At 38.6% G+C, this 144,179-nt stretch overlaps 4 protein-coding genes and 1 long non-coding RNA gene across 6 annotated transcripts; 3 read left to right on the top strand and 2 right to left on the bottom strand.

Annotated features, from left to right (window-relative positions):
• Positions 1-46,254: 46,254 nt before the first annotated feature.
• LOC128615416 (stathmin-like) lies at positions 46,255-53,283 on the bottom strand. Its single transcript, XM_053637479.1, has 5 exons — positions 51,751-53,283; positions 50,402-50,528; positions 50,125-50,297; positions 49,085-49,276; positions 46,255-48,993 (listed from the first exon to the last, which is right to left on the bottom strand). The coding sequence occupies exons 2-5, from the start codon at positions 50,412-50,414 to the stop codon at positions 48,937-48,939; spliced, it is 435 nt and encodes a 144-aa protein (XP_053493454.1). The 5' UTR covers positions 50,415-50,528; positions 51,751-53,283; the 3' UTR covers positions 46,255-48,936.
• A 1,086-nt stretch (positions 53,284-54,369) lies between these two features.
• LOC128615415 (stathmin-like) lies at positions 54,370-58,624 on the bottom strand. Of its 2 annotated transcripts, none has more exons than XM_053637477.1 (5): positions 58,417-58,624; positions 57,557-57,683; positions 57,277-57,449; positions 55,778-55,969; positions 54,370-55,687 (listed from the first exon to the last, which is right to left on the bottom strand). In XM_053637477.1, exons 2-5 carry the CDS (start codon positions 57,567-57,569, stop codon positions 55,544-55,546), a joined length of 522 nt encoding a protein of 173 aa, XP_053493452.1. In that variant the 5' UTR covers positions 57,570-57,683; positions 58,417-58,624; the 3' UTR covers positions 54,370-55,543. The 2 variants fall into 2 exon arrangements, with proteins under 2 accessions (XP_053493452.1, XP_053493451.1); XM_053637476.1 differs by having other exon boundaries at positions 57,557-57,602.
• Positions 58,625-79,867: 21,243 nt separating this feature from the next.
• Positions 79,868-96,116, top strand: serinc2 (serine incorporator 2). Its single transcript, XM_053637475.1, has 10 exons — positions 79,868-79,997; positions 80,947-81,108; positions 82,659-82,846; positions 83,172-83,251; positions 83,375-83,512; positions 86,906-87,075; positions 87,393-87,483; positions 88,653-88,809; positions 89,935-90,150; positions 91,940-96,116. The coding sequence occupies exons 1-10, from the start codon at positions 79,959-79,961 to the stop codon at positions 92,076-92,078; spliced, it is 1,380 nt and encodes a 459-aa protein (XP_053493450.1). The 5' UTR covers positions 79,868-79,958; the 3' UTR covers positions 92,079-96,116.
• Positions 96,117-104,453: 8,337 nt separating this feature from the next.
• Positions 104,454-128,345, top strand: LOC128615929 (uncharacterized). The gene is made up of 3 exons (XR_008387317.1): positions 104,454-104,623; positions 126,046-126,136; positions 127,979-128,345. It is a non-coding gene; the product is annotated as an uncharacterized LOC128615929 (long non-coding RNA).
• Positions 128,346-128,358: 13 nt separating this feature from the next.
• hivep3a (HIVEP zinc finger 3a) lies at positions 128,359-141,478 on the top strand. Its single transcript, XM_053638133.1, has 6 exons — positions 128,359-132,021; positions 132,985-133,133; positions 137,304-137,539; positions 137,998-138,099; positions 138,199-138,791; positions 139,680-141,478. The coding sequence occupies exons 1-6, from the start codon at positions 128,359-128,361 to the stop codon at positions 140,250-140,252; spliced, it is 5,316 nt and encodes a 1,771-aa protein (XP_053494108.1). The 3' UTR covers positions 140,253-141,478.
• Positions 141,479-144,179: the final 2,701 nt, after the last annotated feature.

The raw sequence follows: 144,179 nt of genomic DNA, 5'->3' as shown, positions 1-144,179 counted from the left end.
CATAAGGAGGTATTCAGGTGATTCTCATCGTCTCTGGTGGGTACCTGGGGTTCATAGTACCACAGTTACTGTACATATGGTACTGGTGATCTCTTAGAGCAGAAGTATACAATCTTTTCCCCCTTCCAGTTTTTGAGAACTTGTGCCCCTGCAGACGGAGTAACCGCAGTGCTGGAGAACAAAGCAAACATACTGCGTTTAAAATTACAGTCCAACTATAATTACCATTATATATATTTTTTTTTAGATTTGAAGTTAGATTTTACACTTCATTGAAGATTTTGAAAAGTGAAAATTTCCAGCCTTTTTTTCTTTCAGGCAAAAATCAGAAGTGCTCTCTTTTTGGGCAAAATACTTGGGTGGAATGAAATCTGTGAAAAGCTGTTCCTTTCATTTCTGCTGTCATAGCATCGCCTTTATCCATTAGCCTAGTGGCAGCTTCCAAACAGTCTTGCAGTGATTAAGTTTTTTCTGCCTAGAGCAATGATGCAGTTGATTATTTTGTCTTTTGTTGCTCTCCAGGACACATCGAGATGCTTTCGCATTCACATTACAAATATGATGTGTCCATATGTGTCCCCAGACCACTTCTGAATGTTTTTTTAATCATCGGATCACAATGCCTCTTCAAGACACATTTGACCCCATTTACACTTGTACCACTTGTGATCCGATCACCCAGGACGTACAGTTGCAATCAAAATTATTCAACCCCCCACTGCAAATCAGGTTTACTGTCAAAATTTACAGACTTTCAGCTGTTTGCAATGAACAAATCAAACAAATGCAATTGAAATAGTTCAATACAACAAATGCGTCAAGTGGTTCCCCCAAATTCAACTGAAAATGCAACTTATAATGATTTCTCCAGTTACAAAATTATTCAACCCCTTCATGGCAAGCATCTTTAGTACTTACTAGAGCACCCTTTTGCTGTTATGACCGAGATGCCTAGCCAGACACCAGCTTCTGGCAGTGTTTCTAAGGCATCTTAGCCCATTCCTTATGAGCAATGGCTTCCAGCTGCAACTGCCTTCTTCAAATCCCAGCAGAAATTTTCTATGGGGTTCAAGTCAGGTGACTGTAATTGCCCTGTAGAATCTTCCAGGACTTCTTGTGATCATTGTCCTGTTGGAAGGTCCAATTACACCCAAGCTTCAGCTTCCTCACAGACAGCATGAAGTTTTCTCCTAGGATTTCCTGATTCTTCAATTAATATATCTTGCCTTCCACACGCTGCAGGTTCCCAGTGCCAGAGGATGCAAAAGAGCCCCAGAGCATCACCGAGCCACCACCATGGTTGACTGTGGACAGAGTGTTCTTTCTTCATTCTTCTTCCTCCAGACATACTGCTGATCCATCATGTTGAAAAGTTCACTCCACAGAACAGAATCCCAAATCTTCTTTGGCTTATTTATGATTTTGAGCCAGCTTTTCTTGTGCTTTTTGGTCAGTAGTGGGGTACGTCTTGGAGTTCTGGCATGGAAACTGCATTTAGTACGCGCCTTACTGTTCTCACTGAAACCTCAGTGCCTGTTGCTACCAAGTCTTGCTGCAGGTTTTTTGCAGTTATTAGAGGGTTTTTCACAACCAGCCTTCTCAGAAATTTGGTTTCAGTCGTTGATAGCTTCCTTTTTCTGCCCTGTTCAGGTATTTCATTATTTTCTACCCCTAGCCAGTTCAGGTATTTCATGTGTTCCAGCTCAAGCACACCTGGTGCAACTAATGAAGCCCTTGATTAGTTGCATCAGGTGTGCTTGAGAAAACACCTGTTTTTCATTTTTATGCTGTTGTGAGGGATTCATGGGGTTGAATAATTTGTAACTGGAGAAATCATTATAAATTGCATTTTCAGTTGAATTTGGGGAAACCACTTGAAGCATTCATTTTGTTGAAGTATTTCAATTGCTTTTGTTTGACTTGTTCATTGTAAACAGATGAAAATCTGTAAATTTTGACAATTAACCTGATTTGCAATGGGGGTTGAAAAATTCTGATTGCAACTGTATGTTAATACCAGGTGTGAATGGGGCCATAGAGCCATAAGTTGTTGTAACTGGAGTCATCAATACTACATGTACAGTTTAGGGCTTGCTTCATGGGTTATTTAGCATTGAGTACATCCAGTTTATCTATGGCTGCACTACAACGAACTTAACCTGCTCCAGAAGACAGTATGCTCATTATGACAAGAACCAACACAATAATAAAATCCCCTTAGAAGCCCCTGTGTTAATTAATTAATTCATTCATTCATTCATGTTTTCCACACACATCAACTTGGCAGCACTTTGACACACAAGAAAAAAAACTGTGTTATGAACATAGTAAATGTGTTAATTCAAACTTAGAACATGATCTCATGAAAAATCAAAAACTCAGATGTCCTTGGTTTTTATTTGACCTTCTACAAGTTATCAGTTGCTGATTACAGTGGGGACTTTGGCACAATGAACTAATCACATATAATCAGGCCCCACGCAGATGTCTCTGGCCCTACAAGGTCCTTTGAGAACAAATGTTTATTATAGTGCCATATCTAGTCAAATAAACAGCTAATTTAAATTACAAACATTAAAAAGAATAGAAATGCATTGAATGAGCAAGTTTGTAATGGCTTTTGCATCTTCCATGTGCTTGATAGGATGGTTGCAACTTCAGAAGAGCCATTAACAAAATGCCAGAGTATCTGTTGCTTACAATATAAGGATTTGTTCACCACAGGACAAGTATTCCATTAGTCACTTCATGTAAATCATTTTCTTGAAAGTAGGTATTTTTACTCTAATCTGTCTCCCCGGGATGAATAAAAACAATACATACAGCCACATATAGCAAATGCTACCTTAAAAATATGGCAGCATAACAGCAGAGTGGTTCAAGCATCAGTTTATTTTCTATACTTCAATGTTAGTGACTATAGAATGTGACGTCATGGTAGCTGGAACTCGCCATGGTCACACCCACTGAGTGGCAAAAAAACTGAGCAGCAGCATTAGTGAACAGCGCGAATTCCGTGAAAACACAGAAAAAAAGCATCTAAAATGGGAAAAAGCTGTTGTGCGATTGACTGTGCTAACACACTCAACAAAAATTCAGAGCCATCTTTTCACAGAGTGCCAAAAAACCATTCACTCCATTTTTACTAAGTCGAGGAGTGTAAGTTCTTTTGGCACATGGTATTCATGTTGTACAACAATGAATAATTTGCTACATATTTCTTTTTAAACACTGCCTGTTTCCATTGATGAATAATGGGGACTCATCCGTTCACTGACTGTGTTTTACCTTCACAAATATATGTTAGTAAGTGGAAGCAGTGTTAGTTACAAACAACCTAGGACTAGTTAGCTTATGGTTTACCAGATAAAATTATAGAATAAAATAAAGATGTTTGTACATACAACCAGAATGTTTCTTGGTGTTCTTGTCACTTTAATTTCTTCAACAAATCCCACCTTGAAATATGACCAAGCGTCAAGGTTTTTGTCTGACTTCAGGCTTCAGGTACATATAAATATTTGGAAAACTGATTTCTGGCCACATGCTAATGACTATGGACCACAGGTTCTTGGGCAAGTTGTAAGGGTCACTGTCGAGTCCAGCTGCCTTTAATTTAAGCTGATAATCATTAGTTATTCTAGCATTTTCGCAGCTTCCCCTATTAAAACCACCATTTTGCTGGATGTTTTGCCACTCAGTTCGGCCGAGGGGGTGTGTCCCAGCGGGAAAGTGATGTCAATGCATACCCTCTATAATTGGTACCACAACCTGGGAGTCTACTGTGTAGGTTCAGTATTACTAACTGTTCTGTGAGATAATAACTTCCTGCCAAGGACATTTTTTGGTCATCAAAGAGTAAAATTTGAACCATCCTTTCGCAGCTGGAAGTTACCTTGTACTGTGATGCATGAGTGAAGAATACTGTCATCCACTGAATTTGAAATGTCAGTGGATGTGCACTGAAATAAAAGACAAGTATTGTTCTTTCCAGTAAGAATGGACAGACGAATTTGCATATTTGGAAGTTGCATTAGTGGTAAGTAGTATTCAATTTACTGTTACTCACATACTGCATTTTGTATTTATTTACCATTTGATGAAGCCATCATAGATGGTTAAATGAAGTCCAAGTGCCACCTACAGGCCTATTAGGTGAAGTGCAGGCTGTTAGGTCAAGAACACGCAAAATGTGAAATGACCTTTATTACTGTCAGGATTTGAAGGCGGCAGTGGATGCAAATGCAGATTAGGTTTAATATAAATTCAAACAAAGCATCATATAAATGATCTATAGAACTTGTGGCAAAAACACTAAGGCTAAGAATAAACATAAAACAAAGACCATAATCACAGCAACAGAAACAGCAGCAAAGAAAGACAATCACAGCAAGACAAGAAGTGCAGCGCAAACTGAGATTACACACACACACACACACACACACACACACACAAACATGAATGTGAATCAGGTGCAGGTGGTCATGTGACAGTGATACAGTGGGGTGCAGTGGTTGCTGGGAATTACATTACCACTTTTGATAATTATGCAATAATAGTAAAGATAATAACTACAATAATAATAATAATAATAATTATTATTATTATTATTATTATTATTATTATTATTATTATTATTATTATTATTATTAACATACAAAAAAATACATTAACTTTTCTCTGGCTCTTTAAAGAAAAAATTTCATAACTTTTTTTTTTTGGCTTTTATGGCTCTTCCAGCTGAAAAGGTTCCTGACCTCTGACATAGACTATAATTAATTCACATTTACATTTACTCATTTAGCAGACACTTTTATCCAAAGTGACTTACATTACCAAAAGCTGTTTTTAATAAACATTTGATGGAAATGGTACACACTATTTGCAAAGGTAATTCATTAATTCATTTATTAATTTTCAGTAAATACTGTTGATGGTCAAAAAGTAAAAATAATATGTCATATTGGTGAGACAATATCATTCGCTTGGCATTAAGAGACAACAACAACAATAATACATATCATTTTACACAACGACTAGTATGTTTTATTATTGGTCCTTGGGTTTTTTGTGATTATACTGTACTAATTTTTAATTCCTTTGGTCTAAATGAAAGTTATATACATTGCATGTGCTTGTTTATCATCACAGTATATTAATCTGTGGAGATACACATAATCAGTGTTTTAATGACCTAAATAATGATGATAATTACTCCTTATCTCCTTTCTGCTCTTGGGCTGAAGCATTCTAAAATGACAATGGGACTTCCAAGGGGAAGATGTTCTTCATGAGTGGAAAATGAAGTAATTAGCAAGAAAATATTTGGATAGTTATAGAAGTTAGTTTATGTGTGAAACCATCATTGTCACACAATCAACACTCTAATAATGCAAGTAAATGCATTGCTTCAAACTGTATATGCAGAATTTCCTTTAGTGGAATAGATTAAGTCTATCACTCAGAAATGCAATCACTAGATCAATCATTGCCACATTGAAATGAAATCGCCCATGCTGACTCACAGCTAATACAACAGTGAAAGCACAAAAGGGCATTTGTATTTCATGAGCCACTGCTGCCTTTTCATATAAGACCTGTGTCATCTGCAGATACCAGTTGGTTTTGCAATGTGTTGGCTGCTAATTAAGAGTATTTCATCTTTTTAATTTCATGGAAGGAAGCCAGTCATGACAACTAGAAATTAACATTGAATAAAAAAAAGTTACATGTGCAGACAGAACCTAATTCATTATCTTGAGAAATGGCAATTAACTTTCAAACACAGAGAACCCCATGAAACTGCAATAAAATAGGCTGTGTGTTAGTGTATCTAATGCCATTTATCTACAGGCAATACAAGCAGCAAGGAACAGAACTGATTATCTAAACCCCACCACCCACACCATTCAGTATGTTTTCACTATAGCCAAAAACAATAGGTTCAGAAGAAAAGAGATAGTACACACCACAAGAGCTCCAGCTCATTCTGCAGCTCACTGCACATTCTGCAGTTGACGGCATGCCTGAAATTCTTCTTTGATGTGCAGAGCTTTCAGAACAGTTGACAGCAGCTGACGGCTGACTTAGCAGAGGTGCCTGAGGTCCCCTGTGGAAGAAGAGATTTCCTCTGACACAAAGGCATCAGCTTACAGAAGAAAAGAAGAATAAAGACATAGCCTCTCTAACCATCAAACTGGCAGCCTGCCTCTCCTGGTTGGTGTTAAATTTATCTACCTTCATCCCCCTACTATTAGAGAAATATTTTGCCATAGGTCAGTCGGTCTGGAAACAATCAGCTAAAAACACCTTTCAGTGCCTGTCTCTCTTCAAAAGCAGTCCATTTACTTGTGTAGCTAAATGTTTTAACAGTGCTTTTATTTATTTATTTATTTATTTATTTATTTATTTGCAAGGACAGTCTAACTAGTATCCTAATAAATATTTCCTGGAAAATGCATAGCGTTAAAACTAAGTTTTGTGGAAACTTTTTGGAAAGAAAGTGAACAATGACAGTGAATTCTGGTGACATGGGCTCAGAAGTACTGGTAACAGCAAAGCCCAAAACTAGCTTGAATGACAAAAAAAAATCCATGTAAATTTTAAGAGAATCAACATTAGACCCAATATGTACAGTACAGAACACGACATACTATTGTTCTTTTTTTAGGTCAATATTCAGCAGAGCTACAGTATGTCTCTCATGGCTCAGTTTAAACTTTCTAAGATATTGTTGTCCAATAATATCCGTAAAGGGCCGGTGTAGGTGCAGGTTTTCATTCCAACCAAGCAGAAGTTATCTGAGTCTACTAAAATCATACCTGAGTCTATAGAGGGTATGCACGTGACGTCACGGTAGCCGGAACTCGCCATGCTTACACCCACTGAGTGACAAAAAGACTGAACGGCAGCATTAATGTACAGAGTGAATTCCACGAAAACACAGAAGAAATGCATATAAAATTGGAAAAGGCTATTGTGAGATCGACTGTGCTAACAGATTCAACAAGAATTCTGAGCTATCGTTTTGCAGAGTGCCAAAAAACCATTCACTCCTTTTTTATTAAGTGGAGCAGTGTAAGTGTAAGTTCTTTTCTCATGCGGTATTCATGTTGTACAATGATAAATAATTTGTACATATTTCTTTTTACATGCTGCCTATTACCATTGATGAATAATGGGGGCTCATTCATTCTCTGACTGTGTTTTACCTTCACAAATATATAATGTTAGGTAGTGGAAGCAGTGTTAGCTACAAACTAACTAGGACTAGCTAACTTACGGTCTACCAGAAAAAAATTATAGAATAAAATAAAGATATTTGTACATACAACCAGAATATTTATTGGTGTTCTTGTCACTTTAATTTCTCCAACAAATCCCGCCTTGAAGTAGGAACAAGCGTCAAGGCTTTTGTATGACTTCAGGCTTCAGGTAGATATAAATGTCGGGAAAACCGTTTTCTGGCCACATGCCAATGTCCATGGACCACAGGTTCTTGGGCAAGTTGTAAGGGTCACTGTCGACTCCAACTGCTCTTAATTTAAGCTGATAATCATTAGTTATACTAGCGTTTTCACAGCTTACACTGCTAAAACCAGCCATTTTGCTGGACGTTTTGCCACTCAGTCCGGCAAAGGGGGTGTGTTCTGGAGGGAAAGTGATGTCTATGCATATCCTCTATTAAAACCAAAATCAACTGATTAAACAGGTGGAATCTATGTGGAAAAAAATGTGTTTTCTGATTTCTTACAGATATCTTACAGCGGTTATTACTGTATCATAAATTAACCCTTTGTCTAGTACTTTAATTGTGGTTGAGATAAATGCAAATGGGAAACGTTTTAATTCGAAAACAAATGTATACCTTTCAGAAGTACTGTACACCACACATATAATCTGTAACAAGATTGTATAGTCAAAGATTAGCCTGTTATATCCAAGATTAGCTCTTAATATGTAGAGACATCCAGTCTGTCAAATGTATCTGGTTCATGTATTTCAGAAACTTGAACAAAAAAAATGTGAACTGGCTGGTAATCTTCATGCTTTTGATAAACAATATGCACTTATGCATGCTGTATATTGGTTATAGGCAACCCACACCTAAAACCACATCTAATGCGATTCTGTTCAGCTCCTCCTCCTCCTCCTCCAAACCTTTCTCCCGAAGACATATCACAGTGATAGAACAACATCCTAGCTCTGATAGCAAAAAGATATCAGGGACTGTTTTATTGGCTCATCACGGTTTGCACTATTTAATTGGTGTCATATTGCTTTCTAATTTCAGATAAATTCATGACTTGCTTTTTGGTAGAATGATGTGTGCCATTCTTTATTATGAAGATGGGACAGCATTATGCAAAGACAGAAATTTTATACCTCAAAGCCTGTAAGCGAATGTGTGGTGCTTTGTGTGTTATGAGGTCTTGAAAAAAAATTGTTTGAAAAATGAGTAGGGCTTATTGCCAGGAGTAAATGTCATTACTGTTACATTAGAAGCTGTGTGTGTTTGAGGGGGAGACAGAATGAGAGAATGGACAGTCTGATTAGCAAGAGGAAGTTTTCACACACTTGTGAGTGGCAACAGACTGGCAAAAGTAAAAAGAGTACATTTCATTTTAGTCATAGCTTTCACAAAGCTCTAAGAAAGCCAAAGTAATTGGCTGTATTTTTTTGCACTAATTGACAGTGGACGTGTCTACCTTAACTTGCAATAGAAGCAGGATTGAGTATGGCTAACCAGGATGTGTGGACACTGTGTTAATGTGTCAGGATGCAGTTGAGGACACAAGTGTAGGTACTCGATGATTTTATTGATGGAAGCAAACAGGACAAAGACGTAATCCAAAATCGTAGTCAAAAAACAGGCAAGGGTCAGTTGATGATCAGACAACATAAACTAGGACAGGCAGAAGCAAACCATGAACAACAAAACTAGGTCAAGAGCATACACTTCACAATGAATTTTAATACTGAGAGTCCTTTTATATTGTGATTGTGGTGGTGCAGGTGATTGAGTCCAGGTGTGTGTAATCAGTAATCAGGAGCGTGTGAATGTGAGAACCTCTGGGTTTTGTAGTCCTCAGTGGCTATGTTTATAGGCCATGCTGAATTCTGGGAAGTGTAGTTAGACACCAATTCTGGCATCGACATGACATAATGCACTAATCATAAACTCATGTGTATTTTTGGCTTGGCACATGTCTGTTTATGTTGGAAATAATGAAACAAATTGAAACTAGTTTTTGTGCTTTGTGCATTGAGTGCTTTTCTTTGTGTGCAGTTCATGGGCAAACATGCCAATGCCACGCATGGCCAAAACATTTGATATTGGTTTCATTTGACCATAACACATTATTGACAATTCCAGGAACAAATTAACTAAACTGTATTTTAACTGCACTCTAAAAAACACTGGGTTAAAAACAACCCAAATTGGGTTATTTTTTAGCCCAACGGGCTAAATTTTGGGCTAAACTAAGCCATCAAGTTTTGTTGTAAATTTTAACCCAGCAAATGGGTTGTTTTTCAACCCAGAAGATAGTTTCATTTTAACAAAAATGCTGGGTTAATTTTATTTCATAATGGGTTAATAATTTCAGGGTTATTTTTAACCTTTGAAAATGTCAAATATACCACATTATAAACAAATATGTCAACATGGGATCTCCTATATTTATACACAAGACGATGTTCAGAAATGTATTGCTAGAGCTGCTAATGTGGTGTTTATATATAGACTTTGAAGTAAATGACTCAAATAAGTTATATATTTAAGATGTAAACATCAGATTTTGATCAAAGGAGATGTTTAAAGCCTCCAAAAAACTAAGTAAACAACTTACAATCCAGTGGGCATTACAAACAAGTAAGCCAAAGCTATTGAACATAGCGGTGCATTTAGTGTCATGTAAACTGGACTGTTATTGCACATTTTTGCTTTTTCAAGTGTACAGTAATGGTTTTATGTATAAATATATTGATACAAACCTTCACTCAATCATGTGTTAATTTTTAACACACCTGCATGTCTAGTTTAGGACAACACATTTTGTGTTGCTTTCAACACAATCAGTGTGTTAGTAAATTTAACACACTGTGTGTTAAACATTTCCACACAAAGATGTGTTAACCCTTAAACACATACCTTGGGTCATTAGCGACCCGGGACATCATCCAGTACCCTCCTCCTCATTAATTTTTTCACAATAGACCTCCACCTTCTTAGTATTCCTCAATCTATTTATTATCAATAATATAACAAGAAACAATATATAAAATTGTCAAATAAAATCTGTTTTATAATGACTTTATTGAAAAAAGGTTATAGGGTCACCACTGACCTGAGGTATGTAATAGCATAAGTATATTTTTCTGCGCAGTAATATTGAATCTCTCACAGCTCAGTAAATGCAATTCACTTTTATTCTTCAAGGTGGGAATGTTTGGTAAAAAATGATGATGTAATGTGTTAAACATAATTACCCCAAACATAAAAGAAATGTTACAAAACTTGACATCGCTCAGTGATTTACTGCAGAACAAGTTTCAAATGAAATATTAGCATTATTTGATGGTGGATCTGATGATGAAGCTATCAGCAAACAAAATATTGATTTTAATGATTATGAACATGATAGTAGCCTATTGAGAGTAACGTGTCGAATGATCCAGATCCCAAATATGAGCCAGATGCTGAATTTACCAGGCGAAGTGCAGAATGATAGGTGATTTTAATTTTATGGTGACTGAAAAGATTGAATGAAAATGCTACAATACTTTCACTATTTTACCGCAAGAATTATGTGAGAAATTTTAATTATATATATACTTCCAAATTGTGTAATTTTGGAAATGTGACCACCACTCCCATAATGAACAAAATAGTGCTGTAGACTCCCCAGGAAAATCTAGCTAGCTTGTGAATATTTATTTTCCCACCTTTAGTACCTCACCGCCAATTTTTTTTGCAAAATCTAATTAAATCAATCAACATTACAGAGACCCCAACCTAAACCCCATCCTCTCTTTTTGTCACGTTTACCTTGTGAAGAGCTTTTGGCCTCGACATTACTGATCTAGCTAAGTTCCATTCCGCCACTGACTGTCTGCACCTGTTAACCAGCATTAACATTCACCAAATACGTGAAGAAACACGGCCTTAACCCATCCTCCTAATGCTAATGACTACAGATTACCTTGTTCAAAACACTTGCTAAATGTAATTAACCTTAACCCACTCTCTGTAGTACATCATGGTAAACAGCTGTAATGCTACGTTATCATTTCAAAAAAGGGAATGGGAATGTCTAACATTACCTCGAGCTGTATGCTAAAGTAATGTTATATAAATATATAAAGTATATTAAAGTAATGAGCTTCTAGGTTAGCATCACTCATCCCTACTGGTGACAGCATCCAGTTAGCTAACCCTAACTCGGAGCCTCAGATAAGATGCAGACCCAGAGGATTATATAGTAACCTCAGTCCATATTTCACAGCCAACATAAACACAAGTCACTAGTAGCTTAACACCAGCACTGAGGAAGCAGTACATGGTATTCACTTTTGAAGCTGCCATGGTAGGTAAAGTTAGTTATCACTCGCTGAGTTACTGTTTTCCAGTTAATACATTTTCGAGAGCTCCCTGCCTAAATATCACAAACTCAGCCAGCATGCATTAACTCTAAATAGTGATGAACACTAACTTACCTATGGTCATTTCATTTCCTTTCCTCAGGACTCCGACTCCGCTTTCACTATCAAAAGCTCAAAGCAACGAACATTCATTTTGGGGCGAGTTAAGATTTGGATGATGATGTCGGCACCACAGTCCACAAAGTGATTGAACAATAATTTAACATGCTGTGTTGGTCACTCGTGTGAAATTTATTTATTTTTAACACATTTATTGGATAATTTAATACAACATGTTAATTTATTCAAGGGCGTAGATTTGGTCTCAATATTGGTAGGGACACCCACCCCAGAAAAAAAGGACTGTTTAATGTTGACAACCAACTGGTTTATTAAAATATAACATCTATATTTACATTAAGATCTGTATTTGCATTTAAATACAAATTATACAAAGCAACAGATCAAACACTAAAAGAAAGTAAACTATGAAGTTACTTGTTAATGGAAAAGAGAGAAAAAAAAATGTTTTGCATCCAACATCAACATTCTTCATGATAGTCATTGGTGTCTATTTAAACAATCCAAACAGATGCCTACATTGGTCATTGACAGATACAAACTGTTGGCAAATATCTTTAAGATCTACTTGGTCAAGAGCCTCTTGATGTACATGGCATACAGCTACATTATTAATGTGCAATAAAAAAAATAATAAATAACATGATTTTTAAATATTCATAAGAATGGAGATATCTGTTTTTGTAAATGAACTTTTCATATAGGCCTATGTTTAATGCAGTATCATTTTAAGACCTCACCTGAATCCCTGAAGGTCCAGCTGCTTCTCCCTCTGGCATCTTTAGGCCTACTTGATTTCTGAGTTTCCTATGTGTAATAAAATTATGCATTGATGAAGATACATAAACATATAGTTAAACTTTGGATCCCATTTATTTTTGAGGGAAATGTTAATATTGAGTGAATAGGATCTTATGTTGTTTTGATGTAAGATTTTTTTCAAAACAACCTCATGACCATTATGTTGACTTTCAAAGGTTATACTGTATATTTGCTGAACATCCTAAAGACTGACTTTAATGCTGATGCCTCCCTACAATTACAAAATATAATTCATAATTAGGACCTCACCTGAAACCCTGAAGATGCAGCTGTTTCATCCTGCTCTACTTCAACCTGCTGCTGCATTTCCTGCATACAAACTACTTCATTAAATGATGACATTTTCATGGGATTTCTAGACTAAAATTTAACTCAACATGATTTCATATATGCATCTATTTTATGTTCCAGCTAGCAACCTGTCTGCTAGCCTGCAAATGACAGAAGCCAGGGTTAGCTTGCTAGTTAACGCTAGCTAACACAGTTAACTAACATCAGTTGACATTACTTTCTGCAGTGCAAGGCTGGTGACGTTTGGTCGCTAACAGGTTATCATTTTAAATCAATGTGGCTACTGGACAGTTAGTTTACTACCTATTACTTATACTTTGGGTGGGGAAAAAGCTCCTGATGTCTCGTCGTTTTTCTGGTGGCATGATATCTACAAAGTACAAAACGTGTTGGCATGGGCAAAAATACTTTATGTATGCTGTGCCATGCAGGCAATAGAGGAGAGGAAGTAAAGTCATCTGAAAGACTAAATTTTTCACCCATGCTTGAGGTATGGACTGACAGCCTTGATAACTTAGTTAGCACTGTCAGCCGATCAGCCCTCATCTCTGTGTCTGTACTCTACACTGGCAGTTCGATATTTGCACGTAAGGTGAGTCTTCAGATAGCCCCTCCCTTTCAGCCAATCAAATGCTAGCATGCCTAAATCCTGGAGCTTCTGGGAGAGTATGCTATGGAAGTTACATGACTTCACTCCAAAGATAATGTGAATGAATTTGCGCAAATATTGGTAGGGACAATTCTGCCCTCCCAAAATATTGGTAGGGACATGTCCCTACCATCCATATGCAAACCTACGCCCCTGAATTTATTGGATACTTTAACACAACATGTGTTGTAAGTAAGAACACAAAAAGTGTGTAGGATATCAACACATCCTTTCTGTGTGTGTTTTTCCAAATAAATCGAACAGTCTGTCTGTGTGAAAACTGCTACCTCCACCTGAAGCGAATTTAAACAGTCCGCGCTGAGTTTATTTGACCGAGGCTTCGGCTGAGGCATTAGGGAGGGGGAGGGGTGCAGTGGAAATAACCCAGCCACTAACCCAATGGTTGGGTTACACAAAACTACCCAAAAACTACTCAAGACTGAGAAAATAACCCTATTAAATGACCCAAAAAGACTCAACCAAGCATTTGGGTAGAAAAAATAACCCAGCATTTTTTTAGAGTGTGTGATTCTTTTAGGTTCTTCTCTGACTCCTCAGTGTGTAGGGTGACAAAAATATTAATTCACTCAATTTCTGTAAAATGTTCAATTATTCCACACTTTAGTGGTATTTTATTTTTTATTTATTTTATATAAAAATATTTAGGCTTGTGCTGGTTAACAACTATTGTGATGGATGAAAATTATTTTACATGCAACCTCATATCTATTACCCCTGGAAAATGGGACATGGTTTAAGACAGTTTCTGGAACAGACATTAATTTCAAAACTTGTATGATGTTTTTGACATAATGTTCAAAAATTAGGAATAAATTTCATTTCAAAATATGGGGATATAAACACTTTATCAGTTGTATTCATTAAAAATTAACAAGACGCATGCATACACCAACAAACACCCATTTTGCTTCATTCAGCAAGCCCTAACTAGGGTGTACACCTAGCCAAGTATATTCCCATCTCATCAGTCTCTCTCTGAATGTTTGCTGAGGCTGTGTGTGATGAATGGCTAAGTGGCTTTAGTTCAGCTCACTGATGGATGGTAGGTGAATATGATGATGTGTCATAGTTTCAAGCTCTTAGCCCACTCTAAGTTATGGCATTTTGTTAGCTTTTAGCAATATCTCATTAATTTGTCATGTTGTCAAACATCTAAAAACTCACAATAAAAATTAAGAAAGGGAAAAGATCTTAGAAGTGATAGAAAGCCTTATGCCAGGCCTGTTTTGAGCTGAAAGTAATGTGATTGCATTCATTTGAGCAATGTATACCCTATTTATTCAGATGCAAGACCCCTTTTCACTGAACAATAATTATCAGGAAAGTGCCAGGGAAGAAAGACAGAGTCTGAGAAACAGCACACCAAACACTCAATAAAACACAACGTTCCTGATAATAGTACCTTTCAACTGGTAGCTTCAATGACAGCCATCAAAAGAATTATTAGTTATATCAGTCAAACCCACCTAAAGTGATCAAATGGAAGTGCATGTTATGTTTTCATTCAACTTTATCAATCAGTTAGTGGCTTTGAACAAATGCTTTCCCTCTCGGTCTGTGTAATATTGTTCACGGTGACAACAATGCAAAAATGTTTAAGATCAGCTATTAAAAACAGGGAGGAAACTAACAAATGACCGACTAGAATGGAAAACTGTACTGAAAGTCAGTACTGTACAATGTTTGTGTAGATTCTTATTAATTAAAGTTCTTTTTACATTCATTCATTCATCTTCAGTAACCACTTTATTCTGGTCAGGGATATGGTGGATCCAGAGCCTATCCTGGGAAAACTGACCAGAGCCGGCATGCACCCTAGATGGGATGCCAGTCTGTTGCAAAAGATACATTCACATTCACATGTTTTTGGGAGGTGGAAGGAAACTTCAATATTACTTCTACAAAAACATACATCCTGTAGACAATTGCTCATCTCAGCTCATTTCACTTGTGCTCAAAAACTGGACAAGACACCAAGCATGAATAAAATTGTTTGTCTAAATATCTGACAACCTTCATGCTACTCAAAAATTAGCTGAAACTAACCTAAAAATATCACCAAGAAAATACAGAAATCACACACTACACCTCATAGCAGCAAATATGTGCTAGTAATATTAAACAACTCTAATGATAATTAACCCAGCAGCACACCGTTCACCAGCCAGTGCTTCACAAAGCTCTTGTCTGACCACATTGTGGAATTATTTGAATTTCCTTTACTTTCTCTTATGCTTAAAATTTGTTTTGTTATTCTTCTTTATGATAATTCTTATTATTTATGAGTGTTTTCTGTACCAGCGTGTTCTGACCTGATATGGCATGAAATAAGATATCTGGAGATAATGTTCGTAAGGCGATAGATAAGTGGTAGGTGACATGCTGTTATGTGAAGACGCTCTTATCATACAGTGAGCTAAGGCTCTCTGAACATGTTATCACATACAGTAAATTAAAGTCACACAGTAGTTAACTAGCGTTATGTACACAGGGCGTAGAAATGCTTAAAATTTATTGGTTGGCAATATTACATCACTCAAAGCCAGCTAGCAGGCCCACTCACAACACATGAAATTTTGGTTATTTTTGTCCTCACTCTGTATTTATGCTAAGTTCACTTTCTAGGGGAGGCTCAGATCTTGTAACACTGGACACAGCAAGCCCTGAGGAGAAGATCACTGAAAGAACCAGTTCCAGATGTTAAGTTTAGAATTATAGTACATCATAGTGAAGCAGAGCTATAATAAATAAATAAATACATGTATTGAATTATTTCAGTAAGTTATATATAGTAATAACAAATAGTTGTATAAATGATTGTTATATATTATGTCACCCACTGATATGTGACATTTTCAAGTAAAAATAAAAAATACACCTGCACAAAATAGTGTGGCCTGTAGAGACTGCCCTGATGGATCACCACTGTTTAAAACCCCTGAAGAGTTCCTATTCACTCTAGCCCTCTTCTTTCTAGCAGTGGCAGAGTTAAAGCAGTGTAGCCCAGTGTGCTTTAGGGTGGAACCTTGCTCATTGCCATCGTTCATGGCCCTCTACAGAGCTTTTAGAGTCAGCCATTTCACTAGGCCGCAGGCATTCTCCTTTCTCCACTGGAAGTGATCTAATGCCTGAACTCCAAACCATTCTCCAGCCGTATTAATGCCTTCTATCTACCCTCAACCTTTATCCTTCATTTTAATGGCTTTAGCTCTTCACAGAGTCAACTAAATGGCATTAACTTTAGCATTAATGTGAATGTTTGAACAATTATTTATGGTGCATGACTTTGCTATATGACCCCTACTGTTTTCTGTGGCTGGGAGTGTGTTTTGTTCTAGAAAGTATTTTGCTACAGTTGATGACTTGTCGCATTTTTCATTTGGAATGTTTTAATAATTTACTGAAATCATGTTTTATGAATACAGATGACTATGCAGTGGGTTTAGCTGACTGCTAATGGGCAAAAAAAAAATGGCTTGAATGGGGGTACCCTGAAAACCACGGTAACTGTAGTCATGGACATCAGGCATTAGCATCTTACAGTGAGAATAAATAAGTATTCAGACACTATTGTGTATGTTATTTAATATAACATACACATAGAATTCCAGTGCATACCTGTATATCCAGTTCAAATTTACACACATAATGTCATTTGACTTTGTTTTTATAAATGTGAACAATGACATACTGTATGTTCATAAGCATAAACAAATATATGTTTAAAAGATAAAAAAAAAAGACAATACTGAGGGGGTGGGCGGGGGGGGGGGGGGTAGGAGTATTTAGACACCACAAATTAAAACATTAATACTTTGTTGCAAAGCCGTTGTTGGCAATTACAGCTTTGAGACAACTACATAAAGAATTAATTGGCTTTGTGCAGCATTGTGGTTCAATTTTGGCCCATTCCTCTTGTCTTCAATTCCCCACCATTACAAGGATGCCTCTGATGGCCTTGCAGTTTCAAAATTCTCCATACATTTTCAATAGGATCCAAATCAAAGACTTATTCAAGGCCATCTTGAGTTATTTTAGCTGCACATTTGGGTCCATTGTCTTGATGAAACATTCATCTTCTCACTACTGTTTGCAGAGAAGCAGCCCTATATCACGATGCTCCTACCACCGTGCTTCACTGTAGGTATAGCATTCTTGGGCTCATAGGTGGCTTTCAGGTCATCCTGCAACTATTTTTCAGTGACTACCTGATTCTCTCTTACCTTCCTGTGAAATATTGTTGTTGTCGTTGTTGAATAATGTTTACCATGAGAACTTAATGAAACTCCTTCACCTTCACTATGATTGGGAAAGTTTTATGTAATAATTAGCAATCAACAGCAATATCTTTTCTAATGACAATGAGCAATTTTCATGAGAACATTTTTGCAGCATTTATATCTAGAACGTGCTTTATTTTTAACCATGAGTATTTGCGGAGGAAGTATATTAAGTATCAAAAACAAAAGTGTTTGAATATTTATTTCTTCTCACTGTATAGCACAGTATAGCACAGTATTTGTATAGCACAAACTTTCCATTCAGGCTTTAGTCTTAATATTTAATGCAGTAGTTAAAATGTGTTCATTTATCTCACATAAAAGTCTACAAGCCCCATCTACATTTAGATACATAGACCTACTTACTATATAATTTTAAACACAAGCCACAGAAAAGAAAAACTTTGAGATAACGCTTCAGAGCTAAACAGTACTATATAATAATCCAAGAGTCATTTCAGTTGATAGACACAACTGCCAGTAGGAATTGCCACACAATCATCAGCAAAATCATTTTTAAAGCTTTGGAAACGTAATCATCTACACACTTACCTTAATGTTGCACTTTATCAAGAGAGACAAACAAGGGTTATGAGAGTTGCCAGATAAGCACAGTATCTAGCTCAGAAGCTTGAGCCATCAATTTTTTTCTCTTACTGAAAAAAAGCCCTGTTAATACTTGTATAGGAACTCATTCTCATTTCTGCAAAATGAGACACAACAAGCTACAGATGGTTGTCTGCCCTATCAACATTTTCATTTAAGCAACAAAGCCAAGCTGACAGCCATAACTTTGAAGCAGATGGTCTTTCAAGATGCGCTCAAAGTGTCTGCATTGATGATCGTCTTTCTCAGACAGAGCAAGCAAGTATATGTCAATTCATATTATATCAGTTACTTGACGATGATGATACTGATGCTGGTTAAGTATCATACACTGCCTTAGAATCACCCTTATTATAAATATACTGTATCTATTGTCTTTATTATGGCTACTTTGGTGAATCAAGATAGTAGGGGAGCTTTGCAATCCATTCTCTCTATCTGCATCTGTTTAATGCTCCAAATATATGTACTGTATGTATATTTAGATTTGAACCAGAACTTTGGCCTGACCTAAATTGGAAGCAATGTGAACCTGCCACTGTGCCCCAAGAAACACGGGGGGGGGGGGGGGGGGTTGAAACACAGGGCTGCTGCTGCAAAAAAGTAATTTTTTATTTGCAAAACATTAACCACAAATAGCAATTCAGAGAGCATAACTTTATTCAACTCCTGAACTTCTTACAGTACCGCAGCTACTTCAGTACCACAGCTACGCAGCATTTATAATTGATCTCAACAAGGTCCCCAGTGGGACTTTCTGAAAAGCTTTCTAATTATGACAGAGTAAGATAACTTTCTTTCAAAACAATAAAGTCCCAAATCAGGGAACTATTGTTTATCATTGAGAACCATACACACTAAATTATATTTTATAATTAATAGTTTCTCGTTAAGTATTTACTTTAGTTTTTGGGGTTTGTTGTATTCCATCAAGATCAGAAAAGTTTGCTAGACATGTTATCAGAATTTTTAAAGAAGTTGGGATGCTAATCAAAATTTGATGCTTGTCAAAATTATATATCCATTATAATATTATGCCTGCATGATTTTCCGGATGGATGGATGGATGGATGGATGGATGGATGGATAGATAGATAGATAGATAGATATTAAATTGTAAATTAAGGGTCAGCTTTAGTGGAAATTTGTGACCTCAGTATGGCAGTATTTAGGTCAGATATAATGTGCCTACCATTAATATGTGTATTTGTATAGAACACAGTATCTGTTCATTCCACATAATGTTTTCTAATTCAAATATCTCTCTAGAAGATAGACATCATTATGTTATACAATGTACATGCACCTAAATATTCATGCTGCATAATACCATATTCTTCACATTAAATGGCTTCTCTTATACTGCTGTGCTATACACCTGCTAGACTTCCTTGAATGATAACTTATCAGTAGACTTAGCTGAATTATTGTTGTTGTTGTTGTTGTTTTTGTGGGGGGTTTTTTGTTGTTTTTTTTTAGTTGTTGTTTTTTTTAGTTGTTGTAATGTAGCACGCGTTCACTCTAGGCTCAGTGTGTTCTATGAACAAAATTCAGGTGAAACCTCTTTCCAGTAGTTCATGCCAAAATTTTTCAATAGAGGTTCATGCACATGCACACAGCCCTGACAGCTGATTGCAGATATAGCAATATGTCAGCTAAAGGAAGCATAACAAATTGCAGAACATTCTCATCTCTTCCTTCTTTCCTCAAAATGGATGTTTTCACTACAGCATACCACACAACTATAATGCAGAAGATAAAAAGTGCATCAATAAAGTCTAACTTTTCAGCTCATTGGTCTCCCTTATTCTGAGATAACTCAACAAGGTCCATGCATTGCTCCCATCAATGATCCCTGTGTTCAGACCTGCAGCAGGCTAATGATGTGGTGTCCATTTGCTCCTACAAAAGATTGGCTAATGTACTGTGTCATCCTTATCCACTTATCTAGCCATACACAGATAAAAGAAATATTCATCTCCTCCTGTTTATATTCTAAATAAGATCAGCTCTCAGATATTTCTCCCTCCAGTCTTATCTGAATAAGCATTAAACAAGTTATATATATAACCAGTCAAAGGTTGGGACATACCTGATTAAATGAATGCTTGTCATGATCTTATAGACATTTTGAATTAAAGCTGTACATATCTATGTTTTCACGTATATTTAATTCCTGTTTGTTTTCAAAATGTAAATACTGTAGTTGATTCTTATGTACAAATTTACTTTTGAAGGTTAAGTTTTAAAAACCTACATTTTAGGGAGATTTTACCCCATTTTCTCCTAGTCATTTTTCATTTGTCAATTCCCACCTTTCACGTGACAGCTACTCACACTAAATCATAGGGAAGCTGAACACTTGAAGGAAAGCTCTAACTGCCCTCTTTTGTATACACAAGCTCAGAGATGCCCATGTTAGTGTCACTCTGATTTATAGGAGATGGAGTGACACCATCCCACCCACCCACCCACCCACCCAGACAGCATGCCCAGTTTTGCACTTATGGTCTCGCAATCTGCTGACAATACGGCTAACTCTTTTCTGTTGTACCACTCAGTAGTGCATAATATATTATTTTAAATGCACTAAATATCTTAAGCCAGCTTTGCATAGTGCTATTTTAAGCCTGATTTTGTTGTTGCAGGCAAAAATCACACATTGTAAAACAATCCTTACACAAAACTCATGAAACAGATACATACACAGTTGTAAAGAAAACATGCTAATAGAAAAGAAATAAATGCCCTTGTTACCTCACACTCACTTTGTTGAACAGAATGTAGCAATTTTCTAATTGCAGGTACCTCAGTGGTTAAGATGCTGGACTACTGATCAGAAGGGTATGAGTTCAAATTCCAGCACTGCCACGGCTGGGCCCTTGAGCAATGCCCTTAACTATCAACTGCTCAGTTGTATAAATGAGATAAATATAAGTTGCCCTGGATAAGGCCATCTGCCAAATGCCATAAATGTAAATGTTATGTCTGGTGTAGAATTCTATATATTATTGGGATCGTCTTGTACAGTGTGACAAGTTACAATGATCAGCCATAACAGTGAAACTACAGACAAATGAAGTGAATAACCTTGATTATCTAATTAAAATGGCACCTGTCAAGGGGTGGGATATAGTAGGCAGCAAGTGAACAGTCACTTCTCAAAGTTGATGTGTTGGAAGCAGGAAAAATGGGCAAGCATAAGGATCTAAGTCACTTTTGACAAGAGCCAAACTGTGATGGCTAGATGACTAGGGCAGTGCTTCTCCAAATTCCAGGTCTTGTGGGATGTTCCTGGTATGCAGTGATTAGTACGTACCAAATGTGGACCTAGGTAGGAACTGGTGGTCATGAGCGCCCAAGGCTCATTGATAGGGAGCAAAGGCTAGCCCATCTGGTCCAATCCCAAAGAAGAGCTACTATAGCAAAAAATTGCTGAAAAAGTTCATGCTGGCTATGATAGAAAGTTGTCAGAATGCACAGTGCATGTGAAGATTTATTCCAAAGAAAGTAAGAAAACAAAAGCCTTTATTACCACATATACAAGTAGAGTATAGTGAAATTCCTTTCCTTACATATTCTAGCTTGTTAGTTAAGCTGAGATCAGAGCATAAGGTCAGCCATGGTTTAACACCCCTGGAGCAGAGAGGGTTAGGGCCTTGCTCAAGGGTCAACAATGGCAACTTGGCAGCGCTGGGGCTTGAGCTTATGCCTTTCTGATCAATAGCGCAGTGCCTACCCATTGATTCACAAGCATCGGTGGTGGCTCCCTCGTGAAGCTGGTTGAGAGAATTCCAGGAGTGGGCAAAGATCCTGAAGGATCTAAAATATAATGTACTTCTTATTTGTTGAAAATCTTTTTGTTACTTATTAATTCTACATGTTGGTTTTTCATTTTAAAGTATTCCCAAATATTCTAGAATCTGGAAAAATGCATATGGTAATGTTTATACCTTACAGCTCTGAGATTTGATCCAGAATTCCAATTACTGTCTGTGCAGTATTCCCAGTATTCTGTCAGTATTCATGTGGGTTTGAATGAGATAAGAGGTTACAGACAATGAATAAATGAATGAATAAAGGAAAGCCTTCTGTGAATATGAGTGTGTTCATACCTCAGACAGGTTCTGTATGTCTAAATATGAGTTAATCCTCCTACAGGTCTCATATGGGCAAGAATTAGTCTAAGAAATCTTTCAGCAATATGTCAGTGCAGAATGAGACCTTGTGCCTTCCTCGTTAGTCTCCAGAGCTTCTTTAAATGCTTATATTTAATCTCAGACTTTCTCTTAAGGGGTTTTAGCACAAAATTTGAGAAGTCAGTGAACCCCAGTGACATTCTTAGTGAATACAATATTAAAACATTTTATATTTATCTGGAGATAAAGAATAGTTGATCTAATGTAAGCCTTGTTTTATGAATAGGAGTAGCTTCATTTTATTTTAATTATTCCAACTATATTGAGAGTAGAGTAGAACATCAACTACACAGTACACGTTCAAGCCACTTGAAAACAAAATGTACACATTTTTCCAGTAGAATACAACTGAAATGTCTGTGCAGAGTGTGCTGAGGTAATTTCCTGCCCATTCCGATCCGACACCCCTCACTGAGATTTAATTTTCTCAATCCCCTTAAGATAACATCTGAGGTTTTAGTACTGTAACCATATGTGAGGCGGTCTGGAAAAATCCAAGTTGCTAAAGCTGAATTCTGGAAAACAGCCAAAAAGATGAAAAAAAAGAGTTTTTTTTTCTGCCAATAATATATGTTGACATATTTACTTTAAGAAAATGCATCCATCCATTTTCCATATGGCTTATCCTACACAGGGTCACCCTGGGCTGTGTACCAACCCATTGCAGTTCAAAGTCACACATAGAGTCATGTGAAAAAAAATAAGTACACCCCATAGAAATTGTTGACTTTTTTGACATATTTGGAGAAGCAAACAGTTGATCATCTTTGAAACAATGCCTATTAATAAAGTTGAGATATTTGAACAAAACCACAAGGAAAATCAGCTTTTTTTAATCATTTATTCAACAGAAGTATCAATAGATGTGATATTCTTTTGTGGGAAAATTAAGTACACCCTTGGTCTCAGAAGCTAGAAATAACTTCTTGTAGACGTTTTGAATAATTGTCCACCAGGCTTGCTGGAATATTTGACCACTCTTCCATGCAATATTCTTTCAGTTGCAAGTTGTTTAAGGGTTTTCTTGCAAATCCCATTTCAAATCCCACACAACATTTCAATGGGATTCAAATCCACTCTTTGATTAGGCCATTCCACAACCCTCCATTTCATCTTTTTGAGCCATTCCTTGGTGGATTTGCTAGGGTGCTTAGGATCATTACTCTGTTGAAAGGTCCACTTTCGGTTCAATTTCAACTTTCAGATGACCTCACATTATCTTCAAGCTCTCTTTGATATGATGCAGAATTCATAGTTGAGTCAATGAATGCAAGCTGTCCAGTCCCTGAGGCAGCGAAGCAACCGCCAGAAGACCTGGTCTTTGCTTATATGTTCATTTGCAAACTGTAGTCTTGCAAAGGCTTTTTCCTGGCACACCTCCAATGCAGGTCAAATTTGTGCAATCTCTTTCTGATTGTAGAAGCATGCACTTCTACAATCAGAGTTGCAACCAACAGTTGCAATACTTACAAGCAGATCCTGAATTTGCTTGGACGGCCAGTCCTGGACAAATTGGCAGTTATTTGAAATCTGTGCCACTTGTAGTTGGTTTTCCTTAAAGTGGATTGATGCATTTCAAATAATTTGAATTTGAATAATTCTGAAGGCCTTACAGAACTCTTGGCTTACAGAGATCTTGGCATGATGACACCACACACCCCAATAGCAAAGAGAACACCAGACACTAGCTATGAGAGGGATATAAATAAGACAGATTCCACCTGCACTCCCTAAGCAGGTTCTAATCACTGGCACCCAATCTTGAACACCTAATTCTAATTTTACCGATTTGAAGGTGTGATAAATGTAGGGGTGTACTTACGTTTTCCATGTGACTGATCTTATTTTTTAATTAATTTAAATAGTCGAAATTACTACAAAATGTCAATTTTATGTGTCACCTTTATTAACAGGCACTGTTTCAAAGATGTTTGCTTGGTCAAATATGTCCAAAAAGCCAACAATGCCCATAGGGTGTACTTATTTTTTCACATGACTGTATTCAGAAAACCATTCACATACTACGGACAATTTGGAAACACCAATCAGCTTACAACGCATATCTTTGGACTCGGGGAGGAAACTGGACTACCCAGAGCAAACCTCCGAAGCATGGGAAGAACATGCAAACTCTGGTGCACATAGGGCGGAGGCACTTTAAGAGTACAGTATATGAATATATATTTACCAAAATGATGCAGAAATGCTGTTTTATTTAGGTTATCTTTTAATCTTTCTTTCTGTCTGCAAAAATCATGGCAGGTAAGGAGTCAGGTAAAAAAAAAAAACCACACACACATGTGTGAAAACAGACAGTCTTCCATAAAAAATTTCCAAAACCTTGCTAGCTATGTGTGATTTCAGGTTTTTGGAAAGTTCCATGTTATAGCAAATGTGAATTATTTCCAATTGTAATCAAATACCAGCTGTCAAAATGTTCACGGTGCTCCTGCATTGTCATATGCTCATCAAAACAGAAAAGAACGCGTACACACTCTATAAATAACAATGCAATTGTTTTTAAAATGTTTAAATGATTATTTAGCCAGCAGAACTGAATGGATTAAATTAATCACTGATCATTTCTCCACTGAACTGTGATCAGTCAAGGGAAGAGACAATGATGAGGCTCTGATTCATCAAATGCCACAAGTGGCTTTTACCTCAGGTGATGAGACAGAGAGGGATGTGGATGAGGCTGATAATCAAAGTGAGAACTCATTTCACATTGTAAACTTATAATAAGAACAATTGTTTTTCCATAAGCAGATCATAAAAGCTATGATCTTGTAGAGGTAGGTGGGGTGTCTTTCAGTGGAACTGGAAATAAACTTTGAGAGATGTACAAAAGGGAAACATATTTCAGTTGAGAAAAATATATAACTTTCAGAATTATGGTATAAAATATATGAGAGTAGAACACATTGCACACTAGTCATTTAATATACAGAAACTTTTATGAGGAACAGTAAATGGGTCCATTGTGTTTAAGAGCCTTGTGAATAGAAACCTTCGCAAAGGTGATATGATTAAACTATAATTTTCATTTTTAAAACCTGTATTAAAATCCCTCGAAAAAAATGAGACTGCTAGAATAACATTTCAATTTATTCTTTCAGCAAATGCAGTGACTTACAAGTGTGAGAATTCTACATAGCCATTATTTACATACACATGTATCTTTTTAAAGATTTGTTATGCAACAGTTTTTGAGCTATTGGAGGTTTCCCTCAGCAACTGCTATATACAATAAAGTATACTGTATGTTTAAGTAACAGTCCCATGATTTCCTTATAACAGTTACGTGACTATAGCTACTATATAGGACCTTATTTTACTAACTGTCCCTAATGCTAGAACTAATCTTGGCAAAAGGGCTTTTATGTACTCTGCTCAATCAGCTTGGAATGCCTTACAAGGGAGTCTAAAAATGGAAAAACGTGTTTTTAAGTCATTGATGAAAGCTTTTCAGATTGATTCCTTGTCCTTTCAATGTTCCTAAGCAGTGTTGTTAGGTTTTTGATTGTACTTTTTGACTTTTTATTTGTTTTATGTTGTCTGTTTGTAACTGTGAAATGACTTGCTGCTGCGGATCTTGGCCAGAACGCTCTTTAAAAAGAGATTTGTAATCTCAAGAACCTTTCCTGGTTAAATAAAGGTTAAATAAAAGAAAAAAATATATAGCAATAATATGATAGTCAGCATGAAACTGTTTTTAGCAATGATGTAGTTTGACATATATATATAAATAACAGAGAACAGAGAAATAACAGAGAACATGCGAAAACAGATTATTAAACACAAGAGAACAATGTCATAAAATGAAACAACAAACTAATCCAGTAGTAGCTAGCTAGTAGATAACCAATGAACCCTTTTTTACCCCTCCAAAACCATATGAAACTAGGTCACTTTTATTGATGGCTATAATGTAGTGTACTGTATGGCACTGCTTATCAATGACAAATAATCCATGAAAATTTTTATGATTGGGTATTTTCATAGTTATCCTACTTTAATTACAAGTATGTACAATTGTTATTAGTTTACTAGCTATATACAGTAGCTTATACTTACATTTATTGGCCCTTTTAGCAGGTATAATGATAATGAGTCTTTATTGGTCACATATACAGTAGAACACAGTGAAATTGTTTTCTTTGCATACCCCAGCCAGAGCACAGGGTCAGCCATGATACAGAGCAGAGAGGGTTAAGGGCCTTGCTCAAGGGCCCAACAGTGGCAGCTTGGCAGTGCTGGGGCTTGAACCCCTGACTTTCCAATCAGTAACCCAGAGCCTTTACCACTAAGCCACCACTGCCCAGTCAGGTATACTGACCTCTTTGAAGGAGGTCACTTTTCAGACTACTGACCAGGGCTGCAACAATACCCTTTTTTCAAACCAAGTATGAGTACATGTTTTTTTGGTATTCATTGATACAGAAACCAAAATCAGTAACCTATTAATAAGGGATGTCGCAAAACATTTTACTCACCTTTGTTTATGTTTCCTGCAAGTTCATGCACTTACGCTACTAGGCTTGTGGTTTATGACGTTAGTTAGTTGCTTTTTATATGAAGTGCATTACTAGCTACATTAATTACCATGGATCAAGTACAGTTTCAGTTGAAAAGAATGAATTTCATTTCACTTCAGAAAAGTGCTTTGATACAGCTGTAAGTAATGTACATTTTTGTTTTCACTGCATCTGAATCCCTCGGCAATGACCAATAGCCATGGATCTTCAAGAACAACATACTGGATCTGATATTTTCACTCACCTAGACTTTTTTTTCTTGCCTAACCAGCATTTGCTGTATTGTTGGTTGCTGGGCCTTATATTTAAGACATTTTATTAAGTAACTTGGATTGTTGGAAGACAGTTTGCAGTCTGCTTTGCTTTGATTGCCATTATTAACCATGAAATATGTCCAGATCAATGTCATTTTGTGTCATGTTTTAATTAGTGAGGCAACTTTACACTAGACTCACAACACATGGTATCACATGATATTAGATGTTGGTAGCAGAGCATATTTTTACGAGTAAATGAGCATGGAATCGGTATCAATGTATCCCTACTAATGACTAATGAAATCTGGTGCTATGCACAGTTTGTTAGCCCCTCTACTACATCAGCTACTACTACTACATCTACATCAGCCCCTCTACTACTACTGACCAAATATTATCTGGATACTGGATTATTCTCAGCTCAGCAGTGATATTGCATTGATATAAACATCCCAACAACACTGACGTACCTGATACACTTGTACCACTGCACCACCATTAACATACCACTATCATGTCTGTATCACTGCTGTGCTGAGAGCTGTCTACCACCCACATAACACTGGCTCAGCGATGATCCTATGCAGCTCAGTTCCGTTGATGTATGGGGGAGGAGGCACATTTTTTAGAAAGCTTGCCAGAAAGATTCACTGGGCATCTGACTGACAGTAGAGGTGTGCAATGTGAGTGAATGGTCAGTTATGAAGTGTTCAGATCGTGAAGTTCATTATCGTGTTCATTTCCGTAGTAACTGCCTGAACAGGGTCACAATGGTTTAAATTAGATAATTAGTTCGTGTATATTTTGGAAAATACCACTAACTAAATTTGCACACATTTCTCTAGTGATATGAGGTTGAGGAACTGTCAGTACTGCCATTTCTACCTCAGTATTTTTTTCCAGTGTTTCCAGGGGCATAGTAGCAGGGTTAATATCTAATTTGGAAAATAAATAAATAAATAAATAAAATAACAGTTCAGGCCTGATAAAAAGGACCAGTGAGCGGAGTATATAATAACCAAGTGTTACTGACTGGTTATTTCTGGGTATTAGGCAATTTGAATAAAAGTGGTGACATATTAATGTCCATCCCAAGCAATCAATTCCAATATTCATAGCATGTCTCAGAAGGCAGACTGTGTGACATTTCAGAACCCAAGACACTGTGCTGTCTCTGGCTCCATGTGCTCCATGTAAAACAGAACCACTGTCCTTAGTAAAGTGGTGAATATGATGAATGTTTTAACTGTCAGGCACAAGGGCAGAGAGATATGACATTTTGTGGAGTTTTTTTTTTATGCAGCATAACAGCAGACTACTCAATCCATCCATCTTCTATACCGCTTTATCCTTTTCAAGTCACCGGTTGTTTTTACAGTGGGTTTTTATTTTTCATTCAGCATGTGTCCAGATTAATTTTAAACAAAAATATATTAGCACATTATCATGGATATTATGTTGATATGTTGATATTATCAAGTACTGATATTAGTCTGCACTTTTTTAAAGAAGATATGGATTTCACCATGGAATAAACTTGGAAGAATTCTCATGCTAGATTAGAAACAGTGATGTCTGCACTGCTTTTAAAAGGACCTCAGAATAGATGAGGCCTCCAGAGCAAGAATGAGAATCATAACTTTAACTCAGAGAGCACATCTAAAATAACCTTTTCTTGTGCAACATTCACATTCTCACCTCCCTTTAAGCATTTTTTTTTACCTCCACCTACACCAACAACTTTAGATGATGGTAAAGGTGTTTGTGTAGGTGGAGACAAAACTTCTCTTTAGAGAACATTCGGAGGCTTCCTGACCCATCCACGCATTCTTTCTTTTTTATTGTGCCCTCTTTTCTCCTTCGCTCACTCTGGCTTTCACCTTCTCATTAATGCACTGGCATGATTGGGACCCCATTTGTTGCTTGGCCCATGACACTTCCATTAAGATGGTGTCCCGATAGCCTGAAGACATTTAGCACTTTGTTTACACATGAATATCGGTACTGAGTCATTTTTTTTTCTTGTTTAAATCCTTAAGATATTTTTATGTTTTATTTGATAAAGGAAAATAGAACTTGATGAGCAGACAATGATATCAATAGTATCATTTCTTATCTAAGCTGTGTGAACATGACTTCTCCACTCTATTATGACTCTATCTATGCAATGTAGAGTTGAATTCTACATCAAACTACAACAATTTGCTGATAACATAATTTCCTCGCAAATGTAAACAGCTAGGCTATTCACTGATACTGATCATAGATATCAAGTGTAATGAGCAACCTTAAATAATTGCCTAGTTTTCTATCAATTAGCTGGACACAGAATGGTTTGTACTGACATTCTATTTCAAAGAAAATAGAAGCCATTAATGTAGGAATCTGAAAAATGTTAAGGAGTTCAGATTACACAAATTGACCACGTTACATTTAAAATCGCTATTCTGCAGTTGGGACGTTATCCCATCACCCATCATGAATTCTATAAATTATGATACATCTCAAACTCAAGGCCTGCAGGCCAAACGCAGCCCACTGCCACATTTCATTCAGCCTGTGCATTCTTACATAAAATATTGAAATGGCCCATAGTACACTACTCAATATTTTCACACGATATAGAAATAACACCAGACCAGTAGCCTAGTGACTGCCCATGAACAAGTGCATGGGCTCACATCTCACAGGGCTGAAATACTCATTAAAATAAAAACCTACAGTCATGTGAAAAAATAAGTACACCACATGGACATTGTTGGCTTTTTTGACATATTTGGAGAAGCAAACATTTGATCCTTGTTGAAACGGTGCCTATTAATAAAGTTGATACACTCTATCAAATAAAATTGACATTTATGTTGACATATACACCCCGACATTTATCACATCTTCAAATCCTTAAAATTATAATTAGTTGTTGAAGATTGGGTGCCAGTGATTAGAACCTGCTTAGGGAGTGCAGGTGGAACCGGTCTTATTTATACCCCTCTCATATCTAGTGTCTGGTGTTCCCTTGACTACTGAGGTGTGTGGTGTCATCATGCCAAGATCTAAAGAGTTCTGTAAGGCTTTCACAAAAAAGGTTGTGTATGCTTATGAGCCTGGCAATGGATTTAAAAAGATCTCCATATTATCTTAAATACATCATTCCACTGTAAAGTGGTGCAGATTTCAAACGATTGCCAATTTGTCCGACAGCCAATTTGACAATCTGATGCAAAAAGAAGCCTCCAAGAACCCAAAAATTTCATCATTGGATCTGCTAGTAAGTCTTGCAACTGTTGGTGTCAAATGCATGCTTCTATAATCAGAAAGAGATTGCACAAATTTGACTTATATGGGAGCCGTGCAAGGAAAAAGCCTTTGCTGTCTACACTAGAGCAAGACTACGGTTTGCCAATGAGCATATAGACAAAGACCGGGCCTTTTGGAATAATGTGCTCTGGACAGACAAATCAAAGATAGAGTGGTTTGGCCACAGTAACAGCAGACATGTTTGGCACAGACCAAAGACCACTTTTCAGGAGAAGCACCTCATACCAACTGTGAAGCACGGTGGTGGAAATGTTATGGTTTGGGGTTGCTTCGCTGCCTCAGGGACTGGACAGGTTGCATTCATTGATTCAGATTTGAGTTCTGCATCATATAAGATGACAGTACTTTATTAATCCCCACATGGAGAAATTAGGGAATATCAAATATCAAAGAGTACTTGAAGATAATGTGAGGCCATGTGTTCAAAAGTTGAAGTTGAACTGAAAGTGGACCTTTCAACAGGAAAATGATCCTAAGCACACTAGCAAATCCACCAAGAAATGGCTCAAAATGAAGAAATGGAGGGTTATGAAATGGCCTAGTCAACGCCCAGATTTGAATCCCATTGAAATGTTGTGTGGGATTTGAAATGGGCAGTACATGCAAGAAAATCCTCAAACATCTTGCTCACAAGTGCTCACAAATTCCAGCAAGCCAATGTCAGAGACTTGTGGACTATTATGCAAAACATCTATAAGAAGTTATTTCTGCTAAAGGGGCAATACAAGCTTCTGAGGCCAAGGGTGTAATTACTTTTTCCATAGGAGAATATCATTTATTGATATTTCTGTTGAATAAACGGTTGTTAAAACTATTCTTCCTTGTGGTTTTGTTCAAGTATATCAACTTTATTAATAGGCACTGTTTCAAAGATGATCAAATGTTTGCTTGTTCACATATGTCAATTTCCATGGGTTGTACTTATTTTTTCCACATGACTGTACTGTATCTGCTGCATTTGATGCAAGTCAAACCAGCGTCTAAAAAAGATTCAGAAACCTGTCAGGTGTGAGTGTGACTCAGTGCAAATCTTGGCATGTATCATCCAGTGTAGAGACATATGAATATACTAAAAAAAAAGAGAGAGAGAGATGAGAGAGATGAGAGACTAAGGACAGGAGTGAGTTCTGTAAATATTTTTCTTAACATGTATAATTTTGTTATTTAGAAAACAGATATCTACTATTTAAAAAATGCTTTAATCAGTATAACAAATGTTCTTATTTATTCTCTGATGTCTATAATTCACTGTTTCATAATTCTCTGGCATAGTGTATACTTACAGTACATACAGTACAATATTCACCTCATTGAACTTTTCCACATATTGTAGTATTAAAACCTGGAATTGAATGGACTTAACTAAGTTTTTTTTTATTATTATTATTATTTGACTTACACATTATGTCTAACATTTGGAGGTGCATTTTTTTATTCTGACACAAAGGTTATTAAAAAAAAAACATTTGTTGGTTGCATAAATATTCACCCACTTTTACTGCTCCATAGAGGGAAAAGACTAAAACTATGATTCCCATCAGCCACTGTACCTAGTCACATGTCTATTTCACCTAATTCACGTTTGGCTAATTAGCACTTGTGTATATATAGTTACGGTCTGCACTGCACGGATTGTCGTGCGTTGTTTGGTATTTCCTTCTGTATCAAGTTATTCTGGTCCTGGTTTCTTGTTTTGTGTTTTGTTTGCACCTCATTAAAACGTTTCAACTTAGATTCTGCATTTGCATCCATCTCAAACCTCATTACATGACAGAACGCAAGACCAAGAGGCTCTTTATGAAATGGAAAAACCAAGGTGGGAGAAGGAGGGGAAATTCTCCCTAATTAAAGCCAATCAGGAATGTCTTGACATGATGTATGCCATCGGGCGGATATCAAAAAGGAGCCTTCCAACCAGGCTAGTACGATCTCCCACCCTCCCTCCCCCACTGTGGATCTCGTCCAGCCTGCCGAGTTAACGGAGAACATCGCTCAGCATCCCTGCTCGTTTGAGGGCGCCGCTCAGCATCCCTGTTCAGCTGAGGACGCCGCTCGGTCTCCTTCTTCAGCTGAAGGCATTGCACCACCTCCTGGTGCGGCCAAGAGCTCCGCTTTTCTTCCCTGCTTTGCCTTGGACATCACTACGCCAGGCTCCACTTTGGACATCACTTTGAAATCCTGCTCAGCTGAGGACATCGCTCTGTCATCTTGCTCTGATGAGGATGTCGCTCTGCCACCATGCTTCACTGAAGATGTCACTCCTTTTCTTTGCTTCGTGCTATATGTCACTCCCCCTTCCTGCTCCCTGGAGGACATCTCTCTGCCCTCATGCTTTGCAGAGAGCATGGCTCCTCCCACTGGCATCCTGGAGAAATTCACTCCCCCCTCTGTCCTCGTGGAGAACTTCGCTCCCCCCTCGGACCTTGCTGAGAGCGTTACTCCCCCCTCTAACTTCATGGTGAGCATCACTTCCCTTTTGGGTTCCGCCTTGAGCTTCGTTCCTCCTGCTGACTGCACAGTAGCCATTGCTCCGCACTCAAACCAGGTCAGGGATATCACATCATCTCTCTGCGGTGTGGAAGAGACTGCCCCACACCTGAACCTCAGATAACATGTCAAGCATCCTCTGTCCATCCCCATGAGGGATGAGAGATGATGGAACTCTGAAGTGCTTAGGGACATCTGGTCTGGGGGTCTGGGACCCCCTCCTGAATAGATTACACACTTGGGGTGGGGGGGGTCTGTCGTGTAAATAGAGGAAAAAAACTAAAACTACGATTCCCATCAGCCACTGCACCTAGCCACATGTGTTTCACTTATTCACATTTGGCTCATTAGCACTTGTATATGTATATATTGTCGTGACGGACCGACAGCCGGTGCGCATGATAAGAAAGTCGCTCCTTCCCCGACTGCCACGCAGGCACAAAGCAGACAGCCTCGCGCCAAACACACCATCAGCTGGAAGGACCGTCACGGTGGGGCGGAACCGCCGACACTACACCGGCCAGCGATTGCGGAGTCAGTCGGGAGAATTCCACCACTCAGGCGACGGGGGAAGAGTATAAGAGGACGCTCTTCCGCCCGTGCGGGGGAGAATACTAACTCACAGACCACGTGCGCGTCCTTTTGCTGCATAAAGGTATTCCGACCTCAGACATGGAAACATAATTTCTCTAATCTCTCTCTCTCTCTCATTCTCTTCCCGAAGGTTCGGGTGCAGACGAAGACGCCAGCTGGTGAGATCACACACGACGGTGGATGACGGCACGGGAAACCCCCACACACTTCCTGGGAATCCCGACACGCCCTCGAGAGCGTTGCAATGCCAGTCACACCCCCACAAAACCTTTCACACTCACCCACACACCCACGCACCGAGTGAGCAAAATAAAACCTTAATCACTGTATCACTACAACCAGTCTCCTGCGTATCTGTGCTCCGCCCTTCCCCGGGCTATTTCCCTTACACTGGTGGAGGATGCGGGCATAGAGCACAGATCCGCCAAGAACAACAACAACAAAAAAAAAAAAAAGAGAGAGAAAGATAGAGGGAAAAAAAAAAGAGAGAGAAAAAGAAACATGGACCCCGCACTGAAACGCCTGCTGGAAACTAGCATCCAGCAGCAAACCATTACACAGCAGCTCGCCGAAAGCCTCCAGGTCGCGACCCAGATGCTGGTTGCCCTGAGGACCGAGACCCCTGCTGCCTCCACGCCCCTCCCCGATCCGGGACGCGAGATCCGCCACCTGCTTCCCCCCCTCTCCCCCAAGAAGATCTCGAGGCGTACTTCGAGGCCTTTGAGAGTATTGCCCGCCAAGAGGGATGGGACCGGGACGACTGGCCCCGCGCCCTCAGCCCACTGCTCACGGGAGAGGCACGCACGGCCTACTATGCCCTCGAGCCGGAGGAGGCTGCTGACTACGGGGCGATGAAGGAGGGAGTCCTGGCGTGGTGTGGGCGAACCCCCTACCAGGCGGCGACGGAGTTCCATCGCTGGGCCTATCGGCCGGGGGCCCGACCACGCGGACAGCTGAACACCCTCGTCCGGATAACCAAAAGGTGGCTCCAGCCAGACCGGCATACCGCCACGGAGGTGGCGGAAAAAGTGGCCATAGACCGTTTCCTGAGGGCATTGCCCCGCACAGAACGCCAGGCCGTAGGGGTGCAAGCACCGGCAATGCCCCAGGAGCTCCTAACTGCCCTCGAGCGAACAATGGCCACCCTCGAGCTCGGCCAAAGTGAACAGCAGCTCCCCGACACGCCCCTTGGTGCCTCTGGCCCCCGGCCCAACCGCCAACACCGTCCCGGCACCTGGAGGACCCGCCGGAGGTCACCTGTCCATGTAACCCCCGTGGACAAGCCCATGCCCACGGAGCCGGAGATGGAACCCGCCAGGCCGACCCAGAAGCCTAGGTTAGCGGGGTGCGCCCTCCATTTACGGCAGCCACCGGATGGCCCCACCCTGACGGTGTTGTTCGAGGGGAGCCCGGTAACCACCCTGCTGGACAACGGGAGCACGGTGACCCTCACCCGACCATCCATTCTACCCAAAGGACTTTGCCCGGGGGGGGGTGGTTCTCACCGTAACCTGTATCCATGGGGACACCTGGGAAGTTCCAGCAGCCGAGGTCCAGATTCGGGGTAAAGCCGGGGTCTGGCCCCTCCAGGTGGGCGTGATCCCCGAGCTCCTGGTACCCCTGCTCCTTGAAAGGGACTGGCCAGGATTCCCGATGGGCCCGGCTATCGAATCTGGCAGGCCGCGGCAACGCACGAAGAGAACCCAGGCCCGGCAGGCCTACCTGGCCCAAGACGACGGAGACGCCGCCACAGAAGGTAAGGCCCCCCTACACACTAATCCTCTGTCTTCTGTCTTTCACCAGGTGAACCGGGAGGGGAAGTTTGGACGGGAGCAGAAGGAAGACGACCGCCTGAAGCACTGCTGGGCCCAGGTGCGAGTGATAGAGGGAGTCGACCAGAGCCCTGACCTGAGACTCCCTACCTCCTACTTCCTCGTCTGAAGCGGTCTCCTCTATCAATGGGCCTGCCTCCGCAGGGAGCAGGTGGACCTCCTGGTGGTACCCAAATCAAAGACCCAAACAGTAATGCATCTGGCCCACACCCATCCCCTCGGCGGCCACCTGGGGCCACGAAAAACCTTGGAGAAGCTGAGGGATCGCTTTGTGTGGCCCGGGATGGACGCGGAAGTCCGGGGCTTCTGCCAGCAATGCCCTCAGTGCCAGCGCACTGCCCCACGGAGGCCCCCGCCGGCGCCCCTTATCCCTCTGCCCATTATCAGCGTTCCTTTCAAGCGAGTGGGCATGGACCTCGTGGGCCCCCTTCCCAAGTCTGCCCGGAGCCATGAGTACATCCTGGTCATTGTCGACTACGCCACCTGGTACCCCGAGGCGGTGCCGCTGCGCAAAGCCACCTCCCACAACATCGCCAGGGAGCTGGTACTCCTGTTCAGTCAGGTGGGGATCCCAAAGGAAGTGCTGACTGACCAAGGTACGCCTTTTGTATCCAAACTAATGTCCGATCTGTGTCGACTGTTACAGGTGAAGCACCTTAAGACGTCTGTCTATCACCCGCAAACCGATGGGCTGGTCGAGCGATTCAACCAGACGCTCAAATGGATGCTACGCCGGGTGGTGGACGAGGAAGGGAGGAACTGGGACCTCCTCCTTCCCTACGTGCTCTTTGCCGTCCAAGAGTGCCCCCAGGCATCCACGGGCTTCACCCCCTTTGAGCTCCTTTTTGGACGGCGCCCTCGGGGACTGTTGGACGTGGCCTGCGAAGCCTGGGAGGAGCAACCGTCCCCATTTCGCTCAGTTATCGAATATGTGCAGGAAATGCAAGCGAAGATTGACCGGGTAGCCCCAATAGTCCAGGAGCACATGCGCACCACGCAGGAGGAACAACGAAGGGTATACAACCGCCCGGCGCAGCCCCGGGAATTCCAACCGGGGGATCAAGTCCTCCTACTAGTACCCAGCAGCGCCTGTAAATTCCTGGCCCGGTGGCAAGACCCGTATACAGTCCTCGAGAGCCGAGGCCCCGTCAACTACCGCCTGCAGCAACCCGGTAAGCGCGTGGAGGAGAATCTCTACCATGTGAACCTTCTGAGGAAGTGGGTGGAACCGGCACCAGTAGTGTTGGCATATGCGGCCCGGGACACAGATCACGGCAAGCGTACCTTGGTTGATTTGGGGGAGGACCTTACCCCCGCCCAGAAACAGGAGCTAACCGAGTTGGTGGACCAATTCTCCGATGTGTTTTCTACCTCCCCAGGGATGACACAGCTGGTCCACCACGAGATCAAAACTCCTCCCAGCATAGTGGTAAGACAAAGACCCTACCATGTTCCAGAGGCCCGGCGCAAAGCCATTGATGAAGAAATTGGCCGAATGCTGCGGGATCGCATCATAGAGGAGTCCAGCAGCCCCTGGTCCAGCCCCATTGTCGTCGTACTGAAGCCGGACGGGAGTATGCGGCTTTGCAATGACTTCCGGAAGCTGAACCAGGTATCGGAGTTCGATAGCTATCCCCTCCCCCGAGTGGACGACCTCATGGAGCGACTGGGGAGGGCCCGGTTCATATCTACCCTGGACCTGACCAAAGGTTACTGGCAAGTCGCGCTAGCGCCGGACGCAAGGCCCAAGACAGCCTTTAGCATGGCCACCGACCACTGGTAGTACCGGGTTCTCTGGGCTACACAGGACACCTGCAATGTTCCAGAGGTTGATGGACATCCTCCTGCGGCCCCATCGCATGTTTGCAGCTGCCTACACTTCCACATGGTCGGACCACCTGTTTCATCTGGGGGAGGTCCTGAAGGCGCTCCGGGAGGCCGGCCTGACAGCCAACCCCAAGAAATGCCACCTAGGGCTGACCGAGGCCCAGTACCTGGGATATCGCATTGGCCGGGGGATGCTGAAGCCACAAACAAAGAAAATCGAAGGCGTAAAGGACTACCCTCGACTCACGTCAAAGAAACAGGTACGTGCCTTCTTGGGGTTGGCGGGGTACTACCGGAGGTTTGTGCCTAATTTCTCTGCTGTAGCTTCCCCCCTCTCAGATCTCACAAAGAAGGGCCAGCTGGACTGGGTTAAGTGGTCACCCGAAGCGGAGAGGGCCTTCCAAGCCCTGAAATGTGCCCTCACCAGCGTGCCGGTACTGCGCAACCCAGACTTCGCCCTCCCATTCACGGTGCACACCGATGCATCCGAAACCGGGCTTAGCGCAGTTCTCTCACAAACCTTCGACGGAGAAGAACACCCGGTCCTCTATATCAGCCGGAAGTTGTCCCCCACTGAGAGGAAATACGCAGCCGTGGAGCAAGAGGCCCTGGCAATAAAGTGGGCCATCGAGGAGCTGCGGTACTACCTGGCTGGCCGGCACTTCGTCCTAGTAACGGACCACGCCCCCTTACAGTGGATGGCCAAGGCCAAAGACACGAACGCCAGGGTAACCCGCTGGTTCCTCGCCTTACAGGACTTCTCATATCAGGTCCAACACCGGGCGGGGGCCCAACATGGGAATGCAGATGGGCTCTTGTGGCGAGACACGCACTGGGCCCGCCACCCAGCGGCAGTAGGCTCGGAGCTGAGGGGGGGTACTGTCACGACGGACCGACAGCCGGCGCGCATGATAAGAAAGTCGATCCTTCCCCGACTGCCGGGCAGGCACGAAGCGGACAGCCTCGCGCCAAACACACCATCAGCTGGAAGGACCATCATGGTGGGGCGGAACCGCCGACACTACACCGGCCGGCGATTGTGGAGTCAGTCAGGAGAAGTCATGTTCTGCACTGCATGGGTTGTCTTACATTGTTTGGTATTTCCTTCTGTATCACGTTATTCTGGTCTTGGTTTCTTTTAAGTCTTGTTTCATGTTTTGTTTGCACCTCATTAAAATGTTTCAACTTAGATTCTGCATTTGCATCCATCTCAAACCTCATTAGATGACAACATCTGGTAAAAGCTTTGTCTGATTGGATGGAGACCATTGGTGAACAGCATTTTTCAAGTCTTCCAATCTCCCAAAGATTCTCAGTCATATTAAGGTCTGTACTTTGAATGTCATTCTAACACATTCAGGTTCTTGAGTTTGAACCACTCAAGCAGAGCTTTGAATTATGTTTAGGGTTTTTGTCCTATTGAAAGGTGAGCCTCTGTCCTAGTTTCATCAGTGTCTTCTTCCAACTCTGGCTCTATGCATCTTGCGCTCAGCCCTGACCAGTTCCCAGTTCCCCAGCCCCTGCTGATGACTAAAAGTTCAGTTCTGGCCTCAGAGTATCTTTCCCTTTTTTATGTTTTATGAATCTATTGTTTTATGACTTTCTTCTCGCCATTGCTCCAAAAAGCCCAGATTTTTGGAGATCAAATGATACTTGTGCACAAGTACTGTAATTGTACACAACTGCACAAGTGAACTAATTCAACTAATCTGTGATGACAAATTGCACAATAACTAAATTAGCAGTGTATCTCCACACTTTAATATAATGACCTGTATAATCCAAATTAAGCCCATTTCAGATCCAGTTTTTTAACACTACAAATTGTGGAAAAGTTCAAGGGGGTATACTTATGCAAGCCACTGTATTATAGTCATTTAGAACAGGCAAGAAAATCTTTTTTTTCTGTAATGTCATGAGAGGAGCCTTAAGTGGCAAATCCATCTACTTAGCCAATTTTGTGTATTCTCTCTCAATTGTAAGTTGCTTTGGACATATACATCTGGCAAACTGATTTAAGTCTAAATGATAAAGAACCTTGATATAAGCATAGCATAAGAGAGTTTATACAGTGGGGGAAATAAGTATTGAATGCGTCAACATCTTTTTCAGTAAATATATTTCCAATGAGGCTATTCACATGAAATTTTCACCAGAGTTTGGTATTAACTCAAGAAATCCACACATATAAAGAAATCCAAACATTAAAGTCCATAAATGAAGTCAGGTTAATAAAGCAAAATGACACAGGAAAAAAGTATTGAACATGATAAATTAAATTTATTCAATACTTAGTGGAGAAGCCTTTGTTTGTAATGACGGCTTCAAGATGCTTCCTGTATGAAGAAATTAATCGACCGCAGTATTCAGGTGTGATTTTGGCCCATTCTTCATATTGTCTTTAATTCTTGTTCAATTGGATTCAAGTCAGGTGATTGACTGGGCCATTCTAACATCTTGATTTTTTTCTTCTGTGAAACCATTTCAGAGTTTCCTTTGGTGTATGCTTTGGATCATTATTCTGCTGGAAGGTCCACCCACATCTCATCTTCATCGTCCTGGTGGATGACAGCAGATTCTTCTCAAGAATCTCCCGGTAAAGGGTTCCATTCATCGTTCCTTCAGTTATTTGAAGTCTGCCAGTACCATGAAAAACATGAAAAACAGCCCCACACCATGATGCTTCCACCTCCAAACTTCACTGTTACTATAGTGTTTTTAGGGTGATGTGCAGTGCTATTTCTTCTCCAAACATGGTGTGTAGTATGACAGCCAAAAAGTTTGCTCTCCTCTGACCAGACTACACTCTCAGTATTTCATAGGCTTGTCCAAATGAGTTGTAGCAAAGTCTAAATCAGCTTCGACATGCCTTTTCTTTAGTAATGGGGTCTTGCGGCGTGCATAGAGGCCATGGCGGTGGAGTGCATTGCCTATTGTTTTCTCTGGGACAATGGCACCTGCTGCCTCCAAGTGTTTCTGGAGCTCTTTTTGAGTGGTCCTTGGCTCTTGGGCTACTCTTCTTACTATTCTTCTGACTCCCTGGACAGAAATCATGCGAGGAGCTCCTGTGCGTAACCGGTTGATGACGGAGTGATGTCGCTTCCACTTGCAGATAATGGCCCTAATGGTGCTTACTGGAGGATTCAGAAGTTTTGAAATATGTCTGTATCTGATTCCATCAATATGTTTCAAAACAATCAGGTTGTGAAGGTTTTGTGAGAGCTCTTTGCTTTTACCCATCATGAGATGATTCTTGTGTGACACCTTGGTAACGAAAAGTCTTTTCATATACCATCAATTTTCTAACCCAGCTGATATTAATTTGCACTGATAGGAGGTATAATTACTTTCTAACTACTTACAGATTTCAGCTGGTTCCTTGCCTTACCTTTCCTTGGACTGCTTTATCTTTGCGTGTTCAATACTTTTTTCCTGTGTCATTCCACTTTATTACACATAACTTTATTTATGGACTTTAATGTTGTGAATTCTTTTTATTTCCGTATTTCTTGAGTTAATACTGATGTCTGATGAAAATTTCATGTGAATAAACTCATTGGAAATATATTTACTGAAAAAAATGTTGGCGTATTCAATACGTATTTCCCACACTGTAAGTACTGATGCAATTCCTTGGAAGTCTCTGGGCAACCAGGTCAGATTATTCAAACCTCCAGCAGATTTAACAAGGACAGTCTGTAAGATTGTTCTTCCTCAGCCATGCCGTAGCTCAATTAGTTACTTACATACCAAACTCCAACCCCCTGATTCACCTTTATCTCTATCTAGCCTCTGCTTAACTGTTTGCAAGTATCCACTTAATGATCCATCATCTTGCACACCCCACACACTGACTCGCCTTTGCCACCTCCACTGTACACTTATTTAAAGATACTTTAAGTGCTTATTAATGAGGCATCACATTGGAAGGCACCAAAACAGTAAACCTGATGTGGTGTTCTGCAGTTGTAGTCCATCCACCATAAGGATCAACATGTTGTGCTTTGATGCGTTCCTTCTCACCATGTCTGTACAGAGTGGTTATTTGAGTTACCATAGACTTCCCATCAGCTCAAACCAGTCTAGCCATTCTTTTCAGGATGCTCTCATTAACAAGGTGCTTCTGCCCATAGAATGGCTACTCACTGAATTTTTTTTTTGCACCATTCTGTGTAAACTCTTGAGACTCCTGTGTGTAAAAACCCCACTAGATCATCCATCAATCCATTTTCTATACCAATTATTCTACTGGGTTTCAGGGAACCTGGAGCTTATCCCAGGGAGCATCGGGCACAGTGCGGGGTACACCCTGGTCATGGTACCAATCCATCACAGGACACAATTACGTACACATTCCCACACCCATTCACATACTATGGACACATTTGGACATGCCAATCAGCTACCATGCATGTCTTTGGACTGACGGTGGAAATCGGAGTACCTGGAGGAAATCCCCACAACACAGGGAAAACATGCAAATGCCGCACACAGAGGGCAGTGGAGGGAATCGAACCCCAAACCCTGAAGGTGTGAGGCAAATGTGCTAACCACTATCCACCCTGCGCCCCCCACTGGATCAGCAGTTTTGAAATACTTTAACTAGCCCATCTGGCACCATTACCCATGCCACAATTAAAGTCCCTGAGATCTCTGAGATTTTTTTCCCATTATTATGCTTGATGCGAACATTAACTCAAGTTCTTGAGCTTTATCTGCCTGATTTTATGCGCTGTGCTGCTGCCACATGATTGGTTGATTTGATAGTCGCAGGAAAGTGTAGGTGCAGTGTGGTTCATATTAAAGTGGCAGGCGAGTGTATAATTACAACAATGCTATGCATTCTTTTTACAAAATCCAAAAGCCAGCATCTGTCATGGTATGGGGGTGTGTCAGTGCCCATGGCATGGGTAACTTGCACATCTCTGAAGACGCTATTAATGCAGAAAGATGGAGCAACATATGCTGCTATCCGGAGCAGGACAACACCAAGCCACCTTCTGCCCAGATTACAAGCGCATGGTTGCGTAAGCAGAGAATGCGGGTGCCTGCATGGCCTGCCTGCAGTCCTGACCTGTCTCCGACTGAGAATGTGTGGCGCATTATGAAGCGCAAAATAAGGCAATGAAGGCCCTGTACAGTTACGCAGCTGATTAAATGCATAATGGATGAATGGGGGGAAATTGGAGTGTGTTGCAGTCATCAGATTTGAAATGAGTTTATATTTTCAAAAATTAATTAAATTCACAACGTAAAACATCAAATAATGTGTTAATAATGTGTTTTCAATATAGTACAGGGTGAATTGAGTTTTCAAATGACTCTTTTTGATTGTTTTTTTTTTCCATACTGTCCCAGCTTTTTTGGAATTGGAGTTGTACAAGCTGGGAGTGAGCTGAGTGGGTCTGAAAGAGCATGAGCCCTTGAGGTCAACGAGCTCCATTATTATACAGTTTTGTACACAACGAGCTGCAGCCTACACATATTATTGCAGTTAGCTAGTCTAATTGTGAAGGATGACTAGTGGTACAGCCTGCTGCTGTTAGTATAGGGTGAATTGTCATGAACAGCCCCTGCTCTTGGCATAGCTCACTCATATCCTGTTGCTCCAGCAACATCTGAATCTCTCTCCAAACACTCCTACACACTGTTCTTTAAGCACAAAAGGGTAACTTGTTTGTCATTAAATTTAACAAATTACACTAAACAAAACCCCAGCATTAATTAAACACTTATGGTATTTATGACTTTAAAAAGATTTAAGGCACATAAATGGGCCATAATTAGTTTTTAAAGTAAAGCTTTCAAGGTACACTACAAGAACCTTTCTAGGTAAAACATACATATTAAAGGTACAAAAAGTGTACGCTTGAGGGTACCACCCCAGTGACAAGGCAAGGTACAGTTCTGTATTCTTATTTCTGAGAGTATACTCATGCAGATTAGTCAGTTTAACAAATATATACATATATAATTAGTTAACTCAACACCAGGTATGCTGAGTCAGGATTCTGCGGATTAATTAATTTTAAAATCGCTCCTAAGTTGACCCCTGAAAATGTGATCAATAATGGCTTACAGCAAATGAAAATCACATAACATTTTTTTTTTTTTTCAGCATGAAAAATCACGATGGCAACAAACTCCTGATAGTTAATGCTCCTGTTCCTGTTCTCTAGCCTATTTGCAATGCTTAGACTAAAGAAATGTCATAATATGTTTTTTTAATTTGTGTTCTTCATTTCCATAATCTTTGTTTATCTTATGCTAATAGGGAAGTAACCCTGGTGGTATGAAATATGGCAGCTAAGTAAAATAGAGTATTTAAATAATAATTTTATATATAATATATATTTAAACAGAAAGAAAGATGAGGCCTGGTTTTTCCCTACCACCACCTTTCGCCCTAGAAGAGCAGAATAAACACATTTATGGAAAGCTGTCTGGGTGGTGGGAGTTTGTTGGGTTTGCTCATCAAAGCTGTCCTCCAGGACACAGTTGCCTATATAAATGTCAAATAAATGCTAATTATGACTGAATAATAGCTGATTTATGTCCCAGAAAAACAATGAACATGTACAGAAATGCTTTTTATGGCCCAGACATATACTGTATGCTACATATCTTATATATGGGCTATGGCTAGTGCCTAATTATGACTGAAGAATAGCTGATTATTCACATGAGTGTAAACAGTAATAAATACACGCACTGGTCACATTATTAGGAACACCTGGACATTCGTGCAATTATCCAATTAGCCAATCATATAGCAGCAACACAGTGTATAAAATGCTGAAGATACAGGTCAAGAGTACAAGTTATTGTTCCCATCAAACACAGGAATGCAGGAAAATGTGATCTCGGTGAATTTGACTGTGGCATGTTTGTTGGTGTCAGACAGGCTGGTTTGAGTATTCTGATCTCTGCACAAGAATCTCTAGAGTTTACACAGAATGGCACGAAAAACAAAAAACATCCAGTGAGCAGCAGTTCTGCAAGCAGAAACACACTGTTGATGAGAGAGGACAGAGGAGAATGGGAAAACTGATTCAAGCTGACAGGAAGGCTATGTTGACTCAAACTCAAATCTTATTACGGCCATGGTGAGCAGTTCATATAAAGCTTTGAGCAGTGAGAGATTGTTATGATGATGATTTCCTCATTGAATAATTGGAAGACTGAGCTGGTGTACTGGTGTTCCTAATAAAGTGGTCAGTGAGTGTATATCATATACAATTTTTGCTATAATTCCACATACAATTATCTATAAGGCAAAGAAAAAAAATATTGTTCAAAATTTTCGCAAACATTAACTCTTAACTTTTCTAATGCTGCCATTTTGCTGGTCAGTTTAAGAACATAAAAAGTCAAGCTAACCCAATCCTGATTTTGTCTAATCCCTGTATTTGGAATCAAATGCTTTAAATTTTGGTGCATTTGAATTTATGTTATACGATTAATTCACGGCTGCTTTCTGTACTCAGTTTTGCACAGCTCTACATAAGTAAAAATGGAGAAAAAAAGGTTTAAAAGTGGTTTAATCAGTGTATGTTTAAAGCTAAACATTGTTCTGCTTCATCTCAGTGCCTTATACAATGCTGCCCTCAACTGGTGCTGTTGAAGCACTCATTCAATATCTTTGGAGTGGGCAAATGCGGTCATGTTAATTCTCTTCCAACAGCCTTGCCTAGAATTTTTGCCAACATTACTTAAGTATAGTGTTCATAGGAATACATGCCACCTACGTGAGCCCTTCATGTTTCCTATAGGGGTGAGCTCTCATAAATACTGCTTTCTTCAATATTCATTGTTAAATAAGTAAGTATTTGTTGACATAATGCTGTTATGTGCTATGGCTTTTTCTGCGCTGACCTACATTAGAATATTATGACAACTGACTCTTGTATGTCTGACTTATGTCAGCGATACAGCTAGTATTCAGCCTGCTAAGGAAGGATAAAATGTGTTTTGTTATAACACAAGTATACTCCCACTCAGCAGAATATCCTTGTCCGCTCCACGTCTTATTCTCTGTAGAAACTTCACAGTGTTTTCCACTTCACACTGTTTGTTTCTATACAACTGGTGTAGTGCAGTGTTGTGCATTGTCTCTTTGAAACTGCATGGGGTTCCACTGGGTATTACACTGATTTTCACCCACCTCCCAAAAACATACCCTAACCAGGATAAAGAGATTACTGTTGAATAAATTAAATTACATTCAATGTTAGTCATTATACAGTGTATACAGTGTAACCAAATGTGGTATAGCTAGCATCAGGTGTTAACATTTTAAGATTAAATAGTGAAATAAACTAACATAAAATAAAATAACAAAAAGATACCATTTGGTGAGAGGTAGCTGAGTAGCTTCTGCCATCTTGGAAGTACCACCCAAGATAGGAGCAGCAGCTGTATTATATTACTAGCAGCAGCATTTATTTGTCACGTATATATTACAGCATAGTGAAAATCTTTTTTCGCATATCCCTGTTTGTTAGGAAGCTGGGGTCAGAGCGCAAGCTCAGCCATGATACAGCACCCCTGGTAAGGTAAGGGCCTTGGTCAAGGACCCAACAGTGGCAGCTTGGCTGAGCTGGGGCTTGAACCCCTCAACCTTCTGATCAGTAACCCAGAGCCTTGACCATTGAGCCACCACTACAGTATGATTACGGACTACAATGGCATACTGAACGTCTGTTCATGCCAAATAAATAAAAATCTGAAAAATCCAATCCAGTCTAAATCATAACCTAGTGCTGTGTGACTCAGATGGTATGCTGAAACCTTTCTGATGAGTTATCAAAAGCCACAAAAATGGAAGCTTGCATGTATCTCTTGCATGTATCAAGTCCTGTAATGTCCTTTAATAATACAAGAGCACAGTAAACAAAGCTACATACATGTAATGTCAATACATACTGTAGGAGAATAAATACACAGGACAGTACATGCTAACTAGACAAGTTATTTATCAAATATTGGATAAATAACACGGCATCTGAAAACATTTACCATAAATGCACTGTTTTATATTGATATAAGCATATGAGTAGAAACCAGTGCAAATAATTGTATGTAATATGTACACTGTCGAGCAATTTAATTGGAAAAGCTGTCACATGTATGTAACATAAAGCATATGATAAACTGGCAAGTGGATGTTATATCGCCAAAACAGTGACACGTTTCCACAAGCTATGAGTGTCAAGGCAAAAGGGTGTGGAAAATCACTGGGGCTGTTAATTCACATAAGGAGACAAGTTTTTTGGCTCAAATGCCATTATCTGAGCCTGGTAAAAACATATGCCAAAAACATTGGCACACAGGATCAGGAGGCATTAAAGGATTACGTTCTCCTGTCTGAGATGAGCGCAAAACATGTCATGTAACAGATAACTAAAAAAACATTTTTTTTTAATTAAAAAAAGTCATCCAATCTGGGATATTTCTTATAATTGTTAACAATGACAACGCTGTGTGAAGTTAGAGGAGGGACACGGGGCTTAAGGTACCATTTTGGACTGGATCCATATGGAATTAGGGGTTGCTTTGAGACAATGTCTGTAGCGCTCAAGGGAGTCTTGCTACCACTAGAGGGAGACATATCATTAGACGAGCTAGTTCATTAAGTGTCCACTTTATTAGAAACACCTGTACACCTGCTTATTCATGCGATTAACCCAATCAGCCAGCAAAACGGTGAATAAAATCAATAGCTAAAGTTTATACTCCCATCAAACAGAATGCTTGTGGCATTTGATGTGGTTCTGAGATGTTTTCCTGCTCACCATGATTATAAAGGGTGGTTAGTTGAATTACTGTAGCTTACCTGTCAGCTCGAATCTGTCGGTCCATTCTCCTCACCTCGCTCATCAACAAGTCATTGCTGGCCACAGATCTTGCCACTCACAGGATGTTTTTCGTACCATTCTGTGTAAACTCTACAGACTATAATATGTGCAAAAAATCCCACATCAGCAGTTTATAAAACACATTTCTCCCCCATTCTGATATTTTTATTTGAAGCTATATCTGCATATTGTTATGCCTTGTGCTGCTGCCACATGATTGGCTGATCAGATAATTGCATAAATGTGCATTTGTATGTGTTCCTAACAAATAGATTGGTGAGTATATGCATATATAGAAATATTACTTTAAATTAACCTCTTCAAAATATATATTTAATTCAAAATCCTCTACAGTGAACACCACAGTATATAAATTAACATAGGGTGTTCCAACCCCTTTAGGGGAAAAAAAAGAGAAAAAAAATACCCATCTTCTGAAGGGGACAGAAAATATCAGCAATGTCAAGTAGCAAGTCAGTACATACAGGCTTTAAGATTGTTGTACCTAAAATGCTTGATTTTGCTGCAGAAAATTTGAAATAATTTTTAAAAACTGTAAGCTCCTCTGAATATTGCGGAGTTTGCGTGGTTGTGTTAATTTCTGTGATCACAAAAGTTACTAAATGCTGGAAGGACTGCATAATGCATAGCAACTAAATCTAAGCTATCAATGTGTACCATCCTAACGCTGTTTAACTCAGGCCATGAGGAAACCTGGGTTTCAAAATTTCCCATTCATTTCAGAGCAATTAAGGTTCTGAAAGAATACAATCACTACTGAAATTGCTCCAGAAGAAATTAAACATCAATAAACCCAGTACTAAGAGTTTGGTCTTGGAATGTTTTTTTTTTTTTTAAATTCATTTCATCCCCCCCACCCCCCCACGGGAGGTAACAGCCAAAAGATATTGCTCTTTTGCATACTACTAATACAGTAGAGCCTTATCCCTTAAAGCCCACCCCCTAGTGAAAAATACAACAGTCTTGCACCTATTCAAATTTAACCCTTAATCATCTTTGCATCAGGAAGACAAAACTGGCCACATTAAAAAAAGAAAAGAAAAGAAAAATTAGGGTGGAGTTGCAGTTACACAGCATTACTAGCTGTGTCTGGAATAAAGCAAACCATGCCAAACACCAGTGATAGAGAACCCATAGCTGCCCTTTATTAAAAAAAAAAAAAAAAAAATTAAAAATTAAAAACCCATTGTGCTACATAAGTGCGCAAACCGATTGAAGTGATAAGCGTATCAAGAGTGCAGGCTGCATTAATAGAAACTTTGAGGACCTTAATGCATAACAGCAACATGCTTCCTTCAAAACGCCAAGACTACAGCCAATATCAAAAAGCACATTAGAGAACAGCTAACAGAGCTCAGAGCCAACAACTGAAAGTCACGTATAATAAAAAAAATAAAAATAAAAAAAATAAAATAAAAATAATTAAAAAAAAACCAACAACACACACACAACAAAAGCACCAATACAAACTATAGCTAAACACCAGAAAGTACAGGTGGAAGGATTCACTTTTCCTATTTTCACACCCATCTGGGGGGGAATACACAGTAAAGAAGCAAAAAAATCTTTGGGTTTATTTTTTTTTTTTTTAAACAATAGATCAACTCAGCAGATCAACTCTCTGCCTCCTTGTTCTCCTTGTTTTTCCGGACCTCTTCCAGCTTCTTATCCTAAAACAGAAATACATTTAGCCAAATAAAACCAATTTAAAAACTTTAAAAAAAAATTAATAAAGCTAAAAACACATAAACTAAACTGTACCTTCTCTTTGAACTTCTCAGTCATGGCTGCCATTATTGCTGTACGCTTCTCTTTAGTGGCTTCCATTTTCTGATTAAGTTTCTCCTCCGCCATCTTGCTGAAGTGGTTGTTCTCCTCCAGAGCTTTCTGCTGTACCTCCTTTTCATGCTCACGCTTCTCAGCCAAGTGCTTCAGAAATTCAGCTTCATGGGACTGCAAAGGAGATAATCCACTTAGGGATTAACTTCAGGATTTGTACTTACATTAGTTACATTATTCTACATTAAGAGGCATGAACAGACCTAGAGGTGTTAAGACATGTTCAGATGGGTAGTGTGCAGTTTGTTCAAAGGAAGAGTTCACTTGTGGTACATACTAGGCTGGAAGTCAATAATTATTCAACAGTTCACAAGCTGTGATGCAACACTGACATTTCTAGATATTGTCACTGTAGTCATGCTAGCAACACTTTTTTTTTTAAGAATGGGACAAAATACATCAAGTCAATTAACAGGCTCTCAGGTACAGTAGAAAGTCAGTCAAGTTCCATAATTCTATATTATTCTATATGGATATACATTTCCACCAAAAATATGTCTGCCAGTAAAGGCCAATATACACAGAGGTACCACCAAGAAAGTCCTAGCAGAACTATCATAGCACTAGCGTACACAACGTGGCCAAAAGTAAGTGGAACCAGAGTACTGAACAGCCCATTCCAAAACCATGGCCATTAATTATAAGTTTGGGGAAGACCCTCACATGGGTGTTATGGTCAGGTGTCCACATACTTTTAGCCACAGAGTGCACAGTATAACCGATAGACAGGATGGCTCAATGTAAAAAGCATAATAAATTATGCATTGGATTAACTCTGGCAATTGGAATTTGCAGAAATATTTTAATTTAGGATTCATAAAGTAGTGGTCAACCGAGTTGCACTAGTAACCGGTTGCTGGAACTACCATTGCTTTAACGGAGTAAGAACAGTATAGGTGTCTCATATCGCTGCAGTCTCTAGATATCGACACCGCTAACAGATGTGGTTGTTTGAGATGTACCTTGCGCCTTTCTTCAGCTGCTTCCAGTTTCTTCTGGATTTCCTCCAGTGACCAATCCTTTTTCTTCTGAGGAGAGAGGGGGAAATCTCCTTTTGCCTCTGGGGCAGGATCACACAGAATGACCTCAAAGGCCTGCCCCGAGGCCCGCTTGTCCAGCTCCTTCACTTTAATATCTAAAAGCAAAGAATAAAAGAAATGCTAAAACATATTTACAATGCTACAAAATGATACAGTCAAGTAAAGCAAAGCTAAGACGGAAGAAAATTCATCTCCTTACCACTAGCGGCCATTGTATCAGAAGATGGCTGAGATGAGACCTACACCTGAAGGGAAAGGGGAGGTAGATCACTTTAGGTGTACAGCACTTGTTCTGCCCTCCTGTGGCAACTTGAAGGATAGGCACTCTGAACAAAAATAAACAAAATAATAAAATAAAATAAAAACATGCATGTGTTTGTGGGATAGGTGTAAGTGGTTTATGATTCAAGCTTTTAACCCCCCAAACAGAACTTACAGGGGGGGGAAACTGAAACTTGTAGATTAGCACACACAATGAGAAAGAGAAAAAGAGAGGACGTGAGCTGCACTGAAATTTGGCGCGCATTGTGTGAAGGGGGGAGAGAAAAGAAAAAAGGCACACCGTCCTCGAGTGAAAAGGCGCGCTCGCTTACGTTTTCTTCCGCCCGAAAGTCACACAAAAACACAGTGAAGAAAGTGAGAGCGCGCGCGCGCCATGCAACGTCGGAGGAAAAATAAATAAATCGTACACGCGCGCAAATTGCAAGCACAAAGTTCTCCTTAACTGGCGTGCATTATCTAATGAAAAAATTTGCCGTATAGTTAGCGGACAGTGCAACATGAGAAAACACAAACACCACCAGGGAACAGCCACATGGAGAACAGCTACAAACAAACAAAGAGAGCGAGACAGACAGACAGGCGGTGGCTCTCTCGCTCACACAAACACACACACGCTCTTGATCCCAGACTAGGTCAAGTTCATCCTGAAAATAGCTTGTTGCATGGACATGAATTTGAGTCTACACAAAGGAACAGCCTCTGAACCGCAGGTTCAAGTGATAGTTTGCATCGAAATGCATAAACGCATGAATCAAACCAATCAAATGAGCACAATAAAGTACGTCTGCACTCTATAAATGTAGACCAAATCAGAAATTATCAGCTAGATAGGTACTGAAAAGATATATGACTATACTATTTCTGAAATTATTTCAAAAATATGCCTTCTGTGATCACAAAATGTCGGCTGACGCAGAAACACAACACAGAGGTTTGATTAACTCCGAGCAAACAAAAAGAGAGCAAGGTGCTGAATGGTAAACAAATATTTTGATTGTTTTACCCATGGTGAAAAAGGGTCCGAGCTAGAAATCTCAGAATTCTAACAAAAAAAAGAGAAACAGTCCGACTAAAGGGCACGAGAGCTAAAAATGTGTTTATTTATACATGCTATCTACGCAGTGATGTAGTGCACTGCATGCATCCTACTATCAACTTCATAAACATAAAAACAAGCCTCGATCAGACTCCGTATTTTAAAAAGTAAAAATGCACAAACTTTTGTTTATTTAATCAATTTTCTTACTCTTCCACATAGGCACCCACCTTTTATGACCCTCACACTGTGCCTTTCGCGCCGACGTTTAGCTCCACACGACCTAAGTTCGCGCATATGAAGACCAAATCTAATGTCGTCATCCCAGAGCATCTCTCCTATTGGCTACTTCTGTTTACTCCCCGGGCTTTTGGGAAGTGTAGTTCTTCAGCACCCCAGACAAGTCCAAACAAGACCAAAACAACCACCAAAGACCTCCATTGCAAGTATTACCGGCTCTTTTCAGGGGAAAGTAGCTAATGCATGCTCATTTGCATATATCACAATGTGTTACATAAAGAAGGAAAACACAGAATAGAATAGTTAATAGTTTTGTTTTGTTTTAAATAAGAACAACTAATGGCAACACACACTAACTATGTATATTGTTGATAATGGAGGTGGTGTTCACTTCAGCATAGCTCACTGGGTTGGTTAGCACAACTGTTCAAAAATGCCATCCTCACATATAGAAGATTTTTGGATTAATTATGTCAACTGTAGTCATGTAAAAAAAAAAAAAAAAAAAAAAAAAAAAGGCATTTGGAAAGTTGCTTATAAAAAGTCAATAGTCATTTTCTTGATCTCTACATGTACATTTACTCAAATGAATTATTTCTACAGTAGCAGTACCTGCAGTGTTCTCGTTCCACCATGTGTGCATATGAAACACACACACACACACACACAGAGCCCAGAGATAATGGGTCTGCCTTAGAGCATCTCACTAACAAGTTCCAACAGAGTAGACTTTTTGAGATCTTATATTTCAAGGATAGATGGATAGAAGAAGAGGTCAGTGAAGAGACAGAGTGATATTCCTTTCTGTTGCAGAAAACGGAAATTAAGTTAATAGATTTACATCAACTTTATGCTGTCTTATGAGTGTGTCCAGTCAGCAGTAAAAGTTTTGGAACAGCAAGGTCTTAACAGATCGTCTAAAAGTAAATTAAAATAAATAACACTTAATATTTGGTTGCATATCCCTTGCTTGCAATAACTGCATCACACCTGCGACTCACTGACATCACCAAATTGTTGCCTTTTCCTTTTGTGTTGCTTTTCAAGGCTTGTATTGTAGTTTCTTTTAGATGTTATTTGTTTCCGGGGGTTCCTCCCTTCAGTCTCTTCTTCAGGAGGTGAAATACTGCTCAGTTGGGTTAAGGTCTGGTGATTGACATGGCCAGTATAAAACCTTCCACTTTCACCCCCTGACAAAGTCTTTTGTTGAGTTGGCAGTGTGTTTTGGTTCATTGTCTTGCTGAATGATGACGTTCCTCCCAATTAGATCAGAGGCATTTCTCTGTATACTTGGCACATTGTTTTTGTGGACTTCTGAATTCATTCTGCTGCTACCATCATGAGTTACATCATCAATAAAGATTAGTGAGATTACTGTTCCAGAAGCAGCCATGCACGCTGTGAGGGAAATTACTCATTTTTACTTTGTAATAGTTTTGTTCTTGTACTTTTTCTGTTCATCTGAGGATAACGCCTAAGAAGTCCATGTCATGTCACTGAGATCAGTACAGAATGTTTATCTGCTTACAGAGACACAAACATGTTCTTCTTTTCAAGGTTTGTCTTTTGATTCTTTAAACAGTCAGTTTTACAGGGCACACCTGGGCAGCATGAAACACTTATCAGTCACATACACCAATATTTTTAATCGCTTGAAAAAATGGGTGGGTTCAAACAAAAGGTACCATGTTCTAAGTCGTTTAACACATAGATATAAATATAAGGAAATGAAAGGTGATCTATTGTCTCATTCATCTTTTAATCTAAAATATAGGTTATTATATACAGTATAATTATAATAACTATTATTATTATTATTATTATTATTATTATTATTATTATTATTATTATTTAAACTTGATAAATTCTTTCAGTAATTTCATTATCTTGAAAATTTGGCATGTGTTATTTTGTTTATAATAATCTCCCTAAACTATAGAGATGCAACCTTTGCTCATCATTATTAAGCCATGCAGTTATTGTACGTGTTTTGGTGACAATAACACACATGGGCGGGTTTCTTTCAGTCTTGTGGGGTATTACAGACAATGTAAACCTTGTGCTTAATTTGAATGCACTGGTATTGATGCAACCTCTGCTTCCTGATCTATCATCCTTGCCATGTCTCTCTTAACTGTCTTAAGGTCTTTACATCTTTAAGGTTTAAATAACAGCTAATTTGATTGCTCCTGATGTACTCTCAGGTTGAGAGCAAGCAGAACAATATAAGATAGAATAAGATAGGATATAATATAAGATAAGATAGGATGTGGGGGGATGGTTCTTCTACCACTTGCTGAATCAGACTACGTTACCATCACATCATGCCTCTGAGACGATGATGTTATCAGCAAGACGGTGGGGCACTACTAAGAGGAAGACAAAAGGATAAACAGGAGGAGAGGATGGAGGAAATGAAAATGAATTGATCATGTGTAAATAAATGAATCGTGTGTAAAATCAACCACATGATTTTACATTTAAAAAAATAATGTATCATGTTAAAAAATAAATAAATAAATAAAGTAGTTAGAAAAATTATTTAGTCATGTAAAAATCATGTGGGAATAAATTAATCATGTGTACACTGCAGAAAAATGACATCTTAGCAAGTAGAAATACCTTTTATTATAGTAAAAAAAAAAAGATAAATAAAAAATTTTTTTTTAAAAAAGATAAGCGTTACAACCCGCTATCTTTGGGATGGGAAGGTTTTTGTGTGTGTGTGTGTGCTGTGCCATAATTTGTGTGCAGGTCTGAACACCCTCCCAGAGTTTCCAATCTGCCCTAGCCTGCTTTGCTCCCCTCCCAGGATGACATCACTAAATGGCAGCCATATTTAAAGAGGAAGAGGAGTGAGAATGGGTTGGGATGTTGGAGGTGGTTTCGAGTGTGTTTGGTTGTGCTGCTTTATGCTATATTCTGACTGCTGTCCTGGTTTTTGACTTTTGCCTGGTTTTTGAGTTTGGTTGTCCCTGTATCTGTTTTTGTGCATTCTATAAACCATTGTATATATGATTCACTTGGTTCACCGGCAGTAGGGGTGTGGCTGCCATTTGTTTTGGGAGAGGGTTCCTTTGTCTGTTTTTTTGCTTAGGTAGTTGGGGAAGTATCCTTGTATTTTCTTTATTTTCCTTTTAGGTAAGCTAGCTACCTAATAATAGAATTCTTTTGTCTATTATTTTGGCCTTGGCCCACCCTGAAATTATGCCTGGTTTGGTTCCTTGTACAGTTATATGTATATAATTTTGTGTTATACTATCCCACTACTTTTTAACACAAACCTGGTCAGTAGTGTACACATATATACAGACATTATTTTCTCTCTTTGGCTGTTTCAGTTGACAGTATAATTTCTAAGGAGTGTGTATAGATGTGTTTGCAAATTGTCTCTTATTATTTACACTCTGTTGATCTCTCCGACTTCCCAACTTCAAGCATTTTTACTAGGGATATTCATTTACTTAAAGTAATACAAAGAAGAATTGGGGTGGGGTTGCAGTTACACAGCAATACTAGCAGTGTCTGGAATAAAGCAAACCATGCCAAACACCAGTGACTGAGAACCCATAGCTGTCCTTTAAAAATAAATAAATAAATAAATAAATAAAAACCCATTGTGCTACATAAGTGCGCAAACCGATTGAAATGATAAGCGTATCAAGAGTGCAGGCTGCATTAATAGAAACTTTGAGGACCTTGATGCATAACAGCAACATGCTTCCTTCAAAACATTAAGTCTACGGCCAATATCAAAAAGCGCATTAGAGAACAGCTAACAGCTCAGAGCCAACAACTGAAAGTCACACGCAAAAAACCAACAAAAGCACCAATACATACTATTGGTATACATACGATCAAATATTTTCTTATTTTCATCAAATATTTGTTCTCCTTGTTTTTACAGACCTCTTCCAGCTTCTTCCCCTGCAACAGAAATACAATTAGCCAAATAAAACCAATTTAAAACTTAAAAAAAAAATGAATAAAGCTAAAAACAGATAAACTAGACTGTACCTTCTCTTTGAACTTCTCAGTCATGGCTGCCATTATTGCTGTACGCTTCTCTTTGATGGCTTCCATTTTCTGATTAAGTTTCTCCTCCGCCATCTTGCTGAAATGGTTGTTCTCCTCCAGAGCTTTCTGCTGTACCTCCTTTTCATGCTCACGTTTCTCAGCCAACTCCTTCAGCAATTCAGCTTCATGGGACTGCAAAGGAGATAATCCACTTAGGGATTAACTTCAGGATTTGTACTTACATTAGTTACATTATTCTACATTAAGAGACATGAACAGACCTAGAGGTGTTAAGACATGTTCAGATGGGTAGTGTGCAGTTTGTTCAAAGGAAGAGTTCACTTGTGGTACATACTAGGCTGGAAGTCAATAATTATTCAACAGTTCACAAGCTGTGATGCAACACTGACATTTCTAGATATTGTCACTGTAGTCATGCTAGCAACACTTTTTTTTTTAAGAATGGGACAAAATACATCAAGTCAATTAACAGGCTCTCAGGTACAGTAGAAAGTCAGTCAAGTTCCATAATTCTATATTATTCTATATGGATATACATTTCCACCAAAAATATGTCTGCCAGTAAAGGCCAATATACACAGAGGTACCACCAAGAAAGTCCTAGCAGAACTATCATAGCACTAGCGTACACAACGTGGCCAAAAGTAAGTGGAACCAGAGTACTGAACAGCCCATTCCAAAACCATGGCCATTAATTATAAGTTTGGGGAAGACCCTCACATGGGTGTTATGGTCAGGTGTCCACATACTTTTAGCCACAGAGTGCACAGTATAATCGATAGATAGGATGGTTCAATGTAAAAAAAAAAAAACATAATAAATTATGCATTAGATTAACTCTGGCAATTGGAATTTGCAGAAATATTTTAATTTAGGATTCATAAAGTAGTGGTCATCCGATTGATTGGTTTTGCTGATCAATCGGCACTGGTTGCTGGAACTATTGGTTATCTGCAAAAATAGTTTGCACAGTTTTTCCCACTTGTGTCTGTTGTAGAAGCAGATGAGAAGGGTCTGCTGTCATTATACAGTATGAGAGCAGCCTCTAGAGGCGAAATAAAAACCATCATTGACCAATTTTGTTGTGTTGTGTTTGTTTCTTTTTAGAGGTTTCAATTTTTTGTTATTTGGAGTGTTACTTTTTGGCTCAGTTTGGATGGATCATCTACTTTAATATTTATTAAATGTTAGTATAGTAACTTTTTTTATATTCATTTTGTTTTCTACTGGCTCAACAGGGCTGGAGCGCATAAATTCACAACATAAATCTGACTTGGATTAAGTCAATGCAAAGCACAAGTAACTGCTACAAGAAACAAATGCATCTTTCATGTGCTGTGTCCTTTTCCCTTCAGTGAATTGGCCTTTTAGTTTAGTCTGACCACTGCTTTAACGGAGTAAGAACAGCATAGGTGTCTCATATCGCTGCAGTCTCTAGATATTGACACCGCTAACAGATGTGGTTGTTTGAGATGTACCTTGCGCCTTTCTTCGGCTGCTTCCAGTTTCTTCTGGATTTCCTCCAGTGACCAATCCTTTTTCTTCTGAGGAGAGAAAGGGAAGTCTCCTTTTGCCTTTCGGGCAGGATCACGCAGAATGACCTCAAAGGCCTGCCCTGAGGCCCGTTTGTCCAGCTCCTTCACTTTAATATCTAAAAGCAAAGAATAAAAGAAATGCTAAAACAACATATTTACAATGCTACAAAATGATACAGTCAAGTAAAGCAAAGCTAAGACGGAAGAAAATTCATCTCCTTACCACTAGCGGCCATTGTATCAGAAGATGGCTGAGATGAGACCTACACCTGAAGGGAAAGGGGAGGTAGATCACTTTAGGTGTACAGCACTTGTTCTGCCCTCCTGTGGCAACTTGAAGGATAGGCACTCTGAACAAAAATAAACAAAATTTAAAAAATCCATGCATGTGTTTGTGTGATAGGTGTAAGTGGTTTATGAGTCAAGTTTTTAACCTGCCTCCCCCCCCCTCCCCCCCCCCCGCCCCCAGATCTTACAGAGGGGAAAACTGAAACTTGTGGATTAGCACACACAAAGAGAGAGAGAGAGAGAGAGAGAGAGAGATGATGTGAAGTTTGCCGTATATTCAGTTGACAGTGCAACATGTGAAGACACACAAACACCACCAGGAAAGAGCCACATGGAGAACAGCTACAAACAAACAAAGAGAGCGAGACACAGACAGACAGACAGACAGACAGGCGGTGGCTCTCTCGCTCACATAAACACACACACACACACACACACACAAGCGCTTGATCCCAGACTAGGTCAAGTTCATCCTGAAAATAGCTTGTTGCATGAATGAAAATGAAAATGAAACAGCCCAACTAAAGGGCACGAGAGCTAAAAATGTTTATTAACATTACAGCGACACAAACATATTCTTCTATTCATGGTTCGTCTAAACATCTTCCAAGACCCTAAAACAAAGCCTGTTTGAACTGCCTCAAACTGCTTCTTATCGGTACACAGAATTATGTCATGTTCTGCGTTTCACATATATAGTAGTGGTTCAGCACAAGCGCTTCAGAGCACTCTCATTATTCTATCCTGCTTTATTCTATCCTGTATTAACCATCTTTCTGTAATAAACCTTTTTACCTTCAGAGGATGAGTCTGCGAGTGTTGTCTAATTTCCACGACAATTTGGCATCCCTGGCTGGGCTGCGCGAGTCTTTTCAGCTTTTCTGGACAACAAGCAAACCGGAGGACATCCGTGGGAAAGGTTTCACCCTGGAATCCGTGTTAACACGCAGGCGGTTTTCCCTTTATTGTGCAGAGCGAAAGACCGATGCTGCCTTACCACTAACTGGTAGGAATCATCAAGAATTTTGAATTAGAATTAGAATTTATGAAGTCATAGTGTATTGCTGTCTGTATGGAAGGGAGTCAATGGTATAAGAAATGTGCGTATTACACTGAGAGAAGTATTACATGGAGCGATTTCTTAAAAGAAGTTCCAGGAACTTCGCCTCTGCGACGGCAGAGATATTGGTGTTTCTTAGATCACAGCTTCAAAACTAAGATAGTCTAAAACTAAGATAGTCACAGCTTCAAAACTAAGATAGGAAGAGTCTGTGAGTGTTGTCTAGTTTCCACGACAACAGTAAAACAGTAGTGCACACATATATGCATATACATTATTTTCCCTCTTTGGCTGTTTCAATTGACAGTATCATTTCTACGGAGTGTACATAGACATGTTTGCAAATTGTCTCTTATTATTTACACTCTGTTGATCTTTCCGACATCCCAACTTCAAGCATTTTTACTAGGGATATTAATTTACTTAAAGTAATACAAAGAAGAATTGATGATTTTCCTAAAACAAAAATTCAGCCCAGAATGGAGCAAAAGCATGTTTTGTTCATCTGACCAATTACATTGGTGCTTGAAAGTCTGTGAACCCTTTAGAATTTTCTATATTTCTGCATAAATATGACCTAAAACATCATCAGACTTTCACATAAGTCCTAAAAGTAGATAAAGAGAACCCAATTAAACAAATGGTTAAACAGGTCCTTATGCTGGACTGCAGTGTTTTCCTTTCACCAAACATAACGCTTCTCATTTAAACCAAAAAGGTCTTTTTGGGTCTCATCTTTCCACAAAATATTTTTCCAATCGCCTTCTGGCTTGGCCACATGATCTTTAACAAACTGCAGACGGACAGCAATGTTCTTTTCGAGAGCAGTTATTTTCTACTTGCAACACTGCCATGCACACCATTGTTGTTCAGTGTTCTCCTGATGGTGGACTCATGAACATCAACATTAGCCAATGTGACAGAGGTCTTTAGTTACTCAGAAGTTACCCTGGGTTCCTTTGTGACCTCATGGACTATTACACGTCTTGCTCTTGGAGTGATCTTTGTTGGTTTTGTTTACCCTAACTCTTGGGGAGGGTAACAGTGGTTTAACAGTGAATTTCCTCTATTTGTACACAATCTGCCTGACTGTGTATTTTTGGAGTCCAAACTCTTTAGAGATGGTTTTGTAACCTTTTCCAACCTGATGAGCATCAATAACTCTTTTTCTGAGGTCCTCAGAAATCTCCTTTGTTCATGCCATGATACACTTCCACAAACATGTGTTGTGAAGATAAGACTTTGAGAGATCCCTGTTCTTTAAATAAGACAGGGTGCTCATTCACACCTGATTGATTCTAATTTCACGTTCAAATTAAACTACTAATGCTAGAGGTTCACACACTTTTGCCACTCACAGATATGTAATATTGGGTCATTTTCTTCAACAAATAAATTACCAAGTATAATATTTTTGTCTCATTTGTTTAATTGGGTTCTCTTTGTCTACTTTTAGTACTTGTGTGAAAACATGAAGATGTTTTAGGTCATATTTCTGCAGAAAATTCTAAAGGGTTCATAAACTTTCAAGCACCACTCTACTTTGCCTCAAACTACTTGTAACTGCTCACTCTCTTGAACATACTACACCACTTCTTCGATCTTTGGTTTGCCTTTTATGCTTTTCTTGCTTCATATGCCATGCTACATCACTGCTGGACTTCATGTTTTATGGAATGAATTAAGTAATGGTTTCCATATTAAAGTCCAAGGAAGGGCTATAAACTTTTAAAAATGTTAACAGAAAAATCCACCCTGAACAACTTGTGTATTAATGTTTATCATTAACACAGACATTTACAATAAAAAAATGTAAGCAACAATAACTTTGTTGCATCAAAAAGCATGACAAACAGACAGTATAATTATCATAGACTAGTGCAGTGGGGTTCGTCCAAATGCCTGCAGCAATAAAGCACAACTTACTGATCTTTCTTTTGTTATTACTAGGGTCACCAAAATATCTTCCTTAAGCTTTAATAACAGATTTGACATATGACACATCTGTTCATGAAATTTCAGAAGGTGTGTTTGAGATTCCATGGGTTTCTAAGTTAAGTCTTTGCAATTTCTTTTGACTGGTAGAATGTGATTTTCTCACAAGTTCATGCACTGCAATGACATCTTAGCAAGTGAAAATATATAATTATTAAACCTATTTCTGGACATTTTACTAATTTCAAGCTTGTAAAAGTCAAAAAAATTAGCAGATAATTTAATTGTAAACATTTATCTAGAAAGAAGTAAAGCCAGATTGGAATTAACAAAGAAATACAGAGATGAGCCACAAAAGTTCTGGAACAAAGATTAACCTTTACCAAAGTGATGGAAAGATGATCACATCACCAAGTGTGGAGAAAGAAAGTATCTGCTCGTGATCCAAAACATACAAGCTTATCAGTCAAGCATGGTGGAGGTAGTGTCATGGCTTGTGCTTGAATGGCAGCTTCTGGAACAGGCTCACTAATCTTTATTGACAATGTAACTCATGATGGTAGTAGCAGAATGAATTCAGAAGTTTACAGGAACCTTTTGTCTGCCAGTTTAGAGAGAAATGCAACCAAGTTAACCGGGAGGCATTTTATCATGCAGCAAGACAATGATCCAAAACACACTGCCAACTCAACAAAGGACTTTATCAAGGGGGAAAAGTGGAAGGTCAAGTCAATCACCAGACCTTAACCCAATTGAGCATGCACGCAATGGCAAAGAATAAGAAAAGGAAGAAAAGTACAATCATACATAATTTCCTTCATATTTATTGATATTGTATTCTGGGGAAATTAAAAGGTATGGTGGACTTGTGCTTCATGTTGACCATAAATGATAACAGTCGAAAGTATGACCTTTTTTTCTGTGCATGTTCTTTGTCTTTGCTTTTATCAAATGGTTTCTTCCAGTAAATATGTAGGCTGAAAGGACAGGCCTCCATCTAGTGTTCAGAAAAGGGAAATTCCTTATTAGGTCACAAATATATGCAAACCACATTGTTTTTCAAAACCATAATGAACATGGTTATTTTAAAATTATGTCCCAGAATCCCTTCCCTGTACACACTGGAATTAAACTCTAATACATGAATGTGCTGTTAAATTTATTTGCAGAGGCTCTCACATTACTATAAACACTTGAATTGCATCATCTTCAAATGTTTAAAAGTATTAAAATATCCACAATTGACTAGTGCAGCTGCTTTTTTTGCTCCTTGCTTTTTTGTGGTTGTCAGTTTTCTTTTGAGTATTTGACTCATTCATTCTGACACAATGCTTATGTCATCTTTTGGTCCTCTTCAAGCCAATTCACACAGGGCAAGTTTCAAAAAGAGTTCATAAACTTCCATTTAAACAAACTTCAATCCACACCTTTTTCACTCACATGCACAAATAAACTCCAAAGAAATCCATTACAATAACATACGATACAGTTTGAACTGAATCAAACATGGCTTGTGTAAACTCTTCTTGTTTAATTGCTCTTAAAGTGACTGTATGAAAGGGGGTTTCAATGAAACCTTAATGACTTGGAGAAGATCTGCAAAGAGGAGTGGGACAAAATCCCTCCTGAGATGTGTGCAAACCTGGTGGTCAACTACAAGAAACATCTGACCTCTGTGATTGCCAACAAGGGTTTTGCCACCAAGTACTAAGTCATGTTTTGCAGAGGGGTCAAATACTTATTTCCCTCATTAAAATGCAAATCAATTTATAACATTTTTGACATGCGTTTTTCTGGATTTTTTTGTTGTTATTCTGTCTCTCACTGTTCAAATAAACCTACCATTAAAATTATAGAATGATCATTTCTTTGTCAGTGGGCAAACGTACAAAATCAGCAGGGGATCAAATACTTTTTTCCCCTCACTGTAGCAATAATAACACAAGGAACTATTTGACAGGCAAACAATTATTTTGTAACAATTATTTTATTAACAGCACCAGTTTTCATTTGTATAAACAGTCCTGGTAACTGATTTGATTACAAAATGATCTATTTGCAATGACTATTAAGCAAACAAATCAATTATAAAATCTGTGCATTTATTATGGCTTAAATCTACCTAATAGGCAGAATCAGATTCACATACAGCAAGATAAATAGGCCTGTTCTTCATACATGGATTACTGAGTTGTCTAGATTGGATTGTTCATGTCAGTTCTTCAAAGCTGTTGTTGGACTCGTTACCAAGACAACAAGTCCATAACTCAAACACAGAATACAGAAAATTGCATGATGTATTTCTAAATATATTTCAGCATTTAAGTCTTTCAATTCATTTTTAAAAATAGTAAAATATCTTATCTTTAGTAAAGTCTAGTGATAGACTGGGGGGTTGGGGGCTTTACTGCCATTGCCACCAACAGCATAATTACAGGAGGACTGTGCATGCATAATTTAAATGTGGTTTATATATCGGTCTGTTAAAAAAAGGAGACTGATCTATGCCTACTTAAATTTAATTGTGCCAAAGATTTCTTTAGATGAGCGTAAATGATCCAACATCTGTTTATACTATTATATTAGTGAAAAAACTTGTAATAGCAATTTCGAGCCCTTAATAAATCTTGCACAAGACGTGCACTTCTATATGATTTGTCTTAGCTAATAGTTAACTCGCTGATCATGGTTTCAAGTCTCAATTTATCTGGAATATTTGCTGGGAGTGTGCAGTTAACTCAAACCATTCAATATGGCTATGTTAAATCAGTTTCACAGGTGAATATAATTGGGTCAATAAATTGGGTTCAGAATTAACCCATTTGGAATGATCACAATTGGTAGATCTGGCATACTTCATTTCATTGAACGATATATGAAGAATATTATATAACTTAATATGAATTAATTTAGTGAGGAATCACAATAAATAATTAAGTCAAAAGAATCTTCATGTATAATCCCAAATTTGGCAGAGGAATTTTAACTGTTCATAAATGTTATTGTGAATTAAAACATTTGTTATCTGTATACAACTATGTACTTTATACACAGTGTCTGAAAAGGTAGGAACCAATGAGAGTAAAACTACATATACGTACTTAATTCTGTATTTATTATTTACAACATATGCTCTATGACTTCATCCTTACATATTTTTTCAGTCACTATATCACGTTTTTTGCAGATTTTGCTTAACCTATTCGGATCAACATATTTGCTCTACATATTTAGGGGGCGAAGCACTGAAGGTACATAGGCACCCTTTAGTGATATGTTTTCTTCTTCTTCTTACTACTATACTTCCTATAGGAGTCTATGGCAGCCCATAGAATGCTTCTAATGCTTATTATGAAATTTGGCACAGTGATAAAGGACTGTCTCAGGTACCTTCACAGCAATTTTGGTTTACACCACTTAAGCCTTCTAGCATCCTTCCACTTTCCTCTTTGGGTCAAGCTGAGTTCAACGGACACCGCTCATTTCTGCCATTGAGAATATTTTTAAAAATTTTTTTGCTCTTCTTCTCCTACAAACTTTGTTCCATCATCACCAACTTTGAATCACAGCATCGTAAGACCAACTTGAAAAAAAAGTTGCTTCTCAGATTTTTGATATGATGTACAGTTAGTCCATAATGCTCAAAATGATTTTGACAGTGAAGTTGCCAAACAGGTAAAGAGGGCATATCATATCAACGGTGTAATGTATATTGACCAAACTTTGTAGATGAGTACATGACCTTGTCCTAAGGGACTCCAAGAAGTTTTGTCTAAATCCCTTCTAGGGGGTCGCTATAATTCTAAGTTAGAAAATCTGCTCAAAATTTTTGAACTGCTTTGGGACAGAACGTGCTTTGTCCCTTAATTGCTGCTTGCAGCTATCTTCGTTATTGTTTCCTGACTTTTCGGATACTCTGTATAATAGGTTTGTTTTAACATTACTGCCTTCTGAAGTCTGCTCTCATGTGTACAGAGGTCAGAATGACACGTTTGTGTAAGTGTCACAATTTGCCCGTCAGCCATACCATATCATGTCCTTATATGCAAGTGTTGCTTGTTGATATATGGGCTCAAACATGAATGGCAAGTTGGCTGAGAACTTTGCCCAAAAATAAATTACTGTCACCAAATGGAAAGATAAACACAGCAGAGCAACATGAGAATAGGCTGCAAAATCAGGGAATGTATGCATGCCTCCTTATCGTATGGGTCTTATCCATCTTTGCACTGGGTAATATTCAATTTTTTAACATGCTGAGGAAATCAGATCTCCAAACAGCAACATCATAATCAAAAAATATAAAAGTGTTCAGATTAATGAGTTCTTTTTAAGTGATGCTGAAGTTAACATCCGCAGTATGTAGTTTGTGTGAACAAGGTGACACTGGTGAAATTGAGTTTTCCTGCCTCACATCCAGTATTCCCAGGATTGGCTCTTGATTAATTGCAACCTTGACCAGGATAATGTTACTAAAGACGAATGAATACATGAATTACTACTGTACGAACATAGAAATATACTAGAAATATACAGGATTCACCATCATGACATGTAGATTATGATTTTAAATAAAATTAACAGTGCATAGAAAGTGTGTTCATGTAATCATGAATCAAGAGTGGCATGATGCATGGAATTGAGTTTGACTTCTAATAATGTGCCTCTGACACAGCTAGTGTGGATTAAAGTGCTAATTAAAATGCTGCGAGTGACACAACTCAGGCATTGGGGGAAAAAAAGAAAGGAGAAAAAAAAAGACACTTTCTTTGAGGCACATCAAACTCAAGCCCATGTGTCGTTTTAAACGTCATCTATGTTTTTTTGGTGGGTTTTTTTTGCTCTTGCACTAGGCTGATTCCACTCATTATTAAACATTTTTAGTAATTATTAAAAAGTAATTTTCTCTCTGAAAACAAAAGATATGTGTGCTCATAACTGATAATTGAATGCTGGAGTTGCCAAAAGAGAGCTTTCTCCTGGCAGTAACGCATATGGAAATACGGCTGAGACACTTGACCGAGGACAGAGCTCATTATGCGACACATTCGTTGTGAATATGGAAAAAGAGTGAGAGTAATCATACCCACGAGCTTCCAAATGACATTATGTGCTGTCCATGATGTGCTCAGTCAAACAGTTGCCTTAATGCTGTTCTAGTGGCCTTTGCCAAAATGTTACAATGGCAAGTCAAATATGACAAATGACAAAGACAAATTTTATGATAGACTTTGTTTAAATGCTCAACTGGAATCTATCATTTCTACAATTATTTTCTTTCACATAATACACTAGACTCATATTAACCATGTCCATATCGTCCTCTGTAAAACAAATCATTCTGATTTGGCAGAGATAAAGGGACATAACTTTTGCCAGTGTATTAGGGATACTTATAGTATTCAGAAGATTTACAAGAAAACATGGTGGTCTCCAGTCACCATTAATTCATTTTAAAAGTAAAAAATCTGATCATCTTGTCATTTTTCCACATACTGTTATATATACACATAAGACAACCCCATTCTCATACTGCACTATAGATTCCTCTGTTTTGGAACATCCTGAACTTTCCCAAATATTCTTCCTGCAAATACATTGACACCTAGGCCCAATCCCAGTAGCACAGCTACTGATAAATCATATTCCTGTGTCTTTTCTTCTCCTACTCCTGTTATTCCTGTTACTGCAGGGCTTCTGCAGTGGAGACTGGGAGGTGTTTAGGATTCGTCCTTTCTCTCAGAGCTCTCTGCAGGCAGACAGGCCTCCTCTGACATTGGTGACTGAACTCCTCCTGGCCCATCTGCTAAAAGTGAGAGAGAGAGAGAGAGAGAGCATTACATTATTATATAATGGATTACATTACATCATTGTTAGGGTTTACCAATAATTACTCAATACTCTGTTCTGGTTATTTGTGGTGGGCCAACACCCTACCAAGACACTATGCTGGTGTTTTCCTTTAAATGGTTACCCATCTGTATATGGCATATATGATGCTGGGCCTCTCTCATTTAGGTCAATGATACACCCAGCACCATTGACAGACAACAAAGGCATATGTCCCTGGATGAAATCAGCCCAAGTACCCAACACTTGATGGTAGTGAATGCATCATGCCTCAACTGGTATCAAGTGGAAGGTAGCCTCAGCAAAAATCACTACTTAAAGAAGACAATGATGGTGAATTTTGAGTGAGCCAGAGTGAGCTTGTGTGCCTTAAAGGCTCACACTCCCAGCAATTTACAGACTGGCTAAGGATCTCTGCCTTTAAGCCCAGCACTGAGCCTCCAGCAGCTCCACACACTAAAACTTCACTTCAATCAACATGTTGGCTCAGATCATGATTTGTACCTCTTCCTTCATGGATCCACTTCTCTCTTTCCCTGTTTCCACATTGTGCATTGTGCTAATAAAGATGGAAGTCAGTTTGCAAGTGCAGATCACTGTTAACTAAATGTCCTGAGAAAGTTTGTTGAACTATAAAATGTGCAGAGAACCAAGCTCCCACTAAAGACTCTTCGGTAGTAGTCAATGAATAGTACTGAAAAGGTAGGGAGGTGGTGGGTCCATTTTGAGAGTGAAGACCACAACCTCATGAAATGACATGAAGAGAGGGGAGAGAAAAGGAGGGATGAAACCCAATTTCTGCTAGAGATCCGTCTGTTAGATCCATGTGTGGAGAAAAAGGGACTGATGAAATGGTGTTGAGGACAGGTGGGTCAACATGGACACAGGAGGTGGAAACTGTACTGCAATGGAATTGTTCCTGAGGGGGCGTAGAGGCAAGGACAAACTCATCTGGCTTGAGCTAGAAGGAAATAACCTTGGTTAAAAACCAAGGCTCAGCAGGGGGAGTCCATCATACTTTGGCTGGCACTGGAAGGTGTCTTAATAATTAGTTTACTAGAAGTAAGTGTTTAGCAAGGATAACACTCTAATTGTGGTTGGGATAAGTATAGATTTATCTGCCAGTATGGCTCCCTTTGAGTGTGGGTAAAGAGGAAGGCTGGTCATGCTGGGTGGCTGATTGATGACTATGAATCAGGAGCTCGATATCAAACTGAGAAATTGGTGAGTGATGATGGCTGGAGAGCTCTAGATCTGATGAGTTTATTTTTAGTGGAATGAAAGTGTTTGCATTTGAGCAAGTCAGCACAAAGACCCATCCAATCACTGAGAGATGGGAATTTATATGAATTGAATTAAGATGAATCTGGAGCTTCAAAAGGGCTCTTTGGGGGGAAAAAAACTCTGCAAAATCGTTGCAAATGTTAATTTTACAAACTGTACATCATCCGAACAACACACGCACTTGTATTAAGACTGACCTGTGAGAGACAGTTCAGTCAATTTCAGGGGGAGGTCAGATGGGTTAACCCCTGCTGGTGAGCCTAAAATGTCAGGCAGAGCATTGCGTCGTCCAGACCTTCCTGACGAGGCAAAGTCCAACACCGGCTGCACCTCGGTCATCTCACCTCTGCCTAGAGAGAGAGAGAGAGAGAGAGAGAGAGAGAGCGAGCGCGAGAGAGGGAGTGAGAGAGCGCGAGAGAGAGGGAGTGAGATAGAGAGCGAAACAACAATTGCTCTTGAGTTATTCTTAGTATATTTAATGGATGTATTTACATGTACATACCGTAGTGCTCTTGTTCTGTACAAACACATCAATATTACAGTTCAATAACTTTTATTGCCATAGACTAAGCAACATGCCATAAAACAAAATGAAACAGAATGGCAATTAGATATGGAAATTTGAATTGCTCTCAGATCCTAATGGGTGCTTTATTAAAGTCAGATGTTTTTAATCTCTGCCCATTTATGATTAGCATTAACACCATTAGTAAAGTGTTAGCTTTACCACTGTGTTGTTGGCCTATTTAATCTTTTTTTTATGGGTCACAATTTTTGTCCTTGGTCAAAAAGTGCCATTATGCGTCATTCCGTATCAAGTGGTCCAATGCAGGTTGCTCAACTGCTTTTAATTTTCCTGATTTTTTCCTGATCACCTCTATTGGCATTGCAAAATCACCAGTTATTTCATTTTATTTTATATATATATATCTTTTATTTTAATTGGTTTAACCATGACGGCCATCTTTGTGTTATGGCATACAACAAATTTTGGTTATACAGCTGTTTATGGAAACCTCAATTAACTAATTCATCTGCTTCTTTTCTTACGGAAAAAAAAAAAACAAACCCATCTATTATTTTAGAGTATTTTGGATTATGTTCCAGTGTACTCAAATGTAAAAGTTATAAATCATATTCTATGGCCTTTGTACTCATGAGAGCCCAACCCAGAGTTGTATAAGGTTTGCACCCATGTATTATATTTGAAAAGTTTCCAAAGAAACCTCTTGTATTTCTCATCCAGCAGAGGGAGTGTGTGTAATAAAGCCAGATCACAGGTTCTCTTTAAGACTGTTTCATTCCTGTGAAGAATGAAACAGGATATATTTCACTGTCTGTTCATGTATAGCCATTTTACTAGCGTGGGATAAAAGTGCCAAATGAATTGTTGTAAATGGAAATTAAACGTACTGTACATTACCTAAAGACACATACACAAATCTTTAAACAAAGCATGGAAAGACAGCTATTGTGAAAACAGTGTCTGTAGTCATGGAGACAGTGGGTATTAAGCCTTCAAAATGGAATGCTTGAGAAACATCAACATTCGTGAAAATAATAATACAGGATTACGGTGCCTAGCCTTTATTATAATGAATGATTTTGTGTACATCAACTTCATATACAAATCGTACTAACTACAGGTATTTGAAAACGCTTTCACACGAGCGGAAACTAAAGAAAGTGAGATAAAGTCAGGGAGAACTGCTGTTTCTATGGTAACAGATAAAAAATAACTTATTGCACCACCGTATTCTTTTTCATAATTCTCCTGTTTGTATCAAGAAATCCTTTAAAAATGCATTGTTAAAAGATAAAGAAACACTTTAAAAACACATAACTGACACACATATCCTGAAAAACTTTCACACCTATGTGAGACATTAGGAACTTGTCATTTTTCTACTAATAGTAACTCTTAAAATTTTTTCTTTAGGTAAGAGATGAACAGCTTTTTGTGCTCTCCACTAAAATGTGTGGTATAGTTATAAAATAAAGCTACTATAAATAAATAAATTTGATCCTGGGCTTGGGTTACGGTCTGTGTATCTGTTCATCATTATTGACTATAAATACCATTTTTAAATCTCAGTCAATGCATAACCCAACAGTTCAAACCAAACTGCTCAATTGCAGCCAGAAGAGCTGGCGTATGTGTCCTATTTTTAGCCAAATGCTTGGGGCGTTCCAGGAAGCATAGCTCAGCTCCGCATGTCAGATCTTCTCTTTGTCTTGCCTGTCCAAGACAACAGACTGCAATTAGCATGCTGTTATTAGTCTAGCGTTGTTTGGGTGACAGATCAGGGGAAAGGCGAGTGTTATGCTGTATCTGGGCTGTCTGTATGCTCTGAACCGATCTGTGTATCTTCTACTTACAACATTTCAGTCTGTTGATAAGTAAGTCAGACATTCAGGATAACTTCATCTGATTTCTGGAACACTGACTCTTTCAATGGTCCAACAGTTATTTTGAAAATAACTAACCTTTAAACTACATATTTTAGGGCAATTATTTATCGGATGAATGCTTAATTCTTTGTTACATGTATATACAGTACATTTGAATTCCTTGAATCTGATTGATCAGAAGGCGTTATATTTATTTTCTATAACAGCAGTTCTGACAATAGTGAGTTGCTCTATAGCCAGAACAGGTTTATATTAATACTCATTCCAATCCGTTATTGTTTACTGTTTATAATAACAGATTATTCACAGGAAATTGAATGGTATTTAAGAAAGAAACCAATCTAATAGTTAATGATGAAGCATTCTGTAAGATGTTGTTTATTTAACATATTTATGGAAGGAGTCTCCAGTGTAATGGTCCAGCAAGTCTTTAGAACAAAGCACTTTACACTTTCTGGTTTGAATGTAACTACGAATGGTTTAAAATAGTGATGTCATTCATTAATAAATAAAAAATTGCAATCGCTGGCAAATTGCAAGGGTATAAAAAGAATAAAATACATGCTGTTGTTGGAAAATAATCAACTTCAGGGTGATAGTTATTTTCCTATAACAGCACATCCCATTATGATTTACTTCTTACTTAAGGACCTTTTAAAAATGGTTCTATACGGTACCAAAACAAAAGCAAAATTGCTGTTCTTTAATTGTCTGATGTCATGTCAGTGGCCAAAGCAGAACTGGACTTCATTACCCATCAGCCCATCTACATAACATGAGATCATCTGCACCTGAGTCACATTAAATTTAATGAGCAGTAATATACAAGTTCTGACATTTGTGGCACTCCTTGTCTAACCTTTGTCGTGTTCACATCATGCGCTTGTGTGGTTCCATGCTTGCATAGTTTCATGTTCTTAGAGTTTTGTTTATGTGTGTTGCACCTTACTAATCGGTAATCAATCAATCAATCAATCAATCAATCCATCACTCACTCACTCTATTATGATCTGTGTGGGGTCTTTTAAAAAATCTTATAGGTTTTGCTTATTGAGCTCCTTTTTAATACCAATTTTACATGTTAAATGATCTACCATTAATGCTGATGATTCAGATAACAGGTTTTAAAATATCACAATTTAAATGTTGAGAATAACCATTTCCAAAGCAATTATTGTTTTTAAACCTATGAAGTCAGAGAGATGTATAATGTTTGAACTGAGAGAGGTGAAAAAGGGGGAAAGGGAGAGCAAAAAAAATAAAAAAATCCAGACCTTTGAGAGATTTCACTTAAATCGACCTACTTGATGTCAACCAGGTTACAAGAACACCTTTCCACACTACTAATCACACAGAGAGAAGTAAATTGTCTTTAACCTGGGCTAAACAACAGTCTGCATAGAAATTGTATTGAAAATTAAGAAATTAAAATGATATAAATGTTTGGACATTTATTGGACCTACTCACTTTTGTTGCCAGCGGTTTAGACATTAATGGCTGTGTGTTAAGTTATTTTGAGGGGACAGCAAATTTACACTATTACACAAGCTGTACACTCACTACTTTACATTGTAGCAAAGTGTCATTTCTTCAGTGTTGTCACATGAAAAGATATAATCAAATATTTACAAAAATGTGAGGAGTGTACTCACTTTTGTGAGATACTGTATGTACCCCCCTCCCCCTTTTTTAAAGGACCAAAAAGTAACTGGACAAGCTAACAATTATACATTAAATTGTAATTTTTAATGCTTAGTTGCAAATCCTTTGCAGTCCATGACTGCCTAAAGTAATTCCTGACCTCACTGGTGCATAATTTTTCTTTATAAGAATTTACCAAATAGTTGGTAGTTGGGGTTTTTGATATCTCTCTGATGGGTTTGATTTGATTTTTCAGCCCAATAATGGCTTTCTTCACTGGCCGTGACAGCTCTTTGGACTTCATATTGAGAGTTAACTCTAGACCTTTTATCTGGTTAATTGTAAGTGAATTAATAAGGGAATAATACACACCTTTGCCATGGAACAGCTGAGCAGCCAACTGTCCAACTACATATAAAAAATGCTGCAATACCTACACCGTTCACACAATTTGGATGTAAATGCCCTCATATTAAAGCTGATATACAATATACTGTTGTAGACAGCAAAAACAAACAGTAACTTTGTAACTGTCCAAATATTTATGGACCCGGCTGTACATCTATTTTTTTTTAAAGTCCATGTTGAGGGAGTTATGATTAATGTAATATAGTACCTCATTAATTAATTTAGCGAAACTAACTCTTAAAAACATCTTCAATTATACAGAAGTGTTGCTCACTATATGCAGCTTACAGCAGAGTTTCATAACTGGAGAGAGAGTTTCAAGGTTAAGATACTCCCATGACTAACTGATTCAGCTCACTGAGGCATTGATCATTAGTTGCAGAGCTGAAACCAGCTGGAGTTAGAAAACCTTGAAACTATAAGTAGTCGATGCCAAGAATTGGAGAGTTAAAGCAAGGTTGTGATAACAGAGAAGATTTTAACCAAAAAAAAAAGAAATCTAATTCACATATAAGTAGACTTATTAATACAGTATAAACATCAATTGATGGGCTTCAACTCGTATAATTGGCATCAGTTACTGTAAATGTCTATACGGATTAAGTGTGTCCGGATTAAATAATGTAGCTTATTTATTTTAATTGCATACACAAATTTAGTGAATATTTCATGAAATGTCGTTTCATACGAACAACTTGAAAGAAAGCAAATCGAGAAGACATCCTTAAGACAAATAAGACTGGCCATTTTAATTAGGACAAAAAAAGTTTGCACTATTTTGTCGGTTTCAGCTTTGTGAGCATTGTGGATGTTGTTAAATGTAAACCAGCTGTGCTGTGAACACACCTGGTAATTTAAGTGTGCAAAAAAATGGCTATTTACCTTCTATAAAACGGCCTGTAAATATAACCCCAGGTTAAACTAATCCCATGCGTATGCACTCTGCATTTTTTTAGGTAGTCGACTCATTTTCGACATTTAAGTCCAGTCACCAAACACCACTTTGACAGAGGGACATTTATCGCAAACTTCCCAAAAAACATCCTCACAAATGGAATGATTATGTACCATTTGTTCAAACAGCGCTTGAAAACGTCATTCTCCCTAAACTGAAACTAAACAAAGTTTCAACTCTTATCCAGGTGCGGGTTTTCTTTTGCTTCATCGGTGCCGTGTTGACTGATCGAACACCGAGGTGCAGCACCATGTTACATATGACGCACGTTACGTATGATTGCTATGATGGGTCATCAGCACGTAAACAATGAAGAAGACACACCCATCTCAGTCGTTTGTACAGAAATCGCTTATCCCGTGCTAATTGATGATAAAGATCACAGACGTCTGTAGTAACTACTTTACAACCATATGTCCTGGAAACTAATCCCGACCAAATAGGGCTTAAGAATAAAGAAAATCAGCATCACCGAAACTTCTGTAAACTGAAAAAACAAAATGCAAACATTTACAAACAATTTTACTAAAAGAGGTCCACTGCTTGCAAATGATTTCCAATAAACTTCTCTACTGATTATTCTAAAAGGAATATAAGCAATTCATCAAAACAATGTAACATAAGATGTATTCATACACACACACACACACACACACACACACACACACACACACACACACACATACATAAACAGCACACATTACTGGGAATTAAGTGCTTTCAATGTTACTAAATAAGAAAGTAAGTGTAATGGTAATAAAAAAAAAGATTATACACATTTAGAGGTGTCCTTGAACACAACCCATAGCAGATTAGCATATTTACAGCCAGCAACAAAGGCCATCTGGTTTGGAGAGCTGGCACGACAGGGGCATAGAAAGCAGGGCAGCAGGCTTGCCCTGTGGTATGAACCACTTTCTTGTTACTGAATGAGAGAAGGAGAAGCCACAACAGAAAATGTGAGAGAGCCATAGAGGGCTCAAATCATTTCAATACTCATGACACTGGCATATAGAGGCATGAAGGCAACCACGCAATCATAATATTTTGGCATCTGCATAGGTCAGAGTAGGAAAGAAAGATTATTCCATTGTCTCTCACATGTGCCTAGATAAGGAGTCATCAAATGGTGGACCACAGTATAATATTTCACAGTAGAATATAGCGCTCTGAGCCCTCCAAAAATACTGTTGAAGGTTCAAGGTTATCTTTATTGTCCCCGAGGGGAAAATCGTTGTAGAGTCAGCAGTAACCACACACAGCCCTTAGACTAACAATAATAAAAAGAAATAAAACAAACAACAATCAAATAAAACAAGAAAGTATTGCAATAATTACATCGTCAAAGTCGGGTTACATCATTTAGAAAACCAATGGCCGCTGGGACAAAAGAGTTTTTAAACCCATTTGTCCTACGTGTTGGCAGATCGTATCTGAGGCCCGACAGAAGCAACTTAAAATCCTGAGGCAGGGGATGGCTGGAATCAGCCAGAATTGATCGGACCTTTTACAAATGAGTTAACTCATTCCAGGTCGTACCCGTAATTTTGCTGCACACCTTAACAATACTCTGCAATCTGTTTTTGTTTTTGAAATCGAGTGACCTGAACCAACTAATAAAAGAAAACATGAGGACAGATTCAATAAAACAAAAGTAAAACATTTTCATAAAAGTATTATCAACATTAAAACTTTGGAAGCCAGTCAGTGTAAGAAAAAAAAAAATAGGCGGTATTTCAGCAACTTTAAACCATAAACCACTGCAACTTTCTTAGCAGATCCTCTGTTGCAGCTTATTGCAACCAATGACTAACAATTTATGTCAATTATTTAGTCAAAATCAGCTCATAAAGAAAGGAAAGTGTTCTCACAGGCTTTTGTGGATTTTTAAAAATTATATTTCATTCATCCACTCTGGACAACAAAAAATTAAAATGTTAAAAGACAATTGGACAGAGAATTATGCATTTATTCTCCTCTGCAAAACAGACATCTCATCTGTTCAGAGTCCATGACACTAGTCAATAGTCATAGTGTGTTCACAGTAGTGAGCAACATAGTGACAGGTGACATTCATTTTCTATACACGGTGTCCCAAAAGTCTCCATGCACAGGCCAAATGTACACTTACATATATACATATATATATATTTCAGATAGCCTTTAAGAATGCCTTTGATAAAAGAAGAACATATTGAAATCATTCTCGTGGTTGGATCAGGAAGCTGTTGCAAGGTTGGTTGCAATAGACTAACAGGGAACATGGCAAGCACGCCACACACACGACATTGTTGCCAAACTTACTAATAAATTAAAAAAGCCTGGAAGTGTTGTGGACCAACCAAGAAGAAGTGACGTCCACAAACATCCACGGACAAAGACACAAGCCATGATCTCAGCAACGATGGCAACTGACACGCAAACTTTCTTCTATTTTCCCTACACTAACTTGAGCGCAGAAAACTTTAAAAAGTTTTTAAACTTCAAAAACCTTTTTTAGCACCTAACCAGTCACTTGTTACGCCATCAATCACAGGTAGGACATTAGTGACAACAAATTGAGAGAGTCGTTAAGGTCTGGTCTGCTGAGTTTCATGGCAGATGAATATGACAGCCCTGGTGTCAACACACATCCCTCAGGCTAATATGGAACAAAATAACTACAGTAGTTAGACCAGAGCCTTAAGAACAAAGTGTCATTAGCACTATTTGGAAAGGATTGATTAAATTCACACCAGGACCTCTTTGGTCCTCAGATAATTGTAGTCCTGTCCGGATAGGTATGTCTGTGATTTTACAAGCAGATGCTGCCTCTTACATTGTGGGGGAAAAGGTTTTCTGACCACTGTTACTTGTCTTACTTACTTCCCTTAATTGTGAAAAAAGAAAGAAAGAAAAAGAAAACAAACTCAGTCAGAAGAGCAAAATCCCAAAGGCTATTAAAGGGCTTGTTATAATGTCAGCTACAGGTATAAAGTTACCTAGAATAAAGTTTTTCTAGAAATAAATGAATGTGCAGTTGTATCACTGTAAATTCCTTAATACTGCCAAATAAATTACCATGAACACACAAAACAATGTGAAAGAAACTTGCCGTCCTGCGTTAATTTAATTACTGTGAGGACATGAGGTTTTTTTTTGTTTTTTAAATCACTGAGGACATGTGTAAAATGTTATTACAGACATTACCCATCGATCCCGTCTGGCTATTGACAGCACAAACAGACAAGGACATCTACATCAAGAGACCTTAAGGGGCATGAATTAAAAAGTTATACCATGACATTATTGAAGAAACAGACTTGTGTAACAGCAAAGAGTGAAAGATAATAGTGGTTGTATGAGGTAGAAGGATGTTGAAAATACAGACTTCCTGTTACCCACAAGTTACAAAAATGACACACTTCAAGAATAGACTATCATATTTTCCTCATGTCTAATCTCTTCTATTGAAGCACATGTTCAGACGACACTCCAATGAATTTGATCTAAAAATGGATCCTAAGGTTTTGCACAAACTTGGAGTCCATGCCAGCTCGAATGCACACGGTCATTAAAGCAGAAAAGGGAAGTGCCAAATAATAACTCTGACATTGAAGAAAATATCTAAAAGATTCTTCTTTTCACTCGTTATTGTCAAAAATAAATATTTTTTAATAGCTGAACATTCTGGCTTCATGAAACATACCTCAAACAAGTTAAATCATTTTTAGATTATAAAACTCCTTCAAGAAGGAAATCCAACACGGAGTGTGGCAATACATGTTGGTCTTTCCCAGTCAGCTGTGTTTAAAATTTGGTGCAATGATAAAGAAAATGGGAAGATTACAAAAGGAAAACATACCGGTATACCAAAAAAAGGGCAAACATCAGGAGAGAAAACGAAAGCAATATGCCTTGAAAATAGAAAATGCACAGCAAAACAAATGAAAAACAAATGGGTGGAAACAGCAGTCAATGTTTGTGACAGAACTGTAAAAAACCAGCTGAATGAAATGGGATTTACATACAGAAAAGCCAAATGAAAACCATCACCAACACCTAAACAGAAGAAAACAAGGTTACAGCAGGCTGAAGAGAAGAAATCATGGAGTGTGGATGATCTAATGCCGTCTGGGTCTGGTGCCTTTCTAATGAAACATATAAAGATGACTGTCTGAAGAAAACCATTAAACTTCCCCACTCATTTATGATATGGGGTCGCATGTCAGGTAAAGGACCAGGGAGACCTCAACAGTCAATGTACAGGTGTACACTTTTCTCATTCCATCGATAGAAAATAGGTTTGGTGATGATGAAGTCATTTTTCAGGATGGTAATGCATCTTACCAAAAACAAAAAGTGGTAAAGCTTTTCTTCAGGAAAGGCATATCAACTCAATGACATGGCCAGCAAACAGTCCGGATATCAATCTGATTGAAAATTTATGGTGGGAATGTTTAAAAAAGAAGAAAAAAAAAAGAAAAGAAAAGAAAAAAAAAAAAACAGGTTCATGACAAGGCTCCATCCTGCAAAGTTGATCTGTCAAATGCTATTCAAAAAAGCTGGAACCAGCTTGATGGAGAATACAGTTTTTGATTAGTGAAGTCAATGCCTCAAAGAATTCAGGCTGTCATAAAAGTGAAAACTGTGTTTCGTATTGTTTTTTTGTTGATGACTCCATAATTTTTTCCTCTACTTGCTCTGGAAAAAAACATGACATTAATTAAAATTATTTCATTTAATTTGTTTGAGGTATGTTTCATGAACCCAGAATGTTCAGCTATTAAACAAAAATTGTTTTGTAATCTGTAATTTTGTTTATTTGCTACAACGTTTAAAAAAAAACAAAAAAAAAACTGAGTGAGCATCCTCGAAGTGTGGTGATTCCATAATTTTTGCCAGGGGTTGTAGTCTTATTATACAACCTTATTATATTAAACTCAGTCAAGGTAGTCATGTTAAAATCAAGACGTGAAACATATGAACCAGCGTTCAGCACGTGTGTAATGTGCTGTAACATTCAAACACATGCTAATTTAACTAAACACTGTAAATGCCCTGTGCACGTGACTGTAAGAATTATAGGTGATGTATAGTACACATGGTGATGTATGTATAGGGTGTGTGCTGTGAAAGATTTGCACTTACCGAGAGGTGAGCTTACAGTGTTCGAGCGAAGGAAAACGTCTCGGTTTGTGTTTTAATCAGTTATCATGTTGACCGAGAAACAAGCGCACAGTTTGTGTGAAATGTCTGACTGTGACTCCGGCACAAAATCCAGTCCGCTTTTCTAGTGTAGACTTTTCTAGTGTATCACGCATATCCACGCAAACTCACGCACAATTCATAGACATTCTCAGACTGCAATTTCTTCATCAATGAAAGCCTATATATATATATATATATATATATATATATATATATATATATATATATATATATATATATATATATATATATATAAATTAAACCCGAAACAGGAATTAGAACTCGCGAGACTAAAGTGAGAAAAAGCATGCAGAGTGTAAGCCATGCTCAGTCTGTCAGGGTTCAGGAATCATGACGCGCGAGCCCCTCTACCCCCCCCCCCCCCCCCCCCCCCCCCGAAAAAGCTCTATTATATATAACATTCACCTGAGTTTCAGGGGAAAGTAGTCCATGTTCAAACAGTCGCTAGAAGTCCCCGGATGACATCACAACCTACAAAAGACTTTCATCAGACTAGAAAACAATAGATTATAATAACCAGTGGTGGATAAATTACTAAAATAAAATAAAAAAGTAACCCACTGCAGATGACTAATTACTACTTTAAAATTGTAATTTGATTACATTAGTGATTACTGCATGCAAAAAGTACTCAGATTACTAATTACTTTACTTTCACGTTACTATCAAACCTACAAAAATACACTACAAAGTGAAATTAAAAGTAATTTCAGCGTGCGTGACATGATCCGAAAACGTTGGATTTATCATAAGACTTGCCTCGGGTGTTGTCTGTCTGATTGGTCTTGCGTCTGTTCACTGAAGATATAAAATTACAGATGGTCTTCTTTTACTGATGTTCAGTGATGTAGTGACAAACCACTCCAATTGGAGAATTATTCAGGGCTAAAGAAAAAATCTTTGGGGCAAAAAGTGATTTCTTTTAAAATGCATTTTACTTAATATTGTTTTCTTAACAACAAATTTGTAACGCAAGTGACATCATTTTATTGACATCAGTAACTAATTAAATCGCATAAATATTTTCTGTAATGCATTACATTACTACGTTCTCAGTTGCAAATGCCTTGGTGGAAGAGTGGAGTAACATCTCACAGCAAGAACTGACAAAATGACTATTAATATTGGACCCCCCCCCCCCCCTTTACAATTCTGTTCGTCAAATATCTGTGAAACTTGTTCAGTTTATGTCTCAATTGTTGAAAGTTTTTAAGTTAATATGTACACATGTTAAGAAATTTGCTGGAAATAAAAGCAGTTGAATGCGAGAGTATGTTTCTTTTTCTTATATATATATATATATATATATATATATATATATATATATATATATGTATGTATGTATATATATGTGTATAGATATATATATATGTATGTATGTACATATATATATTGAATGGACCACCTCATGGACCTTTCTGAATCAGTGTAAGCGCGTAAGGTCCATTCTGATTGGTCCATTTTAAAGCTCTGAGAATTTCTGACCAATCACTGCCGCTTTGTTGAGTTTTACTTCATCTGTTGTTGAAACGCGTGAAGTTCCGTACTTTCGAGTTTTCCTGCTGTTTGACGCATTAAAAATGGGCGCTTGTATGGCTTTGTGCTCTCTGGCAAGCTGCGTAAGTAACTTTTAAAACACGTTTTTACTATTTTTGCTCGATACACATACCCAGTGTTAGGTATTGTTCCGTGTGGTTGGGTATTAATTTGATAAAGTTTGCTACTGTGTCACTAGCTCACCGTTTCCGGGTTCTCTTTAGTTACGTCAAAGAATTTACGGCGAGATTTATTATTTTATTTGTATTTTTCAGTTTTTTTTTTTATCACAATGTAGGCCTGGGTCAAGTCAGAAAAGGTGAAAATGTACCTGAATAAAGCTGGGTTGAAGTTGGACGTTCGATATTCGCAGACATGCGGAAATTAAGGGACCGTCTCTAAAGTTACATACGACATTGTTTACACGTTTCTACCTTCAATAGCATTTGAAGGGAATGGCTTACAGTCATATAACCAAGTGGAAAGTGTTCATGTAGATGTCAGCTATAATGCACACCTCTTAGATTTTTGATATTTAATAAAATAAACTATTAAATCATATATAAAATTTGCCATGTATTTTATTACTGCATGGGCTCATACACAAAATATGCCATAATTTAAAGCACAGTAGCATTTGAAGGGAATGATGTACAGTCAACATATATATTCAAATAAACACACACACACACACACACTGTTCAATGTTTGAATGTTACATCTGAATTTATTAAGTGCGTAGCTTTCTTTGATTTGTAGCATGGCATATGACCGTGACGTAATTTCTCAAACAAATAAGGTATTCTTTGTTTTTGTTCAAGTCTACATCAGAAATCTCTGGTATGGCATTTCATGCTTTTCTAGGTTCTTGCAAACGTTTTTCATGTCACATGAGTGCAGTTGGTGAGAGATCTCGACTTTAGAGACAGAACACTTCCCATAGTACATGTTGGCTGGATAACAATAAACATACTTGGCAAATTTATGAATAATATGGTGCTCTGAATCACTGTTGTACCATTTCTCCTGTAGGCATCTTGTCTGTGTGGCTCTGCTCCATGCCTGATATCAGGATGTTGCCCCTCCGCTTTCAACTCCACCATCACTCGCCTGGCTTTCTCCTTCTTCCTACTGCTTGGCACCCTCGTGTCCATCATCATGATACTGCCTGGAATGGAGACTCATCTGGAACAGGTACACACCCCTATTTATTCATAAGTAGACAGAGTTAAAGGTTAACTGTTAAATGAAAACTGGTTGAGGTAGATTGTGGGGGCATAGATACTACTATGACTAATAATCATAATGATGTTAATTCATTCATCTTCAGTAACTGCTCCATACCTGTCAGGGTCATAGTAGACCCAGAGCCTATTCCAGGATCATTGGGTGAGAGGTGGGAATATAATAATTCCTTAGATTTATATAGTGCTTTTCTAGGCACTCAAAGCACTTTACATTGTATGAGGGGAAATCTCCTTCAACCACCACCAGTGTGTAGCATCCACCTAGATGATGCGACGGCAGTCATAGTGCGCCAGAACACTCACCACACCCCAGACTGAATGCTAGTCCATCACAGGGCACCATGCGCACGGGCATTCACACACTCATTAATGCCTAGGGCAATTTAGCTTGGCCAGTTCACATACTGGAATGTTTTTGTGAGGTGGGAGAACACCTGAGAACAAGGAGGAAACCCATGGGGAGAACATGCACAGAAACTCAGCAGAGACAGTAACCCAAGGATCAATCAAGGGACCCTGGAGCTGTTATTATTATTATTATTATTATTATTATTATTATTATTATTATTAAATAGTTGGCAGAGAGGTGTATGCTCATCATTATGTCTGTAACATTTTTTTTTTTTTTTTTTGTTAGGCTTCTAAAATAACTCAAGTAGAATTCAGTGCCAGTGATCCAGTCTTGTCCTTCTTGTTACTAAGGTTACATCTCCATTATTCTGCTTAAATTATATATATATATATATATATATATATATATATATATATATATATATATATATATATATATATATATATATATATATATATATATAAATCATTTCTTTATGTTTTGACCTTCTATCCACACTGAGACAGAGTTTTTGTCTGGTGAAAACTGAGCTCTTTGAAAACACTCTCCCAAGTGGATAAATTTGAAAATGCCATTTTCTCATTGTAGTGTGGACTTAGTTTTTGAATATCTCTGTTTCCTATGATGTATTTTTAGTCATGTGGTGCAGTCATGTGACCCATTTAACTCGAAACAAACAAGACGGTGGACGATGGTGTACAGCAGGTGTTGAAAATGCCAGTGTAGACCGAGAACGTTTTAAAATGAAAATGCAGTGTTCAGATCTATCCGGACCAGTGTCTATCTGGACCTAATTTGGTATGCCTGAACTTCCCTTAAATATACTTAAAACAAAAAGGAAACTATTGAAGGAAAAAGTATTTTCAGACATTTGCCTTTGCTGTAACCTTGACCTTGTTTGGATCGATTAAAAAATCAAATCAGTTTATCTGCTGGGCTTCTACAATGATAATTCCTGTATATATAAATCCTACAAACATTCAGCCATTCGTTTTTGAGATATCCTGCTAACTGATAATCTCGGATGGGTGGACGAGCACATAAATGCATGCACTGAAAACCTGAAAACATAAAAGCATACTGCCTGCATAAAAAGCCTTCAGCTGTGCCTTTGTTTAATCCTGATCACCATTCATGCTCCACAGATACCTGGATTTTGTGAAAAAGGCATGTCCATACCTGGCTTTGAAGGAAAGGTAAATTGTGATGTTATTGTTGGTTATAAGTCTGTGTACAGGATGTGTTTCGCTTTGGCCTGCTTTTTCTTCCTCTTCTCCATCATCATGATCCGAGTGCGCAGCAGCAAAGACCCACGGGCCTCCATTCAGAACGGGTATGTTGCTCAATTTTGGTCTGGGTTGCACAAATTACACGTATACATAAACACTAATTCATAAACAGTGTTCATTTGGAAAAAAATTCATACCAGGACTTAATTGTATGATATGATTGGCACAAGCCAGTATATTACAATATTCAAGTATTCCAGTACATTACAATTCAAATAATTCTACTGCCCTCTAATCATCAAGTTTGTTTTTATTGTTTTTATTTATTTATTTATTTATTTATTTATTTTTAATTTATTTAGAATGGATGTATTTGCATGCATTATTCCTTGCCAGCTCACGTGTGTTTGTGCATTGTGTGTCCTTCAGATTCTGGTTCTTTAAGTTCCTAATACTGGTTGGAATAACTGTAGGAGCATTCTTCATCCCAGATGGCACATTTAACACCGGTGTGACTTTTTAAATTGTGAAATTCAGATTTTTATAATTGCCCAATTTTTAACCAGTGAGTAACAATGAATTCACACACACACAAACAACAGAGTCTAACCTAGTTCCATGTGTTCTTGCAGTGTGGTACTATTTTGGTGCAGTTGGCTCCTTTATCTTCATCCTGATGCAGCTGATTTTGCTGGTGGACTTTGCTCACACGTGGAACCAGAGTTGGGTGGAAAAGGCAGAGAATGGTAACAGCAAGTGCTGGTATGCAGGTAAGATCACCCCAAAGTACTGGCATGTCAATTTGATGTTGCTTTCTGGTCCTATTGACAAACAATAGGCTGATGGTTAACATCACACAGATGTGGATGATCACATTTTATGTCCTTGTTCTTTCCAACCCCACCTTACTTATGAAGCTGATGCTTGACCAAGCCCCCATTGTCACATTACTTTCCCAGAAAAAAAACAGCTTTCACTTAACTCACAGGTCAAGGATTTCAGTATATCTCTTAGATGACTGCATGTGCTACTGCCAGCCATTACCACAGGTAATCACAATAGGCAGAGTACAAGGGTCATGAGGCCACTAGATTTTGTGAATGTGCTGTTGAAGCATTGTTAATTGGAGGGAACATAACAATTGTGCTGTCGTCTGGAGATGGTGAGTTTGAATCCCGATGATGGTACAGCCATCCATGGCTAGCAAAACTGTAAATCAAAGTGACACCACCCAGTCTTGGGCATCTGTGAGCACATGTATGCAGAAGAGGCCAAGTAGCGCTTTCCTCCAGGTGCCGTGTGACACAGCATTTCAAAAAGATGGGATACTGGAGTCAGGGATCTGACCATAGTCAAGTCTAATGTCAAATAAAATGAGCCCTACCCACTCAAAATAGCAGTACATCAGCTTGGCATTGGATTTGTTTTGATTTTAGACACTGCGTTGACTTTTCCAGTGAGGCAGAAGTGGACCAACTCCTCTGTCATGGGAACTGCTCCAGTTACTGTAAGATTTTCCTGTGGGATTTCCTGAGTACCCCAATGTCTAGCATAGCTTGGAGGTCTTCTTAAACATCTGGGTTTATTTTTGTGTGTGTTTGGGCAACCACTCACGGAGGAGCTTAATGTGGTGTTCTGTGAAGTTACTGTGACCAACACCTCTGCTCTCTGAGATGGCGAGATTCACACAAGTAAATAAACGTGAACAGTTGGATTGAATTGTGCATTTTTTGGGTTCTAAATTTACTCTAAATGTGGCAGTGGTCATTATAGTTGGAGTTTCCATTGAACTTATAATGACAAAGCATGTAAACAGATGATGCAGGCATATTTTGTGTCGTTATCAGTTCTAGAAAACTTAACACATTCTATATATTTAAAAAATGTTTGAAGGCACACCAGATTGTCTTAAATTTGATAGTTAATTAACAACAAAAATGTATTACACGTTTTCTTTGAAAAGTTTAATTAATTAAAAAATAATTGTTTAGACGTACAGAACTGCAATCTCTTTCAATTTGAACTCCTTCCAGTCTAGGATGTTTGCAGGACATAATCTGCATATAATCTTGAAAGAACTTCTTTGTAATACACTACATGACCAGTATATTCCCAACCTAACGAAACATCACAGTCCAGATAGATTTTCTTGGACATGTAATTTTGTTATTTTGAGTTGAACATGCTGCATAGTACATCATACTCAAAGCTGATTTATATATTCAGCAAATGACCAGCTAATAGAATCTCCATTTCAAACCAGTGCTGAATTTGATGTAAGCTGTGTGCAGTAATTATTGTTTAAAAGGTGAGTGCAGTGTGCACTTGTTTATGACAACTAGAATACATTTTTATTAGCATTTCAGAAGTAAAGTAATACCACCAGGCTGTATAAATATTAAGGAAATAATAAATAAGTGTTATTTTAACTAAAATGTCCTAAATGTGGCCAATTAATGTTTTAGTAATGAAGTAAAATCTTGTTCAGGGTGGTTAGATGGATGGATGTATGCATGTATGTATTTATTTATTTATTTATTTATGAAAAGCCATACAAAATCAAATATGATTAGTTTGTAACAATCTTCTGTAAAACTGATGCCTGAGGAATTGTTTGCTCTGATTTAACCCATGCATTGAAAAGGCATTAGACTTCTCTGATGTGTACTCTGTCGCCCCCTTGAGTGCAGAGGCATATAGTCACCAGAAAAACACTGTGACTGCAAGCTTGTAGAGATTTTCCTTTTCATTTGTGTGGTTGTGTGAAGTATGCTTTTGGCCTTGGACTTTACAGGGGACCAGAGTGAATTGTCTGATCTTATTTGACTTACCTCTGGTCCCAGCTCCTTCCTTCTAAGGCCTGTCACGATGACTAATTTAATTGGACGATATGTTGTCCCAGAAATAATTGCGATAAACAATATTATTGTCATTTTAAGACCATTTTATGCCACTGATATAATGGTAATACAACAGCATAGTTTTTGTTTTCTGACGAAAATATACCTTAAATTTTGTCAATATTTTGTCGTGTCATATTAATTCATTTTAGTCAATTTTACGCTGACTAAAATAACATTGAATTTTAGTCAGCAGCATTTTAGTTGATGAGAAAATGTGAAAAATAATATATAAAAATTGTATATATTAACTTGTGAGAACTTGATCTAATGAAATAACATTGCAAAGAGTACACTACTGTAATACAATATTGTGAGTTCTTTATTCTTTAGTTCTTCGTTGTCTGTGTTTTAGTGTGTCGTTACGGAAAGAGCGTGACTTACCATTCTACCTAGTGCTTAATTTAAGTTCAAGTTCACTTCTGCATTGATGTCACTTTGTGCAGAAGCAAGTTGTAATGTTGTGTAAATGTCTGATTAATCTCATGTGTATAGGATGCATTTGGGTGAGTTAATTAACCCGCTAGTTAAGCGCTTCAGTTTACCGCTGTTCATTCACGAATCTATCCCCAGCATTATTGACTATGACTGGATTATCTGAAACACTAGAACTATTCTTTCTAAATTTTCCTTCTTCAAAAAAACAATTTTCGTGCATTCCTTCCTGACAGTGTTTTCAGAGGACATGCAAGATGTTCCAGGGCTTCCACCCATACAGTAACTAAAACAAAGAGTTTCTTGTGTGCTTGCAAATAAACTTCTGAATCATATTTTTGAGGGGTTCACTAAATGATATGAATGCAGTGCCTTGTCAGTCAGCTTCCACAACACTCTGTTGCATAGTCCACTAGGACTCCTATGAATGTGTGCTCTCGCATGCCCCTTCCAATTGTCCTATGAGGTCCATACAACTTCTTTCAAAGAGATTACAGTTATGGGAAGTGATTCATTTGGGTTGACTGGAGGGTTCACAGGTTGACATTCACCGCATAACGCACACCACCTGTGTACATCATTGCGAATACCCTGCCAATAGAAACGGGCCATTAGATGATTCACAGACCTATCCTTCCCTAAATGTCCAACCATGTGATTATATTGAGTCATATGGTAAAGCATTTCCCAATGGGAACCAGCAGTTGGGAGATTTTTCCTTTAATATAACCTTCATCACACTGAGAAATATAGTTAAAAAAAATTGGCAGGTCTTATTGTTGTGTCACAGCGTTACAAACAATGATGTTCCTGTGTGTTTCTCTGCAGCTCTGTTGTCCTTTACATTTTTCCACTATGCGTGCGCCTTTGCTGCGATGGTGATGTTTTACGTGTTCTACACACAGCCGGATGACTGCACTGAACACAAAGTTTTCATCAGCCTGAACTTTATCTTCTGCATCATAGTGTCTGTCGTCTCAATTCTCCCTAAAGTACAGGTAGAACTCTCTCTCTCCTCACCTCTTTGTCTCATAAAATGAACCTTTAACATACAAAACGTATTTAAATACATTAGGAAAATAAACAATGGTGGGATGGGGTGATGGTCAGACATGAAGCAGAGTTAGTCTTACCACCCCCAAAGAGAATTATTTTCCAATAACAGCACATCTTAGAAAAGTCTGTCCCTCAAAAAGCTTTTTAGGTAGCAGTAGGTTAGTATGTTCTCTCTGCTGTTGTTAGTTTTGATATAATAGCCATATATTTGAGATATTATACATATTTCATGTGGGTTTTTTTCCTCATGTGTGAACAGGAAGCTCAGCCTGGCTCAGGTCTGCTGCAGTCCTCTCTCATCTCTCTGTATACCATGTATCTCACCTGGTCTGCTATGAGCAACAACCCCAGTAAGTCACACTTGCACCCACTTATAACTACTTTGTTACATTTTATATGGTATGTACCCAAGGTAGAAACAAACACTTTGACAATAAGATCACTTTAAGCCCTGGAGGCGTTTTATTTACAAAGAAAACTGGGATCATGAAAAGGGATAGCCTTGGGGTAGGGATGCAGGGATTGGTGGGTTATTAGATCAGTGCTGGCTTATGATAGGCGTGATCAATTTTAGGGTTCAGATCGTGCAGGTCACTAATACGGGCTGCCATTCAGGAGTGCCTAAAGGTCATTAAGATCCTCAGATGCTCGTGTATTTTATGTACTTGTTGTTTTTTTGTGTTTAGGGCATAAATATAGGATACCTAGATGCCGCTTGAGCCGCTGTTGCTGCCTGCTTGCATGAGTTAACGGTCCCACCACAATAGCAGCGAGAATGTAAGGCTATGCAGCTCTGCCCTGATAAAACTGGCTGTAACTCGTTTTTATGTGTCACTAATTATTTTTGAGCCGTTTTTTTTTTTTTTTTTTGGACAAGTTTTGTAAGTCACCTCCAAGAGAATGGCGTCTAATTTTCCAATATGTGTTTACGTCGCTAGCCGTGGTGCTGAACCCACAGTCGAGTCACTCTGTGTGTGTTGGTACCCCTGCGGGAACTTACAGCATGTACTTCAAACTGAAGTACTGTACTGACTGTACTTTCAGAAGAGTTCGAAATTGCTTGAACTGACGTCATCAGAAATCCTTATTATTTGTCTAAGGGCTCTAATCTACTGGATATGTGGAGTGTTGCTTTGTGATGAATACAAAAAGCATTTTGTACATTTATTACAAAGAAGGTAGGGAGAATAAAAGCGAAATAACCACATTTGCGCCACAAATACAAACAGGAATTCTCTTGGTACACGTGCTAATATCCGTTACTAAGCAGACAGTAATGGTTGCTGGGTTTAGAGCTATTTTGGATGTGCTGTAACTGGGCAGAGTAAATAAGAAGCTTCTTATTTGGGAATTGTTTAAACTTGGAGGCAGGTGCTGATATACAGGCATTCAGTTATTCCAGTGAAGAAAAAAAAAAGGCATATGAAGAGACAGTGTGTTGCAAATGAAAATTGCTTTATTGATTTATTTATGGATGAGTTTAAATTTCCAAATGTAATGGTTTAAATTTCTCACAAAGACCGGAAATGTAACCCCAGCCTGCTACAGCTGGTCACCAACAACCCCACCACCACCACTGCCCCGACCCCCACCATCCCCCCTGGGCAAGTCCAGTGGTGGGATGCACAAGGAATAGTGGGATTGCTCCTCTTCCTCTTTTGCACACTGTATGCCAGGTAAGCATTTTTTTAGAAATTAATGTAAGTTTATTATTGAGTATAATTTCTGGCCTTAAAACAACTGATGATACACTGCAAGCACAAAATGGCTGTGTATAAAATATAGCTGGCAACATAATATATAGAGGTAGTTTTGTTTTTCTTAAAATTATGACTAAATTTTATTTGTTGTTTAACCAAATTTTAAGAACTCTATCAAACACTTGTTCTCACTGGAGTTCTAGGTGCCTATGAAGAGGTGTTATAGTCGTTTAAACGTAGGGGGAAGACTGATAGCTGGTGTGTGCAAGAATAAAAAGGGGGATATACCAGTTCGCTAGAGGGAAGGTTGTCTTTTCCTTTCAAAATTCAGTTATTCATTAAAATACCTAATGAAGGGAAATAACAGTTAAACCTTCAAACGGCAGCTCTTTGTTAGAAATGGGTATCAAAACTTTGTTCAGACTACAAAATAAAATTAGACTTTAGACATTAGACCCATGTCATGGTCCCTATGGAGAATAAAGTGCCATGTGCTTGTTTGTTTTGGTTTTTGCTCTAGTCCTACTTCTGCCCCTGCCCAGTCATTGGTTTGTTTTCCTATTGTGTGCACCTGTTTTTTGTTAGTTCTAGATTAATTTGTCCTGCTATTTCTTTGTTTGTTGGGAAGTCTTCTGTAATGTGCAGGTGAATGATGCAGGACACACGTTTCAATGCTCTTGTGGGCAATCCAGGAATCATAGTAAGTTTCCTTAACAGGGGTCAAAACACTGGTTAAGGTCAAAACCAGGATGTAGGAAGCCTAAGCTTAGACTTCAAGATACATGTTAATTCATGAGAGAATTTTTGACAAATACCATGAGAACAGCAGGGTATACATAGACAAACTAATCAAGTCCTAATGCAAAACAGGTGCACACCATCGGGACAGTACTAGAACAAAAACCAAATCAAACATGAGCACATGGTGAATGGGAAATCTGTGACAACCATAAAACCAAATACCTTTTAAGATCAATCATCGGAAGTTTGAAACTGGAGGTTTTCTTGAGCACCTGATTAATGGAGTGAGCATGGTTAGGACGTTTTCTTTTAAAATTAAATTTGTGTTTATTACTACACCCTTCAACACATTTCTCGCAGCATCCGGTCGTCTAATAACTCTCAGGTGAATAAGTTGATGCAGACGGAGGAGAGGCAGGAATTGGCGGTGGACAAGGATGCAGAAGTGGGGGAGGATGGAGTGAAACGTGCTGTGGATAATGAAGAGGATGGAGTGACCTACAGTTACTCTTTCTTCCACTTCTGCCTTATCCTGGCTTCTCTTTACATCATGATGAACCTAACCAACTGGTATCAGTGAGTATCACAGCCAGTCTGAGAACGGGTTTAAAGATGTTACTCCAAGTGTTTAGCTAAGAATAAGAAACTTTTTAAAAAGCTCCTCTGTATTTTATGGACTCTAGGAATTGTTTTGCCCTTGAGTAGGTATTCTTATTCAATAAAGTGACATACAGTATAGTAAACAAAGACGAAACCCCTTCTATGAGCAGATGTACATAAATATTACAAGATTTTGTAAATGAACACTTACATAATTTTACCTATAAGCGTATATTAGCCGCTTGTAGATCTAATCATAATTGAAACTATAACACACAATCTTTTTTGTTTATTAACACCATCAGCATATTTAGAATAGCTTCCATATGTAATGTAGGTTACAGTGGAGAATCAGATGCCCAGGGTGAAAAATTATGCCATTTTGCTTTCCACTGAGTAGTAGGTTATTTTACACTAAAACCTGGTTGCCTCTGCCAGGACGTTAAGTCTTTGGTGTAAATGGAGCTTTCATCAAGGCAGTGATTCCAGACCTACATTCAGTTCTCCAGAAGCTTCAACAAATACTAACTGTGGATGTAGCAATGATTTTGAACCGGTGTTTTTCATGAAAATCTGCCTTAAGTCCTATTCGGACTGGATTAGTTTTCCAGGGGGACGTTAGAGAAATTCATGTTTCACAGACGCACTTTGCGATTTTAATCCCGTCTGAATCTGCCAAGTCTGTGTTTTTCCTCACACAACCTCTGTAAAAATTCCAGAGCAAATTACCTACTGTTTTTCGGCTAACTCTGCGATCCTCTGCGATATCCAATCCCATCAGAATGCGAATGTCTGTGATTGCCGATAATATTTTCTCACACGGCTTTTCCTTGTGTGTTTTGGCCAATGTGAACTACCATAGAAGCTCTGACATGTGTGTTTTCTGCTTGCTGAGTGGGATGTAGATGTTTTTGGTACCTGGCAAAGAAATAAAAAATAAAATCAACAGGAAGAACAAAATCATGTAAATTGTTAAGACTGGCCACTGTAATATCAATGTCAGGTAATTACTAACCTTCATTTCTGCACTCAATTTATATAACATTTTAATTATGTAACTAATCACGTCTTTGTTTCAGTGGGTTTATTATAAGCAGCCAGTTCTATAAAATCGTGAATTTTAGCAGCGACAAGCAGACAAACAAGTGCTACTTATAAACTGAATGACGTGTAATTACTTCTTCACAGATGTACTATACTTACAGGCATATAATTTTAAGGCTTGACAGAGTTTAAGTTAAAGATTTTAGCTTAGGAAAAACTATAGCACAGAAATACTAATATAACAAACAAACAAAAAATTGACCACACCACTTTAGGCTGTGACTGAAAGAATTTTCTGACCCCTCAACTTGGAATGCTTACTCTGAAAGTTGGGAAGGTGTCCTCAACCCTGAGTTCAGCCTGTGACATCATGTCAACATGGCCACTCAACAGTAAATAAAATAGCTTCTTCTTTAAATGAGTTTATAGTAGTATTTACTTTAGACCAATCAACATGGCTACATTCGACAGGTAAATCTATAACACTGACAAAACATGCTTTCATGAAGGCGTCCTTGTTTATTCACCACGTTTTGAGCTCAGACTTCCCAGTTCCAAGTTGATGCAGCATAATTCGACCACAATGCAATGATGCATAGACACAGAAATAATTACTGAATACCTAAAAATACTTCGAAATGTAAAATCGTAACAAAGTTATATAAAGGTATGATTTTTAGCTGCTTCTCATTTTTCGTCTTTTATTTTTTGTTTGTGAAAGGCCTGACACAGATTATAAGTCGATGCAGAGCACTATGCCTGCAGTGTGGGTGAAGATCAGCTCAAGCTGGCTGGCCTTGGCACTATACCTCTGGACTCTTGTGGCTCCTCTGATCCTCAGCAACCGAGACTTCAGCTAAACAGCAAATTCTACCACAGGTTCTTGTCCATTTGACCTTATCCATGTGGTTAATTAAAACTAACACCTAGCATCTTTCTTGCTTTTAACAAAAAAATGTTTTTAGGAAGGAAATTCATAACTATACTATACCTGAATCAAACATATAATCTGATCATAAAATGTACACTACAGGCCTACTTTTTGATGAGAATCAACTGACAGGGTCATTTGGCTCAATATTAGCCGTATTGTGAGATTTCTTTCTAAGACAATGAGAAAATGCATCCAAAGCAGAATCCAAGGAAGTCAAAATCAATAAACTGATTTCCTCCCTTGCCTCAAATGTGCTGTCTAATATTCACTATACTCTGAGTTGTTTATTATTCAAATGTCTGTGAAGTGTTGAGAAAGACACTAAGCTTGTTATTATACAAAACAACCTGTAATTATAGCGTATATGATATGTAAGAGCTAAAACAATCATGCTGTAAACAGTGCAAGTTTTCATTGTTTTCACTCTGCACAGTAATGTCAAATCAGACTTGCTGTATGGTGTTGGTAAAATCTTCCTCTGTTGATTTTTAAGAGATGTCTTTGTAGTAGTACACTTTGACCAAAGAAAAAGCAAGTGCTTTTATACTGAACTTTTGACTTTGAAGGAACAGAAATGTGTTTTAAACTGATTTTACTTGTATTTTGCACATTTTGTCCTGCAGAAAATATTATTAAAGCTTTTCACTGTGCAATTTTTTTTTTCTTTTTTTCGGGAAATGCACTGGGTTTCCTACAGTTGAGCTTCTGTTAGTTAAATCATACATATTAGGTGACCTGGGCTGTGTGTGTGTGTGCACGTGCCAGGATAATGATGAAGTTGTAGCCATGTATGACTACACTACAGTAAGCTACACTATAATAGCAGGGTGTTTCCTTTCATCTTTCGGTCTTTGTCACATGACCATCGCAGCCCAGTTCAGAATCACAGAAAATCCCTACTTACTCATTCTCACTTACACGAAAACATGAAAATCTACTTGGCAAGAGCTGCTTTGGGGAATGTGATTTTCCCCCTCATAAGCTTTGCATGGGCTGGGGTGAACACAAGAACCACATTCGTAGCACTGTACTCCTTAGGAGAGATTAAGAGAGAGCAGGAAGACTGATGATCCCTTCTGGTACCTTTCTTTTTTTTTTTTTTTTTAAGTTCTGATTGTAGTAGAGACTTTTCAAATGTCTACTTTCTAGGTTCATATGGAACACAAAATTTATCTTAGAATAGAGCATGTGATTAAATTCAAACTGATTTGATACATGCAGCCCTCGGTGTCTGACTATACGATAGTGACCATTCAGTATGTAACTCAAAATTTATTGTGTTTTTTTTTGTTTTTTTTTTAGATGTCAATTATGAAAAATGATCAACATGGATCTTTGTATTTGACACATTTACTCAACCAGCAAGAGAAACCTGCTCTAATATAAAGCCTGTTTTACATTGTGATTCTGGTGGATTTTTTTGTTTTTTATTATTATTTGTCAGTCGGCATCGCAATCGCAGAAATGAACGGCAATTTGCAATTTTAAAAATTTCTTCAGATTTGGGCCAAGATGTGTCATGTGACGTCATCACAGCATGCATTCAGCCAAAGCCTCTTCGGTTCACATGTGTCGAATGTGAGTACAGCTAAAAAGGTCTCATTTACCAACAAACATTTTGTGCAATTGCAATTTCACCAAGAAGTTTTCCACAAAAAAAGCACAAAAAACTCAGCAAATTCCATCGTGTATATTAGAAGAAAAGCCGCAGCAAAATCAAGCATTTTTGCCATCCTCATATTGGTGGTTTTTAAATGACTGTCTTACCAGTGGTCTCACACGCTGAGATTTTAATTGATATTTTCTTGTTGACTGTCTTTAGTCGCAGTGCTAGTAAATCTGCCATCACATTATGCGTTCTAAGACGACCGATCTCAATTCCCGACCAAAGGCTGAAAATTGTACAGTGTAAAGCGAGCTTGTGAGTGCCTAGACCTATTCCAGTGTAGAATGTAATACAATAATGAAGCCACTGGGGGGATACTGTATGATACTGTAGCATCGTGTGCAAAACTGTTTTGAGTTGGCCTAATGATAATAAAGCAGTTTTAAAGAGCACAAAACCCAGACCATCCGAATTCACTCGCACCCTTATGGACGTCTTGCTTAGATAACAAGAACTGGAACAGGGCCATCAGAATGAATATGGGAAAAGGTTTAAATAATGTTCAATCATAACACAACCTTTAATAGGCTGACCGATGAGCAACAGGTGGAAGAAATCCCATTGCAGACAGAACTTTGAATGGTAGTGGCAGTGTGAGAGTAGTCAAAAGAGCAACACCTGAAACACTGGTAGTTTCACTCAAAAAAATTAAATATAAGCATAGTACATGCAAACAGCAGCACACTGTTGAAGGACATGATTTTTTCTGAGTAGCAGTAAAATATGAGTAGCAATTCCACAGTTTAGAGGCAGGTTAAATTTAGCTATTTTTATTTTGCTTGGTTCAGATTAATGATGAGGCAGCAACTGTGGTAGAGAGGAAGATACATTTAAATCCACAATTTTTTGCACATTACTTGTTTGTAATTTCAATTGGTTGTTCTTGTAACAGGGAGTTATCATTAGATTAGCACTAGAAGCAGGTGCGAAGAACAGGGGTTTGGGGCTGTGTGTGTGTGTTGAGGGGGTGGTTGACTGAAATAAAGCTTGATCCCCCCCCTGAAGGATGTCAAAACAAGAGGGGCGGGGTCTGAAATTTTCACATACTACTAAGTTCTAATAGTGAAAAATAGTTTGCATTGCTCAGTCTATCTTAAAAGAAAATGTAACTAAGTTTGACCACCCCAGAAATGGGTCATATTTTTGTGAATGCATGAGCATGCCCAGTAGGCTAAATGCAGGAAATACCATGCAATTGTGCACTCAATCGTCCGAATGCAATGAAGGTACACAGAGATACCCTTTCAAAATGTTTGAAAGACACTTTTTCTTGGAAAATAAATGTTGTAATCTAAATATAGTTGTATCTCAAGCATAAATTTCCCACAAAGTTCATCAAAATTAAATGTTTATAGTGAAATGATTAAGATGAAGTTTTATTTTATTACGTGTCTTGAGGTCACTTTAAGTCTTGAGTATGAATGAAGCAAGCTGATAAAATACAGTTAATTAATAGCATACGACTGTGAATTTGAACAAGTAATTTACAACCATATAAATGTAAATTAGACCATATACGTTACTCACAGCATGTATCACAGCAATATAATTTTAACTGGTGCCCATTCTTGTGCATGTGTAAGGCTCCACTCACTGGTCCAATGACAGTATCTAATGACGTGGTAGGATTCCCACGTGTTCCTGTCTTTTTGAAGTGATGGGAATATATTTAAATTTGTCTTTCCAATTCTGCTTGACTCTCTCTTAAATTATATCTGACTCCAATTGTAAAAACCTCAATGTTGTATTTATTTCTTAGTTATTCATATTTCGATACTTTTGATCTTCTATACTTGATTAATTCTAATTTATTCTATACAAAAATTGTGCTCGTTCATTTGGATTGCATGTCGAGTCTCGCGCCGGTCGTGTGCGTGGATCTCATGGTCACAAACTTGCCAGTCTTGGGCATTAGCCAGAGGTAATTGACTAATACTATTTAGATGACCGTCCCATGCTTACCCTTTCCTAAATAGTACTTTATTAGTCTCCTTAGATAGTAACACTTAGTTATAGCAACGTTATCTCTAGTCAAAGGTCATGACCACTAAAATCTACAGAGACAGACCAATAATATCTAAGTAAAATTAGCTTTACAGTATCTCACAAAAGTGAGTACACCCCTCACATTTTTGTAAATATTTGATTATAACTTTTCATGTGACAACACTGAAGAAATGACACTTTGATACAATGTAAAGTAGTGAGTGTACAGCTTGTATAACAGTGTAAATTTGCTGTCCCCTCAAAATAACTCAACACACAGCCATTAATGTCTTAACCGCTGGCAACAAAAGTGAGTACACCCCTAAGTGAAAATGTACAAATTGGGCCCAATTAGACATTTTCCCTCCCCGATGTCATGTGACTTGTTAGTGTTACAAGGTCTCAGGTGTGACTGGGGAGCAGGTGTGTTAAATTTGGTGTCATCGCTCTCACACTCCCTCATACTGGTCACTGGAAGTTCAACATGGCACCTCATGGCAAAGAACTCTCTGAGGATCTGAAAAAAAAGAATTGTTGCTCTACATAAAGATGGCCTAGGCTATAAGAAGAATGCCAAGACCCTGACACTGAGCTGCAGCATGGTGGCCAAGACCATACAGCGGTTTAACAGGACAGGTTCCACTCAGAACAGCCCTCACCATGGTCGACCAAAGAAGTTGAGTGCACGTGCTCAGCGTCCAGAGGTTGTCTTAGGGAAATAGACGTATGAGTGCTGCCAGTATTGCTGCAGAGGTTGAAGGGGTGGAGGGTCAGCCTGTCAGTGCACAGACCATACGCCACACTTCAGTTTGCTGAAGACAAGCAGACTAAGGACATGCATTACTGGAACCATGTCCTGTGGTCTGATGAGACCAAGATAAACTTATGTGGTTCAGATGGTGTCAAGTGTGTGTGGCAGCAACCAGGTGAGGAGTATAAAGATAAGTATGTCTTGCCTACAGTCAGGCATGGTGGTGGGAGTGTCATGGTGTGGGGCTGCATGAGTGCTGCCGGCACTGGGGAGCTACAGTTCACTGAGGGAACCATGAATGCCAACATGTACTGTGACATACTGAAGCAGAGCATGATCCCCTCCCTTCGGAGACTGGGCCGCAGGGCAGTATTCCAGCATGATAACGACCCTAAACACACCTCCAAGACGACCACTGCCTTGCTAAAGAAGCTGAGGGTAAAGGTGATGGACAAAACAGCATCCTCAAACGGAAGGTGGAGGAGCACAAGGTCTCTAACATCCACCAATTCTGTGATGATGTCATGGAGGTGTGGAAGAGGACTCCAGTGGCAAACTGTGAAGCTCTGGTGAACTCCATGCCCAAGAGGGTTAAGGCAGTGCTGGAAAATAATGGTGGCCACACAAAATATTAACACTTTGGGCCCAGTTTGGACATTTTCACTTAGGGGTGTACTCACTTTTGTTGCCAGTGGTTTAGAGATTAATGGCTGTGTGTTGAGTTATTTTGAGGGGATGGCAAATTTACACTGTTATACAAGCTGTACACTCACTACTTTACATTGTAGAAAAGTGTCATTTCTTCAATGTTGTCACATTAAAAGATATAATCAAATATTTACAAAAATGTGAGGGGTGTACTAATTTTTGTGAGATACTGTATATAATCATGCCATAGTTTCCTATGTACACGTTAACTAGAGTAAGATTACAATAACCAGAGGTTTAGACCCCCCTATTTAGACTTGGTCGATCAACTTTACGTTGTCCTAAACGGGTATTTCATATCGAGCCTGTACACTCTAAGTACACTTAACTTAATGCCAAATTGTTAGCCTGTACTAACCTGGTCGCAGAATTGCTCTAACAAGGACAATAATTTCAGAATAATTCAGAATATAATCAAGTCTAATTTACTTTATCAGGTATGAAAACATCAAAATCCAATACTACTATTGATAATAATAAGAAAGAATTACATGCAACATTACGTTCCAATCAAATCCAAAACTCAATAATACAACATAAGAGAGACAACACTTACATACCTGGTAGAGAAAAAACTACACACAGTGATCGTGTGGGAGATCTGTCTACAGATTCCCCGAATCTTTGGCCAGCTCTCCCCTAAATACCCAGATGCTCTGTGGGTCCACCAAAAGGTGCTGTTTGTGATTATAATTTGATGTCTTTGGAAGGATGTACCTTATTTACATACAGGAGGTAATTTGAGTGAGGGACCTTGGGAGGGTATGCCTTTAACAGCATGTACTATTTTATTTAAACTGCTGTTGAGGGAATGAGACCATATTTTCCAGTCACACTGAGACCTTTTGTATAATACAGTAAATATGTATAGGTGACATCTTATGTAATGTATATAGACCTTTGGTGTGTTTAGGGTGATCTTGACACAGAGAGAAAGAAGGGTGTGAAGAGAGGAAGGAGGAAACAGTGTAGTGACGATTTCCTGGTCTCTTCTCAGCATGATGTGCTATCTCAGGTGTGGTTGCTAATTCTGTGGGAGAAAGATTGAGTGTTTGTTCTCGAAGTAGTCCTTTGTCCTCAGAGAGTAGTTCTCTCTAGGTTCAGACATCTTTGCACCAGCCTTACGTTCTCTCATAATCATCCATTCAGTGGTGAAATGGCTTGGAATCACTTCAATATAATTTTGACATACTGAAATGGTGTATTATACAAAAACTGTGGTGTTTTTAAACATTCTTTTTGATCTTTCCTAAATTGTTTGATACCAATACCATCTCATTGTGTAAGACACAACGCTTTAGTCACGACTCATAAATGTCTGTTTTATCTGTGTATGGTTTAGGTTGGTAATAAATTGAGACTTGATCCACTGACCATTTCACGTATAAATAACAGAGACCTTTTTTGTACTCAGATTTCATTTAACACTGGTGAGAGAAAGGGAACAGACATAAGGCAGATTTTACTGGCAAGAAAAGACAAGTAAATTGAGGAGTAGTTCAGAAAGTACATACTACTTTACTTTTGTAAGGCATTCATTTCACTATTCATCCCATAAAGTTGAACAGCATTTTATGAATTATATAATTTAGAGTGTTTTGTTCCTACAGCACAGAGGTTTACTGAAGTACGCATCTGCATTACACGTACCAGTTAATCTGGGCGAACTGAAAAAGCTGACCTCCCTGAAAGTTAATATATAATTCACACACTGACTAGAGGAGAGAATCAGTAGAGTAACAAGATGTTAAATGTTAAGTTGTTCCTCACTGTTTTGAATTAAAAAATGTCTAATTATTTGTTATAGCTGTTCTCATTTATAAGCCAATTTACTTTTGTTGATTAATTTATATGAATCATTTACTATTAAAATATTAAGGATTTGTTTTAGCCTTTTTGTGTGTTTTTACAAAAAGAATTTTCCATGTAACAGTAGGTATTTAAAATCTTATTTCATTAAATTAGTAGTTTCAGGTTTTCAAATGCTAAAATTCTGACTGATTGCTTCTCATCAGCAATGAAACATGTCACCTTTATCAGTAAGCCGTGCATATCAGGGATTGTCTTTGTTTTTGTCTGCAGATTGAATATTAATGTTTTTGTAGTAGCTTGTAGCTCCACTTCCCAATATTTCCCCATCTGTGCAATTCCCTTTCCCTTACATTTCATCATGTATATCCCGTATCACTTGCTATGTCTATCTCAGTCTCTATCCATCTCTCACTCTGTGGAGGCCTGGTGGTGTCCCCCTCACACCCAGCAGGAATCAGCAGGCAAGTATAATTCTGTTATGTAACCACTGACTTTACTACAACATGGACCACAGTGGGGGGTGTTTGCCACTTGCATAAGGACTCTTGCCGGTTCGGGGACAGATAACACCGCAGGATATTTTGGAACAGGTTGTACCAAGTCTATTTGTGGTTTTATGAAAACATCTCCACCGGGAAAAGCTCAAAAAGGGAAACCCAAGCAGGACAGCTCCTATAACTACTTTCAAACACAACATAAGGACCATCATCACACTTAACGCCCCAGTTCCTATGACACTGAGGAATGGAATCATGGGAATTCAGGTGGAAAAACAGCACCCACACACCACGGTGATAGAAATAGTGCGTCTCAGTGGTGTTCATCACTTGGTCAACAAAACGGCTGGCACATGAGGGACAGACTAAAGGGATCTTACCATAAAAAGTAGAAGTAGGGCTGTCACCAAATGTAGACCACTAATATGGTGATATTGATCATATCAGTATAAAGATATCAATCTAGCAGACACCATTAACCAAAGAGAGGCAAGTACAAGCCAAGCATACAATTATAAAGCCAACTTTAATAAAAAGTGCTTTGAATGTTTTCTATTTCACGAACAATGCAATGATGCCCAACAATGTACAATAAGAAGCAAAGAATTACAGTATTTTGTAGAGCAAACCATCATGTATCATACAAAGATGGGGGGGGGGGGGGGGAGTATTGCTTACAAAGGTGTCATGGAGGAGAGTCCAGGGAGACGGATGCATATGCGGAACACACCAGGGAAACAGACTCAAGGAATAGGAAACACAAGGGAACCAGGACAACCAGAAACTCAGAAGACAAGGACACACTAAACATGAACAAAAACAAACATGAGACCCACAAACATAACCTGACTTGAAGCAATGCTCCAGCAACTAAGGAGAAAAAACCAGGGAACTTAAATGGAGCACTAATCAAGCAGGGAAAATAACAAACACATGAGTATGGTTAGACAGGAAATGAGGGAGACAACAGAAGAAGAAGTTCTGCAAGGACAGTCAGGGTACCCTCTAGTGGCCAAAGGTGGAATTGTCCCTCATGGGCATGACAAAAGGTCTTACTAAACTAAAGTAAACTAAACTGAACTGAACGAAGCACACGGTGGCTTAGTGGTTAGCACGTTTGCCTCACACCTCCAGGGTTGGGGGTTCGAGTCCCACTGTGGTCCTCTGTGTGTGGAGTTTGCATGTTCTCCCTGTGCTGTGGGGGTTTCCTCCGGGTACTCCGGTTTCCTCCCCCAGTCCAAAGACATGCATGATTGGCATGTCCAAAGTGTCCGTAGTGTATGAAAGGGCATGTGAATGTGATTGTGCCCTGTGATGGTTTGGCACCCTGTCCAGGGTGTACCCCGCCTTGTGCCTGATGCCTGGGATAGGCTCCAAGTTCCCCGTGTCCCTGAAGGAAGGATAAGCGGTATAGAAGATTGATGGACTGATGAATGGCAATCAATTAGTGAAACAATTTCTCATGTTTTGTTTTATAGTGGTGCTCTATTCTAACTCTTCTGATTAGTGAGATGGACATTGTTTTTGTCTTTGACTGTTTTTAAACACAATGTGTTATTGGTTTGCTAATCAGACCAGAAAGTGTAAATAAGAGCAAAATATCAAAGTCTGAAAACTCTCAACTTTCTGACCTAATGTCTCTAGTCCAGTAGCTAGTCTCTGGTCCGATTAATTAAGTAAATCATTTAAATAAATGCATGTGATTGGATAAGCAGTAACAGAAGATCTGCTAGAGAATCCTGAATTAGTTGATGTTTAGAAAACTAGTCAATGAACTACTGCCATGTTTTCTTGTTTTTTTTTTTTTCCATATGTTTATCGGCTTTGCTATGGTGCATGGTTCGGTCCGCTGAAATACTTTGTTGAGTCCGCATCCAGTCTGTAGTTCATCCTTAAATACCCCTGGCACAGAGGAAACTTCAGTGTGTCCCCAGAAGCTAAAAGATACAGTGGCCCTTATTCATCAAAGTTGCATAGAAACAAGTGCCCATAATGGCCGATGAAGAAATCAGAGTTTAATGTAGGGAACGTTCATATCATGTCAGAACGAGTTTGCTGGGCCCACTAGAGTTCCCCTGTGTGTGAGGAAACATTATGAAATGCTCTAATGGGTGCCCTTCCACTGAAGAAAATGAGATGTAGTACCCTATAGGCTTCTCAACATGTAAGAAAATGAGATGAAGTGCCCTCTACGTGCTCCCACTTGCCAGATAATGTGTGTACTAGGGGCTCCAGTGCATGTAGCAGGAGCCCTTTTTATTTTTTCACCTCTGCCCATTAGACATCCTGTTTCCGCACCTGATCCATAACGATGGCTCTGCTTTGTTTGGAAGGAATATTATGTCTTATGTCACAAAGCTGAGTACAACTCCGAAGCAAAAGATTTCATAAGAGCTGGCTGTATGTACTGTATGTGGGTTCAATTAGGTGTGTATAAATTATAGTGTGAAGTGATTATTAAATGAAAAGTCCATGCTGAAGCTATATGTTCATATTGAACTATTTGTGTGAAGTGATTATTAAAGGAACAGTCCATGCTGAAACTATATGTTTATATTGAACTATTTGTCATGTGCTTAGTGGTTTTGCTATTCTGGTGTATTTTTGCTATTCCTGTGAGAAGTTAGCAATTGAGTAGCAGTTGTCTCGGGGAGACATTACTAAGGCAGTTACAATAACATTAATAGGAAAATGGTAAGATTTTGTTGGTAGCTCCTAAGAACAAAACTTCTTTTCTTACCATTTGTCAGTGACATTCAATGTCATATCAATGAGAAATGTAGAAGTAGTGGAGACTTGAAAATTTGAACATCGGGTTCCAGAATGCAATGCAGCTATATGACGCAGTAACACTATGTAATGGCAGAGACTCGGCTCGGCTAGTTAGCGATCGACAATGGTGATGATGGTGGTATTCGCATGAAAGATTAAGTTTTGTAAGATGATTTGTATGTGCAGGGTGTACAGATGAGGAGGTGAGAGAGCTGGATTACAGCATTCTCTTTAAATAGAGATAAAGCAAGGGTTAATCCCATTGTCACCACTATCAGCAAGTAGTCAAATGTCATTAATAACCAAATTAACAAAAGAAAAAAAAAAGTAAAGAGACTAAAGTAAAGAAATAGACCACTGTTGAGAAAAGAAGTTTAAACCAAAAAAAAGGCAACTTAGAAGTTAATCATAAAATAAATATCACATATTGTAAATCAGTGAAAAGATGAACCATGAAATTAAGTCGATTCGGATTTTATAAAGTTAGTTACTACCTATTTTATATTAGATGTAGAAAGAATTTACACATAAGTAGTTCATAGAAGAATTATGTTAGCTAATAATAAAATAACTTTAATTCAGCCCATTGTGAATGAAAATAAAACTGCATGAAGATTTAACATTATTGGCTTACTGGTTTTCCTCTCTACTGATTTTTCCAATAGTCACTACTTATATAAGTCCAACTTAATCACTTTTTAACCAGGAATGTTGAAGGTCTTGATATACTTTCTGCATAACAAAATTTGCAAGGGTTAGAGGCTCACATACTCTGTGGTTTTGTTTTGGCTGTCGTGTAACGAATACTCCAATCACAGGCTTTGTCACGCAGCATGTTTTTCCACACAGTTCGCCCAGCTGCCATGTGCGCAACATGCCGATTGAAGCCTCCGCACAATGTCTGTGGTTGTTTGTTTTCTCTGCAATTATATCATATTGTTCTCCAAAGCCACACAAATGTTTCCACAAGAAGTAAGGCCTTTAGCCACTCACATTATTGGCACTGCAAATCACATTTGGCTACACAGTGAGAGGTAATGTGCTAGATGTAATTGAAAACCACTCATTGGAGGATAAATTTGAATATAAATGAAATAAACATGTCTGATGACTTTATATAATTGATATAAACTATTAGCTATAAACCATAAACTATTAGACATTTTGTGTGTTATCAGCCTCATATATGCTTTTCAATACACTTTACATTTCTAAATGTATTCTGTGGAAAAAATACCATTGTTCCCAAAACCTATCACTGATCACCATCTTTTCCAACAACCAATCACCGATCCCCATTGTTTCTGGCAACCAAGCACTGATCACCATTGTTTCTGACAACCAATCACTGCCCACCATTGTTCCCAAAACCAATCACTGATCACCATCTTTTCCAACAATCAATCACTGATCCCCATTGTTTCTGACAACCAATCACTGATCACCATTGTTCCAAAAACCAAATCACTGATCACCATTGTTCCCCAAAAACCAATCAGTGGTCACCACTGTTCCCAACAACCTATCACTGGTCACCATTATTTGTTCCAGCCACACACTTTTTGGTTCTTCAGTTTAAACTATATTCTTGTTTATATTTCCAAGTAATTAAAAGCAAGGCATTCCTTCCAGAATGTTTTTCCCTTCATGTCTATTTCCCGACATCTCACCACCACAGCTTCTTTTGTCCAAATTCTAGATAGAAATAATCATATAATCACATAAGTGTCATCACAAACTCTTCCGTGCTCATGTTACATGTTTTGATATGCAAACGGTTATAACATTACAATAAATATGCTGATATGCTGATATGACGTCACCTGGTAACTTCTAGCCACTTTTTCTGCATGCGTTAGTTACTCTCTCCTGTTAAGAACAATAGCAACACTGTGCCCATAGTACATATTACCGCTCATAGGGCTCATGGGGAACATAGTCCAACTAGTCATACACTAACAGTACAGCACTGATCATACAGCGAGACAGTACACACTACGATAACTGGATTGACCTTAAACACACTCGCACGCGCACATACGCGTGCGCACAACATCGCACTAAAAGCACTGACAGCCAGTGCACAGAGGGGGCGTGGTTTCCCCATGCTCTGAGTGAGATTGCAGCTCTGCTTACTGTGCCAATAAAGAAGACAGGAGGTGGGAGGCATGGCCGACCATCCGCTACAACTGCTTCTCCGGACTCTGACCTATATGCAATAATGCACAGGCACTGCGAGGCAAACAGGACATCTCCAGGGAGCACAGCTGCGCTTTCAGGTACTGCTTTTGAATTAGTGCTTCATGATTACTCTTACTGTAAGGTGGCTCACACAATGTACTGCGGATAGTTCAGATCGGACAGTCCCGCATAGTAGGTACCGGAGGGACTCCTGTTATTTGCCATGAATGCATGCTGCTTTATTCACATAACAGTTCACTCACTCAATTAGATTGCAGTATTTGCGTTCAAGCGACTATTAAAGAACAACACTAGCTCGAGCGGTTTTGGAAGGGGGGGGTGTGGGGGGTGGGTAGTGATTGGGTTCATTGTGCAATCCAGAACTTCCTGAATGAAGCTGAGAGCCATCCTTAATCAGTTTGATGAATCTGGTTATTTCTGATCATCAGCATTTTTTGGTAACAGTATCACAACGCTTAGAAGCGCGTGAACGCGTTGTTTGAAAACAAAGGAATATCACAGTCATTGAAGTTAAATGACTTAAACATTGCATCATGGTGTGCATGGAGTGAGATGTGGAAGATGATGCTGATGATGGTGGCTTCCCCCCCACCCCCAGGTAGGTGTTGCGGGATCCAGCCGCGGGGCACCATGGGGCTCCTCTCCGCATTGTTCGCGCGAGCCGAAATCATCAATAGCGTTACATAAGCGCGAGCGCGACTGGGGTTCGGTTAAAAAGCAGGGATTGATATATCGATACGGAAATATGGTTATGTCACGGCGTGCATTCAGTCTACTACATGCGTGTGCATCACTGTTTATTTTGCAGCGTCTTTGTTAGACTCGACACACTTTTCGTTGGTTAGATTTAGCTGAGAACAGAAATTAGAGCTGCTTTCTTTCATGCTATCAATAATTTGTGTCTCTCAGTGCTGTGGATGTGTATGATGTTTAATACTCATGCTTCAGTTGTACTAATACCCACTGGTTGTGTGTCCTTACAAGAAAAAGCTCACAGCCAATACTGATCCTTTGTACAGTAAAGGTACACACTGAAAAATAAAACACAACTTTGCCAGCTGGTTAAGTGATTTTCCAGGTTTCCTGACTGCACTAAATTGATCAATAAATAAATGTTCGAATGACCTCACTGTGGTTATCCAGAAACTGTTTCCATCTACCAGCACTCAGATAGCTTCCAGTATGACCAGCTTTGGCAACTGGCAGCTGAACAGACTAAGCTGGGAGGATGTTTTCTAGTGTAGGTTTAATATTGATGCTTAAGTCATGCTGCTTTGTTGCCCGTGGTGTCCTTTACAATCCGTACAGGATTTCACAGAGGTTTTTTGTGATTGTTGTGGCCAAAAATGCTTGATTTTGCTGCAGCTTTTATTTATTTATTTATTTATTTATTTTCAAATTTGCGATGCAACTTGAAGAGTTTTTCGTTCTTTTTTTTTAAACTGCTTGAATTGGCAAAACTACACTTGCATAAAATTGGGCTTTGGCTGAATGTGTGTTGCAGTGATGACACTGCATCAGATTTGATGGCCCAAATCTGCGTTAATTTTGAAAAACTGCAAGCTCCTCAGAATATTGCAAAGTTTGCTTGATTTTGTGTTAATTTCTGCGATTGCAAAATCGCAAAATCCTGGAGGGACTGATTATACCTAGGCTAGCACACAGTCGATAATGTTGGACAAACAATCCCTTGTAAAGGTACACTCTCGGAAGTCGTTGCTTCTGGGGTTGACACTTTTGTAGCTTTAATGTGTAACATTCAGCTGGAAGCATGGCTATAATTTACCTTTAAAAATAAATGATTTAAGGCAGGGGTTCCCAAACTTTTCCAGGGCAAGGCCCCCCAAATGGCATTAACATTTGACCGAGGCCTCCCTTTTGCAAGATGACTTTAAAACACATTAAAAATACAGACTTCTGAATATATCCTCCTTTTTTACGTTGATGTTTTGTCTGTTTAGCAATTAGAAAGTTAGGTAGAGCAAATTTGATTTTGATATGTATTGTTACAAATAACATGTTATAGTAATGCATATATATAAAAAATCATGTATTTATTTTTCACACCAAACTGTTGAGGCCCCCCGGGCGCCCCCCTGGCGTCCCCCACTTTGAAAACCACTGATTTAAGGTACCTTTTTAATTGGACCATAATTAGGCTTGTTTTTAGAGTAAGGCTTTAAATGTACACTACATGCCCCTTTCTAGGTAAAAGATATACACTAAAGCTACAAAAGGCGTACGCTTGAGGGTACCACCTCAGTGACAAGGAAAGGTAAAGTTTAGTAGCTTTTTTTTCTGAGTGTAGAAAAGATACAAGTGCATGGTCAGGTCCAAAAGTTTCTTGGTTTCTCAGGATGAGTGTAAGCTGTCATCCAGAAGGAAAGGGAGACAGGTGGCAAATCAGGACAAATAAGGCACTAGTTCTGAAATCTTAGCAGAGGCTAACAGCAAGCTGAATGTGGTTGACATTTCTCGTTTCCAGACTGAGATGATTAGCATGGTGTCAGATTAAGGTGTGTGATTTTCCATTCTACAATATGGTGCTTTTATAATACGACATACTGATGATGATTATTACTGGATTACAAGGAACCAGTTGTTATACGAACATAAAGATATGCTACCTTTATGAACAATCATTGGTACAGTTTGTTTACAATATCTGGTAATAAATGAAGTGTACAAAAAAATCTGAATTTTCTACTTTGTTAGATTTGTGGTTGATATATTTTTATCGCTGATTTTAATTTTACAATGACCTCATCTGGCTGACGCTTTCATCTAAAGTGACTTACAACTGAGACAACTAAGCGGTTGAGGGGTTAAGAGTCTTGTTCAAGGACCCAACAGTTGCAGCTTGGAGATGCTGGGATTTGAACTCATGACCTTCTGATCAGCAGCTCTCTGAGCCACTACTGCTCCTTTGTAGCATAGAAAGCATTTTTTTTTTACACTGAGTAAAAAAAAAATACAGGAGCCGCTAATTATTACGTAGTGATCACATCAAATATTTGCCTTGCTATTTTCCTACTGTTATATAAAAAAAAAAAATTGCTAACGTTATGTTTATATCCACTACCAAAATCACAAGAAACATACATCGTTCGTATCAGGCGTTCAATTAATCTACTACGTGCTACCAAAAAATTAAAAGTGTAAAAGTCTGGCTGATATTTTACTTTCATATCAGTAATACATGCATAAAGACAATTTTTGTATTTTACTGATGCTCAGGTAAGCCAGTGTGAATAAGATCAACAGTAAATATCTTGATCTAAACTGAATATGCATTTATGTTTAAATTTGTGTATCATATGTGTCCTGGGAAGTCATGTAGCACACTAGGGAGTACTGTACATGGCACACTGCAAATTGAGACATACCAGATCGGTCACTCATCACTCACTTGTGCTGGCTCTAATACAGTATTGCACAGCATTAAAAGATGATGATGATTATGATGATGTGTTAAATGGAACCAACTGAGTCATTGCAGCCCATCTTCCTTTTATACAGCAGCATTCTTATTTGAATAACTGGTCTTATTTGTCTTAATTTATGGATTTATGTTCAATATTTCCTTAGTTAATGCCATTAGTATGAAATCACAGGGTATAAATGTGGAGTAACCTATTGCGATGTGTAAGAATTGGAGCAGATAAATCGCGGTTTATATTAGTTAGACTTATGCGTAAATTTACACACACTCAGGAGCAAGAGTAGGATACAAACGTTTTTCCTGATGTTACAGGATGTTCATGAATGCAATTTTTTTGTGTGAATATTAGCACGAATTGCTGAATAAATCTGTCATATCCAGCTTGATACTGTATACGAGGCCCAATGTTAGCACATATGATAAGAATTTTGCCCTGTAATGTTGAGCTGCCCTCCAATTTGTATTAAAAGGCTGCAGCTCCTTGTGCCACTCACATGGGAGATTACTATTTCAGATGTTCTCAGACACACCCATTTAATAGCATTATCTAATGCACATGCTGTCTAATAACACATGCTATTCAGTACATCCACACTAGAAGCCTCGTTTTGCAAGTCACTACAAGACATTCCAGCTTTGCTTAACATCTAACATGGCAGTTAAAATTTTGAGTTTTGGAGAGGCCATGTCTATTGGGAATTTCCCAGTGGCTTCCACAAAAGCCAGTGGCCATATTTGTCTCACGTTGTTTCGTCAGAGACCTCCCTATTACACTTCAGCTTTGTAAACAAAAATCCTTTTTCAGTGCCAGTCCTCAAATACATGACTTGTTATTGCATCCATCAAGCAAGAAAATATTGAATGTGAAGTTGGTGTGGTTTACTTTCCAGTTACAGGAATTCTACAAGCTAGATGAGTTTTCTACTAGATGAGAAGTTGCAAAAAAGCAAATGCCACACCTCACCTGAATAAACACTTCCACTCCCTGACTTAAGCTCTTTCAGGTATTTCCCTCAATCAATCCCTCTTTACTCTTTTAAAGATGATTTCTTCCTAACTGTTCTGTGTACGTTGGCCCGTTAGTACTAAACACATTTACAAACCAAAAACACAATAGTAAATGAAGAGCACAACATCATTAACTCTAAGCAGAAAGGGTAGGCATTTATTAAATGTTACATGCTTGTTGCTGATTGGTGACGGCCTGCGCCAGTCTGAGAGACCACAGAAAATGAAGAGAAGATGTTTACAGTAAAAGGAAATCTGAGCCTAAATGAATCTACTGATGCTTTAATTCGTACTTGACATACTTATAGCAAGGGTGGTTAATTCAGATACTGCTGCCAACCTTACAAGGCATTAATATGAATATGTGAAGAATTAAAACCCTTTGAAAAGGAAGCTAGGTTATTCAGAAAAAAATAATTACTACAATAACATAACAAGTGTGTGATGTTTATTAAGGACCTACCCTTTCTGTTTTTGAGTTGATGTGTTTCCGGATTATTTCTTGTTTCTTGTTTGCGGTTATTTCTTATTTTTGCTGTTTTGTTTCGGGTTTGCTGCCAAATTTCCAAATTTGCTGATGTGTTTTTGGTTTTATTGTTGTGTTTTCTGATTTGCTGTTGTGTATCACCTCCATATTTGCTGTTGTGTTTTTTGGTTTGCTGTTGCGTTTTTGGTTTCTTAACATGTTTTACACTTATGGGCCACCATATCTGTGCCTTCCAAAATATTTCTAGAGTTAAATTTAAGAGTTCAAAGATGATGCATCTCAATTTTAAGGTTATTTATTTATTTATTTATTTATTTATTTATTTATTTATTTTTGCAGATTGATGAGGATATAATGGAATTAATCCATTATAAACTAAGTCTGTTATGTAACAAAATGAAGAAGAGTATTGGAGTTTGAAGTAAGGGTTTGAATAATTCTGAATGTATTATATGTATGGTTCTATAATCAATTTATGTTTTAGGAAACTGGCTAAAACTGCAAGATCACATTGCCACTACACCCACCCACACACACACCCACCCACACACACACACCCACACACACACAGACGCATGCACGAGTGCATGCTCACACACACACACACACACACACACACACACACACACACACACAAAAGATGAATATGTTGGGCTACAAACCTAACTTTAAAATAATTTAAATTGACCCATATTTCACAATGAAGAAAATGATATGGTAGAATGTGATACCAGTGCAAAAAAAATGACTTAAGGTATTTTCTCTTCTTTCTTAAAACTTGAAAAAGAACTTGGATTATACTCACTTTGGCTTTTGGCCAGCACTGTAGTATTCATCACTGAAATTGTAACATGTTTCAATGGACATGAATTCTAAAATATCCTATGTCGGAAGTGTGTTCTTGTAATAGATCTATTTTGTTATGTAACCTACAATTACCACTCTGTAACATTATTAGAAACACTTCATAATAATCCTAAATATCTCAAACCCGACACTGATCTGTAACCATCATTCCCGTAACTCCGTGAAACCCAGTACCCCTCTTTGTTAAGTGTGTTCTGCCAGGATACGATTTAACTTACAGTGCCTTTTTGCTCTGAGGTACTTAAGACAATCCTTCTGTAATCACCCTTAAAGTCTTTGCCGTTAGGCCAGGGGAATAAAGCCTTGATTGTAAAACTGATAGGCCCTGAGCCCAAACGGCACTCTGATTGAGTGTCATCAGAGCCAGAATGGAGTTTGATTTCTGCACACTTAATATGAGTAATACGAGAACAACTCTGTGGGAATTAAATCCGTTCCATGCCAATAAATAAGAGTGTTTTAACTTTCAGGTCCAAATTTGCTGGTTTCTTTGGCACATATTAGAATGGTACTGGAGCTCTGAGATCATGACGCATCATGAAAACGCCACGATGAATTACAGACGGTGACTTTGCACAAGCTTAGAACTCTTTCCAGATTTTACAGCTGGTCCGTTTTAGGTTTCCAGTCCAGGTATAATGCAGCTGAGTAAGCTGACTGAAATCAAGTAGTAGAAATAATAATAAAAAAGTATTCATTCAACAACAACAACAACAACAACAACACTACCACCAACAACAGCACTTTCTTTCAAGTCTATGATCTTATCCTTCTTTGCCTACCAATATAGATTAGATAGATTCATTCATTCATTTACCTTCAGTAAATGCTTTATCCTGCTCAGGGTCATCCTGGATCCAGAGTTTATTCCAGGAAAATGGGACATAAGGCGAGAATGCACTTTAGATTGTTTTACACTTCAGATTTTTTTCATCGCCTCATCAAAAATATTTGTTACTTGTTGAGACAGCAGATCTGTTCAGAGAGGACGCAATAGTGGAAACATGCCAGCTATCCATCCCAGAGAAACTAAGACTTTGTGGCCTTGTGAATTCTTGGGGAAGAAACAGTGTGTGAAGAAATGTGGGAAGAAACAGTGGTACAGGAGAAAAAGTGTACAGTATAGTAGATGGTGAGACCAGTCATGGGCCAGAGCATGCTGTTTCAGTAGGCTACTGTGGTACAGCTCCAGCAGATTAGTTACCCTCAGTGAGACTAACCATGGATAGGCCCACCTGAGGTGATCCCATATAAGGCGGAAAGAGCTGCTCAGAATTGTGCTGCCCAGATGGTTGATGTAGCTGACTGTCGCAACATGGTCTGAGTGAACCAACATGTAATGATGTCTCAGAACCAGTAAAAAGAACTCAAGGTTCAAATGGACTGCGCTTAATCCTGGCTGGTTGATATGTTCTGATCTTACACCAGCTTTTTGACTACTTCATCGGGACAGCTGGAAGTGCAATTTTCAGCTTTTTTAAAATTATTATTATATTTTCCAGTCCCTTTAGCTCTGACACTTATTGCCTTTGCTCATATACAGAAAGTGCACACTCAGACATGGATTTTCTTTGCTCATGTTCGGAGAATTGTGCATGCAAACTAAAATTTATCTCACATCCTTGTGAACGTTGTTCTCAGGTTTGGTTCTCAGTATAATAGCACTGATAAAAGTTGTCAATCAAGGTTATAGGTTTTATGTGCTAATTTAAAAAAATGAAAACAAATGTCTGGTTTTGACACATGGTTACCGCAGCCTATTGGGAATATGTTTTTTTCTGTTTTAAATGCTCATTAATTTCTATCAAATTCTGTACTGGAAACTAGACACACAAACACACTTTCTAAGAGTTGTACATGCTATTGATTGCAGCCAGGAGGTTTTTGGTTGAGTTTCTCGTCATCTCTGTTGATTCACTGTTCGTGAAATTAGAGAACATATGTCTGGTGCCCCTCTGCGTTACATCACCTTGCTATCAAGCAGCATGATCTGCCATTACAGTTGTGCTACTGGAAAAACAGAAAATCATTTGATTTCAGAAGCTCAACAGTCTTTTTTCTCCCAGACTTACAACTTCAGACTTACATTTCATAGAGCTAGTTGGTTGTAGAATTATATACCGTGTGTCAAGTTAAACCTGGAACAGAAAGTTGTATTAAAAAACGCTGGGTACCGTATACCTGTTTTACAGCCAGCAAAGAAAAGCAGCTCTTACTTTGGTTGGAAACGATGACTTAAGTCCTGTTACCGGATGAACGGCACTGAACAATAGATCAGTGTTGCTTAATGCAGGCACTACACATTTCTACTCTTTTACAGTCCTCAAAACAACTTAAAAAGTATTTAGTTTTATTGTTTTCACGATTGCTTGCTTCAGGTGTACTGAAAAAACACAACAACAGGTCATGCATAGTGTTAGGCTTGAACCAATGTTTAACATAGTGAGCATTACGCCATTTAAAGTCAGTTCAATTACATCTGCTCCACTCAGTGTACTCAATGCCTTTCATGCATCATGGCTACTAATATACTGTTAGATACTGTTCTATTTTAAGTGTAATTGAAGTGTATTTAAGTGTAAGATTTCTTATAAAATACCCAATATAGTATAGTGTAGTACAGTTAATACTGTAAAAATATTATATTTTATATTTAGATATTGTCTAACAGTATAATACATTAATGTTGGCATAGTAACAGCTTATGGAGTTGTATGGCAAAAACTTAATGTAGTTTAAGCCTAATAATTAACAGATAAAACATTGGTTACCAAAGACATAATGTAGAATTGTTGATATGGCAAAGCTTTTAGGGAGGAAAACATTTAGGGTCAGTCTTTGTAACAGTCTGGGTGCTTGGCCCCTGAAAATGCTCTTGCAGCATTAATTATGCATTAATTATTAATTATAGCATTTATTATTATTATTATTATTATTATTATTATTATTATTATTATTATTAGTGCATTATTTCACATGTGGGATGGAGGCAATTGGGTTGTCAGGTGTAACAGTGACTCTATCGCTATATTTTCTGGGATATAACAATACAGATCATGGCATGAAGTTTTCTTTCAAAGAAATGCATGCAATTTGTGTAACAATAAGTAAATGTCTAAACAAGTTCATTTCAAATTTAATTCTTACAGTTTCAAATTCTCAGATCCTCATTCATTTCATCCATTTCTCAACCATATTCCCTTCACATTCCCTCATCCTTTGTTCAAATCCTGGGTTCAAATAATGGGTAAAATTATGTTTAAAGTTATAGTTGGTTCAAAGAGATTCTCCAGCATGAGACAGTAGAATCTGCTTCTATTTAAAATAAATAAATAAAATAAATAATAGTCGATATTTCCTCTAACTCTTGTACAGAACTCCTCCTTTTCCCAGTTTTACTTGTTTCAGCACCAATGCCCTCTGGAAAGAAGGTCATATGTTTTCCCCGAAGCTCACTGAGTGACTGTAAGGTTGTGTTTGGTCATTAAAAGAGGAACGAGATGGTCAGCCTTCTGTACGAGTTTTACTGGAAGTAAAATGACTCATGCATTATGAATGTTTGTTAAGGAGGTTAAGGGGTAGGGTTGAGTTTTCGTTAATTACAGCTTCCATGTGCTGCTTTGTTAGTGATGGAATTTTGAGTGGAGCCAGACTTGTGGTCTTCTTTTGGTCACCCCCTACAAGAACTGTCACAATAACACACTAGAACCAAGGATAGAAACAAACATAATGTTCAGTGAGGACTCAACAAACGCTGGCTGTGTTGTTGACTATCTTAAGACAATGTTGTTTGAGTAGTTAATAACAGGTTTACCAGAAAACCCTTGCCACAGGGGGCATGTGTGTATTTCAAGTTCTGTATGTGTACTGTGCCCGTGTGTGTTTGTGTGTGTGTGTGTGTGTGTGTGTGTGTTTATATTTTTGTGAGGACCAAATGTCAGAGCAAAGATAGGAATATCAGCCTTGTGGGGACATTTGGTTGGTCCCGACAAGGAATACGGCATTTACAAACAAAACAAAAAAAAAACAACTGCTTTTAATTCAAATATTAAAATAGTAAAAAAAATATTTTGGGTACAAAGGTAAAGGTTAGATTTAGGTGTGACATATTATTAATTACAATAGCTGCATTAATAATTATGTCAGTGGAAGGTCCTCACGAGGATAGTAAGAGAAACGTGTGTGTGTGTGTGTGTGTGTGTGTGTGTGTTTGTTTGAACTGCAGGGGTCCCTTCAGTTGCCTCAGTTCACAGCTCTTCATATGACCACATGGGTGTTTCTCAGAATGCAGTTTTATTTGGAGGCATAGCCAAGCTCATGTTGCAATAGTTAGGGTTCTAGGCAGTTCTGTGTGTGTCTGTGTGTGTGTCTATGAGCTAATGTTTTTGAGGTCATGTATACAGTATGTGCAATTTTGATAGATTTGGGTGTGGAATAGCTCCCCACTAGACAGCAGGTGGTTATTTTTACCCACTTCAGTGGCCTGTCTGGATGCTCACAGCAAAATGAAAGACCCTCTTTGACTAAACATGTGCAGCATGTACGTGCACACATTCGGTCTCTCTCACTCTGTCTCTCACACACATACATCAACTGTCATGGAAACACACTCACAGAGGCTAGTGTCATCATGTTTGATGCATGTTGATATGGATTCACCTCATTCTTTGTTCACTGGAAACATATGTCTCCTTTCAGTCCTAAAACCAGCAGGATATCCAGAACAACCTAGACAACAAGGCTAAGAACCTTATTTGTCTGCGATTGTCTAGGTTGTGTGACATGACATGAAAGACATGGATGGTTTAAGTATTATGTTCTGGATGAGTCACAATGACCCACTTGAAATGTATGTATGTATGTATGTATGTATGTATGTATTTATTTATTTATTTATTTTACAAAAAGTGGAACAGTGGATTTTCTTTTGCAGTAAAACTGTTATATTAAAAAAAAATAAACAGACTGGTTTGAAAATATCAGTCAATATTGCCCATGCTCTCTGGGTGGGAGGGATGGGATACTCTGTCTTCCGTGTCAATCACAGCGAGACTAGCCAATTGTAGGCAGCTGTGAGCATACAGTATGTATGCAGAAGAAGGCGGATAGCGCTTTCCTGTTATGTGTTATGTGAGTGTAAGTAGTCATTAGTCGCTGTTATATATGTAGTCACCTGTGCATATTCATTTGCCCAAGTACTATATGCCCTTTTCTGCATACATGAGCTCACAGATGCCCACGATCGACTAGTGTCACTGTGAATGACAGGATAGAGTGTTTATGCCATCAATAAAGAACATGGTTAATTTTGTTTCCCTGACTTACAATGGATTGTTAATGACAGGGTGAAAGCTTTATTTTGTACACTAACCGGATGTTAGGTTAAAAATGAACAGAGTTTTTCCATAATTTTTGCTCTGTATTTTCCACACTGATTTATTCATAACACACAATTTTCTGAATTTTCACTCCGTACACTACCATAATGGATTTGAAAAGAAGCAATCAAGATGTGATTGAAGTGTAGACTTTCAGCTTTAATTTTCACTGGCTCAAATGTAATTGGAGAAACTAACAATTATACATATTAGGATTATTTTTAATACTTGTAAGCAAATCCTTTGTAGTCAATGACTGTCTGTAATCTGGAACCCATAGACATCACCAAATGCTGAGTTTCCTCCCTTCAGATGCTTTGCCAGGCCTTTACTCCTGCTGCCTTCAGTTGCTTCTTGTTTGTGGGTCTTTCCCCCTTCAGCTTGTTTTCAGTAAGTGAAAAGCATACTCAATTGGGTTGAGGTCAGGTGAATTACCCGGCCATTTAAGAACATTTAATTTCTTTGCCTTAAGAAACTCTTTGATTGCTTTCAAGGTATATTTTGGGTTATTATCCATCAGTACTGTGAAGCGCCGTCCTCTCAATTTTGCAGCGTATGACTGAATCCAAGCAGAAAGTATAGCTCTATGCACTTCAGAATTCATCCTGCTACTTCTAATAGCAGTCACATCATCAATAAACATCAGTGACCCAGTTCCACTTGCAGTCATACATGCCCATGCCACAACACTTCCTCCACATGTTTGACAAATGATGTGGTACAAGTTAATCTTGGTTTCATCTGTCCAAAGAATCTTGTTTCAGAAATAGTCAGGCGTTTTTAGATGTTTTCTAGCAAAGTCTAATTTAATAGAAATCTGGCCTTTCTGTTCTTGTGTGTTACCAGTGGTTTGCATCTTGAGGTAAACCCCCTATATTTACATTTATGAAGGTGTCTCTGGATGGTAGACTTTGACAATAATATGCCTTTCTCATCCAGTGTGTTCTTTACTTGGCTAGATGCTGTGAAAGGAAAGAATTCTGCGATCATCCACTTTAGTTGTCTTCTGTGGTCTTCCAGGCCTTTTGGTGTTGCTGAGCTCACCAGTGCATTCCTTCTTTTTAAGAGTGTACCAAATTGTTGATTTGGCCACTCCTAAAGTATCTCTCTGATAGGTCTGTTTTGTTTTTTCAGTCTAATGATGACCTCCTTCAGTTGCATCGAGACCTCTTTGGCCCGCATATTGAGAGTTCCCATGAACAGCCACCAAATGCAAATTCAACACTTAGAATCAACCCCAGACCTTTTATCTCCTTAATTTATCATAAAATAATGAGAAAACAGGCCACAGTGGCCATGAAACTGCGTATCAATCAATTGTCCAATTACTTTTGAGCCTGTGATAATGGAGGGACTCTGTAAATAAACTGCTATAATTCCTAAATGGTTAATGCACTATTTTTTTAAAACCCCATGAATTAAAGCTGAAAGACTATACTTTGATCTCATCTTGATTGCTTCATTTCAAATCCGTTGTGATGGTGTGCAGAGGCAAAATTGCGAAAATTGTGTCACTGTCCAAATACTTATAGACCCGACTGTACATCTACAATAAGGAGATCCCCAGTCTTGGGAAGGGGTTCTGTGTGTCAATTGGCATTTCAACATTATCTAGACATGACTGGTGGTCTAAATTGAGTAAGTTGGACATTCCTTGCATGTATGTACACTAAGTAGTGAAGAAACATGTGTGTTGACTATCATCTGAATGGTGTGTAGGATACTGACTGATGGTGAAGTCTCTGTATATTTACTCTGCACATATTGACCTAAATAATGATTGCTTCTCCGTTGAATTTTGCTTGGTGCCAAATGCTTCTTCGTCTAGCCACAAATCTAGCCATAAATCTGCGCCTAAAAGTATATTTAATTTGGATGAATCAAATGCAAGATTTGTTAATCAGAAAAAGGACCACACCAGTTAGTTAACACACCCGACTCTCCTCACTTTGTAGCAGTGATTCAGATTTTCCCCATCTGGAGGAAGAGAATGTGTGAAAGAGGGGCAGTCCTTACTAAGCCGTTAACTCAGTTCACCCTCCTTGTGCACATGCACGTCCTGTTCAAAAAGTTGCTGATGGAAAAAAACACGGTGAGTGATGTCAGAGTGTTTGGGCTTCTTGCAGCTGGAGCATGGCACGTCTGGGAAGCCGGGCATTGAAATGTGGACGTTCTCCAGAGCCACTCTAACCAGAGCTCCCTCCCTTTTTTTTTCCACCTGCGACCTGATTCTTTCTATCCTGCCTCTAACCGAGCACTGATGAAAGCAAGAACTGCATAGAGAAACAGCATTCAAAATATGTTTTCGCTATGGAAAAAAAGTACTGCAGCTTTCCTTATTTTTGTGAATGAACCTGCTGCGCGGTTGAAAGTAACATCATGCACACTAATGAGTCGTGATTTATCAAATCTAAAGCAACGTAGCAGAAATTTTATATTATTAGCATAATATTAGTGACTTAAATAGATCAAGAATGATCAGAGAACCTCCTCGTGAACAGCAGGATATCATTTCACCTGCGAGCTTGGTGTATTCAGACTGAAATCTCACTTTCTCTCCGCCTCGTAGCCGCACTGGCTCATTCATACATTTTCTCTCGATTTCATTCTGCCTTCTCTCTCTCTCTCTCTCGCGCGCTCTCTCTTACTCTCTATTACGTTTGTTCTCTCTCCTGCTCATTCAAAGCCTCACCGATCTGAGACTTTAACCAGGCTGGGAAGAAGAAAACCTGCTGTTTTCCTGGTAATAATACTGATAAATATTGATAATATTAGAGTTAGTGCAGCTTTCTGCACCTCACCTTCCTCTGTGGCTGATCTCATTGAGCTTGGTGCTGCATCATTCTTTGTTAGGCTGCTAGCACTTGAAGGATATTATGTTGATCTGTAGACCGCATGATTGTCCATTCTACTGAGTCACGGTACGTTTTGTGCATGTGGTGGTACAGTGTGCATCTGAAGTGTGCGATTTTGTCATGTGAGTGGTGTGTGTGTCAGCGAACAGGCAGCGAAAAAGATGAATGGACTGACTGTCTGGTTCACTCAGTCTTTCCCTCTTTCCTGCTCTCCTCACACTCCCGTTTGCTGAATGAGTCCTGGGGCGACGATGTTTGTCCGCTGCGCGTGCGTGTGTGTGTGTGTGCGTGCGTGTCTGTGTGTGTGTGTCTGTGTGTGTGTGTGTGTGAATTGAGATACTGTTTAATGTCAGCACAGGGGTTTTGTCTCCAGAGGAATCGACACTGGCATGCTGCTGATGAAGCTCTTACTGTCAAGTCAATGCCTTGTTAATGTTGCATCTGTGATAAGCTACCAGAGCAGCAGAAAGAAAGGATGGCAGTCTGCAATGCAGGAGGCAGAATTTGTTCTGTTTCTTTAGGAATGACATCAGTAAGAGCAACGCAGCCTCAGAGCTACACTGTTTGTTAATAGCAAGGCGTTTTCACATTGTGTAACTGTTGTAGCTCACTTTTGTCTGGTCCTCATTTGCATTGCTAGAGGTTAAGCAGATGATTCTTTATAGAACACTACACCAACATATCATGTGTGCAAATGTATTATGCATTATGAAAGTACTGTTATATCTGAAAGGCTCAATTGACAGTATGAGTAATATAGTTTGTTTTCTGTTTTTCAACCGATTATTTCTTCTTAAATGGCTAACACCACTCCAGGGTTTTGGTCAGATTTGGAAAGGAACACTTCTAATAGTTGTTGTATGTTGGTCATTTTATAGTTGAGGAAGATGAGGGAGTGAGAGAAGTGAAAGAGGGGTGGTGGTGGTGTTGGAGGGTGCTACATTCTCTCTGTGTAGTCAGCGAGGATGCTGTGAGATAAATTTAGCCCTCCAGCTCTGCTTCCATCTGCCACCGCATGGTTTAGGGCCGTTGCCATAGGAACAACCATTGGGTGCCCATTAGTGAAAGATAGAGGGAGAGAGATTGATGAGATTTCCAAAAAGCATTTAAGCACCATATTTTGTTTTTTTTATTGATTAACCATATTGAACAACATATGTGGGTTTTTTAAATGCCATCATTTGGTATGTATAGCTATGTTTATTTCTGCTTCGCAGAATCTATCATTTGTCTTTTGGGATTTAGTAACATTTAGTCTTCACCTTTCTAGAAAGTACACACAGGTCATTTGCTTTGTGATTATTGAACTTGTGTGGTTCATAGTTTTGTGTTGCATTCAGACACAGAAAATTTCGCATTTTGTCCAAAATAACTTTTATACCATGAACCCTATAAAAATTGTGATCCAGAACCTGTGATTTCTGTCTGCTGCCTTTACAATATGTACCGTATTCCATGACGACTAAAGCCTGTGCTGAGCAGACTAGCTATGAAGATTTTCATCTATTTCCACTGTGAGGCTTCATAACACATTTTGAGTCAGGTGATATTTTTGCCTCCTAATCAAGAACATGTGTGAAGAACAGTCATGCCTTCTGTTTTGCTTCCAACTTTCCACCTGCACAAATAGACCATCTCTTAAATATCCATCTATTTCTCTTTAGCAGTGCAATCCAAATAGTGTGCAGACATTATGTATACATTAAGCTATGACTTTTGGCTACTGGGCTACCAGCAAATTTTGAACTTCAACATTTGGTAGCAAACGAAGATGTTTTTTTTGTGGGATATTTGAATGTTATTTGATTTTATCTGTACCTTAAAATCCCTTATTCTGCCACCTGCCATACAAAAATAATATTGAATCTCAGATTAATATTTCATTACACATGTATTTGGAAGGTGTGAAGATAAAAATATTGATGTCACCAGTGCAAAAGCAATTTAAAGCCTCTGTCAAACATAAACATGCTATACATACTTATGGGTAGATGCTACAAAACCTTCTAATTTCCACCTGCTCAGGACTGTGTGGGCATTTCAGGTCACATAATGAATGGCAGTTGCGTCTCACTGACAACTATAACACCCATGACAGCGGGAGTTATAGTAAAAGAGTATAGGAAGGAGAAAGCATAACATTTCGACCACATTTGTCAGATTTTCAAAATGTTCTAGCTTCATCACACTCATGGCAAGCAACAAAACTAATGTAAAAGTGCATTTTGTGCACTACTGAATGCTGCCAGTTCTACCTATTGTGAACAGCTATACTGTTCAATCTTATTGTATTGTAAGCAGCACTACAATGGTGCAAAAGTGACATGTTTGGGGTTTGAAATTAGCTTCACTGTCCTCACATTCAACTGCTTACTATGACACTCATAGCACAAAGAAACTGAGTGAGCTGAAGTGTAAAAGAAGTTTCTCTGCTTGCGGTAAATCAGGTAGCTGATGAAAGCAGATCTCTAATTCTGATCCCTAAAACTGCAATATAGTCCTGCAAAAATCAAACCCGGTTGGACACAAACAGAAAAAAATGATAAAAAAAACCTTGATATAACTCAGTAGTGAGTTCACCAGAGAAGCTAGACATAATAGTATTCAAGATTAGTAAGGAACAGCACACATACACACATTGTGTGGTTATAAGAAAACAATCCATACCACAGTGGTGATGGTCTGGAGTGTGTTATTCTGTTTATTCTGGAGTGATTTGCCAATGATTACTATGTTTAATTTACGACATCTTGTGCATTTCACGCTTTATAGTTAGACTTAATGTTGTGGTATATCCACAAATCAAGTTAGTTCCGGTGATCACATACGTTATAAGATGTTTTATACAGTCGTTCCTTCACCAGCCGCTTCGTCTCGAAAAAACTTCACTACAGCAAAGATACTGTATATTTGTTCTTTATTAAACAAGAGGTTTTTAAAAATCCATTTAATATTACTCTAGGATACTATAGAAATAATAACTATATAAGAACAGACAAATAATATAATGCAGGATTGCCAACTCTCACATATTTGGTGTGGACACACACTTTCAGGCTCTGTCTCACGCTCTCTCGCTGCCCAAATAAGTCTCATACCAAATTAAATATCAAGTCAATGTAAAAATACAACATAGTCACAAGTCTGCTCCTATGTGTGGGCTTTAGTGAAGCCCCGCAACTTCTTGATCACATTTCTTCCTGCGCCAGAAAGTTTCCAAGTCTGCTTATAATACGTGACTTTGGGATTGTTTTTTTTTCTGAAGCCGCTTGAAAAAATTCATGGGTTGTGGGGTTTTGGGCTTGTTTTAAAAATTATGTTGCTTGTTAGGAAAATCTGACTATCGACTATTTTTTTTTAAATTTTTTTTTTATATACACATGGTCGCTATTTTCCCCAATGCACTGACACTGTCTACTCACAGCCTCACAATAATATCAGTTCTGTAGAGTATTTTGCCCTCCCACAATTATTACAGGTTATAACAAAAAACAAACAAACAAGCATAACATACTCATATACTCATATACTAATAGTAGTTATGGTTTTAATGCAGTTTCCTTTTCCATCTCTCCAATCAAATTCTGCTTGCAGGTGATCAGAGATGAGTGGATAATGCCTGTACTCCCTATAAGCTTTGTTGCCGTTTGATGATTTTTATTAAATAAATTGTTTCTTCGCTTTTCAAACAGTGAGTGGTTTCTGTTTAATATGTTGCAGGCTCATTTATTGAGTCTGTTTACATTGAGGCCGTAACAGGCTATAATAATATTGGGCTTGTTTTAGGCTTGTTTTTGAAGCTGCAATTGCTTCTTTGTCTCGCAAGAGTTGGCAACACTGGTTCAGACATTGTTGCGAAGCGTAAGTGTCTGTGCACACGTTATGTGCTTGACATGTCTAAAATAGCTATTATTGATTCATTCTTTACCGAAAATGTAGCCTGCACCAGCCAGTTTTATTGTGATTTGAAAAACAATTGTGATCATTATGATTGCAGATGAGTATTCTAAAGTATTTTAAGACATGACAGTAAAGACATTGGAGAAGACAGGGATGATATTTTTAAAGTCCCCGTGAAGTGCCTTAAAACATGCAGCGTTATTTAATGTGTTGACAATGGCTGTTTCTCAATATGCATTCTTATTCAGTCTTTCATCCTTGTGAACTCGTTCTATGTCATTATCCTCTGCCGAAGTTCATTTTCAATACTCAAGAACGCAAATACCAGGGATGTATGAAATTACCTGGATGTGTTCTTGATATTGAGGATGCATATTGAGGATGCACCGCTTGAAATCCCGGAAGTTACTGCAGCAAAACAATAGCAGATGACGGAAGCCTGACTCATGCCTGTAGTTTTAACATCTTTTTAACTATAATAATCCAAATCAATCAAAATATGCATCTACAAAGAATGATTTTGATTAGAGCTGCAACAACTAATCGATAATAATCGATAATGAAAATCGTTGTCAACAAATCTCATTATTGATTAGTTGGTCTGCGCATGGTAGTTTTACTCATTATGTCATTGTAAAGCGTGTGTGGCAGCAACCAGGTGAGGAGTACAAAGACAAGCGTGTCTTGCCTACAGTCAAGCATGGTGGTGGGAGTGTCATGTCTGGGGCTGCATGAGTACTGCCGGCACTGGGGAGTTACAGTTCATTGAGGGAACCATGAATGCCAACATGTACTGTGACATACTGAAGCAGAGCATGATCCCCTCCCTTCGGAGACTGGGCCGCAGGGCAGTATTCCAGCATGATAACGACCCCAAACACACCTCCAAGACAACCACTGCCTTGCTAAAGAAGCTGAGGGTGAAGGTGATGGATTGGCCAAGCATGTCTCCAGACCTAAACCCTATTGAGCATCTGTGGGGCATCCTCAAACGGAAGGTGGAGGAGCACAAGGTCTCTAACATCCACCAGCTCCGTGATGTCGTCATGGAGGAGTGGTAGAGGACTCCAGTGGCAACCTGTGAAGCTCTGGTGAACTCCATGCCCAAGAGGGTAAGTCAGTGCTGGAAAATAATGGTGGCCACACAAAATATTGACACTTTGGGCCCAATTTGGACATTTTCACTTAGGGGTATACTCACTTTTGTTGCCAGAGGTTTAGAAATTAATGGCTGTGTGTTGAGTTGAGCTGTTATACAAGCTGTACACTCACTACTTTACATTGTAGCAAAGTGTCATTTCTTCAGTGTTGTCACACAAAAAGATATAATCAAATATTCATGAAAATGTTAGGGGTGTACTCACTTTTGTGAGATACTGTATATATTTAATGCTATCCCCAGTGGCATACCAACTTTAACCAAATTTTCAGTTGTAGATATTAATGATATTTTAGTAAATGGTCTTTCCATTTTTGATAAACATTTTAATAATAATTTTATAAGAAACTCCGTTATTGTTGGATCCAATCCTCCATGCAAATCAAGATGGCTTAAACCTCACCATTTAAATATGGACAGTGCCTTTTAATTATAAATCTGTTATCTCATCATGTCACAGTACATGTTGGCATTCATAGTTCCCTCAATGAACTGTAGCTCCCCAGTGCCGGCAGCACTCATGCAGCCCCAGACCATGACACTCCCACCACCATGCTTGACTGTAGGCAAGACACACTTGTCTTTGTACTCCTCACCTGGTTGCCACCACACACGCTTGACACCATCTGAACCAAATAAGTTTATCTTGGTCTCATCAGACCACAGAACATGGTTCCAGTAATCCATGTCCTTAGTCTGTTTGTCTTCAGCAAACTGTTTGCGGGCTTTCTTGTGCATCATCTTTAGAAGAGGCTTCCTTCTGGGACGACAGCCTTGCAGACCAATTTGATTCAATGTGCGGCATATGGTCTGAGTACTGACAGGCTGACCCCCCACCCCTTCAACTTCTGCAGCAATGCTGGCAGCACTCATACGTCTATTTCCCAAAGACAACCTCTGGATATGACGCTGAGCACGTGCACTCAACTTCTTTGGTCAACCATGGCGAGGCCTGTTCTGAGTGGAACCTGTCCTGTTAAACCACTCTATGGTCTTGGCCACCATGCTGCAGCTCAGTGTCAGGGTCTTGGTAATCTTCTTATAGCCTAGGCCATCTTTATGCAGAGCAACAATTCTTTTTTTCAAAACCTCAGTGAGTTCTTTGCCATGAGGTGCCATGTTGAACTTCCAGTGACCAGTATGAGGGAGTGTGAGAGCGATGACACCAAATTTAACACACCTGCTCCCCATTCACACCTGAGACCTGGTAACACTAACAAGTCACATGACACCGGGGAGGGAAAATGGCTAATTGGGCCCAGTTTGGACATTTTCACTTAGGGGTATACTCACTTTTCTTGCTAGCGGTTTAGACATTAATGGCTGTGTGTTGAGTTATTTTGAGGGGACAGCAAATTTACACTGTTATACAAGCTGTACACTCACTACTTTACATTGTATCAAAGTGTCATTTCTTCAGTGTTGTCACATTAAATAAATATAATCAAATATTTACAAAAATGTGAGGGATGTACTCACTTTTGTGAGATACTGTATATATCTTTTTTTTTTTTTTTTTTTTTAAATCATTTACAAGTGTATAATTGCCCATTCTTATCAATATGTTTGTTTACAATTAATATGTTATGCTGCAACCAATTCTCTGTGTACGGTGACTTGTTGTTACAAGTAATATTACCATTGTTCCAGATAAAACATCTATTGGGAGAGAAATTGTGCATGTACAAAAGTGACCAGTACAGCAGTGCTTGTTTGTGATAGCTGCACAAAGCCGTACTTTACAGTTAATACCATGGATTTTTATAATGTTGGGGGCAGAACCCTTCAGATTGTACAGAGCATTTAATTGGACAGAAAATCTGATGAGAAGTTAAAGTGTAGAATGTTGCCAACAAAATTGTTGATCCTTATCGGTGGTAGAGAGAGACTGTGAATGCATATATCTTCTAAGTACACTTGTTTATAGGTAAACTTAAAGCAAACATATTCATACTAAAAGCCTGCAAAGACAAGGGCATGGTGAGGAATAAATAGAAACAATCAAACAGAAAAAACTGATGTATGACATTATGCACATTTTACACAATAATTCTTATTTCCACACAGCAAAAAGGTCATCTGATTCATAAATCTCACTCCATCCAGGAAGCCAAAGCTGGCAACCCTGATAATGCTGTCATTCATGTTACAGCCAGAACTGAGCTGTCTGGCCTTCCGGCCAATCAGATTCGAGAATTCAGCTGCGCTGTGGTAGATACAATAATTAACAAGGGATTTCACCCTTCATATTAGCTGGTGTTGTCATGATGATGTACAGGATTAACTCCTGTGAATCAGCCATGTTATTTTAGCTAGCATTAGCGCTCTGAATTATGTTGCTAGCTTCCCAGCTGTTTAACATGAATTTTCATGATTTTCTTTTTTTTTTTAATCAACTGCTAGGCTGGAAACAAGGGACAAACTCTGTCACCCCCAAAAAAGCTCATCCAGACATCTGTTGCCACCCAGTTTAGCACCAAGACATCTTACTCTGGTAAGTCTTTAAACTGTAGTGATGTATATTTAGTTTAGCTCTTTGCTATAAAAACATCATCAGATGTACATGTAAACATGCTTGTTACTTAAACAGCTAAGAGTTCTGTATTAGTAATGATTTTCTTAATATGTTGCTTTTTACTCTATCCTTAAAGGGTGTTACTGTTATTGTTTACATATTAATTTACTGTACTAAAATATTTGATAATCAATACAAAACTGGTCCTTGGTTAAATTTGAAACATATAAAACTAGTTACCTGTAAATATGGTTCCCTGAGCCCCAGATGCCGTAATATGTGCATGCATACTGGTAGTTTCCAACAAAGTAGTAACTATGCAACAAAGCTGTAACATAAGACACAGTATTTTCAATAAATACTGATTTCTGATTATAAACAGTATTTCTCTAGAACCTTCAGGCCAAGTTCTGGCAGAGAATGACAAGGGTGTAACATAGAACCACAGTTCTGTATGTAAATAGCATTATATTTTAACCCTGAATCACCTGGATAACCAACAGTGTCATGAGGAACAGGACACACCTTAGGACTAATTCGGTACTGCCCATTCAGCCAGAATGGTATTAGTGAAGTTGGGAACTGATGTCAGGTGAAGAGGTCTGGCGTGCACATGCCATGTTCCAATTCATCCTAAAGGTTTTCTATTGGGGTGCAGTTCATGTGTGCTTCCAAACCATGTCTTCATGGACCTCACTTTGTGATGAAGGGCACTGTCCTGCTGAACAGGTTTAGTATTCTTAGTTCCAGTGATGGGAAAGCATAATGATACAGCATACAGAGACATTCTACGCAATCCTCCAATTTTGCGCCAAAAGTTACTGGAAGGCCCGCATTTCGGGGTCAAGGTCAGGTATCAACATATTGTACTTTTGGCCATATAGTGTATTTACATGATCTACTACTTATTGTCTTTCTCTAATAACAGTAATGAAAAATTCAAATGCAACTAAATCAAGAAAGTTTGCCAGCACACAAAAGCTTTGAACACCAAGAATAATTTTCTTAGCTTCAGATACACTCACAGCATAACAAGTCCGGAATGCACTACTGGCAAAGATTTGCATTACCAGCAGGATCCCATATGGTTCCACACCTTTCCACCCCTGCAGCAAAGCGTGGGCACCGGCACCAACTGGTTAGTGAGGAAAGATGCTTGGATCCTGTGTATATTAAAATGAAAATAGTGAGAAAACAAGAAATGTGGCTCTTAATGGGATAAATGGTTTGCAAATATAAACCTTCAGTTCTAAGAGTTAGGATGCCAGCAGAGTTTTGGGGAAATTTCAACATTAAAACTCCTACTGTGCACAATTTTGTCAGCAACTCTCTACTCCTTTACTGAAAAAAGAAAACAACAGGACATCTGCTGACCAGTTATTATTAGGGTGGTGGCCACTTTCAGCACAGCAGTGACACTGACATGATCATGATTTGGGTGGTGTGAGTGCATCAGATGCAACAGCAGTGCTGGAATTTGGAATCACCTTAATATCACTGCAGGGTTTACAGTAGTCTGCCAAATATAAAAGGCTAGATGATGAGAGAGGATGACACAAATGGTGCATGAAAAAAATAGCTCTAGTCCTCACTACTGGACATTGTAGAAGGTGGTTCACAAATTGTACTTAGCAACAGATGGGTTAGAATAAGTAAATTGTGACCTACACAGTGTCCCTTTAGAGGTGTACCTGATAACTACAGTATAAACATGGTTAGAGTACATAAAAATGGAAACTGTATGTGTATGCATTTGTAGGTTTATTTATTATTATGTTCATAGACCATCTAATTTATTTCTATGTTTGTGGTATATTACAGAACGTCTATGGTGACACCATTTGAACGAAGAGGAGCTTTTGATGTTTATTCAGTCCAAGGATACCAATACCAAGAAAAACCTCTATGAAGGAGTGATTCTGATATTCCACATTATATGCAAATTACAAAAGACAGAAGAGGAGCAGCTTTTACAAGCATGATCGAAAACCTCAAGTAGTTTACCACAGCATCACTTTTCATCATGAATTAAAGTTGATCAGTTATTCCAGGATCACTGAATTTCCATAGCTAGTGCTTAGAGGTCCCAGAAAACTATGTTCTTCTTTGGCCATATAGTGTCTGTAATGAATCTACTTTATCTAAGGTTTATGAGGTAGTCTCCAGGTGTGGCATTCTAGCAGAGGCCCTTTCCACATTTTATGGAGGTCTCACATAGACAGCTGAGCACTGGGGAGCAGTCAGGAGGTCAAGAACACCTTCATGAACCTCAATATGAGTCTGGTCTCAATAACCCAAAACCAACCACAGCTCGCTCCCAGCAGCAGCATGGACCCTCTCATCCCAGACAGACAAAAAGACTTCGTCATGAGAGAAAGCGGCTCCGGCTTCAGAAAAGAAATGTTCAGGAAGCAGAAACTCTTGAGGGGGGCAAGTCAGAATGGGCTTCTAGAAGTTCTGAAGATATGGACGTTTCTGATAAATGCCCTGAGACTTCAACTTCATCAGTGTCAAGGCAACTTTCCATGGAGGCCCAAGAAAGCACACCAAAACAAAAACGCGAGCGTAAACCTCAAAAGCCAGGAAAGTATGTTTGCACCTACTGTGGCCGGGCATGTGCCAAGCCGAGTGTACTACAGAAACACATACGTTCCCACACTGGAGAAAGGCCTTACCCTTGTGCACCATGTGGTTTTTCCTTTAAGACTAAGAGTAACCTTTATAAGCACCGTAAGTCACACACACATAAGGTAAAAGCTGGTATGGCCTCAGGTAGACAAGGGCCTGGCATGAGTTGTCATGATGAGCCAGTTACAGAATCAGACGAAGACACTGGTCAGCTGTCTTCATTTATTACTCTTAAAAATCAAGAGATGGTATCCTCTCCAAGAAATTCTTGCACAGAAATAGCCCCCGAAGGGCAGTCACAGGGATTAGAATACTCTCATGCGGTCAAAAAGAGACTAGCTATGCGGCTTAGCAAAGGACGACGAGCTCCTTTGGGTTCATCTGATGAGACCTCCTCATCATTTGGGCTAGGAAGCAAAGGCAGCACAGAATCAGGCTATTTCTCTCGCTCTGAGAGCACTGAAGTCTCTCAAGACAGTCTGCCAAACACAAGTGCCAAAAGTTATGCAGAGGTTATTCTTGGAAAATTTGGTCGTCTTGGCCATTTACAGAGAACAGTTCGTCAACAGGATGAACACTCTGCAGAACAAGAGGGGAGGAGCATCCCTTTCTCTGTGCCTAAAAAGCATGTGATCGATCACATCACCAAACTCATCACCATCAATGAAGCTGTTGTAGACACGAGCAAGATTGATAGTGTCAAACCCAGAAGGTTTTCTCTTTCTAGGAGGAGCAGCATTGAGTCATCTCTTTCTAAAGATACAATTCTTCGTAGAGCAAAAGAGATAGACATTAGTTCAAAAAGCAGTGGGTCCATCACTCTTGGTGTCCCTTGTGAGAAATTTCAACAGCACTCCAGTGTCAGGCAACCAGCTAATGCTTTGTCAGCTGGTCCTCTTTTAAGAAGTCACTCATTACCCTCAAATGCAAGCATTGAATCCACTGCTGCCTCACAAAACTTTCGTCACAGCCAATCATTTGATGAACAACCAGCTCAGAACAGGCGGCATGGTATGCTAAGGCGCCAGCCTGCAATTGAATTACCCATTGGTGCTGAAATTACTACTGAGGAACAGCCCTGTTCCAGCTCACCATTTCATTCCTCAGTTTCCATGGTGTCTGAATGCAAGCAAAAACAGCTAGAACCATTTGAGTGTGAAGCATGTGGAGTTGCTTGCAACAACTGGGAAAAATATAAAACACATAAAAACCACCACTGCCCTGCCCAGCCATCTCACCCACTTGAAATTCCTGCATGTCAAGCTGAAGAGCATGGGACAATTCATAAAACTCGAATTGGTGGGTTAGCAGTGCGGAAAAGGAGAAAGGAAGAGAGTCTAGAACTTGACGATCCTGCCTTACCATCAGCTGCCTTGTCATCTACCTTTACAACATCACAAGGATATATTGCAACATGTGTAAAGCCCACCATAGAAGCTGTTGTGTCAGTGCAGGCACACGAGAAGGAGAACACTCTAAAAGGAGTATCAGTAATACAACACACTAGTTTATTTAACAAACAAGAACCTTCGACTCACACTTACTTAAAGGAACAGACAACAAAGCCAAACTTCCGTAAGCTTGTTCGCCAACACAATGTTCAAATACCAGAAATTCGAGTAACAGAGGAAACAAATATTAACATGAAAGTGCCACTCCATCAAGATGCATCTGAATATAAAGACGCAAAAAAAGTTGAAGATTTCCAATGGCCCCAAAGAAGTTCATCACTGGCCCAGCTTCCCATTGAGAAGTTGCCACCAAAAAAGAAAAGACTTCGTCTTGCAGAGGCAACCCAGTCCTCTGGAGACTCAAGTTTTGAATCACTATCTGTACCTCATAGTCCAGATATTCACCGATATAGTCATTCCACATCACTTGAGGAATCTGTCAAAAGTGATGTTGACACAATGTCTAGAAGGTCAAGAGCTGCTCATACATTAACAATCTCAAGTACTCACCACCCTCACAGAGAAATGCAACGGTCTGCATCTGAGCAAGCACCACACATACCTCAGCAGACAAACCCCATTGTTGAGACCAGAAGTAGGTCCTTTGATTACAGCTGTTTATCCCCTGATCGAACACCTGCAGGTTGGAGGGAAAGGCGCAAATGCCTCTTGATTAAACATTCCGCTGTAAGAGAGCCAGAGGAAGAAGATCCACCACCAAAGCCAATTCTTAGTGTTAATCCTCCATCTCCAAGTGGAAGCATTTCCCCTCGACACAGCCCTGACACATCTCATTCCTCTGTGCCTTCTTCATTCCGTAATGTGTCTTTAAGCAATACAGTGTGCCCCTCATTCTCTCATAAACCTGTTACACCTTTAACCGCAGTGACTCATACAGATGATCATACAGTCATGGAAAATCTGCACTGCCTGTCAGGTGCTGCAAGAGCTCATTACTACTCAGTGTCCTCAGGTCTTAAGCTTGAGATCCCCATAGAGGATGATGTTGGGCAGTCAACTGCCAGTTATCATCATTACCATCCCCATCTTGATATTACTCCAAGCCAAGAGCTTTTGAGACCTCCTGGGATGCAGAGAGTGCCTGTTCGCCTTTGTTCAGACTTACCTTCCAATGCCAATTCTGTTTACACTACTCTGTCACAGAAAATTGTTGCACCATCTCAGGATCCTGGCTGCTCTGGTTTAAGAGTAGAATCTATAGGATCTAGCTTTGATTTCAGAGATCAACCACCAGCAGCTGAGGGATCCAAATCCTCCAGTGCAGGGGGAAACAAAAGGGTGCTGTCCCCAACAAGCAGTGTGGAACTCACCCCTGATAGTCAACAACAGAAACGGGTGAAGGAACAGGAGGAGGACACAGACAATGCAAAGAGCAATAAGAGTAGTTTAATTTCTAGCACAAAATCAGACTCTCAGTTGTGTAGTAAAAGTATTGTGGTCCCCAGAAACAAAGAAGAGACTTCATATACTTCTCTTGACACAAATCTTGCAATGAGCTGGTGCTATCTAAACTATGTCAAACCCAATCCATGTGTCCAAGATGACAACCAGAACTCAGTCTATTCTACTTGGTGCATAAGCACTCGGAATCCAAACCCTCCAGGGTTAACAAGCAAAGATGTACTCTCCCTAGTGTACTGCAAGCAAAGACATACTTCTTTCACTTACACTACAGCAGCAATGCCTCCCTCTACAGTGGGAAAACCTGCAGCACCTGACACCAGGGATCGCAAGGAGGCTGAGGTAAATGTAGAAACTCCTGGATGAGCACTATGTATAAGAAGTATGAGAAAATATTAAAAGTATATACATACGCTCTGTGGCCAAATGATTGTGGACACATGACCTTAATACTCACATGTGCTTTTTTAATGAATTCCAGAGTTCGTTCCCCTTTGCTGTTATATTAACCTAAACTCTTCCAGGAAGGCTTTCCACTAGATTTTGGAGTGTGGCTGTGGTGATTTGCCTATTCAACCACAAGAGCATTAGTGAGGTCAGGTAGTGATGTCGGATGAGGAGACCTTGGGCACAGCCGGCATTCCAATTCATCCCAAAGTTGTTCAGTGTGTTTGAGGTCAGGGACTGTGTGCAGGCAAATTCAGTCCTTCCAACTTTGTGGCAACAGTTTGAGAAAGGCCCACGTATAGGTGTGGTGGTCAGGTGTCCACAAACTTTTGGCCATATATTGTATTATATGACCTTGATGGCTTGTTAAAAAAGGGTATGAAATGTTGTGTAGGAATATAGATCAGTATATTATTTATTTATTTATTTTAAAAAAGGAGACCCAACCACTTTTCCATGTTGATAGAGTGGTACACTCAAGGGTACATTTTGTACCTTTAGCATGCATCTTTCACCTGGAAAAATGAATATAGTGTATATTTAAAATGATTTAAGGTACATAATTTGACCCCAAGGACCAGTGTTGACCCTATGTTTAGTATTTAGAGTAAAGTTTTAAAGTTACTACATGCACCTTTCAAGGTAAAATATACTGTAGTTACTAAAGGTACAAAAGATGTACCTTTGTGGGTGCATCTTTATCAGTGAAAAGGAAAGGAAGAGTTTAGTATGTTTTTAGGAGTGACTTACCTGACTCTTCAGAGTCACAATCACTTATAATACTTTCTGCAAAATGTTGAAAGTGAATTCCCTCATCTCTGTCTCCCTGGGCACCCGGAGCAGGGTTGGTGAACTTGCCCGTGTCTCTCTCGAGTATAGGTACATGCCATACAGCCCATAGACCCCACAGAGATCCAGAAAGCTGAGCTGAGAAAGACAGAAAAGACACCAAAGGAACAGGGAGAAGAGGAAGCACGGTCTACCTCCAAATACAATGAGATCCTCCGGGTTCAAATCTGTGAAGGAGGGTAAGACACACTTCCATTTTGAGATAGTTCAACAATTATAATATTGGTGGATCTCTACTATAGCTAATATGCAAAATTTTAACATGGTTTCTAGGTCAGTCAGACAAACAGACAGATGAAAATATAAACTGATATTCTAAATAACTTGTAACACAAGTGTAGAAAATGGATTTGTAATTGTTTTTATGCTTCCGCCACTAGGTGGACTTCTAAAAATGTGATATGTCAAGCAAGAGTGGTTGACTGTTTAGAGGATTTGTATCTAATGTACATTGTAATCTGCAGATAAACTGATTAGATTTTGGAATTGATCCAAACAGGATCAAGGTCACAGCAAGGACTAATGTCTGAAAGGACTAGACCTGTCAGTGGTGGTCCTATCGTGTTCTTCTCGTTTTTTTTTTTTTGTTGTTGTTTTTTTTTTAATAGAAATGCTGCAAATTGACAGGGTGTTTATTGTATATTCATTCGGTGATTCTGATTTTGATATCAGTGAGTCTGAATATCAAGATGTCTTGGAATTACATAGTTTGTATTGCTAAAATCAAGTGTTTTGGTATAACACTGCTTGAGTAGTATGTCATGATTTCATAGTACAGTAATTTTCAGAAGCCTTAAGTCTTTTGTTGGAGTGTTTTTCCATATTATATAGTGCCTGCACTATGTACCTTGGTCATGTTTGTACTTTTGTCACCAGTATTTCAGTGCGCTGTGCTGTGTTGCTCTTGCCCCCTCTGCTGCAGGAGATTGCTTTGCTGTCAGAGCCAACACAGACCTTCTGTTACGTGGCTTGAGCCAGGAAACTACCTAGCCTGGCGTTTACTTCCTCTCTCCTGCAAACCTCGCAGAGCCAAACTGCATAAATGATTTTGGTCATTCAGCTCTGGATGGGGCGAGACACAGGCAGAAGGGCACAGCTGTATTTTTAGATAACATGCTAGATAGTTTTAATTTTTAGTTTTTAAAGAACTGATATGCAGTATTATGTAGAAATAACAGCACTGATGGAAGAAGTATGAAAGTAGATGATGAATGGTGGCGAATCTACTGATCACGCTTGCTATTGCTTTTATTTAAATAATCTGCAAACATAGTCATTTATGCTGCTCCTGATTTTGTTGCTGAAAGCTGTTCCATGATGTAGGTGTTTGTGACTGTGCCCTTGAGGTTTATGCGTTTCACAGACAAATTGTCATGTCTGTGTATGAAAGCTGCCATCTGTGTCTTTCCCTCACAGTGAGTGCTTGCACAAAATATTCTCCACAGTGACTTGATCTCACAATTATTGCAGACGCTGTGAGGTTGACTCATCAATCAGCCAAGCAGCAGTCTGCTCATTTTTTTCTTGAGGTCATAAGAGCTGATAAGATACTCAAACATTTTTAATGCTCCAATATTTATTTTTTTGCTCACTGTGATGAGGAAGTGGGGGCACGGTGGCACATGTTTGCCTCGCACCTCCAGAGTTGGGGGTTTGATTCCTGCCTCCGCCCTGTGTGTGCAGAGTTTGCATGTTCTCACCGTGCTTCGGGGGTTTCCTCTGGGTACTCCGGTTTCCTCCCCCAGTCCAAAGACGTGTTGTAGGCTGATTGCCATTTCCAAATTGTCTGTAGTGTGTTAATGTGTGTGCGATTGTATGCTGCGATGGGTTGACCATCCAGGGTGTCCCCTGCCTCATTCTCCGAGTTCCCTGGGATAGGCTTCAGGCTCCTTGTGACCCTGTGTAGGATAAGCAGTACAGAAAATGGCTGGTCAGGACATGTATCAGGACATGGTTGTTGTGCTGTTGTAGAGTTAAGCACATAATAGTTGATGTACAAAATAAGATAATGAAGGTGCTTGTTTCTCATAGGATACACATAACTGTGTACCTTGTAGGGATGTAATCAAATGCGAATACATTATTTGGACTGAACAGATCCATCCATCCATTAACTTTCTGTACCGCTTATCCTACACAGGGTTGCAGGGAGCCTGGAGTCTATCCCAGGTGACCTGGAGCACAAAAAGGCGGGGAACACCCTGGACAGGGTGCCAACTCATCACAGGGCACAATCTCATACACCCATTGGAAGGAACAGATAATGGTTTTTACACAGTTAGAAAAACAGATATGTGTAGGAGGTGGAAATAGCTTAACTCCAAAATAAAACCATGGTTCTACCATAGAGCTGCCACAGGACAGATATATTGTATATGCATTTGTCATTCTTTATCTTCACCTAATGATAATCTTCTTGTAAACTCATAGGGGCATTATAATGAGTACTGCTTAAAGGACACTGTTTATACTAGCAGCACAGTGTCCCAAGTCCATAGTAGATTCTGAAAGAGTGTCCAATGAATGTTTCTGATCTTTCTGTAATGTAACATCCCCAAAAACAGAAGCAAATCTGATAATATATTATTAGGTGGCTATTGTTGTCAACCAAACACATTTTCCTGATTTTGGCAAGATTTAGTTGTTTTGAAAGGCGTTTTTTGTTCTTTTTAATGACAATTTAGTAGTTTTTCCTGAAGGCCTGGTTTTTTCTTAGTGTTTCTGATTCAGATCCATTCAAGTCCGAGTACAGACACAGACACAGATATTTGGGGCATTAAACAGATATAGATACAGACAGTGGCATTACATTACCACCCTAATGCCTTAGGTTCAATGCAGAATTACATTAAGTCAGATGGGCCTTAATTTTTTTAAGGACTATTTTTCCCCTCAAATGAATGTTTTAGATCCTTGGAATATCGAAACTGAAGCTCATTTGTATACCAATGACTTTGCCTAGTCTTTTCAGCTTTACTACATGGTAAACATTGATGTGCTTTTCAGGGCTTAAACCACTAAGTAAATAGCAGAATGACATAAAGCTAAAAGGTTTTTTAGTTTGCACACTGTTATCATTGTTATTAATAAGAACATTGGTGTAGTGGTCTTGTCCAGCAATTGGTAATATTTATAGAGCAGCTGGTTTGAGGCAGGGTTTCCCTCCCTCTTAGTTGTTTGTGTTGGCATAGATACACTATGTAGACTCTGGGCAACAGTCCTGGCACCCCATGTTTAAGCTGGAAGGTGTGGGTGGTGAAGGGCTTGGAATGAGGGGGGCCTGGATTCGTGACATTATAAATGGTTCTCTGTTTGAGGTAAAGTGGTGGCCCCATTTTGGTACTCTCTGAACACACCCATGGGTGGACACCCAGTCAGAGTTTGTGTCCATGTGTCTGCATGTCTGTGTGTATGCATTTATAAGGAAGGTCTCAGCCAAATATACTGGTTTCCTTTTTTAAAATCAGATTTTAAAAGCAGTCTGTGCAGGTGCTATAGATCTGGAGTCAAATCTACCTTGAAAGTGTACAAGACTGTACACAGTATGTCTTGTACAGTCTATAATCCCTTACTTTCTATGTATCTACACTGGTAGCGTTTCTAACAATATTATATTCCATTTTGTGAGGCCTTACTCACTAAAATTATGTCTTCTAAGTTAAATACTGTAGAAAAAGGGATGCCATTATGTGATCTACTTTTCTAAGAATCATTTACACAGATCCACAGTGTTATGATATCAGGTGCACAGTTGGCATCTTTTAACCCCTGGTTCTGATAACCTCCATTTTAAGGAGTTCAGTGGTTTGTGCAGGCATGCGTAGTCATGATACATTATACATTATCATTTTTCAGATCCAGTTATCAAAAGAAATGGATGACAATTAAAGTAAAAAGAGGACACGATATGTTTAATATATATATATATATATATATATATATATATATATATATATATATATATATATATATATATATGTGTGTGTGTTTTCCCCATGAATGTCCAATAAGTCTATTATTTTTCACCAAAATGTTTATAATAATTGATAATCCTCAATCAGGTTTTGCTGTTGTACTTGGCTGTAATGAGTATCAGTTATCAGTTCACAGGTGCATACCACAAAACTAATTTCATACTCTAAAATTTTAATTGACGCCAATACTACTGTACAGCTGTCAGTACAAAACAACTTTCTGACTTACTGTATATTAGTGAAGAATGGTGTAATCCTGTTTAAAATATATAATTTGATATTATATAATTTAATTTGTTTCTATTAATCGTTCCTAACAGATAAATAACCTTATTTCATGTCCAGTGTTTTAAATGACTGAAAATGTTCTTTTAGCTACAGGTCAAGTGAGGAGTATGTGTACGTGCGGGGACGTGGGAGAGGCCGTTACGTGTGTGAGGAGTGTGGGATCCGCTGTAAAAAGCCCAGCATGCTGCGGAAACACATCAGACTGCACACTGATGCTCGGCCCTACATCTGCCAGCACTGCAACTTCGCTTTCAAAACCAAAGGCAATCTTTTGAAGTCCATACCATTAGATTATAGCAACATCTCTTCTGCCACACTGCACTGCATGTATTATTAGTTGTATTAGTTGTGCCTGGTAATCTGGTTGCTAATACTTCTGTACTTCTCCTCATATGCATTGTAGCCAAGTAACTGGAAGACGAGAAAGTCTACACTTGCACAAAATCTATTGGATAAACATTTTACATATGTATATATAGTGTTTCATCATAATTTAAGGGTTTTTTGTCTAACAAAACACAATATGTCAATATGATTATGATTTTATTAAGTATTTTACTTATTATTATATTAAACTCTACATTTAATGAAATAAATACAAGCAAAAAAATACATTTGTTCGCATTTATTCAACATTTGTCTTTGGTTACATAACTGTTTGTTATAACAATATATATAATGTCTTATTAAATATTAAATACAATGCAAAACACTGGATCACAGTAGACACTAGCTCTAGGTGTACTTCTAACCCTCTGCATTTTTGCTATGCACTCTATAGGGAATTTAACCAAACATATGAAGTCAAAGGCTCATGGGAAGCGTTGTCCTGAGGGGACCACTCCTGGACCTGTGCTGAGTGAGCCAGACACAGAAGAAGGAGGTGCTTGCAAAACCACTATCTTTCACAATATGATAGCAAAATGTACAAAACTGATTAAGGAAAGAAAAGACGGAAATTCTGCTGTGCTTATTCCTGTAGGTGGTGCTGAGGAAAGTTTCATTGTGCCAGAGGTCACTGAGGAGCACCAGTTCTCAGATGCTGAGGACACGGATGAAGAAGAAGACAACAATGAGGAAGCTGACGAGGAGACATCGCAATCCTCTACCTCATCCCTGAGGATGTCTGTCTGTAATGAAGTTCCAGGATGTCAGTTAGCATCAAATCCTGCAGCCTTGGTGAAGACAAATGAGTCCAGACAGCTGAGTCCAAACACATCTTCATATGTCGAGACTACCACTGCAGCCAGGTCCTATTCTCCCATATGCAGTCTTTCTCCTGGCCTTCAGTTATCCCCTGTTCATCCATGCTCCCCACGACGGGACATGTCCCCTTTACGCTGTCTCTCTCCCCGGCTTAGCCTCTCTCCATCTCCCTGCCAGTCCTCTCTTTCCCCATCTACCCGACCTGTCTCACCTTTCTCGCTAAGACACCTGTCCCCGGTTCGAGCCATTTCTCCCATATGTCCAATGTCTCCAAGCAGTCCACAGAGCTCCAGTTTCGGGGTCAGCACCTGCAGACACAGAGATTTAACAAAGTCTTCAACCAATACAGTCAATTCCAAGGGCAAGCTGGTGAGTTTTATTCCTGCTTGCTTATTTTGGATTCTTGCCATTCCTATTATTTAACCAGGACAGCATGTGACATTCATCCAGGGACTACAGCTGGACTTTAACATGTTGAGTTAATTAATTATCTATTTCACTAAAGATCTACTTGACATGATCTGTCAGTAATACCTGTAATAGAAATAAAAAAAAATAGTTTTCAGTATACATTTAGTATCTTGTATCTTGATCCTTTTTTCAATAATCACTTTTTGTTTTGTTTTGTTCAACTTGTAGTCATTAAAATAGATAAATTTGACCCAAACAGTACATTGTTAATATTTTATTTAGGTTATCTTACTTTGCTCTGTATTGGCTTTAGCCAGCAAGGGTACATGGATAAAGAGATGTCCATGTTTCCTTCTTTGCCCAAGTTTATTTTGCTCCCCATATAGTACGGCATGGTTTTTTTTTTTTTTTTAATTTGTGCACACAGCAATTTCTGGTCTACATAGCCAAATCTATCCAAACCAAACATTCCAAAACAAATATACTGAAAACATTCCAAAACAAATATACTGATACCAAAAGTACATAGCCTGTTATTTTGGACTCACACCTTTATTGAGAAAGCAGGCCATCACTATTTATATATAATTAATGCCAAACCCAAACACCTGCATGTTTAGCCTCTGTTAGTATGACAAAGTGGGTTTGGACTAGGGCTGTACATGTGTTTCTAAGATTAAATTCATGGCATTACTTCACACATCTTTCCGGTTATAAATAATGTTCCCCTTACTTGAAATAAAGATGACAGCTGTTTTTAGTTCTATCAAAATAGCTGTGGTGAAGCAATAGCCTCCTGAAATATAGTGATTTGACTCACAAATGTCCTTCTGTTTGCCTTCCAAGGAGAAGACGAGTAGAGCTCAGAGAAGAGAGCATCAGGCCGAGCTGCTCTTCTTCAGGCATGGGAAGGCCAGGGAAGGCCAACGAGTGCTCAGTCACCTGCCTCTGCATTCCCAACCTCAGACTCCAAGCTCTAGCCTCAGCCTCATGATCCCCATAGGGGGAATCCAGATGGTTCAGATTCCTACAATCAGCTCAGGTCTGCACGTGCACCGGTCAAAACTGAACCCCAGCACGACCCAGACAGCCTTAGATAAGCTGGGCAAGGAGGAAAAAACAAGTAAATCAAACGACTTAATACAATATGGGTCTGCCCCTGGAGGACAAAACCAGGAAACTGAAGAACCTGATGATAAAAAAAGTGACGCTCTGGGTGCACCCTTGACAACCTGGAAGTGTATATCTCAAAGAAAAGAGAGAAAGCGTCAGGAAAGAAAGCCCACACACATCCACAAAAGCACTACAATCAAGCATACCACACAGACATCTACAGATAGTGACATGACACCCAAGAGCACTTGGAAGGAAAAGGCTTCTAGAGTATCAGAGAGATCTCTTGCCGAGAGAAGACTCTAATTCTTCCAGTGTCTGGGCTGGACCAAACCAAGATGAACCAAGATGGACGGAATCATCGAGCATCTCAACATAACATCTTACCACCAACATAGTATACATAGGAAACCTGAGCATTTAGAAAACAAGATTCAGTGTAATTGTGTAGATATGTAGATGCAGCATATATCTGTATGTATATTGTTCTCTATCTGTATTCTAGACTCATTTCTATCTATAATTTATATACACTGTAAAAATTAAAAAAAAGGTATGGTTTATATTGATTTATATATGACCTTGTATGGCTTTGGAGTTTGTATTTTATGTGTTTGTATCATTTCTATATGCAGTTTCTCACTAGAATATGAAACTCAGCTAAATGGTTGTGTCCATCCAACATTTTTGATATACATTGTAAGCACGGTAGACTCCATACACACACACGGTATTTCTCAAATAACCAAAACCACTCAACTTGTCAGTATACTTAAAAATAAAATAATTTTAATTAGTAGTATTGCTGGGTTACATATGAGAAGAGGTCTGTATAGTATTTTCTTACTGTGCTGTATTTGAATATGGAAAGTTCTTTTCCATGTATTCTGTTAATCAATCAATGGCAGAAAAGATTTTAGTAACATGAAATGAGGTAATAAGATTATATGCATATACTATAAATATTTAAAGCATATAGCATGGGTTTATTGTTAGCTGTGTTTTCTTTCTTTTTTTCCTATTTGATTAGAGAAAATATGCAGATAATGTATCCTCTGACATGTATACCTTTCTCATTGTCAGCAGAGCTATGATTGTATTTAAGCAGAGATTAACTGACTGGGCTACTCCTTTTTTTTTTGGCTGATGGTGTTATGTGTACTTTATAGCACCAATGAGTGCCTCTATGAAGAGCTGTACAAAATACCTGCAGTTTAAAGTAGCTCATGTCACTTATACACACACACTGGCACCAGACTGACAGCTAGCTATGCTTTTTTTTAAAAACAAACAAACAAACAAACAAAAACAATAGCTCTTGAGAATTGTTTCTAATACATATGGTTTGGCAAAGATCACTTGTGGTTGTTTAAATCACTGACTGATGACACATGACTGATAACTTTTTCAATTTAACATCTCATCATGTAGCTAGCCTGGATGAAATATTGGGTGCCTATAAACAGCAGCATTACTGGCAAAATTGGTAAGCAATAAAACCATTTAAAAAATATGTATTAAATTGGGTACTGTCTGAAATGTTCAATATTCCATTATTATTCAAAATGAAATAAAATTATATATATATATATATATATATATATATATATATATATATATATATATATATATATATATATATATATATATATATGAAAAATAACAAATTCTGGGTGTTTTTCTTTCTTCATGCTCCAGATGTCAGCATTGAGCCATGTAGCGCTTTGCTTTATAGGGAGACTGTAAGAGCTGTTTTTAATATGCTGAGTTTATTTCAAATGAGCTTTTTCTTTCATTGTTATTATTGTTGTTGTTATTTTAAAATATAATCATGATAAAAAAAGGGAAGCTCCAAATACACTCTTGACAATCTGGAAATGTACTATGTCTCAAAGAAAAGAGAAGACATTTGGAAAGGAGCCACACCTGATTCCACCCATTTAATCAGTTGATCTTGGCTTTTAGTAGTCTCAAGTGTGGTTCTGCTTCATTAGAACGAAAACCTGCACCCACACCAACCCTTTGCTGATAAGATTGGACACCCCTGGTCTAACATCTCCAAAATGATACATGAGATGCACGATGCACTCACGGGCTACTTTATTAGGAACACCATACTGCATAGGACCCCCTTTGCTGTCAGAACAGCCTCAGTTCTTCGTGGCATGGATTCCACAAGGTGTTGGAAACATTCCTTTGAAATTCTGGTACATGTTGATATGATTGCATCACATAATTGTTGCAGATTTTGCAGCTGCACATTCATGTTGCAAATATCCCATTTTACAGATCTGCTGACTGGAGAGGTCACTGAAGTACACTGAATTTAATATCAGATTCCTGGAACCACTTTGAGATCACTTTGTGGCATGGCACATTATTATGCTGGAAGTAGTCATTATAAGATGGGTAAATTGTTGCCATAAGGGGATGCATATGGTCAACAACAATATTTAAATAGACTGTGACTTTCAAATGGTGATTAATTGATATTAATGGGCACAAAGTGTGCCAAAAAAAAAAACATTCCTCACACCAGTACACCACCACCACCAGCCTGTTGACTGAGTCCCGATTCTTGACTGACAGGAGTGTTTTGCCGTTGTAACCCATCCTCCTCAAGGTTTGCTATATTGTGCTTTCTGAGATGCTTTTCAGCTCACCACAGCTGTAAAGAGTGGTTATTTGAATTATCAACATTCCTGTCAGTTGTTTTGGTAACTACTATGGCTTATGGATTATTTTTGTTTATCTTCGGTGTAAACTCTAAAGACTGTTGTGTGTACAAATACCTGGAGATCAGCACTTTCTGAAATATTCAAAACATACCATCTGGCACTAACAACCATGAGATGCATCAAGATGATATATATGTATATTGTATATTGTTCTCTGTCTGTATTCTAGACTAATTTCTATCTATAATTTATATACACTGCAAAAATGTATGGTTTGTATTGATTTATATTTGACTTAGTACACACAATAATTCTCAAATAACTTTAACCACTCAACTTGTCAGTATACTTTTACATTGTCACCTGAAATTAAATTAAAATTTGAAGAATGAACAAATTCATTTTCTGTGCGCTAGATGTCAGTATTGGACCATGTATATAAAATAGTAATCTTTCATCACTTTAGAGGCAATATGTCAGAGCAGATTATGTGTTATTTTGTTTATAATGTTTTTTTAAATCTTAATATATTTTCTTCCATTTCACTGTACAATTCAATTATTATTATTATTATTAGTAGTAGTAGTAGTAGTAGTAGTAGTAGTAGTAGTAATCTTCTTCTTCTTCTTCTTCTTCTTCTTATTAATATTGTTGTCGCTGTTGATGTTGCTGCTGGTGGTGGTGTTATTTTTCTAAATCACTTTGTCTCAGTTTGAGTGATTATAGTACAGTACCCTAAGAGCTCCAGAGATTATTTATTTTTATTTATTTAACTGTGAATGTGGTGTTATTTTATTCATTAGCTTAGTTTACTATTATAACCCTGCCTATTATAACCTCTTTTGGAATCAAATTTGACTTCATTAAATCAAGTTGTACATCACGTTAAATTCCTTAGTGATAATGTATCAGGTTCTGTAAACATCATCAGGTTCCTTAGAGATAATGACTAATAATATTTTAACCTCTTAAACTTTAATTATCAACTTTAAGTAAAGTATGACATTTCTGCAATTCATCTAATTAGGAGTCACTGTTCTTAGCATCTCATTATGGATGACTGGTTGGTGTCCATCAACAGAAAACTGTACTCTGCTGACTGAAGAGATCTTATCTTTTTTTTTCATAATTTTGCCTCTGTACACCACCAAAATGGATCTGAAATGAATCAGTCATGATGTGATTGAATTGTAGACTTTCAGCTTTAATTCAAGGGGTTTAACAAAAATATTCCATTAACCATTTAGGAATTACAGCCAAAGGAGTCCTTCCATCAAAAGTAAATGGACAAACTAACATAACACTTAAAAAAAAAAAATATATATATATATATCTTTGACAGTTTAAAAGACTGAGCATGTTTTTTTCTCTTTCTCTTTTTGCATGATCTTCCCACTCCACTGCTTTATCCCATGCAAAGCAAACATTTCAAAGCGCACACAATGAATACATGCAAACTTCTATGAAGCGCAGATGATGGCATTTTTTTTCTTCGTATAATATAATATAATATTAATATTGTACAGTATTGTTTGTATGTACAGAGTGATATGGA

The sequence above is a fragment of the Ictalurus furcatus genome, chromosome 12, assembly GCF_023375685.1.
Source record: "Ictalurus furcatus strain D&B chromosome 12, Billie_1.0, whole genome shotgun sequence".
Taxonomy (NCBI): domain Eukaryota; kingdom Metazoa; phylum Chordata; class Actinopteri; order Siluriformes; family Ictaluridae; genus Ictalurus; species Ictalurus furcatus.
The sequence above is the reverse complement of the archived record's forward strand: the minus strand, read 5'-3'. Positions and strand labels throughout refer to the sequence as shown.

Coding starts and splice junctions, on each gene's coding strand:
- LOC128615415 (XM_053637477.1), bottom strand. Junction 55,970..57,276: donor CAGCCGAAGAAAGGCGCAAG/GTACATCTCAAA, acceptor TCTCCTTTGCAG/TCCCATGAAGCTGAATTGCT. Junction 55,688..55,777: donor CTGAGAAGTTCAAAGAGAAG/GTACAGTCTAGT, acceptor TTTCTGTTGCAG/GGGAAGAAGCTGGAAGAGGT.
- hivep3a (XM_053638133.1), top strand. CDS start 128,359: ATGGAGGTCTCACATAGACAGCTGAGCACTGGGGAGCAGTCAGGAGGT. Junction 132,022..132,984: donor TAAATGTAGAAACTCCTGGA/TGAGCACTATGT, acceptor TCTCGAGTATAG/GTACATGCCATACAGCCCAT. Junction 138,100..138,198: donor GCCAGACACAGAAGAAGGAG/GTGCTTGCAAAA, acceptor TTATTCCTGTAG/GTGGTGCTGAGGAAAGTTTC.
- serinc2 (XM_053637475.1), top strand. CDS start 79,959: ATGGGCGCTTGTATGGCTTTGTGCTCTCTGGCAAGCTGC. Junction 83,513..86,905: donor CAGCAAGTGCTGGTATGCAG/GTAAGATCACCC, acceptor GTTTCTCTGCAG/CTCTGTTGTCCTTTACATTT. Junction 87,076..87,392: donor CAATTCTCCCTAAAGTACAG/GTAGAACTCTCT, acceptor ATGTGTGAACAG/GAAGCTCAGCCTGGCTCAGG.
- LOC128615416 (XM_053637479.1), bottom strand. Junction 49,277..50,124: donor CAGCTGAAGAAAGGCGCAAG/GTACATCTCAAA, acceptor TCTCCTTTGCAG/TCCCATGAAGCTGAATTTCT. Junction 48,994..49,084: donor CTGAGAAGTTCAAAGAGAAG/GTACAGTTTAGT, acceptor TTTCTGTTTTAG/GATAAGAAGCTGGAAGAGGT.